This window comes from Hemiscyllium ocellatum, chromosome 44 (genome assembly GCF_020745735.1).
Source record: "Hemiscyllium ocellatum isolate sHemOce1 chromosome 44, sHemOce1.pat.X.cur, whole genome shotgun sequence".
Lineage (NCBI taxonomy): Eukaryota > Metazoa > Chordata > Chondrichthyes > Orectolobiformes > Hemiscylliidae > Hemiscyllium > Hemiscyllium ocellatum.
In genome coordinates, this window is record NC_083444.1 from 808,012 (window position 1) to 923,606 (window position 115,595).

At 55.4% G+C, this 115,595-nt stretch overlaps 3 protein-coding genes and 1 long non-coding RNA gene across 6 annotated transcripts; 1 reads left to right on the forward strand and 3 right to left on the reverse strand.

The window, feature by feature from the left end:
• Window positions 1-922: 922 nt before the first annotated feature.
• On the reverse strand, window positions 923-3,752 carry LOC132835188 (zinc finger MYND domain-containing protein 15-like). The gene is made up of 3 exons (XM_060854552.1): window positions 3,413-3,752; window positions 2,298-2,526; window positions 923-1,215 (listed from the first exon to the last, which is right to left on the reverse strand). The coding sequence occupies exons 1-3, from the start codon at window positions 3,750-3,752 to the stop codon at window positions 1,059-1,061; spliced, it is 726 nt and encodes a 241-aa protein (XP_060710535.1). The 3' UTR covers window positions 923-1,058.
• Window positions 3,753-12,978: 9,226 nt separating this feature from the next.
• On the reverse strand, window positions 12,979-40,726 carry LOC132835189 (F-box only protein 24-like). Its single transcript, XM_060854554.1, has 10 exons — window positions 40,655-40,726; window positions 39,231-39,350; window positions 32,337-32,520; window positions 29,890-30,128; window positions 28,579-28,822; window positions 26,935-27,093; window positions 25,327-25,448; window positions 22,726-22,857; window positions 19,570-19,740; window positions 12,979-13,323 (listed from the first exon to the last, which is right to left on the reverse strand). The coding sequence occupies exons 1-10, from the start codon at window positions 40,724-40,726 to the stop codon at window positions 12,979-12,981; spliced, it is 1,788 nt and encodes a 595-aa protein (XP_060710537.1).
• An 8,062-nt stretch (window positions 40,727-48,788) lies between these two features.
• On the forward strand, window positions 48,789-93,047 carry LOC132835346 (DISP complex protein LRCH3-like). 3 transcript variants are annotated; one of them, XM_060854799.1, is made up of 19 exons: window positions 48,789-49,204; window positions 67,556-67,700; window positions 68,326-68,452; window positions 69,047-69,152; window positions 69,715-69,851; window positions 71,155-71,270; window positions 73,800-73,896; window positions 74,963-75,065; window positions 78,455-78,567; window positions 79,618-79,682; window positions 80,074-80,208; window positions 82,671-82,742; window positions 83,507-83,549; window positions 84,180-84,237; window positions 85,537-85,650; window positions 86,265-86,386; window positions 87,086-87,223; window positions 87,659-87,736; window positions 92,673-93,047. In XM_060854799.1, the coding sequence occupies exons 1-19, from the start codon at window positions 49,024-49,026 to the stop codon at window positions 92,793-92,795; spliced, it is 2,073 nt and encodes a 690-aa protein (XP_060710782.1). In that variant the 5' UTR covers window positions 48,789-49,023; the 3' UTR covers window positions 92,796-93,047. The 3 variants fall into 3 exon arrangements, with proteins under 3 accessions (XP_060710782.1, XP_060710780.1, XP_060710781.1); XM_060854797.1 differs by lacking the exon at window positions 92,673-93,047 and adding an exon at window positions 89,194-90,001; XM_060854798.1 differs by lacking the exon at window positions 92,673-93,047 and adding an exon at window positions 89,194-90,001 and having other exon boundaries at window positions 85,540-85,650.
• Window positions 93,048-93,795: 748 nt separating this feature from the next.
• LOC132835347 (uncharacterized) lies at window positions 93,796-106,056 on the reverse strand. The gene is made up of 3 exons (XR_009647306.1): window positions 105,614-106,056; window positions 103,439-103,549; window positions 93,796-96,780 (listed from the first exon to the last, which is right to left on the reverse strand). It is a non-coding gene; the product is annotated as an uncharacterized LOC132835347 (long non-coding RNA).
• Between the last annotated feature and the right edge of the window lie 9,539 nt (window positions 106,057-115,595).

Here is a 115,595-nt window from a genome sequence, read left to right on the forward strand (position 1 = left end):
CCCAGTGACCTGTAGGACAGGCCTATCCCCTCCCCCACTCCATCCCAGTGACCTGTAGGACAGGCCTATCCCCTCCCCCACTCTCCCCCAGTGACCTGTAGGACAGGCCTATCCCCTCCCCCACACTCCCCCAGTGACCTGTAGGACAGGCCTATCCCCTCCCCCACTCCATCCCAGTGACCTGTAGGACAGGCCTATCCCCTCCCCCACTCTCCCCCAGTGACCTGTAGGACAGGCCTATCCCCTCCCCTACTCCCCCCCAGTGACCTGTAGGACAGGCCTATCCCCTCCCCCACTCCATCCCAGTGACCTGTAGGACAGGCCTATCCCCTCCCCCACTCCATCCCAGTGACCTGTAGGACAGGCCTATCCCCTCCACTACTCCCCCCCAGTGACCTGTAGGACAGGCCTATCCCCTCCCCCACTCCGTCCCAGTGACCTGTAGGACAGGCCTATCCCCTTCCCCACTCCGTCCCAGTGACCTGTAGGACAGGCCTATCCCCTCCCCCACTCCGTCCCAGTGACCTGTAGGACAGGCCTATCCCCTCCCCCACTCCATCCCAGTGACCTGTAGGACAGGCCTATCCCCTCCACTACTCCCCCCCAGTGACCTGTAGGACAGGCCTATCCCCTCCCCCACTCCGTCCCAGTGACCTGTAGGACAGGCCTATCCCCTTCCCCACTCCGTCCCAGTGACCTGTAGGACAGGCCTATCCCCTCCCCCACTCCGTCCCAGTGACCTGTAGGACAGGCCTATCCCCTCCCCCACTCCGTCCCAGTGACCTGTAGGACAGGCCTATCCCCTCCCCCACTCCGTCCCAGTGACCTGTAGGACAGGCCTATCCCCTCCCCCACTCCGTCCCAGTGACCTGTAGGACAGGCCTATCCCCTCCCCCACTCCGTCCCAGTGACCTGTAGGACAGGCCTTCATTGCTGCAGTGCTGGGTCCTGAGATATTCCAGGGCGTTTGGTGGAACCCTGGCCATTGAAGAGTTTCCAGTGGAGTTGCGGGTTTCCTCGCTCGGTACCCCAGCTCCGGAACCTCTCCCTGTCTTGCCTTACCATGCAGTCACCTCGGTCTCAAAGCTATGCTTCTTACACACGTGGCAGGCTTTGACCGGGCTCGAGCGGAAGGTGAAGTCTCTGGGAGCACTGCACTCATACACCACCCTGGTGCTGCGTATTCCTAACTTCAAGATCATGGCCTTCAGGAACCTGGCAAACACAATACACACAGTGTAGAGGGAGCTTTACTCTGTATCTAACCCCGTGCTGTCGCTGTCCCTGGGAGTGTTGGAGGGGGGACAGTGTAGAGGGAGCTTTACTCTGTATCTAACCCGTGCTGTCCCTGTCCCTGGAAGTGTTTGATGGGGGACAGTGTAGAGGGAGCTTTACTCTGTATCTAACCCCGTGCTGTCCCTGTCCTGGGAGTGTTTGATGGGGGGACAGTGTAGAGTGAGCTTTACTCTGTATCTAACCCCGTGCTGTCCCTGTCCCTGGGAGTGTTTGATGGGGGGACAGTGTAGAGTGAGCTTTACTCTGTATCTAACCCCGTGCTGTCCTGTCCTGGGAGTGTTTGATGGGGGAACAGTGTAGAGGGAGCTTTACTCTGTATCTAACCCCATGTTGTCCTTGTCCCTGAGAGTGTTTGTTGGAGGGACAGTGTAGAGTGAGCTTTACTCTGTATCTAACCCCGTGCTGTCCCTGTCCTGGGAGTGTTTGATGGGGGGACAGTGTAGAGGGAGCTTTACTCTGTATCTAACCCCGTGCTGTCCCTGTCCCTGTCCCTGGGAGTGTTTGATGGGGGGACAGTGTAGAGTGAGCTTTACTCTGTATCTAACCCGTGCTGTCCCTGTCCTGGGAGTGTTTGATGGGGGAACAGGTAGAGGGAGCTTTACTCTGTATCTAACCCCATGTTGTCCTTGTCCCTGAGAGTGTTTGTTGGAGGGACAGTGTAGAGTGAGCTTTACTCTGTATCTAACCCCGTGCTGTCCCTGTCCTGGGAGTGTTTGATGGGGGGACAGTGTAGAGGGAGCTTTACTCTGTATCTAACCCCGTGCTGTCCCTGTCCCTGTCCCTGGGAGTGTTTGATGGGGGGACAGAGTAGAGGGAGCTTTCCTGTGTATCTAACCCCGTGCTGTCCCTGTCCCTGGGAGTGTTTGAGGGGGGGACAGTGTAGAGGGAGCTTTACTCTGTATCTAACCCCGTGCTGTCTCTGTCCTGGGAGTATTTATTGGAGGGACAGTGTAGAGGGAGCTTTCCTCCTGTCCCTGGGAGTGGTGAGTTGTGGTACCTACCTCTGGATGCCCTCATCTCCGAGGGTGAGCTGTCGCGGACGATGTGCCTCACAGCCGTACATGGGTACAGTGATCCCCTGGCACAGGAGGTCGTATGCCTTCATGGCCAGCTGTTCGGCTGTGAGGGCATCACCCCTGGTCAGCGTGAAGTCCAGCCCCATGGCGAAGCCGTCCTGGTCGGTCAGCAGGAGGAGGTAATCGATGTGGATAAAGTGATCGTGCTGCGTGCCTGTTGGCACAGGGAGATCCCACAGGAGATTGCATAGGCGGGGGAGGGCGGGGGGGGAGGTGTGGGGGGGGAAAGGGGTGAGTGGGATTGTGGGGGATTGAGGGACAAAGAGAGAATTACAAAGATCACGGTTAAAATCTGTCACCCCCTCCAGCCCCTACACCCCCTCCCTACCTCTGTAACCCCCTCCAGCCCCTACACCCCCTCCCTGTCTCTGTAACCCCCTCAGCCCCTACACCTCCTCCCTATCTCTGTAACCCCCCTCCAGACCCTACACCCCCTCCCTATCTCTGTAACACCCTCCAGACCCTACACCCCCTCCCTATCTCTGTAACCCCCTCCAGCCCCTACACCCCCTCCCTATCTCTGTAACACCCTTGAGCCCCTACACCCCCTCCCTATCTCTGTAACCCCCTCGAGCCCGTACACCCCCTCCCTATCTCTGTAACCCCCTCCACTCCCTCCCTATCTCTGTAACACCCTCCAGACCCTACACCCCCTCCCTATCTCTGTAACCCCCTCCACTCCCTCCCTATCTCTGTAACCCCTCGAGCCTCTACACCCCCTCCCTATCTCTGTAACCCCCTCCACTCCCTCCCTATCTCTGTAACACCCTCGAGCCCCTACACCCCCTCCCTATCTCTGTAACCCCCTACACTCCCTCCCTATCTCTGTAACACCCTCGAGCCCCTACACCCCCTCCCTATCTCTGTAACCCCCTACACTCCCTCCCTATCTCTGTAACCCCCTCCAGCCCCTACACCTCCTCCCTATCTCAGTAACCCCCTCCAGCCCCTACACCCCCTCCCTATCTCTGTAACCCCCTCCAGCCCCCTCCCCCGCTGCCCCCCAGTGAGTGAGTGAGTGGGAGCGCAGCGTCACTGACCCATCTCCTCCTCCCCGTCTTCCTCCTCGTCATCCAGGTTAATGAAGCTGATGTATTTGCACAGATCCCTCAGGGTGAGAACCTCATCGTTGTAGAACCGCTCCAGGATCTGCTGGGCAGGATTCTGCACGCTCAGCGCCATCCCGGAATTCCGGATCACGTGCAGCGTCCAGGCCGATGTTCCAGATGGCAGCCTCCGCACAGCAGCCTCCTTCCCCCTCCTCCACACCTCCGTCTCACCAGCTCCCTGCCCCCTCTCCAACACGTACTTCCGGTACCAGTGGAACATCAGCTCGGAAAAATCAATCAACTGGTCCCTGTATCCCGTCACAAACTCCATCTGACCCACCCCGCGAGGGAGGGAGGGAGAGACACAGAGTGAAAGAGCGGGAGGGACAGAGAGAGGGAGACAGAAAGGGTGGGTGAGGGAGAGACAGAGAGAGACATTGTGAGGGAGTGAGAGGGAGGGAGGGAGGGAGAGGGACAGTGAGGGAGGGGGAGAGATAGGGAGAAGGAGAGGGAGGGACAGAGAAAGACAGAGTGAGGGAGAAAGAGGGGGAGAGGGAAAGTGAGGGAGATGGACAAGGACAGAGAGGGAGAGAGAGAGAGAGAGAGATACAGAGAGCAGATATCAGACAGGGACTACACCATCCCCACCCCCAGCCCCCCGACCCTTGGTACGTCCCACCCGCAACCCCACCCCTATTTCCCCCACCCAGCTTCCCGACCCTTGGTATGTTCCACCGCCCCCCCCCCCCAGCTCCCACACCCTCGGTAAGTCCCACCCCGACCCAACCCCCAGTTCCACGGCCCTCAGTACAACCCACCCCCACCCCCCTAGGCTCCCCGACCCTTGGTATGTCCCCCCCACCCCCCAGACCCTCGGGGCTCTGGCCGTGGTTAACGTGGGGGGGGGGGGCCGTGCCTTCCCTCACCGAGAGGTTGCCAGTTTGGGAGTTGGGGGGAGGGACATGGGTTTGAAGCCCCCCAGCAGGATGTGCGTTTGTAACCAGGACAGGAAGTGGGCTGTGAGCCCCCAGAACACCCTGAGCCACCCTCAGGGGGGATGGAGGTCTGCCCCCCGCCGAGGATACACGTGACTCCAGTCCCACCCACAATGAGGTGGGCTCCATTCCTAAAGGGGGCACCGAGAGAGCCAGCCCCATTCAAAGGGGTGACCAGGGACAGGGCAACAGCTACTGGCTTTGCCCCCCTTCCCCACCCTGTCATTGCCCCCCTTCCCCCACTCATTGCCCCCCCTTCCCCACCCTGTCATTGCCCCCCTTCCCCCACTCATTGCCCCCCTTCCCCCACTCATTGCCCCCCCTTCCCCACCCTGTCGTCGAGGGGCTGCAGTACTGTACAGGAAGATCCCACGTTAATATAACGATCGAGGGATTGATATTGTTTTGTTTACCCCCCACCCCTCTCTGCCCCAGGACACTGGGGTGGGGGGAACAATCCTCCATACCACCTCCCCCACCCCTTCATACAAAACCCACCCCAAACCACCCCCCCCCCCCAGAGAGTCACTGCAACACCCTCCCCCTCCCGCTCACCTTCAGTCGCAATTAAAGACGGTACGGGTGTGGGGGGGGGGGGGCCAGGTTCAGAAATAAACACCCAAAGATTCCACAAACAGACTCCCCCCCCCGCCCTGCCTCACCCTGCCATGAGTTGGGGGTGGGGAGGGGAGCCTGGTGAGGTGGAAGGTTCTAGAACTGGCCCCTCCCACACCACATCACAAGGATCACGGGGAGACAGAGTTACACGGAATTCAGGTCGAGAGCTGCAGATCCGGGGACTGTGATGCACACCGCAGCCGAATAGCCGACACTGCAGAGGATCAGTGACTTATCGAGGGGAAGTGGGTTGGGGTGAAATATTCTTGCTGGCAGTTACCCTGGTGGGTGGGCGCTATCCCCCACCCGAGGCAGTATCAGTCCCATCCCCAACCCTCGGTACGTCCCACCATCCACCTCCCCCCCCCCCCCCCCCCCCCCCCCCAAGCTCCCCAACCCTCGGTATGTCCCACCCCCCACCCCCACTTCCCCCAGCTCCCCGACCCTCGGTACGGGGAATGGACTGGGGGGGGAGGGATAGAAATGGGGGAATGGACTGGGGGGAGAGGGATAGGAATGGGGGAATGATCTGGGGGGAGAGGGATAGGAATGGGGGAATGGACTGGGGTGAGGGGGAGAGGGATAGGAATGGGGGAATGGACTGGGGAGAGGGATAGGAATGGGGGAATGGACTGGGGGAGAGGGATAGGAATGGGGGAATGGACTGGGGGAGGGGGAGAGGGATAGGAACGGGGGAATGGACTGGGGGAGAGGGATAGGAATGGGGAGAATGGACTGGGGGAGAGGGACAGGAATGGGGGAATGGACTGGGAGGAGAGGGATAGGATTGGGGGAATGGACTGGGGGTAGAGGGACAGGAATGGGGAGAATGGACTGGGGGAGAGGGACAGGAATGGGGGAATGGACTGGGAGGAGAGAGAACCATAGCCCGTGAGCCTGACCTCGGTGGTGGGCAAGTTGTTGGAGGGAATCCAGAGGGACAGGATGTACATGTATTTGGAAAGGCAAGGACTGATTCGGGATAGTCAACATGGCTTTATGTGTGGGAAATCATGTCTCACAAACTTGATTGAGTTTTTTGAAGAAGTAACAAAGAGGATTGATGAGGGCAGAGCGGTAGATGTGATCTATATGGACTTCAGTAAGGCGTTCGAAAAGGCTCCCCATGGGAGACTGGTTAGCAAGGTTAGATCTCTTGGAATACAGGGAGAACTAGCCATTTGGATACAGAACTGGCTCAAAGGTAGAAGACAGAGGGTGGTGGTGGAGGGTTGTTTTTCAGACTGGAGGCCTGTGACCAGTGGAGTGCCACAAGGATCGGTGCTGGATCCTCTACTTTTTGTCATTTACATAAATGATTTGGATGTGAGCATAAGAGGTACAGTTAGTAAGTTTGTAGATGACACTGTCACAAAACGTGTCCCTTTTTTTAAACTAAAACCTGTTCCCTGGCCCAAGGAGACTCTGTCCTTGATGTTTCTCAGAGGGACAATAAACCAGGCCGGGCTCCGATCAGGCTGCTCTGGTACAGAGATGAAAAGGAGTTTGAGAGACCTTTTGTATATATGTAAACAGATGAGACTTCAGGCCAAAGGGGTCATGTTTTAGAAGTGACCTGTATAACGAGAGGGGAGTGGTCAGCTCTCTCGCTGAGCTGAGCAGTTTTAGTTCAGTGTTGACCTGGTTGGAAGTTTAACAGGGAGCTGTTTGGAAACTCACTCTCTCTCCTTCCTGCCTTCAACTATAACCTGTAAACACATGTTCCATTGATACTGGGTTTTAACGGGAGTTTGCTTATTGGGACTGTTGTGTATATTCGGAACAGCATAATTAAGATGAGCTGGATGACGTTGAGTTGTGTTTAATTGGGTAATTTTCTGAAAAATGTTTTTTCTGCTTTAAAATCTCGTAGTTAACCTCGCTCCCTCACTCTGGGTAATTGTTCCCCTGCACTGACCGAAACAAATTGCCAAGATATGGCCTGGAGCTTAAGGATGTTGTGAGTGGTCTGGCCTAGTCCATAACAGACTGGGGGCTCTTTGCAGGATTTTAACCAGCAGGTGGTAGGTGCTCGTGTCCTTATTTCGGGTGTTGGTTTGGTTGGAATAGTAATGGCTCTTTCAGGCGCCAAAAGTTTTCTGGAAGTGGATGTGGTGACTTTTGCAAAAGGTGATTAAGACTTAGCTGCAAGAATTAGCAGAGAAGCTGGGATTGGACCTGCCTGCTTCTGTGAGGAAAGGAGAGATCATTACAGCAGTAGCTCAGCATTTAAACTTGCTGGAGAACCATCAGAATCTACAGAGATGGCAAAACTTCAATTGTAAATGAAGCAGCTGGAGTTAGAGGCGAGAGATAAGGAAAGGGCAGCAGGAATGAAACCGTTTGACTTACGATTAAAAGCAGAAGAGAGGGAAAAGGAGAGAGCTTTTGAACTTCAGAAACTGACACTTAAAAAGCAAAGTCAGCTTAAAAGGCTGGAGACAATAGACAATAGGTGCAGGAGTAGGCCATTCTGTCCTTCGAGCCTGCACCACCATTCAATATGATCATGGCTGATCATCCTTAATCAGTATCCGCTCCCTGCCTTATCTCCATAACCCTTGATCCCACTATCCTTGAGAGCTCTATCCAACTCTTTCTTAAATGAATCCAGAGACTGGGCCTCCACTGCCCTCTGGGGCAGAGCATTCCACACAGCCCCCACTCTCTGGGTGAAGAAGTTTCTCCCCATCTCTGTCCTAAATGGTCTACCCCACATTTTTAAGCTGTGTCCTCTGGTTCAGCACTCTTCTATATCATTAACATATATTGTAAAAAGCTGCGGTCCCAGCACTGATCCCTGCGGTACCCCACTGGTCACTACCTGCCATTCCAAAAATGGAGCCGTTTATCACTACTCTTTTGTTTCCTGTCAGCCAACCAACTTTCAATCCAATCTAGTACTTTGCCCCCAATACCATGCGCCCTAATGTTACTCACTAACCTCCTATGTGGGACTTTATCAAAGGCTTTCTGAAAGTCCAGGTATACTACATCCACTGGATCTCCCTCGTCCATCTTCAGAGTTACATCCTCAAAAAATTCCAGAAGATTAGTCAAGCATGATTTCCCCTTCATAAATCCATGCTGGCTCTGTCCTATCCTGTTACTGCTATCCAGATGTGCCGTAATTTCATCCTTTATAATAGACTCCAGCGTCTTTCCCATCACTGAGGTCAGACTCACTGACTAAAAATAAACCCTTGAGGGGGTGAAAGAAGTTAAAAAGCTCTAGTGTTTTCATTGTAATAAATTGGGCCACACAGAATCACAGCGTTGGTGGGCTAGGAAAAAGCCAGACGTAGGAAAACCAGACCAGCCTGGGAGTTTTGTTGGAAAGTAACTAAAAGCACCAGGGAAGTTAGACAGCTGCCTCCGAGTGTACAAGATGATCAGAGGTTGGTGATGGAGGAAGTGCCAGATCTGCTTAAAAAACTATACATACAAGGGTAAAGTTTATTCACATAGGCCAGGAGTAGCAGGTAAACAGGTTACAGTATGAAAGGACACAGGATCCTCTCAGTCTGTGATGCTGAAGGATGATGAGATGTGTACTCCTGAGGGACTATTGCCAGAAAAGGTCCTGGGAACAGGACTTCATGGTGAGAAACGAACGCTCAATTATGTAAAGTGAGGTTAGAGAGTCCGGAGAAGAGTGGAGAATTTGTGGTAGGAGCACTGGACACACTCTCAGCTGCAGGAATACAATTTGTCCTTGCAAATGATGTAGCTGGTTCCCCGGTAGGTGTGCTGCCTACTCTAGTTGAAAAGCCAGTGGAGACGCAGACAACTGAAGAAATGAAGGTGCCTATTCAGGAACTTTCCCAGATTGTGTGATCACAGAGGCACAGGCTGAAGCAGGAGAGATCAAACAGCACAGATAAGGAAGCTGGCATAGCTTTATCTGAGAGCTTTTTGATCAGATTAAGTGGGGCAGGGCAGGAGCAAGTAGATAAACAGGCAAGTATCTTTCACCCTGCTAAGCTGATTGAGTTACACCAGAAAGATAAGACCTTAAAACAGTTGTGTCAAAAGGCATATACAGGGAAGGAGAGTGAATGCACCCCTGTGTGTTATTACTTAACAAACAATGTATTAATGAGAAAATGGAGACCATCACACATTCAAAGAGACGAGAAATGGGCAGAGATTCATCAAATTGTTTTGCCAGTCGGGTATAGAAAGGAGGTGCTGCGAGCGGCACATGAACTTTCACGTGGAGGTCATTTAGGGGTGAGGAAAACACAGACATTTTTACTGGCCTGGACTACACAAGGATGTTGGTGAATTTTGTCAGACGTGTCATACATGTCAGCTAATGGGAAAACCCCAGGCAGTAATAAATCCTGCACCTTTAACACCTATTCCAGCATTTGAGGAACTTTTCACAAGAGTCTTGATTGACTGCGTAGGTCCCCTACCTCAAACAAGAAGTGGGAATAAGTATTTATTAACAATAATGGATGTGCCGACTAGATTTCCAGATAACGCAACATCACAGCTATAAGGGCTGTAGAAGAATCACCTAAAGTTTTGACTAGATACGGACTACCAAGAGAGTTCCAGTCAAATCAAGGATCAAACTTCACATCCAAACTATTCGAGGTGATTATGGATAACCTGGGAATAAAGCAATTCAAGTCTACTTCATACTATCCTGAATCGCAGGGAGCACTACAGAGATGGCATCAAACATTAAAGAGCATGTTGAGGGTTTATGGTCAGGATTATCCAGATGATTGGGATAAGGGAGTTCCATTTGTACTTTTTATGATCAGAGACACACCAAATGAATCAACCAAATTCAGTCCATTTGAATTAATTTTTGGGCATGATGTAAGAGGGCCATTAAAATTGATTAAGGAGAAATTAATAAGTCAGAATTCAGAGACCACCATTTGGAGTATGTGTCAAGTTTTAGAGAATGATTAAGTAGACCTGGAGATTTAGCTAGACAGCATTTAAAAGTATCACCGCATACAAGAAACAGGAAGTGGATAAGAAATCAGAAATTCACAATTTTGCAATTGTTAAAAAAAGACAAGAAGGTTCAGTGCACAGTCAAAGGCATTTGACAGCCTAAAAACTGTTCACCACTGCCCCAGTATTAGCCACCCCGGATTATACAAAGCCTTTCAAGGGGGCTATCGAGGCCAGCGGTGTGGGTGTTGGTGCGGTACTCCTGCAGGAGGATGACGAGGGAATAGAAAGACTCACTGTGCATTTTCCCAGAAAGTTGAATGTTCTTCAACAGAAATATTTAACGGTGGAGAAAGAGACTTTAAGCTTGGTGTTGGCATTACAACATTACAGTGTTTATATTTCCAGCAATGCATCGGAGACAATGGTATACACTGATCATAACCCGCTGACATTTGTGGAAAAATTTCAGGACAAAAATGCCAGTCTGTTTAGGTTGAGCCATTCACTTTGACAATTGTGGATGTGGCAGGTCATGACAATATGATTATCGATGTGTTATCGAGGCATGAATGATTATACAGAGGTGCTCGGTGGTGGGTGGGCACAGCCTGAATTTGCATGTGGTTACACATGTTTGCATGTTTACAGTTAGTACAGTGTAACTGTGTGTATAGACTATAAATGGGGTTTGAAGGGTTAGAAATGAAGCCATCTTTTGGTACTGACAGTTTATTTTTTCAGGGGGAGGTATCACAAAACGTGTCCCTTTTTTTTACTAAAACCTGTTCCCTGGCCCAAGGAGACTCTGTCCTTGACGTTTCTCAGAGGGACAATAAACCAAGCCGGGCTCCGATCAGGCTGCTCTGGTACAGAGATGAAAAGGAGTTTGAGAGACCTTTTGCTTCTGTGTAAACAGATGAGACTTCAGGCCAAAGGGGTCATGTTTTAGAAGTGACCTGTATAACAAGAGGGGAGTGGTCAGCTCTTTCGCTGAGCTGAGCAGTTTTAGTTCCGTGTTGAACTGATTGGAAGTTTAACAGGGAGCTGTTTGGAAACTCTCTCTCTCTCCTTCCTGCCTTCAACTATAACCTATAAGCACATGTTCCATTTACACTGGGTGATAACAGGAATTTGCCTATTGGGATGGTTGTGTATACTCGGAACAGCATAATTAAGTCTAGCTGGATAAGGTTGAGTTCTGTAGAGGTTCTTTATTCTGTGCTTTGTGTTTCATTATGTAATTTTGTGTATTATTTTTGCTGTTTTAAACTCTAGTAGTGAACCTAGTTAACTTACTCCAGGTAATTTTCATTGTAAACTTACCGAAACCGATACAAAGTTATGGTCTGAGCTGGCTGGTTAAGAATGTTTTGAGAAGTCTGGCCTAGTGCACAACATCACCAAAATTGGAGGTGTAGTGGGCAGCGAAGAGGGTTACCTCAGATTACAACAGGATCTGGACCAGATGGGCCAATGGGCTGAGGAGTGACAGATGGAGTTTAATTCAGATAAATGTGAGGTGCTGCATTTTGGGAAAGCAGATATTAACAGGACTTATACACTTAATGGTAAGGTTCTAGGGAGTGTTGCTGAACAAAGAGACCTTGGAGTGCAGGTTCATAGCTCCTTGAAAGTGGAGTCGCAGGTAGATAGGATAGTGAAGAAGGCGTTTAGTATGCTTTCCTTTATTGGTCAGTGTATTGAGTACAGGAGTTGGGAGGTCAAGTTGCGGCTGTACAGGGCATGGGTTAGGCCACTGTTGGAATATTGTGTGCAATTCTGGTCTCCTTCCTATCGGAAAGATGTTGTGAAACTTGAAAGGGTTCATAAAAGATTTACAAGGATGTTGCCAGGGTTAGAGGGTTTAAGATACAGGGAGAGGGATAGAAATGGGGGAACAGGGTGGGGGAAGAGGGACAGGAATGGGGAACAGGGTGGGGGGAGAGGGACAGGAATGGGAGAACAGGGTGGGGAGAGGGACAGGAATGGGGGAACGGGATGGGGGGAAGAGGCACAGGAATGGGGGAACGGGGTGGGGGGGAGAGGGACAGGAATGGGGGAATGGGGTGGGGAGAGGGACAGGAATGGGAGAACGGGGTGGGGGGAGAAGGACAGGAATGGGGGAACGGGGTGGGGGGAGAGGGACAGGAATGGGGGAACGGGGTGGGGGGAGAGCTGAAATCCGTGATCACTGGTCTGTGTGAGAGGGGCAATAAATACCCCGGCCTGGAGGAACCCCATCATTTACCCCGACAGCTCCAACACAGACACACGGGGTAGTTACAAACCCATGAGTCTCGTCTGCTTTATTTAATGCAATTTATTGCCATAAAAACACAAATTTAAGTTGGCTTTTCTTGGGGCCTTGGCTGAAGGGTTAAACGTAGTAAATTTTCATACATTTACTGGGGGGGTGGGGCGACGTTCAAAAACACCCAGCTTTTCTTGTGAGGGGGGAGGGAGGAGAATTGACGGAATGAGTGGATGGGGAGCACTGAGTGGAGTGTGGGGGTGTGGGTGGGGGAGATGGGGAGCAGTGAGGGGAGTGTGGGGGTGTGGATGGGGGAGATGGGGAGCGGTGAGGGGACTGTGGGTGGGGGAGACGGGGAGCGGTGAGGGGGGTGTGAGGGTGTGGGTGGGGGAGACGGGGAGCGATGAGGGGAGTGTGGGGGTGGGGGTGTGGGTGGGGGAGACAGGGAGCGATGAGGGGAGTGTGGGGGTGTGGTGGGGGAGACGGGGAGCGATGAGGGGAGTGTGAGGGTGTGGGTGGGGGAGACGGGGTTGGTGAGGGACATGTGCTTGGGGGAGACGGGGAGCGGTGAGGGGGGTGTGGGTGGGGGAGACAGGGACCGATGAGGGGAGATGGAGAGCAGTGAGGGGGGTGTGGGTGGGGGAGACGGGGAGCGGTGTGTGGGTGGGGGAGATGGGGAGCACTGAGGGGAGTGTTGGGGTGTGGGAGACGGGGAGCAGTGAGGGGAGTGTTGGGGAGACGGGGTTTGGGGGTGGACAGGGAGTGGTGGGTCACAGTGTGCTGCTGTCCTGAGTTGTCACAGCCACGGACACACCGGTCGAACGCTGTAAGGTGCTGAGGGCGTCTTGGAGGAAGTCTTTCTGGTATCCACACAGACCCATCTGGTTAATAATCTCCTTCATCTTGTCAATCTGCTCGTCCAGGTTACAGCAGCTCTCCAGCTGTTTCAGGTAATGGGTACACATCTGACTGGTCTCCATCTCCGAGTCGAGACCCTGTGAACGACCTTTAGTACAGGGAAGCTCCCGGAACACCAACACATCACTGATATCATAGCACGCCAACATATACAGACACTCCCGCGTGGAGCACAGCACTTTGGTACAGTGTGGAACCTAGAGGCCATGGAGACAATATCAACATCCACTTAGATACAGCGCAGAAATAGACCCTTCAGCCCATCATAGAATCCCTACTGTGTCGAATCAGGCCGTTCGGCCCCACTCTGACCAACTTTTCTAAACTGAACTAGTCCCACTTGCCTGCGTTCGGCCATTACGTAAGGTTGAGGAGGCAAGGATCAGACAGGGCTCGAGAGGGTTACAAGGTGACCAGGAAGGAACTGAACGATGGACTGAGGAGAGCCAGGAGGGGGCATGAGGAAGCCTTGGTGGGTAGGATTTATCAAACCCCCCCTCCAAGGTGTTCTATACTCGGGAGGAACAAGAGAATGGCCCGAGTGAGGGTCGGGCTGATCAGCGATGGTGGAGGGGACTTGCCCCAGGGGTCGGAGCAGGTAGGGGAGGCCCTGAATGAATACTTTGCTTCAGTATTCACCACTGAGAGGGACCTTGACGTTTGTGAGGACAGGGTGAGACAGGCTGATCTACTCAAACAGGTTGTCGTTAGGAAGGAGGATGTGCTGAGAATTCTGAAAATGCTAAGGAGAGATAAATCCCCTGGGCCAGACGGGATATACCCGAGGTTACTACAGAAAGTGAGGGAAGAGGATTGCTGCACCTTTGGTGATGATCTCTGTGTCCTCACTGTCCACTGGAGTAGTGCCAGATGATGGGAGGGTGGAAAATGTTATTCCCTTGTTCAAGAAAGGGAATAGGGATAACCCTGGGAATGACAGACCAGTCAGTCTTATGTCTGAAGTGGGTAAAGAACTGGAGAGGATTCCGCGAGACAGGATTTATGGTTATTTGGAAAACCATGGTTTGATTAGAGATAGCCAACATGGCTTTGTGAGGGACAGGTCATGCCTCACAAACCTTATTGAGTTCTTTGAGGATGTGACAAAGCACATTGATGAAGGTAGAGCTTTGGTGTAGTGTACACGGAGTTAGCAAGGTGTGTGATAAGGTTCCTCACGGTAGGCTTAGTCAGAAAGTAAGGAGACCTGGGATACAGGGAAACCTGCCTGTCTGGATACAGGATTGACTGGCCCAGAGAAGACAGGGACTGGTGGTAAATGGGAAGTATTCATTGTGGATCTCGGTGACCAGTCGTGTTCCGCAGGGATTGGTTCTGGGATCTCTGCTCTTTGTGATGTTTATAAATGACTTGGATGAGGAAGTGGAAGGGGGGGTTAGTAAGTTTGCTGATGACACGAAGGTTGGAGGAGTTGTGGATCGTGCGGAGAGCTGTTGTAAGTTGTAACGGAACATTGGCTGGACGCAGAGCTGGGCTGAGACGTGGCAGATGGAGTTCAACCTGGGAAAGTGAGAAGTGATTCCCTTTGGAAGGTGGGATTTGAATGCAGATTACAGGGTTAGAGGCAGGATTCTTGGCAGTGTGGAGGAACAGAGGGATCTTGGGCTCCATGTCCGTAGATCCCTCAAAGTTGCCCCCCAGGTTGATAGGGTTGTTAAGAAGGTTTCATGAGCAGAGGGATTGGGTTGAAGAGCCGCGAGGTTATGCTGCAGCTCTATAGAGCCCTGGTGAGACCACCCTGGGAATATTGTGTTCAGTTCTGGTCGCCTCATTATAGGAAGGATGTGGAAGCTTTAGAGAGGGTGCAGAGGAGATTTCCTGGGGTACTGCCTGGACTGGAGGGCGTGTCTTATGGAGAATGGTTGATGGAGCTAGGGGTTTTTCTCATTGGCGTGAATAATGATAAGCAGTGACTTGGTAGAGGCGTACAGGATAATGAGAGGCATCGATTGAGTGAGTAGCCAGAGACTTTTCCCCAGGGTGGGAATGGCTATCACGAGAGGCATCATTTGAAGGTGATTGGAGGAAGGTTTAGGGGAGATATCGGAGGGAGGTTCCTTACCCAGAGAGTGGGGGGGGGGGGGGGGAGATGCACTGCCAGCGGGGGGAGTAGAGTCAGAGGCATTAGGGACATTTCAGTGACTCTTGGATAGGTCCATGGTGGACAGTACAATGTAGGGGATGGGAGTTAGTCTGATCTTAGAGTAGGATAGAAGGTCAGCACAACATCGAGGGCCGAAGGGCCTGGACTCTGCTGTGCTGTTCTATGCTCTATGTTTGAAATCCCTCCAAACCCTTCCTATTCATATACCCATCCAAATGCCTCTTAAATGTTGCAATTGTACCAGCCTCCACCACTTCCTCTGGCAGCTCATTCCATACACGTACCACCCTCTGTGTGAAAACGTTGCCCCTTGGGTCTCTTTTATATCTTTCCCCTCTCACCCTAAACCTATACACTCTAGTTCTGGACTCCCCCACCCCAGGGAAGAGACTTTGCCTATTTACCCTATCCATGCCCCTCATGATTTTGTAAACCTCTGTAAGGTCACCCCTCAGCCTCCGACGCTCCAGGGAAAACAGCCCCAGCCTGTTCAGCCTCTCCCTGTAGCTCAGATCCTCCAACCCTGGCAACATCCTTGTAAATCTTTTCTGAACCCTTTCAAGTTTCACAACATCTTTCCGATAGGAAGGAGACCAGAATTGCACGCAATATTCCAACAGTGGCCTAACCAATGTCCTGTACGGCCGCAACATGACCTCCCAACTCCTGTACTCATGGGAGGAAATGGGCAGATTGTCTCCGATTGCGAGTCAGGGCTGCTCTACCAGAGATGCTGCAGGATGTGAATTGTTCACAGCTCAAGCACATTGTGAGAGGGGAGAGGTTGCAGAGGATGTTGGGAGGAAGCTGGGGAGCAGAACTGCAGACAGTTCCCCGGAAGTGGCTGCACCAACTTCCTGTACAACCTCAACATGACGTCCCAAGTAGATACGCGAGGGGTGTTTTCGGGGCTTGTAGATAAACACAGGAACATGCGAGGAATGGGGGGGGGGAAGATGGGCCCAGGCGGGAGTGGGCACTGCAGATGTGGAGGTTAGAGTCTAGATCAGAGTGGTGCTGGAAAAGCACAGCTGGTCGGGCAGCATCCGAGAAGCAGGAAAATCGACGTTTCGGGCAAGAGCCCTTCATCAGGAATCAGGATATGGACCAAGGGCAGGCAGAAAGGATTAGCTTAATTTGACACCATGTTCAACACAACACTGCGGGATGAATGTTCGATGTTTTACGTTCTAACTCCTTTATTCAAATTTTAACCCCCGTCTACCTGTGATTAACTTTCAGCGAATATGTACCTGAACCCCGAGATCTCTCTATTCAACAACTCTCCCCAGGGCACAACCGGTAACTGTAAAACTCCTGGCCCCTGTGTGTTTTCCCAAAATGCAGCACCTCGCATTTCTCCAAATTAAACTCCATCTGCCACTCCTCGGCCCATTGGCCCCTCTGATCACGATCCCTTGATAATCTCAGATATCCATCTTCGCTGTCCGTTACACCACCATTCCTGGTGACATCCACAAACTTACTGACCATTCTATATTCTCATCCAAACCGTTTATATAAAGGGACAAACAGCAGTGGACCCAGCCCCGATCCTTGTGGTACTCCACTGGTCACAGGCCTCCAGTCTGAAAAACAACCCCCCACCACCCTCTGTCTCCAGCTGTTAACCCAATGATCCCGTCTGATCGAACTTTCTGACGTGGGGAACCTTGTCAAAGTCACATAGACAACGTCTATCACTCTGCCCTCACCAATCCTCCTGGTTCCATCCTGAAAACATTCAGTCCAGTTTACAAGGCGTGATTTTCAACCCACAACTCCAAGCTGACTATACGTGAACACTCCCCGCCTGTCCAACAACATGGAAGTCCTCTCTCCCACAGAATGCCCTCCAACAGCGTACCCATCACCAATGTCAGGCTCTCTGATCTATAATTCCCAGCATGCTCCCACCTGCCTCCCTTAAATAAAGGCACACCATTAGCCACCCGCCAGTTCCCCAGCATCTCACCCGTGGCAAGAGATGATACAAATGTGTGTATGAGGGACCCTGCAGTTTCCTCCTCACCTTCCCCCAGTGTCCTGGGATACACGGGATCGGGTCCCCGGTGTCCTGGGATACACGTGATCGGGTCCTGGATATTTATCCATCTTTGTGTTTTTATAAACCTCCAGCACTTACTCACCGAGCTTCCAACTCCTGACACTCAGCAAATCAATTCCTACACGGTACTCACTCCGACAGTGCCCACTCCCTCAGCACTGACCCTCCGACAGTGCCCACTCCCTCAGCACTGACCCTCCGACAGTGCCCACTCCCTCAGCACTGACCCTCCGTCAGTGCCCACTCCCTCAGCACTGACCCTCCGACAGTGCCCACTCCCTCAGCACTGACCCTCCAACTGTGCCCACTCCCTCTGCACTGACCCTCCAACAGTGCCCACTCCCTCAGCACTGACCCGCCAAAAGTGCAGCACTCCCTCAGCACTGACCCTCCGACAGTGCGGCGCTCCCTCAGCACTGACCCTCCGACAGTGCCCACTCCCTCAGCACTGACCCTCTGACAGTGCCCACTCCCTCCGCACTGACCCTCCAACAGTGCCCACTCCCCTCAGCACTGACCCTCCGACAGTGCCCACTCCCTCAGCACTGACCCTCCAACAGTGCGGCGCTCCCTCAGCACTGACCCTCCGACAGTGCCCACTCCCTCAGCACTGACCCTCCGACAGTGCCCACTCCCTCCGCACTGACCCTCCAACAGTGCCCACTCCCCTCAGCACTGACCCTCCGACAGTGCCCACTCCCTCAGCACTGACCCTCCGACAGTGCCCACTCCCTCAGCACTGACCCTCCGACAGTGCCCACTCCTTCAGCACTGACCCTCCGACAGTGCCCACTCCCTCAGCACTGACTCTCCGACAGTGCCCACTCCCTCAGCACTGATCCTCCGTCAGTGCCCACTCCCTCAGCACTGACCCTCCGACAGTGCCCACTCCCTCAGCACTGACCCTCCAACCGTGCCCACTCCCTCCGCACTGACCCTTCGACAGTGCCCACTCCCTCAGCACTGACCCACCAAAAGTGCAGCACTCCCTCAGCACTGACCCTCCGACAGTGCGGCACTCCCTCAGCACTGACCCTCCGACAGTGCCCACTCCCTCAGCACTGACCCTCCGACAGTGCCCACTCCCTCCGCACTGACCCTCCAACAGTGCCCACTCCTCTCAGCACTGACCCTCCAACAGTGCCCACTCCCCTCAGCACTGACCCTCCGACAGTGCCCACTCCCTCAGCACTGACCCTCCGACAGTGCCCACTCCCTCAGCACTGACCCTCCGACAGTGCCCGGTCCCTCAGCACTGACCCTCCGACAGTGCCCACTCCCCTCAGCACTGACCCTCCGACAGTGCCCACTCCCTCAGCACTGACCCTCCGACAGTGCCCACTACCTCAGCACTGACCTTCAGCAAGTGTGGCGCTCCCTCAGCACTGACCCTCCGACAGTGCCCACTCCCTCAGCACTGACCCGCCAAAAGTGCAGCACTCCCTCAGCACTGACCCTCCGACAGTGCGGCGCTCCCTCAGCACTGACCCTCCGACAGTGCCCACTTCCTCAGCACTGACCCTCCGACAGTGCCCACTCCCTCCGCACTGACCCTCCAACAGTGCCCACTCCCCTCAGCACTGACCCTCCGACAGTGCCCACTCCCCTCAGCACTGACCCTCCGACAGTGCCCACTCCCTCAGCACTGACCCTCCGACAGTGCCCACTCCCTCAGCACTGACCCTCCGACAGTGCCCACTCCCTCAGCACTGACCCTCTGACAGTGCCCGGTCCCTCAGCACTGACCCTCCGACAGTGCCCACTCCCCTCAGCACTGACCCTCCGACAATGCCCACTCCCTCAGCACTGACTCTCCGACAGTGCCCACTCCCTCAGCACTGACCCTCAGACAGTGCGGCGCTACCTCAGCACTGACCCTCCGACAGTGCCCACTCCCTCAGCACTGACCCTCCGACAGTGCCCACTCCCTCAGCACTGACTCTCCGACAGTGCCCACTCCCTCAGCACTGACCCTCCGACAGTGCCCACTCCCTCAGCACTGACCCTCCGACAGTGCCCACTCCCTCAAGACTGACTCTCCAACAGTGATGGGCGTCCCCCTGGTCACTCAGACTGACCACTGTGTGCGAGCTGCTGGGTGTAGGAGTGTACACACACGTTAATGTCCCTGTCCCGAGTGCGCTGTCCGGGGTGGGTTTGTGTTCGGTGGGGAAGCTGGTGTTCACTGTGGAGTGAGAGGGGAGCGGGGGAGAGTCAGTGTCACTGTGTGAGGGCGGGGAGAGGACTCACCTGAACGTAGAGTTTGACAAAGAAGGCACTGCCTTTGGGGAACCCTGGGAGACGTCCTCCTGCCCCACACCCACAGCCGTGTATCTCTTTACTGTAGTCACTGCCTTGTGATAGCACCAGCGAGTGGTTCAGGCCACACCAAATATCCAGAGGCCTTTTCAGGTACGGCACCTTGGGTACAGGGAAGGGGAGGGAGAAAGGAGAGGTTCGTTACCAGGGAGACCGACCTGTGGCTCACTCGGAGCCCCACCCGACCCTCAGTTCACGGCCCCCCACCCCGGGGAGACACAGACATGGAACTGTCAATCCAAACCGCCTGAGCCCCGGGGTGTGGGGTTGGGGGGGTGGGGGCTCCCCAGCACGTCTGTCTCCCCGCGTGGAAGCTGTGACTAAACTCGAGTCAGGACGAGAGCAGAGAAAGCATGAACCAACCACCATCACAGCCCCTGCGCTGGAAACAGTGTAGAGGGAGCTTTACTCTATATCTAACCCCGTGCTGTCCCTGTTCTGTGAGTGTTTGATGGGGGACTGTACATGGTGTGTGTGAGAAGGGTGTGTCAGACTGTACCCGGTGTATGTGTGAAGGGGGTATCAGACTGTACCCGGTGTATGTGTGAAGGGCGTGTCAGACTGTACCCGGTGTATGTGTGAAGGTGTGTCAGACTGTACCCAGTGTGTGTGTGAAGGGAGTGTCAGACTGTACCCGGTGTACGTGTGAAGGTGTGTCAGACTGTACCCGGTGTATGTGTGAAGGTGTGTCAGACTGTACCCAGTGTGTGTGTGAAGGGCGTGTCAGACTGTACCCGGAGTGTGTGAAGGGCGTGTCAGACTGTACCCGGTGTATGTGTGAAGGGGGTGTCAGACTGTACCCGGTGTGTGTGTGAAGGGTGTGTCAGACTGTACCCGGTGTATGTGTGAAGGTGTGTCAGACTGTACCCGGTGTACGTGTGAAGGGTGTGTCAGACTGTACCCAGTGTATGTGTGAAGGTGTGTCAGACTGTACCCGGTGTGTGTGTGAAGGTGTGTCAGACTGTACCCGGTGTGTGTGTGAAGGGCGTGTCAGACTGTACCCGGTGTACGTGTGAAGGGTGTGTCAGACTGTACCCGGTGTACGTGTGAAGGGTGTGTCAGACTATACCCAGTGTATGTGTGAAGGTGTGTCAGACTGTACCCAGTGTGTGTGTGAAGGGCGTGTCAGACTGTACCCGGTGTATGTGTGAAGGTGTGTCAGACTGTACCCGGTGTACGTGTGAAGGGTGTGTCAGACTGTACCCAGTGTGTGTGTGAAGGGTGTGTCAGACTGTACCCGGTGTGTGTGTGAAGGGCGTGTCAGACTGTACCCGGTGTGTGTGTGAAGGGAGTGTCAGACTGTACCCGGTGTACGTGTGAAGGGAGTGTCAGACTGTACCCGGTGTGTGTGTGAAGGTGTGTCAGACTGTACCCGGTGTATGTGTGAAGGTGTGTCAGACTGTACCCGGTGTACGTGTGAAGGGAGTGTCAGACTGTACCCGGTGTACGTGTGAAGGGAGTGTCAGACTGTACCCGGTGTGTGTGTGTGAAGGGAGTGTCAGACTGTACCCGGTGTGTGTGTGAAGGGCGTGTCAGACTGTACCCGGTGTACGTGTGAAGGGTGTGTCAGACTGTACCCGGTGTACGTGTGAAGGTGTGTCAGACTGTACCCGGTGTGTGTGTGAAGAGTGTGTCAGACTGTACCCGGTGTGTGTGTGAAGTGCGTGTCAGACTGTACCCGGTGTGTGTGTGAAGGGCGTGGTCAGACTGTACCCGGTGTACGTGTGAAGGTGTGTCAGACTGTACCCGGTGTGTGTGTGAAGGTGTGTCAGACTGTACCCGGTGTACGTGTGAAGGTGTGTCAGACTGTACCCGGTGTAGGTGTGAAGGTGTGTCAGACTGTACCCGGTGTACGTGTGAAGGTGTGTCAGACTGTACCCGGTGTACGTGTGAAGGGTGTGTCAGACTGTACCCGGTGTGTGTGTGAAGGGAGTGTCAGACTGTACCCGGTGTACGTGTGAAGGGTGTCAGACTGTACCCGGTGTACGTGTGAAGGGTGTGTCAGACTGTACCCGGTGTGTGTGTGAAGGGAGTGTCAGACTGTACCCGGTGTGTGTGTGAAGGGTGTGTCAGACTGTACCCGGTGTACGTGTGAAGGTGTGTCAGACTGTACCCGGTGTACGTGTGAAGGGTGTCAGACTGTACCCGGTGTAGGTGTGAAGGGCGTGTCAGACTGTACCCGGTGTACGTGTGAAGGGAGTGTCAGACTGTACCCGGTGTGTGTGAAGGTGTGTCAGACTGTACCCGGTGTAGGTGTGAAGGGCGTGTCAGACTGTACCCGGTGTAGGTGTGAAGGGCGTGTCAGACTGTACCCGGTGTACGTGTGAAGGGAGTGTCAGACTGTACCCGGTGTACGTGTGAAGGGAGTGTCAGACTGTACCCGGTGTGTGTGAAGGTGTGTCAGACTGTACCCGGTGTAGGTGTGAAGGGCGTGTCAGACTGTACCCGGTGTACGTGTGAAGGGCGTGTCAGACTGTACCCGGTGTGTGTGTGAAGGGTGTGTCCGACTGTACCCGGTGTATGTGTGAAGGGAGTGTCAGACTGTACCCGGGGTATGTGTGAAGGGAGTGTCAGACTGTACCCGGTGTACGTGTGAAGGGCGTGTCAGACTGTACCCGGTGTGTGTGTGAAGAGAGTGTCAGACTGTACCCGGTGTGTGTGTGAAGGGCGTGTCAGACTGTACCCGGTGTGTGTGTGAAGGGCGTGTCAGACTGTACCCGGTGTGTGTGTGAAGGTGTGTCAGACTGTACCCGGTGTGTGTGTGAAGGGAGTGTCAGACTGTACCCGGTGTGTGTGTGAAGGGCGTGTCAGACTGTACCCGGTGTATGTGTGAAGGTGTGTCAGACTGTACCCGGTGTGTGTGTGAAGGGCGTGTCAGACTGTACCCGGTGTGTGTGTGAAGGTGTGTCAGACTGTACCCGATGTGTGTGTGAAGGGAGTGTCAGACTGTACCCGGTGTGTGTGTGAAGGGCGTGTCAGACTGTACCCGGTGTATGTGTGAAGGTGTGTCAGACTGTACCCGGTGTGTGTGTGAAGGGCGTGTCAGACTGTACCCGGTGTGTGTGTGAAGGGCGTGTCAGACTGTACCAGGGTGGGTTCTCCTCTGTCGATCTTGTCTCCTGTTCCCAGTTGCCCGTATCTGTTGTTCCCTTGCATGAAAATCCGCCCGAATTCATCCACCAATCCGAGATGGTTGTATCCCAGAGAGCAGCTGGTGACCTGCAATGACATTCCTGACAGCAGTGATCAGTGGAGATGCATCGGAGAGATATTGTGGCAGTGTCTTATCTCTTTGTAACCCCTTCATGTGCCCGGGGGGGAACGGTCAGAGGGACAGTACTGGGCGGTGACCCTGAATCCCCTCTGTCCTGACCTCTGATCAGACAGCACGGTCTTTATCATTGGTCTGAGATCCCCCATGTTACCGTGTGGTCAAACTGTTGGACAAGCCAATCCAATCCGCTCAGGATACTCCCGGGGGCAGTCCTCTCTCAGGTCCCTGTGCAGGGGGACATCAACACTCAAACCAAGGGTCAGTCTTGACCAACAGGGCAATGGACAAACTAGGACACGCACCAAACTGAGTGTGAACTGTTCGCGAACCACGGTCATCCCTGAGACCAGTGGGACCACGGTCATCCCTGAGACCAGTGGGACCACGGTCAACCCTGAGACCAGTGGGACCACGGTCAACCCTGAGACCAGTGGGACCAGGGTCATCCCTGAGACCAGTGGGACCACGGTCATCCCTGAGACCAGTGGGACCACGGTCATCCCTGAGACCAGTGGGACCATGGACAACCCTGAGACCAGTGGGACCACGGTCAACCCTGAGACCAGTGGGACCACGGTCATCCCTGAGACCAGTGGGACCACGGTCAACCCTGAGACCAGTGGGACCACGGTCATCCCTGAGACCAGTGGGACCACGGTCAACCCTGAGACCAGTGGGACCACGGTCATCCCTGAGACCAGTGGGACCACAGACATCCCTGAGACCAGTGGGACCACGGTCAACCCTGAGACCAGTGGGACCACGGTCATCCCTGAGACCAGTGGGACCACGGACATCCCTGAGACCAGTGGGACCACGGTCATCCCTGAGACCAGTGGGACCACGGACATCCCTGAGACCAGTGGGACCACGGTCAACCCTGAGACCAGTGGGACCACGGTCATCCCTGAGACCAATGGGAGAGCACGGGGTCTCCAGGGAAAAAGCCAATTCCAGGCACATACGCATCAGCTGTCCCGGGAGACAGGGAGATCTGAGATCGAAGGAGGTTGGTTTTGACGTTGGGGGAGAGATGTGTACGGAGGGGTGGGGCATTGTCAGACGGGGGGAGTGTGGGAGACGGGGGGAGAGTGTGGGAGACGGGGGAGAGTGTGGGAGACGGGGGGAGTGTGGGAGACGGGGGGAGTGTGGGAGACGGGGGGAGTGTGGGAGACGGGGGGAGAGTGTGGGAGACGGGGGGAGAGTGGGAGACAGGGGGAGAGTGTTGGAGACGGGGGGAGTGTGGGAGACTGGGGGGAGTGTGGGAGACGGGGGGAGTGTGGGAGACGGGGGGAGAGTCGGAGACAGGGGGAGAGTGTTGGAGACGGGGGGAGAGTGTTGGAGACGGGGGGAGAGTGGGAGACGGGGAGAGTGTGGGAGACGGGGGGAGAGTGGGAGACGCGGGGAGTATGGGAGATAGGGGGAGAGTGTGGGAGACGGGGGAGTGTGGGAGACGGGGGGAGAGTGGGAGACGGGGGGAGAGTGGGAGACGCGGGGAGAGTGTGGGAGACGGGGAGAGTGTGGGAGACACGGGGGGGAGTGTGGGAGACGAGGGGAGTGTGGGAGACGCGGGGAGTGTGGGAGACGCGGGGAGTGTGGGAGACGCGGGGAGTGTGGGAGACGCGGGGAGTGTGGGAGACGCAGGGAGTGCGGGAGATGCAAGGAGAGTGTGGGAGACGGGGGAGAGTGTGGGAGACGGGGGGAGAGTGTGGGAGACGGGGGGAGAGTGTGGGAGACGGGGGGAGAGTGTGGGAGACGGGGGGAGAGTGTGGGAGACGGGGGGGAGAGTGTGGGAGACGGGGGGAGAGTGTGGGAGACGGGGGGAGACTGTGGGAGACGGGGGGAGAGTGTGGGAGACGGGGGGAGAGTGTGGGAGACGGGGGAGAGTGTGGGAGACGGGGGGAGAGTGTGGGAGACGGGGGGAGAGTGTGGGAGACGGGGGGAGAGTGTGGGAGACGGGGGGAGAGTGTGGGAGACGGGGGGAGAGTGTGGGAGACGGGGGGAGAGTGGGAGACGGGGGAGGGTGTGGGAGGCGGGGGAGAGCGTGGGAGACGGGGGGAGAGCGTGGGAGACGGGGGGAGAGTGTGGGAGACGGGGGGAGAGTGTGGGGTCGGGGGAGAGTGTTGGAGACTGAGGGAGTGTGGGAGACGGGGAGAGTGTGGGAGGCGGGGGGAGTGTGGGAGGCGGGGAGAGTGTGGGAGACTGGGGGAGTGTGGGAGGTGGGGGGAGAGTGGGAGACGGGGGGAGTGTGGGAGACGGGGGGATTGTGGGAGGCGGGGGGAGTGTGGGAGGCGGGGGGAGTGTGGGAGACGCAGGGTAGTGGGAGACTGCACCCCCTGTGTATTTGTGGAAGATCTGGGGTTGATACCAATATTGATCAGTTTCTCTCTGCGGCGTGGGATGGAGACGTTTACCTTGGATGAAAGGGCCAGAGCGAGGGGGATTTGTTGGTCAAATGGATCAAAGGCGTGGAGAGTTCCGAAGAGATCCCGATAAACTCCGGCCGTGTGAACCTCCAGGTAAACTGCTCCTGAATCTGAAACAATTACAGACGGCTAGCACAACGGCTGCGAAGGACACACGTGACCCAGCCGAATATTTCTAACTCCGAGACCTTCGGGGAGTTCCCAACCATCCCAGGAACAGCCAGACAGTACCCAAGGTTTAATCGCCAGGTCACCACCTTCCATGGGGATGACAGACAGCGCTGCCAAACCCTACGCTCTCTGTGTCCAATCAGATTGCAAAAGCTGCCACATGGAATTACCGAAAAATTCGAATCAGAATTAGACACATTTCCAAGCACAACACTCCCCTCACAGGCATCTGATTAGAAACATAATCACCATTACTCCCTCAGCACTGACCCTCCGATTGTGCCCACTCCCTCAGCACTGACCCTCCAACAGTGCACACTCCCTCAGCACTGACCCTCCAACAGTGCCCACTCCCTCAGCACTGACCCTCCAACAGTGCCCACTCCCTCAGCACTGCCTTTCTGACAGTGCGGCACTCCCTCAGCACGGGCCATCCGACAGTGCCCACTCCCTCAGCACTGACCCTCCAACAGTGCAGCGCTCCCTCAGCACTGACTCTCTGACAGTGCCCACTCCCTCAGCACTGACCCTCCGACAGTGCCCACTCCCTCAGCACTGACCCTCCGACAGTGAGGCACTCCCTCAGCACTGACCCTCCAACAGTGCCCACTCCCTCAGCACTGACCCTCCGACAGTGCCCACTCCCTCAGCACTGACCCTCCGACAGTACGGCACTCCCTCAGCACTGACCCTCCAACAGTGCCCACTCCCTCAGCACTGACCCTCCGACAGTGCGGCACTCCCTCAGCACTGACCCTCCGACAGTGCGGCACACCCTCAGCACTGACCCTCCGACAGTGCCCACTCCCTCAGCACTGACCCTCCGACAGTGCCCACTCCCTCAGCACTGACCCTCCGACAGTGCCCACTCCCTCAGCACTGACCCTCCGACAGTGAGGCACTCCCTCAGCACTGACCCTCCAACAGTGCAGCGCTCCCTCAGCACTGACCCTCCGACAGTGCCCACTCCCTCAGCACTGACTCTCTGACAGTGTGGTGCTCCGCTCAGCACTGACCCTCCGACAGTACGGCACTCCCTCAGCACTGACCCTCCGACAGTGCCCACTCCCTCAGCACTGACCCTCCGACAGTGCCCACTCCCTCAGCACTGACCCTCCGACAGTGCGGCACTCCCTCAGCACTGACCCTCCGACAGTGCCCACTCCCTCAGCGCTGACCCTCCGACAGTGCCCACTCCCTCAGCGCTGACCCTCCGACAGTGCCCACTACCTCAGCGCTGACCCTCCGACAGTGCCCACTACCTCAGCGCTGACCCTCCGACAGTGCCCACTACCTCAGCACTGACCCTCCGACAGTGCCCACTCCCTCAGTACTGACCCTCCGACAGTGCCCACTCCCTCAGCACTGACCCTCCCCCTGTTATATCTGTGCAATGGGGCCGATGCGGAGAGCAGACCGGGTTACCTGTGATGTAGAGAGCGCTGCTCTGGTTGGAGTGGACCTCCGAGATGGTGATGTGAGGGAGACACTTGGTGATTTTGCGAGTGGACAGTTGGACAGTGTAGGATCTCGGCTGGTCCAGTTGCGTCTCGTTGATGGTTAAACTGTAAATCTTGCCGTCATCTGTGAGGACCAATTGAAAAGAGGCAAAATGGTCAGTCCGACCAGTCCCCCTGACTGTAGGTGTCAGAGAGTTACACCCTGCCCACCCCACCCCACCCAGGGGACTGACTCACTTCTTCAATAAATGTGAGGTGCTGCATTTTGGGAAAGCAAATCTTAGCAGGACTCACACTTCATGGTTAGGTCCGAGGGAGTGTTGCTGAACAAAGAGACCTTGGAGTGCAGGTTCATAGCTCCTTGAAAGTGGAGTCGCAGGTAGATAGGATAGTGAAGGCGGCGTTTGGTATGCTTTCCTTTATTGGTCAGAGTATTGAGTACAGGAGTTGGAAGGTCATGTTGCGGCTGTACAGGACATTGGTTAGGCCACTGTTGGAATATTGCATGCAATTCTGGTCTCCTTCCTATCGGAAAGATGTTGTGTAACTTGAAAGGGTTCAGAAAAGATTTACAAGGATGTTGCCAGGGTTGGAGGATTTGAGCTATAGGGAGAGGCTGAACAGGCTGGGGCTGTTTTCCCTGGAGTGTCGGAGGCTGAGGGGTGACCTTATAGAGGTTTACAAAATCGTGATGGGCATGGATAGATAAATAGACAAAGTCTTTTCCCAGAACTAGAAGGCTGAGGTTGAGGGTGAGAGGGGAAAGATTTAAAATAGAAGTGAAGGGCACATTTTTCACACAGAGGGTGGTACGTGTATGGAATGAGCTGCCAGAGGAAGTGGTGGAGGCTGGTACAATTACAACATTTAAGAGGCATTTGGATGGGTATATGAATAGGAAGGGTTTGGAGGGATATGGGCCAGGTGCTGGCAGGTGGGATTAGATTGGGTTGGGATATCTGGTCGGCATGGACGGGTTGGGCCGAAGGGTCTGTTTCTGTGCTGTATATATCTGTGACCCTGCGTCTGTTTCTGTGCTGTATATCTCTGTGACCCTGTGTGTGTTTCCGTGCTGTATACCTGTGTGACTGTGTGTGTCTTTCTGTGTTGTATACCTGTGTGCCTGTGTGTTTCCGTGTTGTATACCTGTGTACCTGTGTGTTTCCGTGCTGTATACCTGTGTGACTGTGTGTGTGTTTCCGTGTTGTATACCTGTGTGTGTTTCCGTGTTGTATACCTGTGTGCCTGTGTGTGTTTCCGTGTTGTATACCTGTGTACCTGTGTGTGTTTCCGTGCTGTATACCTGTGTGACTGTGTGTGTGTTTCCGTGTTGTATACCTGTGTGTGTGTTTCCGTGTTGTATACCTGTGTGCCTGTGTGTGTTTCCGTGCTGTATACCTGTGTGACTGTGTGTGTGTTTCCGTGTTGTATACCTGTGTGCCTGTGTGTTTCCGTGTTGTATACCTGTGTGTTTCTGTGTTGTATACCTGTGTGCCTGTGTGTTTCCGTGTTGTATACCTGTGTGTTTCTGTGTTGTATACCTGTGTGCCTGTGTGTTTCCGTGTTGTATACCTGTGTGTTTCCGTGTTGTATACCTATGTACCTGTACCTGTCAAAAGCAGCAGTGAACGTTCCGTCTCCTGGCCAACTAATTTGATCTTCTTGAAACGCATTGAGGAATGGAAGGTCATCTTGAAGACCCGCTGCCCACTGGACTGCAGGTACACCTCCACACAGTCACACGTGTGGGCTGTATCACTGGTATCTTGCGTCACCAACGGTGGGATGTCCCGTGTCCCCAGCACATACAGATACTTCCGATATATCGTGTCATTCCTTGGGTCAGTCGCAAACTGGGAGGGAAACAAGGAAGGAAATTCAACTCTCTCCCCTCACAGAAACCTCAGGATACAACAGGAAAACACAGCCTTCCCTTCACTCGGCTGGTCGCTGTTGATGGGGAAAGACCAGTTCACCATTAACACAGACAAAACCATCTCAGGACAGGGACAGCATGGGGTTAGATACAGAGTAAAGCTCCCTCTACACTGTCCCCCCATCAAACACTCCCAGGGACAGGGACAGCTCGGGGTTAGATACAGAGTAAAGCTCCCTCTACACTGTCCCCCCATCAAACACTCCCAGGACAGGGACAGCACGGGGTTAGATACAGAGTAAAGCTCCCTCTACACTGTCCCCCCATCAAACACTCCCAGGGACAGGGACAGCATGGGGTTAGATACAGAGTAAAGCTCCTTCTACACTGTCCCCCCATCAAACACTCCCAGGGACAGGGACAGCATGGGGTTAGATACAGAGTAAAGCTCCCTCTACACTGTCCCCCCATCAAACACTCCCAGGGACAGGGACAGCATGGGTTAGATACAGAGTAAAGCTCCCTCTACACTGTCCCCCCATCAAACACTCCCAGGGACAGGGACAGCATGGGGTTAGATACAGAGTAAAGCTCCCTCTACACTGTCCCCCCATCAAACACTCCCAGGGACAGGGACCGCATGGGGTTAGATACAGAGTAAAGCTCCCTCTACACTGTCCCCCATCAAACACTCCCACGGACAGGGACAGCACGGGGTTAGATACAGAGTAAAGCTCCCTCTATGCTGAGTGAGAATTTGGAGTGTGGTGTGTCGAATGAAGATGACTTGCAGCAGTTCCTGTCTCGATTGTGTCCCTTCCCTACCCCCTCACCCCCACCCCCACCCCCACCCTCACCCTCCCCTGGGTGTGCACCGTGCCATATTGGTAACAGTGATGTCCAGGATCCTAGAGCCGTTAGCCCACACCGAGCTGCTCCGGGACCAGATGGGAGAGTGGGGCTGTGGGACCCCCCTCCGATATTCCCCCAAGGTCCCCCCCCCCCAATCTGTGGAGCCCGGAGCCGGGGAAACACCCCACGTACGTCCTTCACGTTCCGGCACAGCACCACGTAACGACAGGCCCGTTTCCACTGGATCTGCCCCAGGGTGGAGGAGACCAGTGCGTTTTTCAGGAAGAACAGGGTTCCCATGTAATCCAGGATGAAGACGTTGTCTTTGGTGGGGATGAACTTGCGATATCCGTGCGATAGGTGGGGGGCGACAGTCCGGCTCACCGTCTTCCTGCGGCCTCCGAAAGTCTGGAAATACAGGCCTTTGGTATCTGTTGGGGGTTTGAGAGAAGTAGGGTCTGTGTGTCAACTGCAGGGACATCACGGGAACAGAGTTCGACGGGAGCACGATGCGGCAGGGGAACCAGCCTCCCGCTCCCAACCCACCCTCCACAGTCAGGCTCCACTCACAGCCCCTCGAGTTGGGCTGGGGTTGTGGGGTGGAGGAGGGACTGAATCAAGGGGTTTAATAGATGTTGCAGCTGTACAGGACATTGGTTAGGCCACTGTTGGAATATTGCGTGCAATTCTGGTCTCCTTCCTATCGGAAAGATGTTGTGAAATCTGAAAAGGTTCAGAAAAGATTTACAAGGATGTTGCCAGGGTTGGAGGATCTGAGCTACAGGGAGAGGCTGAACAGGCTGGGGCTGTTTTCCCTGGAGCGTCGGAGGCTGAGGGGTGACCTTATAGAGGTTTACAAAATCATGAGGCGCATGGATAGGGTAAATAGACAAAGTCTTTTCCCTGGGGTGGGGGAGTCCAGAACTAGAGGGGCATAGGTTTAGGGTGAGAGGGGAAAGATATAAAAGAGACCTAAGGGACAACATTTTCACACAGAGGGTGGTACGGGTATGGAATGAGCTGCCAGAGGATGTGGTGGAGGCTGGTACAATTGCAACATTTAAGAGGCATTTGGATGGGTATATGAATAGGAAGGGTTTGGGGGGATAGGGGCTGAGTACTGGCAGGTGGGACTAGGTTGGGCTGGGATATCTGGTCAGCATGGACGAGTTGGGCCGAAGGCTCTGTTTCCGTGCTGTACGTCTCTCTGAGTCTCTGACTGCAGGACAGCAATCATCAGGAGAAGGAAATGCCTCTGGATTTGGGAGCACGGGGGTGAGGTGAGGAATGTTAATTGTTCCCTGACGTGGATGGGAGAGGGTACGGGCAGGGGTGGACCCCAGTCGAGGCTGGGTGTGAGGCAGGCCGGGCTGACAGACACTGGCGCACTGCGGGGCATTCAGAGCTACAGAACGTTCCTGCTCGTGTGACAGTGAAACACGCAGCCCATGGCCTCACAACGAAAACACAACATTCATTTCAAATAGAGACTCAACACCTTTAACAACAACAGCAGGCTAGACGATGTGGACCGAATGTCCAGCCCCTGTTCCTGTCCAACAGACTTGGGGAAGGGGCCAAATGGACTCCTGGTCAACTGGTTATTCCTTGTGTCTGTGGGATCATGCTGTGTACTAACAGTTCATGGCGGAGGGTGTGGGATCGTGCTTTGTACTAACAGTTGAGGATGGAGGGTGTGGGATCGTGCTTTGTACTAACAGTTCATGGCGGAGGGTGTGGGTTCGTACTGCGTACTAACAGTTCATGGCGGAGGGTGTGGGATCGTGCTGTGTACGAACAGTTCATGGCGGAGGGTGTGGGATCGTGCTGTGTACTAACAGTTCATGGCGGAGGGTGTGGGATCGTGCTGTGTACTAACAGTTCATGGCGGAGGGTGTGGGATCGTGCTGTGTACGAACAGTTCATGGCGGAGGGTGTTGGATCGTGCTTTGTACTAACAGTTGAGGATGGAGGGTGTGGGATCGTGCTTTGTACTAACAGTTCATGGCGGAGGGTGTGGGATCGTGCTGTGTACTAACAGTTCATGGCGGAGGGTTTGGGTTCGTACTGTGTACTAACAGTTCATGGCGGAGGGTGTGGGATCGTGCTGTGTACGAACAGTTCATGGTGGAGGGTGTGAGATCGTGCTGTGTACTAACAGTTCATGGCGGAGGGTGTTGGATCGTGCTTTGTACTAACAGTTGAGGATGGAGGGTGTGGGATCGTGCTTTGTACTAACAGTTCATGGCGGAGGGTGTGGGATCGTGCTGTGTACTAACAGTTCATGGCGGAGGGTGTGGGTTCGTACTGCGTACTAACAGTTCATGGCGGAGGGTGTGGGATCGTGCTGTGTACGAACAGTTCATGGCGGAGGGTGTGAGATCGTGCTGTGTACTAACAGTTCATGGCGGAGGGTGTGGGATCGTGCTGTGTACGAACAGTTCATGGCGGAGGGTGTGGGATCGTGCTGTGTACTAACAGTTCATGGCGGAGGGTGTGGGTTCGTACTGCGTACTAACAGTTCATGGCGGAGGGTGTGGGATCGTGCTGTGTACGAACAGTTCATGGCGGAGGGTGTGGGATCGTGCTGTGTACTAAGAGTTCAGGGCGGAGGGTGTGGGATCGTGCTGTGTACTAACAGTTGAGGATGGAGGCCCGTTTCCAGTGGGTGTTGTTGCAGGGTCCCTCTGTCAGACGAGGTGATAATTTCTTGCTGATCCGTTTCCAGACGGTATCCGAGCTGCAGAACTGATGGAGATAGTGACAGGTCTGTCCCAGCATCACCACGTCCCTCACTGACAGGTCACAGATGATGTGATCGAGCTGGGGAGGGACAGCAATAAGGTCAGAGAACCCGACCTCAACATGACAACAGTCCACCCCACCCCCCCAGACTCATAACACACCACCTCCTCACCCACCGCCACCAGGCACATAACAGACCACCTCCTCACCCACCCCCACACGCCCGTAACAGACCACCTCCTCACCCACCCCCACACGCCCGTAACAGACCACCCCTTTACCCAATCCCACTCACGTAACAGTGTGGTGCAGATGTGGTCTGTTACATGTAATGATCATATCCTCACCAAACGCACACGCGGAACATTCGGCCCAACAAGTCCACACCCACCCTCCAAAGAATAATCCACCCAGACACATTCCCCTACCCTATTACTCAACATTTCCCCTGACAAATCCACCCTAACCTGCACATCCCTGGACACTATGGGACAATTTCCCATGGCCAATCCGCCCTAACCTGCACATTCCGGGACACTATGGGACAATTTCCCATGGCCAATCCACCCTAACCTGCACATCCCTGGGCACTATGGGACAATTTCCCATGGCCAACCCACCCTAACCTACACATCCCTGGACACTATGTGACAATTTCCCATGGCCAACCCACCCTAACCTACACATCCCTGGACACTATGTGACAATTTCCCATGGCCAACCCACCCTAACCTACACATCCCTGGGCACTATGGGACAATTTCCCATGGCCAATCCACCCTAACCTGCACATCCCTGGACACTATGTGACAATTTCCCATGGCCAATCCACCCTAACCTGCACATCCCTGGACACTATGGGACAATTTCCCATGGCCAATCCACCCTAACCTGCACATCCCTGGACACTATGGGACAATTCCCCATGGCCAATCCACCCTAACCTGCACATCCCTGGGCACTATGGGACAATTTCCCATGGCCAACCCACCCTAACCTACACATCCCTGGACACTATGGGACAATTTCCCATGGGCAATCCACCCTAACCTGCACATCCCTGGGCACTATGGGACAATTTCCCATGGCCAATCCACCCTAACCTGCACATCCCTGGGCACTATGGGACAATTTCCCATGGCCAATCCACCCTAACCTGCACATCCCTGGGCACTATGGGACAATTTCCCATGGCCAATCCACCCTAACCTGCACATCCCTGGGCACTATGGGACAATTTCCCATGGCCAATCCACCCTAACCTGCACATCTTTGGACTGTGGGAGGAAACTGGAGCAGCCGGAGGAAACTCACACAGACACGGGGAGAACGTGCAAACTCCTCACAGACAGTCACCTGAGGCGGGAATTGAACCCGGGTCTCTGGCGCTGGGAGGCAGCAGTGCTAACCACTGTGCCACCGTCAATGTCGGCTCAGTCATTGTCTGCGTGACACGGAAAGGTGTTTCTGAACTGAAGGTAGGGAGGGATACAGAGGGTGCAACACCAAACTGGCACAGGGCAGGGATCAATCTAGAGCAGAGTGCGGGGCCGGGGGCTGATCTAGAACAGAACACAGGGCGGGGGGTGGATTAGAGCAGAGTGTGGGGTGGGGGGGCAATCTAGGACAGAGCACATGGCGGGGAATAGATCTAGAACAGAGCACAGGGAAGGGGGCAGATCTAGAGCAGAGTGTGGGGTGGGGGTGGCAAGCTAGAACAGAGCACAGGGTAGGGAACCGATCTAGAACATGACACGGGGCCAGGAATCAATCTGGAGCAAAGCACAGGAAGAGGGTTGATCTTGGATAGAGCACAGGGACAGGGGACAATCTAGAGCAGAGCACAGGACAAGGTTTGGTCTAGAACAGAGAACAGAGCAAAACTCAATCTGAAACAGAGCATGGGGCAGAGATTGATCTACAACAGAGCATACAGGGAAGATTAACCTGGAGCAAAGCACAGGGAAAGGACTGACCTCAAACAGAGCATTGGTGAGGAATGATCTGGAACAAAGCATAGCACAGGATTGATCTGGAACAACGCACAATAAGAGGATCAGTCTAGAACAGAGCACAGAGCATGAATCGATCTAGAACAGACCACAGGGAGAGGGCTGATTAGAAAAGAGCGCTGGGTGCAGATCGAACTTAAGCAGAGCGTGGAACATAATTGAACTAGAACAGAGCACACGATGAGGTTTGATCTAGAACAGAGCAAGAATCGATCTGGAAAAGAGCATGGAGCAGGTATCCATCTAGAACAGCGCACAGGGAGAGAACCGACCTAGAACAGAGCACCGGGTGATGATCGATCTAGAACAGAGCACAGGGCAGGGATCAGTGTGGAACACAGAGTGTGTATCGATCTAGAATAGAGCACAGGGAGAGAATTGACCAAGAACAATGTGTGTGGTGAGGATCAATCTAGAACAGAGCACAGGATGGGGAACAATCTGGAACAGAGCACAGGGAGAGGATCGACCTCGAACAAAGTACACAGAGAGGATTCATCTAGAACAGAGAATGGGGCAAAAATTGATCTAGAACAGAGCACAGGGAGAGGATTGACCTAGAACATAATGCATGGTGAGGATCGATCTCGAACAGAGGACAGGACAGGGATTGGTTGCGAACAGAGAACAGGGTGAGGAGTGATCAAGAACAGAGCATTGGGTGGGGATCAATCTAGAAAACAGCACAGGGAGTGGATGGACCTATAACAGTGCACAGGACAGGAATTGATCTAGAACAGAGCACAGTGCAGATATCTTAGAGCATAGAACAGCCCAGCACAGTCCAGGCCCTTCGGCCCTCGATGTTGTGCTGACCTTCTATCCTACTCTAAGATCAGACTAACCCCCATCCCCTACATTGTACTGTCCACCATGGGCCTATCCAAGAGTCACTGAAATGTCCCTAATGTCTCTGACTCCCCCCACTGGAAGTGCATCCCACACACACCCCACTCTCTGGGTAAGGAACCTCCCTCCGATATCTCCCCTAAACCTTCCTCCAATCACCTTCAAATGATGCCCCTCGTGATAGCCATTTCCACCCTGGGGAAAAGTCTCTGGCTACCCACTCGATCGATGCCTCTCATTATCCTGTACGCCTCTACCAAGTCACTGCTTATCATCGTGGGCGGCACGGTGGCACAGTGGTTAACAGTGCCCGGGTTCAATTCCCGCCTCAGGCGACTGACTGTGTGGAGTTTGCACATTCTCCCCGTGTCTGCGTGGGTTTCCTCCGGGTGCTCCGGTTTTCTCCCACAGTCCAAAGATGTGCGGGTCAGGGTGGATTGGCCATGCTAAATTGCCCGTAGTGTTAGGTAAGGGGTAAATGTAGGGGTATGGGTGGGTTGCGCTGCGGTGGGTCAGTGTGGACTTGTTGGGCCGAAGGGCCTGTTTCCACACTGTAAGTAATCTAATCTAATTATTCACTCCAATGAGAAACCTTTAGCTCCCTCAACCATTCTCCATAAGACATGCCCTCCAGTCCAGGCAGTATCCCGGGAAATCTCCTCTGCACCCTCTCTAAAGCTTCCACATCCTTCCTATAATGAGGTGACCAGAACTGAACCCAATATTCCCAGGGTGGTCTCACCAGGGCTCTATAGAGCTGCAGCATAACCTCGCGGCTCTTCAACCCAATCCCTCTGCTCATGAAACCTTCTTAACAACCCTATCAACCTGGGGGGCAACTTTGAGGGATCTACGGACATGGAGCCCAAGATCCCTCTGTTCCTCCACACTGCCAAGAATCCTGCCTCTAACCCTGCAATCTGCATTCAAATCCCACCTTCCAAAGGGAATCACTTCTCACTTTCCCAGGTTGAACTCCATCTGCCACGTCTCAGCCCAGCTCTGCGTCCTGTCAATGTCCCGTTACAACTTACAACAGCCCTCCGCACGATCCACAACTCCACCAACCTTCGTGTCATCAGCAAACTTACTAACCCCCCCCTTCCACTTCCTCATCCAAGTCATTTATAAACATCACAAAGAGCAGAGATCCCAGAACCAATCCCTGCGGAACACGACTGGTCACCGAGATCCAGACTGAATACTTCCCATTTACCACCAGCTCCTGTCTTCTCTGGGCCAGTCAATCCTGTATCCAGACAGGCAGGTTTCCCTGTATCCCAGGTCTCCTTACTTTCTGACTGAGCCTATCGTGAGGAACCTTATTACACACCTTGCTAACTCCGTGTACACTACACCAAAGCTCTACCTTCATCAATGTGCTTTGTCACATCCTCAAAGATCTCAATAAGGTTTGTGAGGCATGACCTGCCCCTCACAAAGCCGTGCTGGCTATCTCTAATCAAACCATGGTTTTCCAAATAACCATAAATCCTGTCTCGCGGAATCCTCTCCAGTTCTTTACCCACTTCAGACATAAGACTGACTGGCCTCTCATTCCCAGGGTTATCCCTATTCCCTTTCTTGAACAAGGGAATAACATTTTCCACCCTCCCATCATCTGGCACTACTCCAGTGGACAGTGAGGACACAGAGATCATCACCAAAGGTGCAGCAATCCTCTTCCCTCACTTTCTGTAGTAACCTCGGGTATATCCCGTCTGGCCCAGGGGGTTTATCTCTCCTTAGCATTTTCAGAATTCTCAGCACATCCTCCTTCCTAACGACAACCTGTTCGAGTACATCAGCCTGTCTCACCCTGTCCTCACAAACGTCAAGGTCCCTCTCAGTGGTGAATACTGAAGCAAAGTATTCATTCAGGACCTCCCCTACCTGCTCCGACCCCAGGGGCAAGTCCCCTCCACCATCGCTGATCGGCCCGACCCTCACTCGGGCCATCCTCTTGTTCCTCCCGAGTATAGAACACCTGGGGGGGGCGGTTTGATAAATCCTACCCACCAAGGCTTCCTCATGCCCCCTCCTGGCTCTCCTCAGTCCATCCTTCAGTTCCTCCCTGGTCACCTTGTAACCCTCTCGAGCCCTGTCTGATCCTTGCCTCCTCAACCTTATGTAAAGTTCCTTCTTCCTCCTGACTAGATGTGCCACATCTCTGGTCACCCAAGGTTCCTTCACCCTCCCGCCCCTCCCGCCCCTCCCTCGCCTCAGTGGGACAAACCTATCCAGCACTCGCAGCAAGTGCTTCCTGAACACCCTCCACATTTCTGTCCTCTCTAGAATAAAACACAGGCCGGGGATCCGTCTAGAACACTACACAGGGTGGGATCAATCTAGAACTGTGCAGAGTTAGGATCAATCTAGAATTAAGCACATGGTGGGGTTTGATCTAGAACAATGCACATGGTAGGGATCAATCTAGAACAGCGCACAGATCGAAGATTGATCTAGAACAGGGTGCAGGGTGGGGATCGGTCTAGAACAGAGCACAGGGTGGGATATGGAACAGAGTACATGACAAGAATTGAATTCAAGCACAGCACAATGAGAGGATCAGTTTAGAACATATCATGTGGAAAAACTGAATCAGGCAGAAAATGAATTCAGAACAGGACATAGGAGGCATTTGATCTAGAATAAAGCACTGATGCAGATCAGAACAAAGGAGAGAATGGATTCAGAGAGAATTGAATCAAAACAAGATATGGTAAAGGCTAGATTGGGAATAGGGTAGAAGACAGGATTGATCCAGAATAGTACAGAGGAGGGCATGATCCAGAACTGGACATAGGTGGGAATGCATTTAGAACAGAGTGCAGGAGAGAATCAATCTATAACAGACTGTAGCATAGAACTGTTCTAGAACAGAGCACAAGAGAGAATGTAACCAGAATTGAAATGAGGATAGAATTGATCCAGAACTGAATGCAGGTAAAGACTGATCTAGAACCAAACACAATACTGAGTACATGTTGAGACATTTGTGGAGATGAACTTTGCGAGATGCTGAGAAGGAAGTAGATTTGGAGAGTTACAAACGAGGGACAGTTCACGTCTGATCAAGAGTTTGCTCAGGTCTCTCCCAGTGAAGCACAGACAATACCATTCCCATTGGTACAGCAACAACTGCCTGTAACTGGGCCTGACAGGAAGGGGGAAGGGGCATGTCTTCAGGGTGTTTGCTATGCCTGGGAAACTGGCCAGACTGAGAGAGAAATCTACAAAAGCAGAAAGAGAAAGACTTGCATTTAGATAGCGCCCTTTTGTAACCTCGGAGCATCCAAAGTGTTTCACCACCAACAGGATGCATCTGATGTGCACCTACTGATCACAGCAAGCTCCCACAGAGAGTACAATGGCCCACCAATCTGTTTGAGTGCTGTGGGTTTAGACTGCACTGGGATCTTCTGCCGCTGGCCACCCAGGGTCAGACCATACCTGGATCACCCAGAACACACCCATCAAACACCCACAGGCAGACACTGCAGTGGCGGAGCAGATGGAGGGCTGGAGGCTCCAGACAGAGTGGGGGGAAGGCTGGGATGGCCTGTACCCACCTACCTCTGGTCACTCAGACTAGCCCCTTACCCAGGAGGCTATGACGGACCAGGATCCCTCGGGGGATGGGGTAATGTAACATGGCGCGTGTTAGACGGAGGGTCACAGACAGGCAGCAGAGCGAGTGTAGAGTCAATCGGGAATGTGTCAGACAACAGACAAAATGGATATCCAGGGTGTACGGCTGTAAACAGCCAGATGTAAGCAGAGGGGACGGAGGGGACAGCACATTCTGATCTAACGATGAAGCTTCATCATAACAGGGTCTTACAAGGCCGGGAGGTTCGTGGTAATTTGTGCTGATTGTTTAGAGGGAGGTGGGGCATCGTCTCCATGTACTATCAGGATACTCACTAACTCGGGAGGGATGGACAGGATGGACAACGGACCCACTCGATCCTTTCGGATGGTGGACACTGCGCCAAATTCACACTGTCCACTCAAACGTGCGAAAGCAGTTCGCCTCCTCTTCACCTACACATGGGAGGGAGGGGGCGAGAGAGAGAGGGAGGGAGGGATAGAGAGGCGGGCGAGAGAGAGAGAGAGGGGGAGAGAGAGGAAGAGGGAGGGAGTGAGAAAGAGAGGGAGGGGGGAGAGGGAGGAGGGAGAGAGGGGGGAGAGAGGGAGGGAGAAGGGGAGAGAGAGGGGGGGAGAGATGGAGGGAAGGGGGAGGGGGGAAGAGAGAGGGAGAGGGAAAGGGAGAGAGAGGGGGAGGGAGGGAGAGGGGGAGAGGGAGAGAGGGGGGGAGGGAGGGGGGAGAGAGGGAGGGAGAGGGGGAGAGAGGGGGGGGGAGAGAGGGGGGGAGGGGGGGAGAGGGCGAGGGGGAGAGAGAGAGAGAGAGGGAGGGAGGGAGAGGGGGAGAGAGAGAGAGGGGGAGAGAGAGGGAGAGGGCAAGGGAGCGAGAGGGAGAGAGAGAGAGAAGGAGGGAGGGAGAGAGGGAGAGGGCGAGGGAGAGAGAGGGGGAGTGAGAGAGAGGGAGAGAGAGGGGGAGGGGGGGTGAGGGAGAGAGAGGGGGAGAGAGAGAGAGGGAGGGAGGGGGGAGAAAGGGAAAGAGAGGGGGAGAGAGGAGAGAGAGGGGGAGAGAGAGAAAGAGAGAAACAGAGAGCGGGGTGGTTAGTGCAAGACAGGTAGCATTCACTCCCCGTGGGTCAATGTCATCACAGCCCCCAACACTGACCCTCCCCACCCATCTCATCCCTAGTCCCCAGCCCTGTGTATTCCATGCCCAGCGATGAACCCAGGGTGGAGTATGTGCTAGCACAGCTGTAGAAGGGTTTGGTTTGGAATGTGCTGTGTGTTGTGTCATCAGACGCCATTCCAGCGCCCCCCCCCCCCCCCCCCCAACCCCCGATGGTCTTGGTGGGTGGGAGCAACACTGACCAGAACAGGGGGACACTGCATCTGCTCCCTACACCGCACCGAGCAAACAGAGGGCCCGGGAACCCAGAACACTCTCCGAATTCTAGATGACGTGAGGCCAGCAGAGGGGAGGTGCAGCAGATCAGATGGGCTGAATTCCCTTTCCCGCCTGTACCTTTCCACATGGAGCCTCAGGACATGTCTCCCTGGAATGGACAACTCCTGATGAGGCAGTGCCCAGAGTCTACCAGCCGGGAACAAGCACAGGGATCTCAGATCGACACGGAACCCTTGCTAACTCTACCTTCTCCAGTCCAACCCCCTGAGCCCCTCATCCTCCTTGGGGGGGTGGGGGGGGTGGGGTGGGGGAATGGATAAACCCATCAGAAGAGAGGGCCGTTGCTGTGCTGAATACTTACACTGGGAGGCCTCTCATTTCTATTTAACAGAAAATATTTCTGCAGTTTCCGTCTCCCTGCTTTGCTGGTCATGACGTTCACTCTCTCACTCTCTGTCTGTGTCGCTCTCTCTCTCTCTCTCTCTCTGTCTGTGTCGCTCTCTCTCACTCTCTGTCTGTGTTGCTCTCTCTCCCTCTCTCTGTCTGTCTGTGTCGCTCTCTCTCTGTCTCTCTGTCTGTGTCGCTCTCTCTCTCTCTCTCTCTCTGTCTGTGTCGCTCTCTCTCACTCTCTGTCTGTGTTGCTCTCTCTCCCTCTCTCTGTCTGTCTGTGTCGCTCTCTCTCTGTCTCTCTGTCTGTGTCGCTCTCTCTCACTCTCACTCTCTGTCTGTGTCGCTCTCTCTCTGTCTCTCTGTCTGTGTCTCTCACTCTCACTCACTCACTCTCAGTCTCTCCCTCTCCCTCTCTCACGCTCTCTCTCTCCCCCTCTCTGTCTCTCTCTCCCTCTCTGTCCCTCTCCCTCTCTGTCCCTCTCTCTCTGTCTCTCCCTCTCTGTCCCTCTCCCTCTCTGTCTCTCTCTCACTCTCTCTCTCTGTCTCTCCCTCTCTCTCTCTCTCTCCCTCTCTCTCTGTCTCTCCCTCTCTGTCCCTCTCCCTCTCTGTCCCTCTCCCTCTCTGTCCCTCTCCCTCTCTGTCTCTCTCTCTCTGTCTCTCCCTCTCTGCAGGTATTTTTTTGTAGTTGTCCAAGCTGCACTGGCTAAAGGCTGATTGTGATCTGTGGTTTTCCCCGAGGTAACCACACACATGTCATGATTTGAGCTGTTTGTGGTGTAAACTGTTGGCAGATCTCTCCCCTGCCCCCCACACCCCCCCTCCCCCATAATCTCCCCCACCCCCCTCCCTCCACACCCCCGCTGCCCCCACCCCCCCAGAGCTCAGGTCACCTTGGGTCGTCACCCCGGAGCTGATTGTGACTTCACAGTCGGAATTTCCACATGGCCCACTCGGGGCGTGTGGGGGACAACGTGGGTATGGGACGGTGAGGGTCCGACGGCAGACATTAGCAGAGGGACTCAAGGGGGTCTCAGGGAAATAAACATCGAGGTCATGAAGGGTCTCAGGAGAATGTTTAGACTGGTTCAGGGTGGGGGGGATGCAGTGGAGGGTCCAGGAGTGAGCAGAACCCAGAGTCGGCTGTATGGGACAACCTGTGATAAATCCCCAAAAGAACTCAGGGTTCAATGTGTGCTCGCGTGCGTGTGTGTGCATGTGTGTGTTTGTGTGTGTGTGTGCGTGTGTACGCGTGCATGTGTATGTTTGTGCACGTGAGTGTTTGTGCAGTTATGTGCGTATGCACATTTACGCTCATGTGCGTGGATGTGTGTGTGTATGTGCTTGTGTGTCTGTGCGCTCGTGTGTGTGTGTGTGTGTGCATGTGCTTGTGTGTGTGCATGTGAATGTGTGAATGTGTGTGCATGTGTGTACTTGTGCGCGAGTGTTTGTGCAGTTATGTGCATGTGCACGTGTGCGGTCATGTGTGTGGATGTGTGTGTGTTTGTGTGTGTGTGTGTATGTATGTGTATGTGAATGTGTGAATGTATGTGTGCATGTGTGTGCGTGCATGTGTGTATTTGTGCGCTAGTGTTTGTGCAGTTATGTGCGTGTGCACGTGTGCGCGCTCATGTGCGTGGATGTGTGTGTGTGCGCGCGCATGTGCTTGTGTGTGTGCATGTGAAGGTGTGTGTGCATGTGTATGTGTGCATGTCTGTATTTGTGCGCATGAGTCTTTGTGCAGTTATGTGCGTGTGCACGTATGTGCTCGTGTGTGGATGTGTGTGTGCGCTCGTGTGTGTGTGTGCACGCGTGTGCTTGTGTGTATGTATGTGAATGTATGAATGTGTGTGTGCATGTGTATGCGGAGAGGAAGGACAGCATTTTATTGTTAACACATTTACAGGATGGGGTTAATCACTGACCAGGATATCATTTCTTGCCCCATGCCTAATTGCCCAGGGGGCAGTTAAGAGTTAACCCCATTGCTGTGGGGTCTGGAGTCACGTGTAGGCCCAGACCAGGTAAGGATGGCAGTTTCCTTCCCTGAGGGACATCAGTGACCCAGATGGGGGTTTCCAACAGTTGACAATGGATTCACAGTCATTGTTGGACTAATTTTCTTTAATTGCATCTGCCTGGCAGGATTCAAACACGGGTCCCCAAAACATCCTGAGGAAGGGTCACTGCACTGGAAACATTAACTCTGATCCCTGTCCAAAGTTGCTGCCAGACCTGCTGAGTTTTTCTCGCAGCTTCCTGTTCCCAGTATCTGCAGGGCTCGACGTTTTGTTCTGCCCAGGATATTCCCTGGGTTGGTAGGACAACAGTCCAGTGATAATACCACATCAGATACTCTAATACAACAGTAAGCCATCGGCTCCCCCCTCCCTGGGATATTGGGGAGGGAGGGGCAGGGGGTGTTTGCATTGCAAACGGAGTCAGGTTTCGGGAGGAAGAGAATGGGGATGCTGGGGAGGGGGGAGGGGGCTGCGGATACAAACTCAGCTCCTGGTGGATTGAGGAGGGTATGATTGGAACAGAGCAGTGTAGTGTGGGGTGAGAGGAGGTGGCAGGGTGAGGACTGTTCCAAGGAGAATTCTTCAGCAATTGATCTCCTTTCACCACGGACTCTGCTGCAGCCAGTTCAGGAGGGTCTGTCCCCCCCCCCCAAACAAACTCTTACATCAGAGTAAATTCAGACCCTCACTTTGAAATATTACAGCACACAAATCCAATATCACCCAAGGTCATCATCTCAGTCCCTGTGTCCATATCCTCATCGAAGTGAAGATGGGTTCCACCTCTAACCCTGGCCAAAGCTGCTCCTGTTGCAGCTGATCCGCTAGGGAAACCCTCACCCTGACCACTGTTCACTTCAGACTCGGCCAGATCAATGTCCTCTCGATGGAGCTCCCAGACACAGTCACTGCTATCGGCGGCTCAGACAGACCGTCATAGGCAGGACCAACACCACCACCCCCACCCCCACCCCCACCCCCATCTGACACACCCCTGGACCAACACCACAACCTCCCCCCACCCCCACCTCACACCCCCATCTCACACACCCCCGGACCAACACCTCCACCCCCATCTCACACACCCCCGGACCAACACCTCCACCCCCATCTCACACACCCCCGGACCAACACCCCCACCTCACCCTAACTCACCCCACCCCCACCTCACACCCCCATCTCACACACCCCCGGACCAACACCCACACCCACACCTCACCTCCCCCCCACCTCACACCCCCATCTCACACACCCCTGGACCAACACCACAACCTCCCCCCACCCCCACCCCCACCTCACACCCCCCTCTCACACACTCCCGGACCAACACCCCCACATCACCCCACCCCCACCTCACACCCCCACATCACCCCACCCCCATTAGATTAGATTACTTATAGTGTGGAAACCTGCACATTCCCCTGACCCGCACATCTTTGTGACTGTGGGAGGAAACCGGAGCACCCGGAGGAAACCCACGCAGACACGGGGAGAACGTGCAAACTCCACACAGACAGTCGCCTGAGGCGGGAATTGAACCCGGGTCCCTGGCGCTGTGAGGCAGCAGTGCTAACCACTGTGCCACCGTGTCGCCCATCTCACACCCCCCCGGACCTACACCCCCACCTCACCACACCCCCACCTCACCCCACCCCTATCTCACATCCCCCTTGGACCAACACACCCACCTCACCCCACTCCATCTTACATCCCCCCATTCCCTACACCCTAACCCCCACCCCCCATCTCAACCCCACCCCCCCACCACCCATTTCCACCATCACCCCCTACAAGCTGACATCATCATCCGAGGAAAAAGACTCTCCCTGTCTCCCCTATCTAACCCTCTGACCATCTTGGATGTCTCTATCAAATCCCCCCTTCGCCTCCTCCTTTCCAATGAGAACAGACCCAAGTCTCTCAGCCTTTCCTCAGAAGAGCTTCCCTCCAGCCCAGGCAACATCCTGGGAAATCTCCTCTGCACCTTTTCCAATGCTTCCACATCCTTCCCGAATTATGGGGACCAGAACTGGACACAATATTCCAAGTGTGGCCGCACTAGCGTTTTGTGTAGTTGCAGCATGATATTGGGGCTCCGGAACTCACTCCCTCTCCCTATGAAACCTAACACACCGTGTGCCTTCTTAACAGCACTGTCCACCTGGGCAGCAACTCTTAGGGATCTATGTACATGGATCCCAAGATCCCTCTGCACATCCACACTACCAAGAATCTTTCCATTGACCCAGTATTCTACCTTCCTATTATTCTTCTCAAAGTGCATCACCTCACATTTAGCTGCATTGAACTCCATCTGCCACCTCTCAGCCCAATTCTGCAGTTTATCCAAGTCCCCCTGCAACCTGTAACATTCTCCCACACTGCCCACTACTCCACCGACTTTAGCGTCGTCTGCAAATTTACTAATCCATCCACCTATGCCTGCGTCTCGGTCATTTATAAAAATGACAAACAGCAGTGGTCCCAAAACAGATCCTTGTGGCACACCACTAGTAACCGGACTCCAGGCTGAATATTTTCCATCAACCACCACTCGCTGCCTTCTGTCAGAAAGCCAGTTTCTAATCCAAACTGCTAAATCACCCTCAATCCCACACCTCTGCATTTTCTCCAACAGCCTGCCATGTGGAACCTTATCAAAGGCTTTACTGAAGTCCATGTACACCACATCAACGGCCCTACCCTCATCTACATACTTGGTCACCTTCTCAAAAAACTCAACGAGGTTTGTGAGACACGACCTGAATGAAACCATGTTGACTATCTGAAATCAAATTGTTGCTTGCTAGATGATTATAAATCTTATCTCTTATAATCCTTTCCAAAACCTTCCCTACAACAGAAGTAAGGCTCACTGGTCTATAATTCCCTGGGTCATCTCTACTGCCCTTCTTGAACAAGGGCACAACATTTACAATCCTCCAGTCCTCTGGTACTAAACCTGTAGACAATGACGTCTCAAATATCAAAACCAAAGGCTCAGCTATCTCCTCCCTAGCTTCCCAGAGAACCCTCGGATAAATCCCATCTGGCCCAGGGGTCTTGTCTACTTTTACTCCTTCTAGACTTGATAACATCTCTTTGTAACTAACCTCGATCCTTTCTAGTCTAATATCTCATACCTCATTCTTCTCCTCTACAATACTCTCCTTTTCCTGAGTGAAAACCGATGAGAAATGTTCATTTAGCACCTCTCCGATCTCCACAGGATCCACACTCAACTCCCATTTCTGTCTTTGACTGGCCCTATTCCTACCCCAATCACCCTTTTATTCCTCACATACCTATAGAAAGCTTTAGGGTTCTCCTTTATTCCATTTGCTAAAGACTGCTCGTGCCCTCTCTTTGCTCTGCTTAACTCTCTCTTTAAATCCTTCCTAGCTGATCTGTAACTCTCCATCTGTACCATCTTGCCTCATCAACACATAAGCCTCCTTCTCCTGCTAAACGAGAGATGCAATTTCTGTAGTAAACCATGGTTCCCTTGCCTTATCACTTCCTCCCTGCCTGACAGGGACATACCTATCAAGGACACACAATATCTGTTCCTTAAACCACATTTCCATTGTCCCCATCCCCTGCATTTTGCTATCCCATTCTATGCATCCTAATTCCTGCCTAATCGCATTATAATTGCCCTTCCCCCATCGATAACTCTTGACCTGTGGCATGTACCTATCCTTTCCATCGCTAAACTAAACGTAACTGAATTATGGTCACTCTCTCCAAAGTGCTCACCTACAACTAAACCAAACACCTGGCCTGGTTCATTACCAAGCACCAGACCCAGTGTGGCCTTAACCTCTTGTCAGCCCTTCGACATACTGTGTCAGGAATCCCTCCTGTGCACATTGGACAAAAACTGATCCATCCAACGTACTAGAGTTATTACATTTCCAGTCAGTGTTGGGGAAGTTAAAGTCCCCCATAATGACCACCCTGTTCCTTTCACTCCTACCCAGAATAATGTTGCTAATCCTCTCTTCCACCTCCCTGGAACTCTGCGGAGAACTGTAAAAAGCTCCAAGCAGTGTGACCTCTCCTCTCCTGTTTCTAACCTCAGCCCACATTACCTCAGTAGACGAGTCCTCATCAAAAATTCTCTCAGCCACTGTTATACTATCTTTGACTAACAAGGCCACACCTCCCCCTCTTTTACCACCTTGCATGTTCTTAATGAAAGATCTCAACCTAGAACCTGCAACATCCATTCCTCACCCTGCCCTATCCATGTCTCCGAAATGGCCACAACATCGAAGTCCCAGGTACCTAGCCGTGCTGCAAGCTATCCTCCTTATTTCGGATACTTCTGGCGTTGAAGTAGACACACTTCAAACCAGCTTGCTGTCTGTCAGCACATTCCTGTGACCCTGAAATCCTATTTCCCTACTCTCATCCCTCTGTGCACTGCAGCTATACCTCCAGTTCCCATCCCCCTGCTGAGCTAGTTTAACCCACCCGAATACCACCAGCAAATTTCCCACCCAGGATATTAGTACCCCTCTGGTTCAGGTGAAGACCGTCCTGTTTGTACAGGTCCCACCTTCCCCAGAATGAGCCCCAATTATCCAAGTACATGAAACCCTCCCTCCTGCACCATCCTTGCAGCCACATTTTAAGCTGATATCTCTCCCTATTCCTTGCCTCACTATCACGTGGCACAGGTAACAAACCAGAGATAACAACTCTGTCTGTTCTAGTTCTCAGCCTCCACCCTAGTTCCATAAAATCCTGCCTTACATCCCTCTCCCTCTTCTTATCTATGTCGTTGGTACTTAGATGGACCACATCTAAGGGGGCTAGGGGATGGCCTAATGGTATTATAGCTAGTCTATTAATTCAGATGACCCTGGGTTCAAGTCCCACCATGGCAGATAGTGGAATTTGAATAATCATCTGGAAATAAGAATCTAAAGGTGACTGTGAAGCCAACTCTGATTGTCAGAGGAAAATCCCATCTGATTTACTCACATTCTTAGGAGTTTGCACGTTCTCCCCGTGTCTGCGTGCTCTGGTTTCCTCCCACAGTCCAAAGATGTGCGGGTCAGGTGAATTGGCCATGCTAAATTGCCCGTAGTGTTAGGTAAGGGGTAAATGTAGGGTTATGGGTGGGTTGCGCTTCGGCGGATCGGTGTGGACTTGTTGGGCCGAAGGGCCTGTTTCCACACTGTAAGTAATCTAATCTTGAGGCTGGTCACTCTCTCCCTTCAGGACCCCAAAGACACGATCCAAGACATCACGGACCCTGGCATCTGGGAGGCAACACAGCAACTGTGGGTCTCGACAGATTCGTTCTGGTAACATCTTGAGGAGTTTCACTAGTTAACCCTGCTACATGAATGCAGTTGTTGTTGCACCCACCCATAAGCCAATGTCCCTACCCCACCCATTTGGGTCAATGTCCCTAGAATTTGAAGACCCCTGTCTGGTCTGCTCCTGGAGAGATAGGTGGTGTGGCCATTCCTAATGACGCTGCCATTGATGGCCCTTGTGCCAGGAGGTACCAAGATGTGTCCATTGGCTCCACTCTCCCATTGACTCAATCTGTTGGCCTCGGTGAGCCAATGAGAAGCTTTGCTTACTTAACCGTCCTTCATCATTGGCTGCCTTCCCTCAGTGGGATCCACTCCCAGTTCTTGAGGGAATCCACCATGAGGTGGGATGGGGGGGGAATGGGGATGTTGGAAAGCCCTGACTGGTTGGGTCAGAGGTTGTTGAGATTCCCTCATTCGCTATTGGCCAATGGTCCAGCGAATGGCGGCCCCCTGATTGGCTGGGCCCGTTCCCGCCCTGGGCGGCCCCGCTTCCTCTCATTGCTCAAGAAGCCTTTGGCTGTTGCCGCGGAATTTCCCCCCCGGCTCCTATAGGGCCGTCCTGCCGCCAATCAGGGCAGGGGGACCGCCTCTTGCCGGTAGCTGCTTGCTGATTGGTCGGGATCCCGAAGGTCTGCGGCACCCGCCCCTACCGGGCTCTGATAGGCCGACGGAAGCGAATGGGCGCCGGTGATTGTTGGGGGCGGGCTACGATTGGGCGAGAGGGCTGTCAGTCAGGGCTGGGGTGGATACAGTGTATGTCCTGGCGCTGGATACAGAGTGTCCCCTTCCAGCGGATACAGTGTATCCTCCTCCCGCTGGATACAGTGTATCTTCCTCCAGTTGGATACAGTGTATCCGCCTCCAGCTGATACAGTGTATCCCCCCAGTGCTGGCCGAGTGTGTGGATCCCGAGCCCCTGGAGACAGTGTATCCGTGTCCCTGCCGGCCCGAGGGAGTGAATCCAGCAGCAGGCGGAGAGGGGCCGAATGGCGAGCGGGGATGAGCTGCCCCAGGCGGGGCCTACGGGAAGCCTGAGCCTGAGCCGCAGTGTGGAGAAGGCGCTGGAGGAGGCGGCCAACAGCGGCGTGCTCAACCTCAGTAACAGGAAGCTCCGAGAGTTCCCCCGGGCGGCCACCAACTACGACCTGTCCGACCTGACCCAGGCTGGTGAGTCCGGCTGGGGGCAAGGGGCTGGGCATCTGGGGGATGGGGGCAAGGGGCTGGGCAACTGGGGGGCAAGGGGCTGGGCATCTGGGGGATGGGGACAAGGGGCTGGGCAACTGGGGGGCAAGGGGCTGGGCATCTGGGGAATGGGGGCAAGGGGCTGGGCACCTGGGCGATGGGGCAAGGGGATGGGCACCTGGGGGTAAATAAATGGGCATTTGGGGGATGGGGGCAAGGGATTGGGCACCTGGGGGATGGGGGTAAGGGGCTGGGCACCTGGGGGGCAAGGATATGGGCACCTGGAGGATATGGGCTGGACAACTTGGGGTAGCAAGATGGTGGGGGTGGATTTGGGACATGGGCTCTCCAGGGGGATCTGGGGCAGGGCGTGCACAGAGGGATCTGAGGAAACGGGGAATACTGGAGCACTCAATGGGCCGAAGGGTCCTGCAGGAATACAGACTGTTGCTGTTTCTCAGCCTGATCCCAATCCTGACCATTTCCAGTTCAGCCCACACCTGGTAATGTCTGATTTGGGCAGAGGAGGTGGTGTTTTTTGTGTCTGGGGAGACTCTGGGAAACTTCCTGTGCTGTTAATGACCCTTTCTGTACAATTCAACTCCTCCAAGATTCTGCGTCCTCAATCTGAGAGACTCCCATTTCTGCCTGATCCACAACCCTTCAGTTTTAAGAGAGCCATCTTTATTTTCAAACTCCACCTTCCTTAGCCTGATTTGTTACTTCCTCCAGCTCTCTGCACCCCCCCTGTATCTCTTCCAACCCATCCCCCAATTTCTACAACCTCCTGTGGTTCCTACACCCCCTCACTATCTCTGTAACCCCCTCCAATTCCAGCCCCTTGACCGTTGTTGTGGAGATTGCTGTAGGTCCTGTTCAAAGCCAGGGTGAATACCACCTTCCTGCACCGATATAGTAGGAATTCCCCACCAGCTTCCTCCTCCCTGCTGGTGTTTGTGCTGTAGACTAGCCCTTGGATGAAGAGACAGCTGCTGAGCTCACATGTTAACCCCAGGGTCCTGTCTTTATTCCTGACCCATCGGCTCTCAGTGAAGAGTCCGTGGCTGTGGGGTTGGGGCTCAGCAGACAGTGGCTTTGTTTTGGAAAGAGAGAGGTGACCTTGTGTGGGAGGCTGCAGTGAAAACTCCAGGCTAGTGTTTACTGGGTGAACCAGAAAGAGGGTCAGTGCTGAGGGAGTGCCGCACTGTCGGAGGGTCAGTGCTGAGGGAGTGCCGCACTGTCGGAGGGTCAGTGCTGAGGGAGTGCCGCACTGTCGGAGGGTCAGTGCTGAGGGAGCGCCGCACTGTCGAAGGGTCAGTGCTGAGGGAGCGCCGCACTGTCGGAGGGTCAGTGCTGAGGGAGCGCCGCACTGTCGGAGGGTCAGTGCTGAGGGAGCGCCGCACTGTCGGAGGGTCAGTGCTGAGGGAGCGCCGCACTGTCGGAGGGTCAGTGCTGAGGGAGCGCCGCACTGTCGGAGGGTCAGTGCTGAGGGAGCGCCGCACTGTCGGAGGGTCAGTGCTGAGGGAGCGCCGCACTGTCGGAGGGTCAGTGCTGAGGGAGCGCCGCGCTGTCGGAGGGTCAGTGCTGAGGGAGCGCCGCGCTGTCGGAGGGTCAGTGCTGAGGGAGCGCCGCGCTGTCGGAGGGTCAGTGCTGAGGGAGCGCCGCGCTGTCGGAGGGTCAGTGCTGAGGGAGCGCCGCGCTGTCGGAGGGTCAGTGCTGAGGGAGCGCCGCGCTGTCGGAGGGTCAGTGCTGAGGGAGCGCCGCGCTGTCGGAGGGTCAGTGCTGAGGGAGCGCCGCGCTGTCGGAGGGTCAGTGCTGAGGGAGCGCCGCGCTGTCGGAGGGTCAGTGCTGAGGGAGCGCCGCGCTGTCGGAGGGTCAGTGCTGAGGGAGCGCCGCGCTGTCGGAGGGTCAGTGCTGAGGGAGCGCCGCGCTGTCGGAGGGTCAGTGCTGAGGGAGCGCCGCGCTGTCGGAGGGTCAGTGCTGAGGGAGCGCCGCGCTGTCGGAGGGTCAGTGCTGAGGGAGCGCCGCGCTGTCGGAGGGTCAGTGCTGAGGGAGCGCCGCGCTGTCGGAGGGTCAGTGCTGAGGGAGCGCCGCGCTGTCGGAGGGTCAGTGCTGAGGGAGCGCCGCGCTGTCGGAGGGTCAGTGCTGAGGGAGCGCCGCGCTGTCGGAGGGTCAGTGCTGAGGGAGCGCCGCGCTGTCGGAGGGTCAGTGCTGAGGGAGCGCCGCGCTGTCGGAGGGTCAGTGCTGAGGGAGCGCCGCGCTGTCGGAGGGTCAGTGCTGAGGGAGCGCCGCGCTGTCGGAGGGTCAGTGCTGAGGGAGCGCCGCGCTGTCGGAGGGTCAGTGCTGAGGGAGCGCCGCGCTGTCGGAGGGTCAGTGCTGAGGGAGCGCCGCGCTGTCAGAAGACTGTTAGCCCTGAATCTCTGGGTCACAGTTCCGGGTAACCCAGTCGATGCCCTGTCTAATGGGGGGTGTAGAGGGAATATTTACCCTGATTCCAATAACGTGCTGACTGCGGTTGGAGTGTTTGATGTGGACAGTGTTGGGGAACCTTTTAGTTACAGCTAGTGGAAGTAGTGGGAGCTTTACTCTGACCTACCCTGTGCTGTCCCTGTGCTGGTGGGAGGGGCTTCGACCCTGGCTGTAATTTGTAAATGAACAAATGTTTCTTTCAAACCTTAGCTGCCTTTGTAACAGATCTCCCATTTCTCCTGCTGTGTGAGCCCCCTGGTACTCTGTCCCACTGTTTGACCTTCCCGTCATGAGACAAGCCTATCTGGCTCCTGGTGTATCGTCTGGCCTCCCTTCTGATTACAGAGCTGGTGGTAACTCTGTTCTGGAATTAGTGACTGGGAGATTTCAGTCTTTCATTAGGCTGGCAGTTTCACTTTGATTTGGATTTGGTGACATCTGTCCTTTCGAGAGGGAATTCTGGGTGTGGGCTGTCACTGGCCAAGATCCCAGTTATTTCCCTGTCAGAGCTCTCTGTTTGCTGCGGGACTGGAGTCACGTAGACCAGACACCATGTTAATGGCAGCCATTCTTCCTGGAAAAGTGCTGTGTGTTTCTGACAGTCACAGTGACGTGTGTTTGTCTCACCTGGCCCCCGCTCTCTCTGACTTGTCTGCCCCCCTCCTCCTGTCATCCCTCTTTCTCACGACAAAAAAAATCAACATTGCTGGAGGAACTCAGCAGGGTGGGAGTGAAACAGAGTTCACATTGAGTCAGACACCGTTTCTTCAGAACTGTGTGTGTGCGCACACACCTCTGCCTGTGTGTATCTGTCTCTCTCTCTCTCTGTCTCACTCTCACTCTCTCTTTCTGTCTGTGTCTGTCCCTCTGTCTCTTGTTTTCTGCCTCCATTCTCAGGCTGAGTTGCTGACTGTGTGTCTGTGTCTGTGTCTGTGTCTGTGTCTGTGTCTGTGTCTGTGTCTGTGTCTGTGTCTGTGTCTGTGTGACAGAGACAGATCCCCACACGGAGTTTGCCTGCTAAAGTAACCTTCGATTCAAGGCTGTTGATCAATCTCTAACCCCCACTCTTGTTGAGTGTTTGAAAAGAGGTGCCCGGGCTGGTGGGCAAAGTACCAGGGTTAGGTTCGCAGGGGGCTGCCCTGCTGTTGATGGGGCGATCGGACACCCTGCCCCCTCTCTGTCTGCTGGGAGGAGGGGGATGTGTGTGTGTCTGTGTGTAACTCCCTCCAGCAGTGTGATTGGTGGGTAGCATTGAGCAGTGAGGTTGCACGGTGGAGGCTGTGTTGGGTCAGCCTCTGAGACTGAGGGCGGGTGCCTGGTGCTGGGGATGTTAGACAGAGCCAGTGCAGGGCTGGGTCTCTGGTGTACAGTGAGCGACGAGAGATGACCCTGTCTACCCTGTTTCATCAATAACTGCACAGAGATGTACAAGGCCGTTCACACAAACTATTGCAGCGAGTTGGCAATGGGAGCTGCCTGATATCATCTGATTCATGGCTTTGAGCCAGTTCCCTTCCCCACAGACACAGGGACAGCTCCCTCCTGCCCTGGGAACATGGACTCAGCAACTCACCCGGATCCCAATCCGGTGGGCCAGGAATTCCCAGCTTCTCCCGTGGCAGCTACTATCAGGGGCGGCTCGGTGAGAGAGAGAGACGGAGTTTTGCTGGTAATTACACAGAGACCCGTTTATTTGCTATTACTCAGAGACTGAAGCAGTCCTTATCCACAAGCAGCAAGGCCTGGGCAAATATCCAGTGACAAGGGGCAAGTAACATTCACCCCACATAAATCCCAGGCTGTGACCATCTCCTACAGGAGACAATCTCACCACCGCCCCCTTGACATTCAATGGTGTTCCCATCACTGAATCCCCCACTATCAACATCCTGGGGGTTACCATTGACCAGAAACTCAACTGGACTCCCCACAGCAACTCAGTGTCTACAGGAGCAGGACAGGGGCTGGGAATCCTGCAGCGAGTAACTCCCCTCCTGACTCCCCCCAAAGCCTGTCCCACCATCTACAAGGCACAGGTCAGGAGGGGGAGGGAATACTCCCCACTTGCCCCTGGATGGGGGCAGCTCCAACAACACTCAAGAAGCTCAACACCATCCAGGGACAAAGCAGCCCCACACCCACAAACACCCCCTCCCTCCCTTACCCACCCCCCTCAGTAACAGCAGTGTGTACCATCCCCTCCCTCCCTTACCCACCCCCCCTCAGTAACAGCAGTGTGTACCATCCCCTCCCTCCCTTACCCACCCCCCTCAGTAACAGCAGTGTGTACCATCCCCTCCCTCTCTTACCCACCCCCCCCTCAGTAACAGCAGTGTGTACCAGCTACAAGATGTCCTGCAGAAACTCCCCAAAGATCCTCAGGCAGCACCTTCCAAACCCACGGCCCCTTCCATCCAGAAGGACAAGGGGCAGCAGGTACATGGGAACCCCACCCCCTGCACGTTCCCCTCCGAGCCCCTCCCCATCCCGACTTGGGAATATATCGCCGTTCCCTCAGTGTGGCTGGGTCAGAATCCTGGGATTCCCTCCCTCAGGGACATTGTGGGTCTACCCTCCAGCACATGGACTGCAGCGGGTCAAGAAGGCAGCTCACCCCCCACCTTCTCAAGGGGGGGCAACTAGGGACGGCGCATGAAATCCTGGGCCCTGCTCTGTAATAGTGAAAAGTCCGGGGGGGGGAGAGACAATAACTCCAGTAACCATGGAAACGCTACAAAGTGAGCCCACTCTGCAGTACTGCACCCTCAGGATGGGCCGATTGGCCTGGGAGGGAGAGTGCACACTGAATGGCCACCAAGGCTGGTGTGAGAAAGGACAGATGACATGAATTAGACTTGTGTTGTCTGCAACATTGACTGACTGAAGATTTTTTTGTATTTGAAGTATATTTAGAGTCATAGAGATGTACAGCATAGAAACAGACCCTTCGGCCCAACCCGCCTGGGTTGGGATATCTGGTCGGTACAATCTAGTCCCACCTGCCAGCACCCGGCCCATATCCCTCCAAACCCTTCCTATTCATATACCCATCCAAATGCTTCTTAAATGTTGTAATTGTACCAGCCTCCACCACTTCCTCTGGCAGCTCATTCCATACACGCACCACCCTCTGGGGGAAAAAGTTACCCCTCAGGTCCCTTTTATATCTTTCCCCTCTCACCCTAAAGCTATACCCTCTAGTTCTGGACTCCCCCACCCCAGGGAAAAGACCTTGTCTGTTTACACTATTCATGACCCTCATGATTTTGTAAACCTCTATAAGGTCACCCCTCAGCCTCCGACGCTCCAGGGGAAACAGCCCCAGCCTGTTCAGCCTCTCCCTGTAGCTCAGAACCTCCAACCCCGGCAACATCCTTGTAAATCTTTTCTGAACCCTTTCAAGTTTCACAACATCTTTCTGATAGGAAGGAGACCAGGGGATAGAGAGCAAGAGAGAGATTGTGCTGCGAGATGGAGGTGAAGGATGGACTGACTGACAGACAGACAGAGCCAGTACGTTCTCCCTCACACTGTGGTGAGATGCTGGTAGCTCTCACCCTCAACAGATGGGTTTGTCCTTTAACAATGCCCCCATGTGCCATGTTGGTGCAGCAGTGTTTACCCAGAGTGAGCTGCTGTTCCCTGTTTGGTTTAGACCACAGACAGGAAGAACACTGAGCTCAGTATGTATCGAGCAAAACCACATCCTGTCAGAAGCAGCAACACAGCTCTGTCTGTCTGTGTGTGTGTATGTGTGTGTGTGTGAGGGATGTGAGTGTGTGTGTGTGTGAGGGATGTGAGTGAGTGTGAGGCAAGATTCAGCCTGGACACAATAATAAGCTTACCCCTTGCCCCCGTCACCCTCTTTCCCCTCGCCCTCGCCCTCCTTGTTGTGGGACTGTAGCCCAGTGAGAGTCAGTCTGGGTGTGTGGGAGTGTACTCCAGGGAGAGTCAGTGTATGGGTGGGTGGGAATGTACCCCGGGGAGAGTCAGTGTGTGGGACTGTTGTGTGTATCTGACATTGTGAAAGGCTGTTTCTCTCTCACTGCACACTGATCTTTCCACTTCCTTCCTTGGGTAATTGGCGCACACCCATTGCTGAGCCAATCCAAAGGTGATGTGGCTGCCCTCCGTGCCCAGTGTTGGGTTGTGACCCTCCTGGATCTTGGCTGTGATTGGTCAGGGTGGAATTAGTGACTGGTTCTGTCGGCGGGAGCCAGTGTCACCATCCCTCAGTAACTCTCAGCAGCAAGCGCTCTCAGGCAGGAAGGGGGAGGGCAGGGCCACCGTACCAGGGTAGGGCGGGGTTAGGGGGGAGGAGCTGCTGTGTCTCAGGGTATGGGGCATTCTACCCCAGACAGTCCCTGCAGTGGGGGGAGGGGGTGGCTGTCACTGCTTCACCCCTCACCAACACCAATTCCAGTCCCTTCATTTTATACTTCACCAGCTCTCCTTAACTGCCTCACACCCCCCTCCACCCCCTCCCTATCTCTGTCACCCCCCTCCACCCCCTCCCTATCTCTGTCACCCCCTCCACCCCCTCCCTATCTCTGTAACCCCCTCCAGCCCCTACAATCGCAGTGTGATCTGGTGTGGAAGGAGACCATTGTGTAGATGCTGTCTGCTCTGTACTATCCCATCAAGCTGGCCACCTGCCCCCTCCCCTCTCCCCCCACTGTCCCTGTGCCCTACGTTCATCTGAACGGCCACCAGCGCTGCCCTTGGGAGGGGCACCAATAGAATCTGTATCCCCGTCCTTCCCAGGGAGTGTGTCCCAGACCCTAAACCCTCACTGGGTGGAATCGGCCGATCCCTTGTCACCCCAAGCGCTCTCTCTCTCACACTCCCCTCCCCCTATCCTCCCCCCCCCCCCCCCCCGCGACATCTCCCTGTGCTGCTCTGGCTCTTGGATTGCTGGGTGTTATGACCCAGTTTAAGGCCAGCTCATCCAGTGATGGTCTTTGACCCTCACAGACCTCTGCCCGACCCAGAGCTGGGTCAGTCGCCCTCCGAGTGTGGGTTGATATCCTCAGGTAGCCCCCTTCCGATTCCCCCCCCCCCGCTCACTTCAATCGAGAAGGAGACGGGCAGCAGGTCCTTGGGAACACCACCCTCCTGCAGGTTCCCCTCCGAGCCCCTCCCATCATAACAAGGGGCAGTCGTAGGCCATCTGGCCCATCGAGTCTGCTTTCCCATTTAACAACATCATTGTCAGGGATTGGGGGGGGGGGGGGGGGGAGGGTTGGGGCAGTTTGGATGGAGCGGCTCAGAGAGGGCTTGGTGGGTGGGGGTGGGGTGGGAGCGGGGAATGTGTGAGCGAGGACGGTCCGCACTGACACCTGCTAAAGGAGATCCCCTCGGAATGGCAGGGATGTGGATTCTCTCCACTGTGTGGCCCTTGTGTTATTAAACATCTCTGGAATATAACTGAAGCATTCCGCACTGAGGGAGTGGGCACTGTCGGAGGGTCAGTGCTGCGGGAGTGGGCACTGTCGGAGGGTCAGTGCTGCGGGAGTGGGCACTGTCGGAGGGTCAGTGCTGCGGGAGTGGGCACTGTCGGAGGGTCAGTGCTGCGGGAGTGGGCACTGTCGGAGGGTCAGTGCTGCGGGAGTGGGCACTGTCGGAGGGTCAGTGTTGAGGTGGTGGGCACTGTCGGAGGGTCAGTGTTGAGGGAGTGCCGCAGTATCGGAGGGTCAGCAGCGAGGGAGTGCTGCACTGTCGGAGGGTCAGTGTTGAGGGAGTGCCGCAGTATCGGAGGGTCAGCAGCGAGGGAGTGGGCACTGTCGGAGGGTCAGTGTTGAGGGAGTGCCGCAGTATCGGAGGGTCAGCACCGAGGGAGCACCGCACTGTCGGAGGGTCAGTGTTGAGGGAGTGCCGCAGTATCGGAGGGTCAGCACCGAGGGAGCACCGCACTGTCGGAGGGTCAGCGCCGAGGGAGTGGGCACTGTCGGAGGGTCAGCGTTGAGGGAGTGGGCACTGTCGGAGGGTCAGCGTTGAGGGAGTGCCGTGCTGTCGGAGGGTCAGTGCTGAGGTGGTGGGCACTGTCGGAGGGTCAGCACCGAGGGAGTGGGCACTGTCGGAGGGTCAGCACCGAGGGAGCACCGCACTGTCGGAGGGTCAGCACCGAGGGAGTGGGCACTGTCGGAGGGTCAATGCTGAGTGAGTGCCGCACTGACGGAGGGAGAGTGTAGGGGAGGGGAGTGCAGCGTTGGCTCTGGGTGTGTGAACCTTGGTGAGTGAGTGAGTGTGGTGTGAATGCAGTGGGAGGGGAGCAGCCTGGGAATGACTCCGTGACAGTGTCTCATTGCTGACTGTAATCCAATTGCTCGGAATCTTTCAGAGCCTTGACAGATGGGGCTTAAAAATTAATTTGAGAATTTGGTCTGCGTTTTCTTCTGGACTGACTGAAAGCAGCTGTTGTCTGTTCCTGCGGGAGGGTGGGCAATGGGGGAATAATGCTGTTTGTGCCCCGTGGCCCATGTCTGCGCACTCTCCGATCCGGGAAACCCTGGGGAGAGGGCTTTGTGAATCCGTGCTGCCTGGGAGTGGGACAGTGTCAGCGTGGCCATTCGGCCTGGGCTTGCTGCTATGTGGTTCCCCTGCCTGAGGATGGCTCAATACTTTCACACCAGATATTCACCTTGTTGTTAGAAAGTGAATACCACAGGCCGAGGGAGTGCCGCACTGTCGGAGGGTCAGTGCTGAGGGAGTGGGCACTGTCGGAGGGTCAGTGCTGAGGGAGTGGGCACTGTCGGAGGGTCAGTGCCGAGGGAGTGGGCACTGTCGGAGGGTCAGTGCCGAGGGAGTGGGCACTGTCGGAGGGTCAGTGCCGAGGGAGTGGGCACTGTCGGAGGGTCAGTGCCGAGGGAGTGGGCACTGTCGGAGGGTCAGTGCCGAGGGAGTGGGCACTGTCGGAGGGTCAGTGCCGAGGGAGTGGGCACTGTCGGAGGGTCAGTGCCGAGGGAGTGGGCACTGTCGGAGGGTCAGTGCCGAGGGAGTGGGCACTGTCGGAGGGTCAGTGCCGAGGGAGTGGGCACTGTCGGAGGGTCAGTGCCGAGGGAGTGGGCACTGTCGGAGGGTCAGTGCCGAGGGAGTGGGCACTGTCGGAGGGTCAGTGCCGAGGGAGTGGGCACTGTCGGAGGGTCAGTGCCGAGGGAGTGGGCACTGTCGGAGGGTCAGTGCCGAGGGAGTGGGCACTGTCGGAGGGTCAGTGCCGAGGGAGTGGGCACTGTCGGAGGGTCAGTGCCGAGGGAGTGGGCACTGTCGGAGGGTCAGTGCCGAGGGAGTGCCGCACTGTCGGAGGGTCAGTGCCGAGGGAGTGCCGCACTGTCGGAGGGTCAGTGCCGAGGGAGTGCCGCACTGTCGGAGGGTCAGTGCCGAGGGAGTGGGCACTGTCGGAGGGTCAGTGCCGAGGGAGTGGGCACTGTCGGAGGGTCAGTGCCGAGGGAGTGGGCACTGTCGGAGGGTCAGTGCCGAGGGAGTGGGCACTGTCGGAGGGTCAGTGCCGAGGGAGTGGGCACTGTCGGAGGGTCAGTGCCGAGGGAGTGGGCACTGTCGGAGGGTCAGTGCCGAGGGAGTGGGCACTGTCGGAGGGTCAGTGCCGAGGGAGTGGGCACTGTCGGAGGGTCAGTGCCGAGGGAGTGGGCACTGTCGGAGGGTCAGTGCCGAGGGAGTGGGCACTGTCGGAGGGTCAGTGCCGAGGGAGTGGGCACTGTCGGAGGGTCAGTGCCGAGGGAGTGGGCACTGTCGGAGGGTCAGTGCCGAGGGAGTGGGCACTGTCGGAGGGTCAGTGCCGAGGGAGTGGGCACTGTCGGAGGTCAGTGCCGAGGGAGTGGGCACTGTCGGAGGGTCAGTGCCGAGGGAGTGGGCACTGTCGGAGGGTCAGTGCCGAGGGAGTGGGCACTGTCGGAGGGTCAGTGCCGAGGGAGCGCCGCACACTGTCGGAGGGTCAGTGCCGAGGGAGTGGGCGCTGTCGGAGGGTCAGTGCCGAGGGAGCGCCGCACACTGTCGGAGGGTCAGTGCCGAGGGAGTGGGCGCTGTCGGAGGGTCAGTGCCGAGGGAGCGCCGCACACTGTCGGAGGGTCAGTGCCGAGGGAGTGCCGCACTGTCGGAGGGTCAGTGCCGAGGGAGTGCCGCACTGTCGGAGGGTCAGTGCCGAGGGAGTGGAGGCACTCTGTGCTCCTATCAGTTCTGTCCACACAGTATGCGCTGTGTCAGAGTGAGATGAGGAAGTGTTTCGTCACTGAGAGGGCGATGTCTCTGGAGATTCAGAGCTGTCTGCCCCTCGGTATATTTGAGACGGAGCCTGATAACTGGAGGCTATTGCTCTGGAAGTTTGTGAGGAAGTGGTTGGGACCATATGGGGGATCCCATGTGATCAGACTGAATGGGATAGCAGAGCCCGTGGGCCGAATGTCTTCCTCCTGTCTGTTCTCTACCATTTTCACTTCCTGTTTTTCAGCCATTTCTCCCTGTCCTCAGTTTTTCTGGGTTTTTTTTGCCACTGTTGAGGTCACTTTGACCGAAATAGCTTGTTTTTGTGGATTTAATTGTGAAATGAGAGGTTTGGGCGGGAGGTGTCACCCTGTCATCAGGAGGGAGCCCTGTTCATTCAAACACCATCTCTGTCCCTGAGAATTCGGCAAATTCTCCCTGTCACTTCCTCAACACATGCTCTTTCCCCTAAACCCCCTCACCCCACTCCCACCCCCCATTGGCACTCTGTTCCCCACCCCCCCCCAGCGGGCGCATTCTCCCGTAAAGCCCCCCCCCCCCCCCCGGGTGCTCTCCCACACCCCCTACCCTTTGCTTTCCCAAAATGCAGCACCTCACATTTATCTGAATTAAACTCCATCTGCCACTTCTCAGCCCATTGGCCCATCTGGTCCAGATCCTGTTGTAATCTGAGGTAACTCTCTTCTCTGTCCACTACACCTCCAATTTTGGTGTCATCTACAAACTTACTAACTGTCCCTCTTATGCTCGCTTCCAAATCATTTACATAAATGACAGAAAACAATTGACCCAGCACTGATCCTTGTGGCACTCCACTGGTCACAGGCCTCCAGTCTGAAAAACAACCCTCCACCACCACCCGCTGTCTTCTACCTTTGAGCCAGTTCTGTATCCAAATGGCTAGTTCTCCCTGTATTCCGTGAGATCTAACCTTGCTAACCAGTCTCCCATGGGGAACCTTGTCGAACGCCTTACTGAAGACCATGTAGATCACATCTACTGCTCTGGTCTCATCAATCCTCTTTGTTACTCCCTCAAAAAATTCAATCAAGTTTATGAGACATGATTTCCCATGCATAAAGCCATGTTGACTATCCCTAATCAGTCCTTGCCTTTCCAAATACATGTACATCCTGTCCCTCAGGATTCCCTCCAACAACTTGCCCACCACCGAGGTCAGGCTCCCTGGTCTATAGTTCCCTGGCTTGTCCTTACCACCCTTCTTAAACAGTGGCACCACATTAGCCAACCTCCAGTCTTCCAGCACCTCACCTGTGACTATCGATGATACAAATATCTCAGCAAGAGGCCCAGCAATCACTTCCCTAGCTTCCCACAGAGTTCTAGGGTACACCTGATCAGGTCCTGGGGACTTATCCACTTATATGCGTTTCAAGACATCCAGCACTTCCTCCTCTGTAATACGGACATTTTGCAAGATGTCACCATCTATTGCCCTACAGTCTATATCTTCCATATCCTTTTCCACAGTAAATACTGACGTAAAATATTCATTTAGTATCTCTCCCATTTTCTGTGGCTCCACACGAAGGCCGCCTTGCTGATCTTTGAGGGGCCCTATTCTCTCCCTGGTTACCCTTTTGACCATAATATATTTGTAAAAACCCTTTGGATTCGCCTTAATTCTATTTGCCAAAACTATCTCATGTCCCCTTTTTGCCCTCCTGATTTCCCTCAAATATACTCCTACTGCCTTTATACTCTTCTAAGGATTCACTCGATCTATCCTGTCTGTACCTGACATATGCTTCCTTCCTTTTCTTAACCAAACCCTCAATATCTTTAGTCATCCAGCATTCCCTATACCTACCAGCCTTCCCTTTCACCCTGACAGGAATATACTTTCTCTGGATTCTCGTTATCTCATTTCGGAAGGCTTCCCATTTTCCAGCCGTCCCTTTACGGGTGTTCCACGTTTTACCCAAACCAAGTGTTGAACTAAAATTGGGGGGGGAGGGAGGAATCGTGGTGCTCCATGCCCCCACCCCCAAAGTCCCAACTCCTTCTGAATAAAATCTATCGCATCTATTCTCCTGTTTTGCAGCTATGTGCTTCACAGATGGGCAAGCTGTATCTCTCCGAGAGAGAGAGAGAGGGTGGGGGAACCGAATCTGACCCAAATTGCAGTAAGGGGTGCGGAGACTCTGCTATTTGACAGTGCCGGGCGGTGAGGGGGCTGTTGGGAGATGCTTGGAACAAGATAATCCGTTCTAACCACCAGACCGATGTGTCAGCGCTCCACCTTCCCCAGGGACAGATGTGAAAGTGCTCAGCAGGTTATTGGATTGGATTTATGACCATCTCGTGTTGCTGACGTGGTGTTCACGCCAATCATGGTGTGGCAGGGTGGGTGGAGGAACAGGTCAGAGTGTAGGCTACAGTATGGCAGCCACAGAGAGGGTGCAGACAGAGACATCAACGTTAATAGCATGGAGCACCATTCAAAAAGCTGGTAACTGGGGAAAACCCATTGTTCTTCCGTTGCATTTCTATAGCAACTCTCAGACGCCAATATCCCACAAAGCTACTCCGGCTGGTACTGAGCTTCGGAACGGTCAGGGACAGGTGGTCAGGAACTCCGAGAGTGACATCGCTGTTAACACAGGAGAGAGACGGGGAGATCCTGAGCTCGGGGCTCAGGCAGCTGCAGGCACTGCCCCCAATGGGGGAGCGATGGGAATCGGGGGATGGTCAAGGGGCTGGAATTGGAGGGGGTTACAGAGGTAGGGAGGGGGTGCAGGGGGTTACAGAGGTAGGGAGGGGGTGTAGGGGGTGACAGAGATAGGGAGGGGGTGCAGGGGGTTACAGAGATAGGGAGGGGGTGTAGGGGCTGGAGGGGGTGACAGAGATAGGGAGGGGGTGTAGGGGCTGGAGGGGGTGACAGAGATAGGGAGGGGGTGTAGGGGCTGGAGGGGGTGACAGAGATAGGGAGGGGGTGTAGGGGCTGGAGGGGGTGACAGAGATAGGGAGGGGGTGTAGGGGCTGGAGGGGGTGACAGAGATAGGGAGGGGGTGTAGGGGCTGGAGGGGGTGACAGAGATAGGGAGGGGGTGCAGGGGGTTACAGAGGTAGGGAGGGGGTGTAGGGGCTGGAGGGGGTGACAGAGATAGGGAGGGGGTGTAGGGGCTGGAGGGGGTGACAGAGATAGGGAGGGGGTGTAGGGGCTGGAGGGGGTGACAGAGATAGGGAGGGGGTGTAGGGGCTGGAGGGGGTGACAGAGATAGGGAGGGGGTGTAGGGCTGGAGGGGGTGACAGAGATAGGGAGGGGGTGTAGGGGCTGGAGGGGGTGACAGAGATAGGGAAGGGGTGCAGGGGTTACAGAGGTAGGGAGGGGGTGTAGGGCTGGGATATGATTGGACACTGAGATGTAAAGTTAAAAATTGAGTAGCTTTTGGGAAATAACAGGGGAATATGATATTCCGGTGGTGTGAAGGAGAACCCAGATCAGCGTGGATATGGGAAGGCTTGTGGGATTGTATCTCCCAGCAGGATCCTGGCAGATTGACAAGGCCCTGGTCTGATGTCAGTCAGACAATAGGAAGCAGCAATAAAGGAAGCAATTGCAGAGCTGTTCAGCAAAGGGACGGAAATCTCTCCTCCAACCTGTAACAGGGGGCCAGGGAAAGCCAGGGCATTGCCACTGAGCTGGGAAATCTCTCTCTTTGTCTCTCTGTCACTCGCACACTCACTTGCACACTCTCTGACAGTTCATTGGGGTACAGTCCCCCCCCCCCCCCCCCCCCCCCCCCCCCACACACACTGCCTCTCACTGGGGTACGGTTCCTGAAGGTGCCATCTGTGTTGCTGGGTGTGTGTGTCTGAGTGAGTGAGTCAGTATGTGGGGAGTCAGTGTTGCTGTGTTCTACGGGATGGGTGTTGGGGTTTGCTGCTCCTGCCCTTGGTGCTGGGTAGTGACAGGACTGTCCGTGTGTGTGTGTCTGTCTGTCCGTGTGTGTGTGTCTGTCTGTCCGTGTGTGTGTCTGTCTGTCCGTGTGTGTGTGTCTGTCTGTCCGTGTGTCCGTGTCCTGAGTGAGTGAGTCAGTATGTGGGGAGTCAGTGTTGCCGTGTTCTGTGGGATGGGTGTTGGGGTTTCCTGCTCCTGCCCTGGGTGCTGGGTAGTGACAGGACTGTCCGTGTGTCTGTCTGTCCGTGTGTCTGTCTGTCTGTCCGTGTGTGTGTGTCCTGAGTGAGTGAGTCAGTATGTGGGGAGTCAGTGTTGCTGTGTTCTACGGGATGGGTGTTGGGGTTTGCTGTTTGGTGCTGGGTAGTGACAGGACTGAACCAGCCGAGATGGGAATCCTGAGCGTTCCACAGTGTCTACACCCCTCGTGAGCAGAAGGGAACCTTTCTGCCGTTACCCGGTTTGTTGAGCTTTGTTTGGGCGGTTGCTATGACATTGCTGACTCAGAGATTTTCAGTTTCCCTCAGGTACAACTTAATCCCTTCACTCTTTGTGTGGATTCTGTTTATGAGCATCCTGATGCTGTCACTATGTGGGGAGTCACAGTCACATCCCAACCCCTTCCACTGAGGGAGTGGGCACTGTCGGAGGGTCAGCGCTGAGGGAGTGGGCACTGTCGGAGGGTCAGCGCTGAGGGAGTGGGCACTGTCGGAGGGTCAGCGCTGCGGGAGTGGGCACTGTCGGAGGGTCAGCGCTGCGGGAGCGCCGCACTGTCGGAGGGTCAGCGCTGCGGGAGCGCCGCACTGTCGGAGGGTCAGCGCTGCGGGAGCGCCGCACTGTCGGAGGGTCAGCGCTGCGGGAGCGCCGCACTGTCGGAGGGTCAGCGCTGCGGGAGCGCCGCACTGTCGGAGGGTCAGCGCTGCGGGAGCGCCGCACTGTCGGAGGGTCAGCGCTGCGGGAGCGCCGCACTGTCGGAGGGTCAGCGCTGCGGGAGCGCCGCACTGTCGGAGGGTCAGCGCTGCGGGAGCGCCGCACTGTCGGAGGGTCAGCGCTGCGGGAGCGCCGCACTGTCGGAGGGTCAGCGCTGCGGGAGCGCCGCACTGTCGGAGGGTCAGCGCTGCGGGAGCGCCGCACTGTCGGAGGGTCAGCGCTGCGGGAGCGCCGCACTGTCGGAGGGTCAGTGCTGATCCTGTGTGTTGGATCTTCCTATGCCGAACTGAGCTGTTATATTTGCAGGTGTTGTGTGTAAGTGGTTGTAACTCCTGGCCTGGGGGAGGTGGACAGTCTTCTGCCCCGTTCCCCACTCCCCCTCCCCCGCCCCCTCCCGTACTGACATTGAGTTGGTCACCAGCAGGAGCACTTTGCTGAGCCTGGTTCCAGAATGTGGGAATGTTTTTAAGGATTGATTTGTGTCTCTGTTAATTCAGCTTTTGAACAAAGACCTTACTGTGAGGGTGTCTTTGCCTGTTGCTCGCAGAGAGCCATCAGTGACGGGTCCCCCTCTGCTATCTACACATTTACACAGCAGCACTGAGTGCTGGTTTGTTCTGGGACCTCTACTCTCTGACCTTCCCCATCGGGCACTCTGCCAACGTTCACTTATTCTAATCCATCACCCACCGAAATAATGTCAACAGGATCCACATCACTGTGCGAGACTTCACTACAGAGGAAAGCTCCCTCTACACTGTCCCCCATCAAATACTCCCAGGGACAGGGACAGCATGGGGTTAGATACAGAGTAAAGCTCCCTCTACACTGTCGCCCATCAAACACTCCCAGGGACAGGGACAGCACGGGGTTAGATACAGAGTAAAGCTTCCTCTACACTGTCCCCCCATCAAACACTCCCAGGGACAGGGACAGCACAGGGTTAGATACAGAGTAGAACCATACTTGATGTGTGTTTTTCCTTTTCTCACTCTGTCTGTCTCTCTCAGCCCCCCTCCCCCCCGTGGGTGGCTGGGTGGTGGGTTGGTGGTTGGGTGGGTGGGTATACTGTCTGGTGCAGAGACCGTGCTGGGTGCTGTGCAGTGAAGGTTAGGGAACACTGTGGGGGTTGTCTGGGGTTGGGTGGAATCGCTGTGTGATTCCGAGACAGGCACAGCCTGTCACCGATTTCCCCTCCAGCCTCACCGGGCTCCGGTTTGAGGGTGGGGTGTATTTCAGCCTGGCCTGGTGTGTACTGGCCTGGTGTGTACTGGCCTGGTGTGGCCTGGCCTGGTCTGGTCTGGTGTGGCCTGGCCTGTAAACCTGCTTCAGTCATTGCCGTAGCTCTCAGTTTCAGTTATTGTGTTTTGAAGACTGCCCGGGTCTGGATGGTGTTTATCTGAGAGTGTTTGCTCTGTGATGATACCAATCCCAGCATCACAGCGCTGTCAGGTCACACTAATGTCAAGATTCAAGTTGAAAAGTATCTTTCAGTTATGCTCAGAACTTGGTGAAAGCCAGACTTGAGCATTTACATCATTCCAGGAAGGTGGACCGACCGTGAATTTAGAGAGAGAGGTGTACAGGCCGGCGTGCGTACCGAGAGGCGCGCACAGAAATACAGACACAGGCATGCGCTGTATAAAAAGGAGACTGGTTTGTTCACTGGTATTGTCATGTTCCAGTCTCACATGTTTGATTGATGAAATAGATTCGGCCAAATAATTTATCTTCAAAAACAACTTGCATCATCTTGAAGGTAGTTTCACAGGAGATCCAGTGACAATACCATCTCCTGTGTCAATGAATTTCCAACCGTCTCGTCTCACTTGTGAGGAGCCCAGTAACAAACTGCAGCAACGTGACTGACTCAGCGAGGAAGCCAGATTACACACGCCCTTTGTTTAATGGTGACACGGGTTGACATAGTTACAGGTCGATCTCTTGTGGCTGACGACACTCCGTGTTGTGCCTGTATGAATCAGACTTTAATTGTCAGGTTACAGAGCAGTCCTGGTGCAGGGAGAGGGATCCGCTCAGAGTGGCTGCTCCTGGTTTGCTGGCGTCATGTCTGGGAGTGTTGTATGTGATTACAGAGTGTTCTGGAACAAAGGCCTTCCCAAAGGGATCCTGAATCTGGTGTTACTTCCACAAATGCCCCTCACTAAAGTCAGGTGACCTTTGGAATGAGGGTCAGTCTCCAGGTGGACCTGTCTGTCTCCCTCTGTCTGTGAGGGGGTGCACGTCTCTGTCTGTCTCTGTCTGTCTCTCTATCTGTGAGGGGAGCGAGAGTGAGTGTTTGCCCTGGGGAAGACGGTGCTTCAGTGAAACCGGTCATAGAGGTGTACAGCACGGAAACAGACCCTTCAGCCCAATCCAATCTAGTCCCACCTGCCAGCACCCGGCCCATATCCCTCCAAACCCTTCCTATTCATATACCCATCCAGATGCCTCTTAAATGTTGTAATTGTACCAGCCTCCACCACATCCTCTGGCAGCTCATTCCATACACGTACCACCCTCTGGGTGAAAAAGTTGCCCCTTAGGTCTCTTTTATACCTTTCCCCTCTCACCCTAAACCTATGCCCCTCTAGTTCTGGACTCCCCCACCCCAGGGAAAAGACTTTGTCTATTTATCCTATCCATGCCCCTCATAATTTTATAAACCTCTATAAGGTCACCCCTCAGCCTCCGACGCTCCAGGGAAAACAGACGCACCATATTTACCTGAAACGTGTCGGACTCGGAATGTGTTTAATTCTCCTCTGTTTACTTTTGTAGATTTGTCGAAGAATCGACTTTCGGAGATTCCTTGTGAAATCTGTCAGTATATCTCACTGGAAACACTGAATCTGTATCACAACAGCGTGCGCAGTATTCCCAGAGCCATCACCAATCTCCAGGCTCTAACTTACCTCAACGTCAGGTAACGGTGTGGATTACACAGCTCCTTCCCCACCCCCCTCACCCCACCCCCCCCACCCCCGGGCCACCCAGTGCACTGGCAACAGGAGACACCAATCCCAATTAATCTAATCAAGTTCCCCTCCATCTTCCCTGTTCCAGGGAGAACTATCGCAGGCTTTTCCCGTTCACTGACTGCACTCACCCAGGACTGTGGGAGGAAATCTCTCTCTGTATTCTCCCCCCCACTCCACCACCCCGCAGAGAATACTAATGTCCTGCTGAATATCCAGGGCACGGACTTAGACAGGGGCAAGAGAGGGAAATCAGCCAGGGTTCCTGCTCCTGATCACTGCCCAGTGATCCCTGGGTTAGAGAGAGAGAGAGGGGAAATCAGCCAGGGTTCCTGCTCCTGATCACTGCCCAGTGATCCCTGGGTTAGAGAGAGAGAGAGGGGAAATCAGCCAGGGTTCCTGCTCCTGATCACTGCCCAGTGATCCCTGGGTTAGAGAGAGAGAGAGGGGAAATCAGCCAGGGTTCCTGCTCCTGATCACTGTGCAGTGGTGTGTTGCTGTTGGGGATGGGTTGGGTTTGGGGAACACAGTTTCTATCTGCCACTCTGTGACCACGTGCTGTGTCTCTGACAGTCGCAGCCACCTGTGTGTGTTACCTCCGTACCTGTGCTGCCTCCCACTGAAGGTGCTCATTGCCAGTAACAACAAGCTGACCACCCTGCCCGAGGATATCGGCTGTCTCAGCCAACTCCGAGAACTGGTACGTACATCTCCTGCACCTTCCACACCTCACCGGTCTCTGTGTGTCTCTGTGTGTCTCTGTGTGTCTCTGTGTGTCTCTGTGTGTCTGTGTGTCTCTGTGTGTCTCTGTGTGTCAGAGAGTGCACGCGCCCATGCGTGTGTGTGCGTGAGAGAGAGTGCACGCGCGTGTGTGAGAGAGTGCACTTGCCCATGTGTGTGTGTGCGTGAGAGAGTGCGCGCGCATGTGTGTGTGTGTGTGCGCGTGAGTGCGCATGTGTGTGTGTGTGTGAGTGAGAGAGAGAGTGCGCCGCCCGTGTGTGTGAGCTGTTTTTGAGGGTTTGAGACCCCATCACGTTGCCCCATTTCTGTCCCTTACCCCATCAGACAGACCGACAGCAACTGATGGGGGGGAGGAGCTGATAAAGAATCCTGCCACCTCCCCGGCGGGGGGGGCTAGATGGGTTTGAGGCTGTGGGGGTGGGTGAGTATGTGAGAGAGAAACTGGGGGTGTAGGGTGTGTGGGCGTGAGTGTGTTGAGGGTGGGGAGAGGGTTGCTGTGTGAGTGAGTACACGGTCTCACTGACCCTGGCGCTGGGTGTGCTTCCCTTGGTAGGATGTGAGCTGTAACGATATCCACGTGCTGCCCTCCCAGATCGGTAACCTGGAATCACTGAGGGATCTCAACGTCCGCCGTAATCAGTTGGCCAGTCTCCCAGAAGGTGAGTCCCTGAGCACACAGTCCCAAACCTGCATTCATCCACACTACCCACTCACCCAGAAACCTCACTGTCCTTCATTTACATAGTGCCAGTCACCACCACAGGTCATCTGAGAGACCTCCACAGCAGAACATCAGACCCTCCGACAGTGCGGCACTCCCTCAGCACTGACCCTCCAACAGTGCCCACTCCCTCAGCACTGACCCTCCAACAGTGCCCACTCCCTCGGCCCTGACCCTCCGACAGCGCGGCGCTCCCTCGGCCCTGACCCTCTGATGGTGCGGGGGCTCCTGGTCAGGGTCAGGGTGAGGGTGAGGGTGAGGGTCTGGATGGAGCAGCTGATCCCCTGACTCTGGTCATCAATGGCTCTCCAGTGACACCTGGTGGACAGTCCGAGTCAGGGCTCAGTGAACTGTGCTGCCTCTACAGTTGAATAGCTTGTTTGGAGCATGCTGGGTGAGGGGTTTGGGATTCGATAGGAGCCGCCGCATGGGAGCAGTGTTTTACCAGCCTCGAGCAAAGACTGGCATTCACACCCATTGTGTCGTTTTGTTCCTTCCAGAACTTTCTGAGCTCCCTCTCGTTCGCCTCGACTTCTCCTGCAATAAAATCTCCCGGATCCCTGTTTGTTACCGACACCTGCGGCATCTCCAGTATATCCTCATGGACAACAACCCCTTACAGTCCCCACCTGCACAGGTAATCGCTGTGGGGCATCTCTCTGTCTCTGACTCCGCACTGCCCCTGTCCCTGTCCCGGGGAGTGTTTGATGGGGGGATAGTGTAGAGGGAGCTTTACTCTGTATCTAACCCCGTGCTGTCCCTGTCCCTGGGAGTGTTTGATGGGGGGACAGTGTAGAGGGAGCTTTACTCTGTATCTAACCCCGTGCTGTCCCTGTCCCTGGGAGTGTTTGATGGGGGACAGTGTAGAGGGAGCTTTACTCTGTATCTAACCCCGTGCTGTCCCTGTCCCTGGGAGGGTTTGCCTCCATTTGTGCTGGTTTCCCCGATGGGGTGAAGTTAGTGGGATCTCTGGTGTTGTTTGCTGGCTGTTGTGGTATTGGAGAATATATTTCCTCTCAGTAACTGTCTGAGGGAGGGCTGTTTGCTTTGTGAGGCTCCGGGTCTCTGGGCTTTGATTCAGTGGTGAGGAGGGAGCAGAGCTGCATCCCTGAGTGTGCAGAGGGATCTGGGTCTCGTGTTCCAGGTGCTGAAGGTGAGCATGCAGGTACAGCCGGAGGTCATGAAGGCAAATGGGATGTTGGTCCTTGTTGTGAGAGAGGGTTCGAGTCCAGGAGCAGGGATGTGTTGTTGCAGTTATACAGTTGAGACCACCCCTGGAATACTGTGTCCAGCCCTGGTCTCCTTGTCTGAGGGACGATGTTGTTACTCTCGAGGGAGTGCAGGAAAGGTTCCCCCAGGCTGATCCCGGGAGATGGTGGGCCTGACGGATGAGGAGAGATTGACCAGGTTAGGATTGTTTCCATTGAAGCTCAGACAAGACGGGGAATCTCACAGAGACTTCTCGAGCTGTACCAGGGTCAGACAGGGCAGATGCAGGGAGGGTGTGTCCAGAACCAGGGGGTCACAGTCTGAGGATTTGGGGTGGCCCATTGAGGACGGAGAGGAGGAGACACGTCTTCACCCAAAGGGTGGTGAGCCAGTGGGATCCACTCCCACAGGGAGCAGCTGATGCCAGAACATTGAGGGTATTCAAGAGGGACCTGGATATGGCACTTGGGGGCGAATGGGGTCAAAGGTTATAGGGAGAAAGTGGGATGAGGTTGTTGAGGTGGACAATCAGCCATAACCGTGACGAATGGGATAGCAGGATCGAAGGGCCGCCTCCTGTGTTCTGAATTTGTGTAAGTGTAGCGTTGTGTTTGATCAGAGCTCCCGGTAGCCTGGAGCCCCGTGCTGTGACAGTTCACACAGTTACACGGGACATCGGAGACCCGGTCTCACCTCTTTCCTTTTCCCCTCGCTCTGCTGCCCCTCTTCAGATCTGCACCAAAGGGAAGATCCACATCTTCAAATACTTGAATATCGAAGCCTGTAAAATTGTGCCTGATCTGACCGATTTGGAACGGTCCATCCAACCTCAGGGATCTAGCTCCTGGTGAGTACGGACTCTCAGCTCCCACTCCCTCACCCTCCCCTCTCCCTGCGTTCCGTAGGCCTGCAGCAGTGTTTCTGATCTCCGTTGATGGTCGTCCCGGATAAATCCAATCCCAGAATAAAATCTGGCTTGATGGATCTATTTTATGAAAAATTCAATTGGGCCTGGTGATGCGGTTCTGACCATTGTCTTCAAAGCTGTAGACCTCCTTTCAGTAAAGGAGCAGGGGTCTGTGACATTAAACTCAAAGCATTGACCGAACTCCATTCAGAGCACGGTTTGAGAGATCTTCAATCTCACAGCAAAGCCCAAGTCTCGTCTCATGTCTGGGCTTGACACTGTTACAGAGACTCCAACCTGTAGAAATGCCTGTGTGGTGTCCCATCTCTAGGTTTGGTTTAACCGTTTCTCCCCAGATTCTTCCAATGAAATGTCACGCTGACTTGTGTGAGTACTCGTGACGCTTGTGGGCTTAGACTTTCTCAGCTTGTAACAACAAGATTTCTAACCAAACACTTCTGGTTTGGAAGTTTCCCAAAGGGAACTTTTCTACCAAGGCCATTGGGCTTTTCCTGAACTGTTCTACAACAGCAAATGTATTTTGTGATGACCTCACGCAGATCTCTTCTAAATTGCCCCAAAAAACCTCCAGTTCCTGGGTTTGCTAAGTTAAAGTCAATCCTTAAATATTCTGATTGGGTGACCTTCATTGCTGACCATACCTGAGAAACAATAACGGTGAAACTACCATCCATTACCCCTCCAGGAGGTCCCAGCTCTCTGCTAAACACTGGATTGATTGCCTCTTCCAGAAGGACTATCTGAACAAGTTATTTTTTAAAACATGCTTCAAATAATATATGGCACTATAAATTCCAATGGTCAAGAGGAGGCTATTCAGCCCCTTGGGTCTATCCTGTCATTTCATAAGATAGAGACTAATCTGATTTTACCTTCAGCATTACACTCTTCCATTGAGTACAGGAGTTGGGAGGTCATGTTGTGGCTGTACAGGACATTGGTTAGGCCACTGTTGGAATATTGTGTGCAATTCTGGTCTCCTTCCTATCGGAAAGATGTTGTGAAACTTGAAAGGGTTCAGAAAAGATTTACAAGGATGTTGCCAGGGTTGGAGGATCTGAGCTACAGGGAGAGGCTGAACAGGCTGGTGGCAGTAACTGTGTCTCAGTGGTTAGCACGGCTGCCTCCCAGCAGTTCGATCCCACCCTCTGGAGTTCGCGTGTTCTCTGTGTCTGCATGGGTTTCCTTTGGGTGCTCCGGTTTCCTCCCACAGTCCAAAGATGTGCGGGTCAGGGTGGGTTAGCCATGGGAAATTGTCCCATAGTGCCCAGGGATGTGCGGGTCAGGGTGGGTTAGCCATGGGAAATTGTCCCATAGTGCCCAGGGATGTGCGGGTCAGGGTGGATTGGCCATGGGAAATTGTCCCATAGTGTCCAGGGGTGTGCAGGTTAGGGTGGATTAGTCAGGGGTAAAATGTCGAGTAATATGGTAGGGGTATGGGTCTAGGTGGATTACTCTTCAGAGGATCAGTATGGACCTGTTGGGCCGAATGGCTTGTTTCCACACTGTAGGGGTGACCTTATAGAGGCTTATAAAATTATGAGGGGCATGGATAGGATAAATAGACAAAGTCTTTTCCCTGGGGTGGGGGAGTCCAGAACTAGAGGGGCAAAGGTTTAGGGTGAGAGGGGAAAGATATAAAAGAGACCTAAGGGGTAACTTTTTCTCACAGAGGGTGGTGTGTGTATGGAATGAGCTGCCAGAGGAAGTGGTGGAGGCTGGTACAATTACAGCATTTAAGAGGCATCTGGATGGGTATATGAATAGGAAGGGTTTGGAGGGATATGGGCTGGGTGCTGGCAGGTGGGACTAGATTGGGTTGGGATATCTGGGTCGGCATGGACGGGTTGGGCCGAAGGGTCTGTTTCCATGCTGTACATCTCTATGACTGTAATCTTTCACTCCCTCCCCCGCCCTCAGTCACTGAGAACCCATCTGTCTTGGCTTTAAACAAAAACCCTGAGAGGATGTGAATCCATGGCCTTCCGAGGGAGAGAATGGCAGAGAGTCTGGACTGAGCGAAAAGCAGACCTTGAGGAAAGCTCCGCCCACCACCTGTAGGCCTGGTGTTCGAGGGTAAATACACTGACCCCACCACCCACTGAGGGAGCAGTGTTCAACCCCCACCTCTTTGTGTGCCCCCTCGATCAGGGCACCCCAGCCCCCAGGGAGTCTGCGCTCCGTCGGTGTGACCTCTCCCACACCCTACCCTCGAGGGGGTTAATCCTTTCAGCTCCGGGATGGTTCTGGTGAAAGTGTAACGGGGCCTGGAAGGGAGGTTGGCTCCTGGAGACCTGCTGCGATGGGAGTTGTGTATCTGCTGAGCGTCTGTGTCGGGACAGTCGGTTGGTATTGTGGCAGCACGTTGTTCGCCTGTTCCCCTCCTAATGCCCCCTCTCTGCATCTGTCTCCGTCTCTCCCACCTCCCCCACCCTCACCCCCCCCCAGCCTCTCGGATGAATTCTGTCCAAACCGACAGCACAGTGGCCTGGACTCCGGCTTCAACAGTGTAGACAGCGGCACCAAGCGCTGGTCGGGGAACGAGGTGAGCTGGGCACTGCTGGTTACCCCAGGGACAGGGGAGCGGGGTGAGCTGGGCTCTGCTGGTTTCCCCAGGGAGAGGGGAGCGGGGTGAGCTGGGCTCTGCTGGTTACCCCAGGGAGAGGGGAGCAGGGTGAGCTGGGCTCTGCTGGTTACCCCAGGGGCAGGGGAGTGGGGTGAGCTGGGCTCTGCTGGTTACCCCAGGGAGAGGGGAGTGAGGTGAGCTGGGCTCTGCTGGTTACCCCAGGGAGGGGGATGAGCTGGACTCTGCTGGTTACCCTGGGGAGAGGGGAGCGGGGTGAGCTGGGCTCTGCTGGTTACCCCGGGGGAGGGGAGCGGGGTGAGCTGGGCTCTGCTGGTTACCCCAGGGAGAGGAGAGCGGGGTGAGCTGGGCTCTGCTGGTTACCCCAGGGAGAGGGGAGCGGGGTGAGCTGGGCTCTGCTGGTTACCCCAGGGAGAGGGGAGTGGGGTGAGCTGGGCTCTGCTGGTTATCCCGGGGAGGGGGGTGTGGGTGTCTAATGCTGGGCAATAAAGCCCTCACTGACACCCCACAGCATCGAGAAACCCAGCCTGCAGAGAAGGTGGGGGGGAGGGGAGGGGAGGGGGAGGTCAAAGTAGGGAGGGGGTGCGTGTGTGTGTATAGTGTCTGTCGGGGGAGGTGCGCGTGTCCCGCGTTGCGCCGGCGCGTGTCTGTGTCCCGTGTCCCTGGCTGCGGCGCGTGTCTGTGTCCGGCGTTCCCCGGCTGTGGCGTGTGTCCGGTCTCCCCAGGCTGCGGCGCGTGTCCATGTCCCGTGTTCCCCGGCTGCGGCACGTGTCCGTGTCCAGCGCTCCCCGGCTGCGGCGCGTGTCCGTGCCCCATGTTCCCCCGGCTGCGGCGCGTGTCCGTGTCCGGCGCTCCCCGGCTGCGGCGCGTGTCCGTGTCCGGCGCTCCCCGGCTGCGGCGCGTGTCCGTGTCCGGCGCTCCCCGGCTGCGGCGCGTGTCCGTGTCCGGCGCTCCCCGGCTGCGGCGCGTGTCCGTGTCCGGCGTTTCCCGGCTGCGGTGTGTTCCTCACGTCTCCCTCTGGCTCCAGTCCACAGACGAGTTCACGGAATTATCTCTCCGGATGGTGGAAATATCCCGGGAACAGAAACTGCTGCGGGGGAGTCACTCGTCAGGGATTCCGGACACCAACGGTGAGGTTCATCCATTCCCAGTCACACTCCCCACATCCCGGCACCGAGCCCGGCTCCCCGCGGTGAGGCTGTTCTGCCCCGTGTTACGTGTCTGTTTAATCTGTCCTTCCTCTTCCCCTCCTGCTCTTTCCCAGACAGTCCGCCCCCCCCCCTCCTTTGAAAGTTCCTGTTCAATCTGCGCTCCCCCCCCCCCCCCCCCCCCCCCACCCATTTCTCAGGGAGCGTCTCCCAGACAACACCACATTCAGTTCATGTTCAATCTGCTCATTTTCACTCCCTCCCCCAACCCCCCCAACCCCCCCTCCCCCCCGCCCACCACCATACTCCCCTCAACCTCCCCTCACCCCCATACTCCCCTCCCCTCACCCCCCATACTTCCCCCCCCCCCACCCCCATACTCCACTCCCCTCACCCACCCTTAGTCCCCCCTCACCCCCATACTCCCCTCCCCTCACCCCCCATAATCCCCTCCCCTCACCCCCCATACTCCCCTCCCCCACTCCCATACTCCCTTCGCCTCACCCCCCCATACTCCCTTCGCCTCACCCCCCCATACTCCCCTCCCCTCACCCCCCCCATACTCCCTACCACTCACCCCCCCCCATACTCTCTTCCCCCCCCCCCCCCCCCCCCCCCCCCCCCCCCCCCCCTGCCCCAAGCTACACCATCCCACCATTGTCCACATTCACCTTCATGGCCCTATCTCCGCACTGTGTTCCCGAGGGTTAGCATTTACCGCTATATTCTGTGTGGTCTCTGAGTTTGGAACAGGGTCCCCTGTGTCGTCAATCCAACCCAGTCCATCACACATCGATTCCGTTTATACTTCCCACTCCCCAGGGAAAGGAACCCCCAACATCATTAAAGACCCCTCCCAACCCAGGTCCATCTCTCTCCCCACCTTCCGTCAGGCAGAAATGATCAACTTCTGAAAAAACGTCCCAACAGATTTAAGGACAGCTCCACCCCGCTGTTATCAAGTCACAGATGCTGACCAGATATCCCAGCCCAACCTAGTCCCACCTGCCAGCACCCGCCCATATCCCTCCAAACCCTTCCTATTCATATACCCATCCAGATGCCTTTTCAATGTTGTAATTGTACCAGCCTCCACCACTTCCTCTGGCAGCTCATTCCATACACGTACCACCCTTTGGGGGAAATGGTGCCCCTTAGGTCTCTTTTATATCTTTTCCCTCTCACCCTAAACCTATGCCCCTCTAGTTCTGGACTCCCTGACCCCAGGGAAAAGACTTTGTCTATTTACCCTATCCATGCCCCTCATGATTTTGTAAACCTCTATAAGGTCACTCCTCAGCCTCCGACGCTCCAGGGAAAACAGCCCCAGCCTGTTCAGCCTCTCCCTGTAGCTCAAATCCTCCAACCCTGGCAACATCCTTGTAAATCTTTTCTGAATCCTTTCAAGTTTCACAACATCTTTCCGATAGGAAGGGGACCAGAATTGCACGCAATATTCCAACAGTGGCCTAACCAATGTCCTGTACAGCCACAACATGACCTCCCAACTCCTGTACTCAATACTCTGACCAATAAAGGAAAGCATACCAAACACCGCCTTCACTATCCTATCTACCTGCGACCCCACTTTCAAGGAGCTATGAGCCTGCACTCCAAGGTCTCTTTGTTCAGCAACACTCCCTAGGACCTTACCATTAAGTGTATAAGTCCTGCTAAGATTTGCTTTCCCAAAATGCAGCACCTCACATTTATCTGAATTAAACTCCATCTGCCACTTCTCAGCCCATTGGCCCATCTGGTCCAGATCCTGTTGTAATCTGAGGTAACCCTCTTCGCTGTCCACTACACCTCCAATTTTGGTGTCATCTGCAAACTTACTAACTGTACCTCTTATGCTCACATCCAAATCATTTATGTAAATGCCAAAAGGTAGAGGGCCCAGCACCGATCCCTGTGGCACTCCACTGGTCACAGGCCTCCAGTCTGAAAAACAACCCTCCACCACACCCTCTGTCTTCTACCTTTGAGCCAGTTCTGTATCCAAATGGCTAGTTCTCCCTGTATTCCGTGAGATCTAACCTTGCTCATCAGTCTCTCATGGGGAACCTTGTCGAATACCTTACTGAAGTCCATATAGATCACATCTACTGCTCTGCCCTCATCAATCCTCTTTGTTACTTCTTCAAAAAAACTGAGTCAGCTGAGTGAGATACAAATTCCTACACACTCCGATCTGCTGACAATCCCTAATCAGTGCTTGCCTTTCCCAACCATATCCCTTAGGATTCCCACCACCCACTTGCCCACCACCCACTTGCCCACCACCCATGTCAGGCTCAAGACTTGTGAACAGATCTCTCAAATGTTAATATTGATCTGTCTCTCTGTGGCTGTAGTGGATTCCTCTCTCTCCCTACTGCTGGTGTAATAGTAATGGTAGGTACACCATCACTCTTCACCGTCCCTCGGTGCACGGAATCATACAGCACGGAAACAGACCCTTTGCTCCTGATAAAGGGCTTTTGCCCGAAACCTCGATTTCGCTGCTCCTTGGATGCTGCCTGAACTGCTGTGCTCTTCCAGCACCACTGATCCAGAATCTGGTTTCCAGCATCTGCAGTTATTGTTTTTACCTCTATGACCAGTCCATGCCGAATATAATTCCAAACTAAACTCATCCCACCTGGCGCATATCCCCCTAAACCTTTCCTATTCATCTACCTATCCAAATAGCTTTTACCTGTTGTAACTGAATATGCATCCACCACTTCCTCATAACGCACACAAACAACTCTGTGTAAAATAAGTTATCCACCACGTCTTCATTACATCTCTCTCCACTCCCCTGAAAAATGTACCCTCTAGTCTTGAAATTCCCTATAGATACCTGCCATTAGCTCTTTCTATCAATGCCCATCACGATTTTTAAAACCTCTGTAAGGCTGCCTCTCAACCCCGTACACCAGGAATATTAGTCCCAGCCTATTCAGCCTCTCCTGAGAGATCAAACTCTCCAACAGCCTGGTAAATCTCTGCTGACCTCCTGTTTAATAATATCCTTCTGATAGCAGGGTGACCAGAAGGGGACACGGTCATCCACAAGACCCCTCACTAATGTCCTGCCCAGCCTCAGTGTGACCCCCCGGATCTAACCAGGAACCAATCAGCTGTGCTGTTCTGATTCTGAGGGAGTCTGGTCTCAATCTGTATTTAAAAAAAACCTGTTCCGTTCCGTCCCTTCCCAACTCTCTCCTAACTGCGTTCAAATTTTCCGGGATTGGGAAAGGCAGTGTCAGCTGTAGCCCTACCCCTCCCTCGCCCAGATGGAATGTCCTGCCACACATGAAAGGGGATTCCCTACCCGAGCGTGTGTCAGGGTCTGGCAGTGACCACTCTGTGATCTGTTACAGGGGAGCAGGATCTGGAGCAGGTCGATTTTATAGACAGCAGCGTGGAGGAAGACAGCAAATCAGAGATGGTGAGCACATCCTTCACCAGCAACAGCCCGAGCATCTCACGGCAGGTAAACACCAAGCCCCTGCATTGCCGGGGGAACTGCATTTCTCTAGCGCCGTTCAGCACTGACCCTGCGGCAGCGCGGCGCGCCGTTCAGCACTGACCCTGCGGCAGCGCGGCGCTCCCTCGGCGCTGACCCTGCGGCAGCGCGGCGCTCCCTCGGCGCTGACCCTGCGGCAGCGCGGCGCTCCCTCGGCGCTGACCCTGCGGCAGCGCGGCGCTCCCTCGGCGCTGACCCTGCGGCAGCGCGGCGCTCCCTCGGCGCTGACCCTGCGGCAGCGCGGCGCTCCCTCGGCGCTGACCCTGCGGCAGCGCGGCGCTCCCTCGGCGCTGACCCTGCGGCAGCGCGGCGCTCCCTCGGCGCTGACCCTGCGGCAGCGCGGCGCTCCCTCGGCGCTGACCCTGCGGCAGCGCGGCGCTCCCTCGGCGCTGACCCTGCGGCAGCGCGGCGCTCCCTCGGCGCTGACCCTGCGGCAGCGCGGCGCTCCCTCGGCGCTGACCCTGCGGCAGCGCGGCGCTCCCTCGGCGCTGACCCTGCGGCAGCGCGGCGCTCCCTCGGCGCTGACCCTGCGGCAGCGCGGCGCTCCCTCGGCGCTGACCCTGCGGCAGCGCGGCGCTCCCTCGGCGCTGACCCTGCGGCAGCGCGGCGCTCCCTCGGCGCTGACCCTGCGGCAGCGCGGCGCTCCCTCGGCGCTGACCCTGCGGCAGCGCGGCGCTCCCTCGGCGCTGACCCTGCGGCAGCGCGGCGCTCCCTCGGCGCTGACCCTGCGGCAGCGCGGCGCTCCCTCGGCGCTGACCCTGCGGCAGCGCGGCGCTCTGGCTGTTTTAAGTTGTGCCTGAGGTGGGGTGGGCAGGTCTCTGATTGACTCAGGTGCCTGTCACTGCAGCACTGCCTCCTGCTGGTGGTCTCTCGTTCTGCAGCTGCCTGTGAATCTCGTTGTGAATCTGTGGGAGTACTCTCCCCGGGCGAGTGGCTCCAGCCCGTTCTCTCCCTCTCTCTCTCTCTCACTTTCTCTCTTTCTCCCCCCCCCCCCCCCCCCCCCGCCACCCCCCACAGGATAACAAACTGAACCAGAGCAGCACCGAAAAGACCAAACTGATCGACAGAGTTCCTCCAAATGGGTAAGTCTCTGAGACAAAGGGTTATAATCACACGGGAGGCCCTTCAGCCCCTCCTCCTCCAGCCTGTCACACAGGAACAGGAGGCCATTCAGCCCATCTTCCTCCAGCCTGTCACACAGGGACAGGAGGCCATTCAGCCCATCTTCCTCCAGCCTGTCACACAGGAACATCAGGAGGCCATTCAGCCTCCTCCTCCTCCAGCCTGTCACACAGGAACATCAGGAGGCCATTCAGCCCCCCCTCCTCCAGCCTGTCACACAGGAACAGGAGGCCATTCAGCCCCCTCCTCCTCCAGCCTGTCACCCAGGAACATCAGGAGGCCATTCAGCCCCTCGGGTCAGTCTGCAGCAGGCTGTCTGGGATGAAGCTGACCAGTTTGTCTTCTCTGCAGGCTGAGCCGAGAGCTACCTCCAAGTAAACAGGATCTACATCGGGAAGGGGAGGAGAGGAGGCGCCCAGAGACCTTACAGATCTGGCAGGAACGGGAGAAGCAGCTGCAGACGCAGGCGCTGGAGCGGAGGGAGAGGTGAGTCTGACCCAGTCCACCCCGTCCTGTGCTGTGCCCAGGTCCCTGGCCTAGGATTCCGGGTTCCATGCTCCCTCCCGTTCAATCCCCTGCCTGTATCCGAGCTGGATACGACTGTGTATCTCGTAAGGAGCTACAGTAGGCTGTTGTAGCTGGGCTAGCCCCTTTGAGGGGGGTCTAACTGTCTGGTAGCCACCCTCGATCTGCCTCCCTCTGCCCTGTCCCCACAGCACTGTAACTCTCCCCCTCCCATCAAAAGAACATAACAGGAAGGTCCTGGGGAGTGTTACTGAACAGAGAGACCTTGGAGTGCAGGTTCATAGCTCCTTGAAAGTGGAGTCGCAGGTAGATAGGATAGTGAAGGCGGCGTTTGGTATGCTTTCCTTTATTGGTCAGAGTATTGAGTACAGGAGTTGGGAGGTCATGTTGCAGGCAGCAGGGTGTCTCAGTGGTTAGCACTGCAGCCTCACAGCACTAGGGTCCCAGGTTCGATTCCAGCCTTGGGTCACTGTCTGTGTGGAGTTTGCACATTCTCCCCGTGTCTGCGTGGGTTTCCTCCGGGTGCTCCGGTTTCCTCCCACAGTCCAAAAATGTGGATTGGCCATGGGAAATTGTCCCATAGTGCCCAGGGATGTGCAGGTTAGGGTGGGTTGGCCATGGGAAAATGTCCCATAGTGCCCAGGGATGTGCAGGTTAGGGTGGGTTGGCCATGGGAAATTGTCCCATAGTGCCCAGGGATGTGCAGGTTTGGGAAATGCAGGGTTACAGTGATTGGGGAAGGGAATGGGTTTGGGTGGGATGCCGTTTGGAGGGTTGGTGTGAACTTGATAGCCCGAATGGCCTGCCTCCACACTTTAGGGGAGTCTATGATTCCTGACTGTACAGGACAATATTGCGTGCAATTCTGGTCTCCTTCCTATCGGAAAGATGTTGTGGAACTTGAAAGGGTTCAGAAAAGATTTACAAGGACATTGCCAGGGTTGGAGGATCTGAGCTACAGGGAGAGGCTGAACAGGCTGGGGCTGTTTTCCCTGGAGCGTCGGAGGCTGAGGGGTGACCTTATAGAGGTTTATAAAATCATGAGGGGCATGGATAGGGTAAATAAACAAAGTCTTTTCCCTGGGGTCAGGGAGTCCAGAACTAGAGGGCAAAGGTTTAGGGTGAGAGGGGAAAGATATAAAAGAGACCTAAGGGACAACTTTTTCACACAGAGGGTGGTGTGTGTATGGAATGAGCTGCCAGAGGATGTGGTGGAGGCTGGTACAATTGCAACATTTAAGAGGCATTTGGATGGGTATATGAATAGGAAGGGTTTGGAGGGATATGGGCCGGGTGCTGGCAGGTGGGACTGGATTGGGTTGGGATATCTGGTCAGCATGGACAGGTTGGGCCGAAGGGTCTGTTTCCGTGCTGTACGTCTCTATGACACTCTTTTTATCTTGTTCCCCCCCAGCCCTCCTCTGAGGCTGTGTCCCAGAATGCAATGACCCCCACCCCTCTCCACACACCCCTCCCTCTAATCGGGGTCCCTCTGGTTCCTGCCCCCCCCCAGGGGTACAGACGCCTGGGTTCAATCTCCCCTTCACCTCCCGGCTCCCGGGGAGAGACCCCTCCCAGACCCTGCACCTTCCCGGACTCCCCTCCTCCCGGAGAGAGGGAGGGAGGGACTGTGTGAGTCAACCTCCCTCCATCCCCCCAGGGTGGGGGCAAATGTCCTTCCGAAAGGGGTGGGGGTGGGGAAGCAGCAGACCGTTGGAACCTGTGATTTTTTTTGGGGAGAGGAGCTGGGAGTCTCTCTGTTTTTGGTGGGGGGGTGGGTTGGGGGGTCGGTGTTCTGTTTGGGATGGTGTCTCTGGGATGTGGAATGGACCGATGTGTTTGGGATGCACGTGCGGATGGAGAGGGGGGGGGTGGGGGGGGGGGGGGGAAAGGGAGGGGTAGAGCAGTTTGTTTGGGATGTGGGAATGGATAGGGAAGAGGGTGAATGGTCTATCAGATGTCGGATTGGGAGGCAGTGTCTGGGAATCTGGATGTGGATTGGAAGGACGTCGCTGGGATGTCAGACGGAGACCTTTGGGGGTGGGTGAGGTCTCCGATCGGGATGTCGAATGGAGAATGTGGGTGTCTGACAAGTGGGGGGAGGGTGGGGAGTCTCTGGTTAGGATTGGGAATAGTGAGGTCTCCAGAGTGTCAGGTGGAGAGGTGGGTTGTCTGGCATATTGGATGGGAATGTGTTGGAGGGGGCGCAGGTGTCTCTAGTTTGGATATCAGATTGGGAATGACGGGGAATCTGGGATGTTGGATTGGGCCCATTGAAGAGTAATGTGTGTGTCTCTCTCTCCCTCCCTCTCCCTCCCCCTCTCTCTCTCTCTCTCTCTCTCCCTCTCTCTCTCTCTCTCCCTCTCTTTTTCTCTCTCTCTCTCTCTCTCCTCCTTCCCCCCCCCCCCCCCAACTCTCTCTAGGGGCGTCAGTGTCAGTTCTATCTCGAGGATACCAGCGCTGAGTGACCTCAATGTGAAGGATCCACCGTCGGGGTGAGCATCTGAGAGTGTCCACAGGAGGACAGCCTCTGTCCCTCACTCCCCCCCCTCCCCCCCTCCTCCAACCTCCTACAGAATATCCCTCAGCCCAGGACAGCAGACACCCTGAGAGTGGCCTGGAATTCTAACCCCCAACCCCCGCTAATACTCCGTGTGGGAGTGGGCTTGGGTCATGGGATAGGGATGAGGGGGTCTCTCTGTTACCCCACCCCGGCGATTACCCCTGGATGGGGATTCAGCTTTCAGTCTGCACTCAGTCCCCTACTGGTGGGTGTGGGTGAGCCTGGTTCAAATCCCGATCCCTCCTGGGTTCGGGATTATCCTTGTGTCCCAGTCTGTAGCTGCTCAGGATCACTCCCCCCTGGGTGTGTACCTGCTCTGGGATCACTCCCCCCTGGGTCTGTAGCTGCTCTGGGATCACTCCCCCCTGGGTCTGTAGCTGCTCAGGATCACTCCTCTCTGGGTCTGTACCTGCTCCGGGATCACTCCCCCCTGGGTCTGTAGCTGCTCAGGATCACTCCCCCCTGGGTGTGTACCTGCTCCGGGATCGCTCCCCCCTGGGTGTGTAGCTGCTCCGGGATCGCTCCCCCCTGGGTGTGTAGCTGCTCCGGGATCGCTCCCCCCTGGGTGTGTAGCTGCTCCGGGATCGCTCCCCCCTGGGTGTGTAGCTGCTCCGGGATGAATCCCGGATTAATGGTGCTGCCGGTTTGGGGGTGTCTCTGTGTTAATGATGTGTTTGTTTCCCCCCCCCCCCCCAGTGTCACCGCGGGGAACAGTGTGACCGGACCCTCCCTACAACAGGTAAGTGACCCCCTCCCCCACTCCCCAGGTGGGACCGGGGTGGGGGTCTTCTTCGGAATCCAGGGAACACCCTCAAAGGGAGCAGTGTCTGCATTGGGGAGGGGTGGGGTGGTTGGGGCAGTGCTGTGATATTTGGGGAGGGGGTGACGATGGGACGGTGCTGTGAAATTTGGGGAGGGGGGCGACGATGGGACGGTGCTGTGATATTTGGGGAGGGGGTGACGTTGGGACGGTGCTGTGATATTTGGGGAGGGGGGTGACGTTGGGACGGTGCTGTGATATTTGGGGAGGGGGTGACGATGGGACGGTGCTGTGATATTTGGGGTGGGGGTGACGATGGGACGCTGCTGTGATATTTGGGGAGGGGGTGACGATGGGACGCTGCTGTGATATTTGGGGAGGGGGTGACAATGGGGGGGCCCATATCCCATTTCCCTTCTCTCTTCCCCCCGGGGCTGGCTTTGTGGAGCGGTGACTCTGAGGCTGCTCTGCGGTGACGGTTTCTGTGGGTTTTCCACCACTCACTGCTACAGTATTCCGCTCCTGTCTTCCTCCTTGTCTCGTGTTGTCTCTGTGGGATCTTGCTGGATAACCTCAGGCTGCCCTTCCCGTTTTCCTTTGTGTTTGCAGAGTGAGAGTCAACCTGGCAACAGTTCCAGCAGCTCCTCGGCAGCAGCTAATCCGACAGGTGAGGGGCGCGGTGTGCATGTCCGAGAGTCTCTCTGTCTGCCTCCCCTCCCCTCCCCCCCCCCCCCCCCCCCCCAAAGGGGCTGGCTCAAAGGTAGAAGACAGAGAGTGGTGGTGGAGGGTTGTTTTTCAGACTGGAGGCCTGTGACCAGTGGAGTGCCACAAGGATCGGTGCTGGGCCCTCTACTTTTTGTCATTTACATAAATGATTTGGATGTGAGCATAAGAGGTACAGTTAGTGAGTTTGCAGATCACACCAAAATTGGAGGTGTAGTGGACAGCGAAGAGGGTTCCCTCAGATTACAACAGGATCTGGACCAGATGGGCCAATGGGCTGAGAAGTGGCAGATGGAGTTTAATTCAGATAAATGCGAGGTGCTGCATTTTGGGAAAGCAAATCTTAGCAGGACGTGTACCCTTAATGATATGGTCTGAGGGAGTGTTGCTGAACAAAGAGACCTTGGAGTGCAGGTTCATAGCTCCTTGAAAGTGGAGTCACAGGTAGATAGGATAGTGAAGAAGGCGTTTGGTATGCTTTCCTTTATTGGTCAGAGTATTGAGTACAGGAGTTGGGAGGTCATGTTGTGGCTGTACAGGACATTGGTCAGGCCACTGTTGGAATATTGCGTGCAATTCTGGTCTCCTTCCTATCAGAAAGTTGTTGTGAAACCTGAAAGGGTTCAGAAAAGATTTACAAGGATGTTGCCAGGGTTGGAGGATCTGAGCTACAGGGAGAGACTGAACAGGCTGGGGCTGTTTTCCCTGGAGCGTCGGAGGCTGAGGGGGTGACCTTTATAGAGGTTTACAAAATTATGAGGGGCATGGATAGGATAAATAGACAAAGTCTTTTCCCTGGGGTCAGGAACTAGAGGGGCATAGGTCTCTTTTATATCTTTCCCCTCTCACCCTAAACCCAAGGGGCAACTTTTTCCCCCAGAGGGTGGTGTGTGTATGGAATGAGCTGCCAGAGGAAGTGGTGGAGGCTGGTACAATTACAGCATTTAAGAGGCATCTGGATGGGTATAAGAATAGGAAGGGTTTGGAGGGATATGGGCCGGTGCTGGCAGGTGGGACTAGATTGGGTTGGGATATCTGGTCAACATGGACGGGCTGGACCGAAGGGTCTGTGCTCTACGTCTCTGACTCTGAGCAGCCCCACAGTTACCATGGTCTCGATGGGAGGGGAGGACCGGCTGGAGATGGGAGGGGAGGGGCAATGTGCTCCCTTCTCTCCCCCCGCCCGTGGGTGTGGGTGGGTGAGGTTTTTGTGGTGATGTAATCTTTCTTTCTCTCCCCCCAGTAGTTGGCGTGTCAGTGTCCGTACCCCTGACCCAGAGGGAGGGCAGTACCGTGAGCCGTCCCAACAGCTTCCTGTTCAGATCGTCCACACGCAGCAACATCAGGGCTTCGTCAGGTCAGTGTCTGGGACCACCCCCACCCTCACCCCTGGGGGGCCTCACCCCAACTCTGGGGGATCCCTCCCCCTCTGAGACCCTCCCCCTGCATTTGCCCCCCTCCCCTCACATTGTCCTCCTCCCCTGAGCTCTGTCCCCCTTCCTCCTCCCTTTGGGTCTGTCCCCCCTCCTCCTCCTCCCCCTGGGTCTGTCCCCCCTCCTCTCGTCCTCCCCTGGGGTCTGTCCCCCCTCCTCCTCCTCCCCCTGGGTCTGTCCCCCCTCCTCCTCCTCCCCCTGGGTCTGTCCCCCCTCCTCTCGTCCTCCCCTGGGGTCTATCCCCCCTCCTCCTCCTCCCCCTGGGTCTGTCCCCCCTCCTCCTCCTCCCCCTGGGTCTGTCCCCCCTCCTCTCCTCCTCCCTTTGGGTCTGTCCCCCCTCCTCCTCCTCCCCCTGGGTCTGTCCCCCCTCCTCCCCTCGGGAGTATGTCCTCCCTCACTGTGCCCCCCCCCCCCCCCCCCCCCCACACTCTGGTCTGTTGCCCCGGTGATGAGTGTTGGGGTGGGGCTGTGATGGGAGGGTTCCCGGGATCTGGGTGCAGCTCCCTCTGCCTGATCCTCATCCTGTTCCTTTTCCCAGTCGTGAGCCCGATGTCTCCGCAGAGTCCGTCATTCCCGGAATCTGATCCGAACGCGGCGGTGAGGCAGCGGCTCCCCGAGGAGGGTCCGGACGACTCGGAGTTGGTATTCCAGCTGAGGAAGGTACCGGGGTATCCGTATCCACCTCCCACTGTCTGGACAATTCCCAAAGGGCAGGAAAACTGGGACAAGGGGAGGGAAATGTTGATAATCCGGTCCTTGGGGCTGAGTTAGTGACCGGGAAACCCCACACAGCCCACAGGGGGTGGGGGGGAGGTGACGGTGGGGTAGGGTTGGTCAGGGGATGGATGGATTTGGGTGACAACACAGGCATGGAGGAACACACCTGATGGGCTGAACAGCCTCCTGTCTCTGTATAGCAGGGTGATGGGCGGAATGGCCCCCTCCTGTCTCTGTATAGCAGGGTGATGGGTGGAATGGCCCCCTCCTGTCTCTGTATAGCAGGGTGATGGGCAGAATGGCCTTTGTTCCTGTTCCTTTGCTGACGGAGCGACATGGGGGTTTGATCTGAGCTGGGACACAGGGTCTGACACCCAGAGCAGGACATGGACAGTGACCCCACCCCCACCCCCACCCCCCCCCCCTCTCCGCTGTCCCTCGGAGTGATTGATGGGGGGTGGGGGGGGACAGTGTAGAGGGAGCTTTACTCTGTATCTAACCCCGTGCTGTCCCTGTCCCTGGGAGTGTTTGGTTGGGCGGACAGTGTAGAGGGAGTTGGATTGTGTGTGTTACCCGGTGCGGTCCGTGTGCTGGGTGTAGAGGGAGCCTTCCTGTTGAGCTCCCTCTCTCTGTGTTGGACAGAGCATCGAGAGCCGCTTGAACCAGACGTTACCGGACGACCTGGGGGAGGCGCTAAACAACGGAGTGACCCTGTGTCAGCTGGTCAACCAGATCCGACCCCGCTCCATCTCGGTCATCCACATCCCATCCCCCGCCGTGGTGAGTGGGGGAGGGGAGGGAGGGAGGGTGGGGGGGGAATGGAAGAGGTGGGGGGGCGAGGGGAGTGTATTGAGGGGCTGATGGGTTTAATGTTTGGTGCATCTTGGAGCTTATTATATTGAGTTAACTCTGGGACCTCACCCCTTTTTCCCCCCCCCTTCCCCCACTCTCCTTCCCCCACCCTCCCTCCCCCCTTCCCTCCTTTCCCCACCCTCCCTCCCCCCCACCCCCCCCCTTCCCCTCCCCTCCCCCCTTCCCCCACCCTCCCCCCCCCTTCCCCCACCCTCCCTCCCTCCCTCCCCCCCCACTTCCCCCACCCTCCTCCACTCACCCTCCCCCCCTTCCCCTGACTGACACCCTTCCCCCTCTCTCCTCTCCTCACCCTACACCCTACACCCCCCGCCCGCCCCCCCCCCCCCCCCCCCCCCCCCCAAGCCTAAGCTCAGTTTGGCGAAGAGGCGAAGGAACGTGGACAGTTTCCTCGAGGCGTGTCGGAAGGTGGGAGTGCCGCAGGTAATTCCCTGGGGGTGGGGGTGGGGGGGAAGGGGAGTTGCAGTGGGGTGGGGGGGAGGGGGGTTGCGGTGAGGTGGTGGGGCAGGGTGGGGTGGCTGCTGTCTCCCCACTGGGCTGGGAGTCCGGGCTGTATCCCGGGCTGTGGGGGATTGTAATAGCAGGCAGCGTCCCCGTCCCCCTCTGATGGGGCTTTTGTTGTAACCCTCCACATTGCCCACCTCCCAGGGTGGGGGGAGTGGGGGAGCCCCCCCTCACTGCGGTGTGTTCCATCCTGTTCTGTCATTGTCTGATCTGAGACACAGCATCAAATGCTGGGAATCTGATTCCATCATCCCCTTCCCCGACAGTGTTTTCCTGTTGAACCCTTTGAACCCTGGGCTCCTGGCTCAGAGACAGCAGCACTACCACTGCCCCTCAGCAGAGTTCAGTCAGGGTCACTGAGGGTGGGTATGTTCGGGTTCACACTTTGAGGGGTGCTGTCGACGATAGTGTCCCCTGGATTAGCCCCTTCTCCCCTTCCATCCTGAAGGACAAGGGGCAGCAGGTACAGGGGAACCCCCACCCCCTGCACGTTCCCCTCCGACCCCCTCCCCATCCCGACTTGGGAATATATCGCCATTCCCTCAGTGTGGCTGGGTCAGAATCCTGGGATTCCCTCCCTCTGGGACATTGTGGGTCTACCCTCCAGCACATGGACTGCAGCGGGTCAAGAAGGCAGACCACCCCCCACCTTCTCAAGGGGGGGCAACTAGGGACAGCCCAGCCAGAGACCCCCACACCCCACAAGAGAAACGAGTGAAGAATTCTCCTCTCACCGGGTGGTATCTCCCCTCTCGGAGAGGGGCTGGGGTAGGAGGGGGGTGACCTCTGAGTCACGGGGCTAATTCTCTGCCCTCCAGCCTCCCGGGCTCCTGGGTCTGAGGAGAGGGGTATGAGGGGGATGTTTAACTCCAGGCTGTGCTGATGGGAGGGAATGGGGGATTGTATTTCCGTGTGGATGAGGGGGTGGGGTGAGGGTGGGGTTGGATGAGGGGGTGGGGGTGAGGGTGGGTGCAGGGGTGGATAAGGGGGTGCGGGTGGGTGTGGGGGTGAGGGTGGGTGTGGGGGGGTGGTGGGTGAGGGGGCAGGGGCAGGGCTGGGGTGAGGGTGGGTGCGGGGGTGGTGGGGGTGGATGAGGGTGTGGGGGTGGTGCATGTCTGTTTCCTGTGTCTGACTACACTGTGTGATGTGTCTGACTTTGCGGGGGATTGTGATGTTTTCAAAACTTGCTGAGGTCCTGTAGCATTCGCAATGTTTAAACTCTTACCACCCCCCCCCCCACCCTCTCCTCCCGTCTCTCTGCCCCTCTCCCATCTCTTTGCCCCCCCTCCCATTTCTTTGCCCCCCCTCTCTTTGCCCCCCCTCCTATCTCTTTCCCCCTCCCCATGTCCCGCTGTTGTGTTGCCTGTCTTCCACAGCCTGCGCTCTGTTTACCGTGCGATGTGTTGCTGGGAAAGTTGCAGACTGTGGGGCGGACGGTGGCGTTCCTCCTGGATTGTGTGGAGCCCCCTGCGAGTGGCTCCCCCCATCAGCTCGCTGCCTTCTCTGTGTTCTACATCTGCCTGATGTCCCTGCTTTACCTGCTCTACTCCCACCTCCCCAGCTTCTAACCAACAGACTGTCACCGTGTTGCCTGGTTACCGCACTGCCGAGGGGTAGGGGTGGTACAGAGAGACCCCCGGGAGCCTGCCCCTGACCCCAACCACAGGCACAGCCTTTCTCCACGTGGTCACCCTCCACACGCACACACGCACACACGCACACACGCACACACGCACACACGCACACACGCACACACGCACACACGCACACACGCACACACGCACACACCACACACAAGCACACACGCACACACGCACACACGCACACACGCACACACGCACACACGCACACACACACACACACACACAGACACACGGAGACACAGACACAGACACACAACAGGCAGACCTATAAACACAGACCCGCACACTGACGTACAGGAGCCTAAACGCGGACCCGCACACTGACGTACAGGAGCCTAAACACAGACCTGCACACTGACGTACAGGAGCCTAAACGCGGTCCCGTGTGCCTGGAGATGTCTAACTGCAACTGAGCTGTTGAGGATTAAACATGGACTGCCATGCTGTGGGCAGTTATACAAATGCAGCTAGTCGCAGTCCCCTGCCTCAGACAGTCCTGTGTCTGGGGCTCCTCAGTAAAGACTGCTCCGGGGGGGGGACTCTGTGCTCACTGGGGGGGGTGGGCGATGTTGGGGGAAGGGCGGCTGTCATGTTTTGACTGAAATGTTGCCTGTATCGATCGGGGGTGGGGGGGGGAGCTGTGCTGCTTTGTGTTAAACGTCTGTGCCGTGTGTGTGTGTGGGGGGGGGGGGGGGCGGGGGGGCATTCAGGTCTGTGCCCAGAAGGAGAGGGGTCTGTGAAACCCACCCTCAGGGTTTGCCATGGGGGGGGGTGGGGGACCCTGAGGCTGCGTTAATGTGGGGAGGGGGGAGTTTATTCAATCTGCTCCTGTCCATCACTCGAAAGCCCATGTGGAAGGTGGAGGGTGGGGGGGAGCGAGTGCTTTAGGAGGCACAGAGCCCGGTCTCTCCCCCCACGGCACAGACCCAGGAACCCCCCCCCCCCCGAGACCAAACACACTCCCATCGCGTGGTGCCTTACATCAGGTCGGGGGACACAGGAGGGCTGGGGGGCAAATCCCAGCTTCCAGGGGGCGTGGAGCCCGTTCCCGGGACTGGGATCCTACTGTGCCTTTCCCACCCCCTCCCACCTCTGACCTGTTTCACCCCTCCCCTGCCCCACCTCCCCCTGGGAGAGGAAGGGGGTGGTGCATTCTGAATTATTGCTGCTGGAAAAATTAATTTATACAAAGATGTAGATGATTATATCAATGTGTCTCTGAATCAGCGTGTCCGTGGTGTCTGTGTGAAACAATCGCACCGTTAAAACCGACGGGACCTCACTAACCACCCCCCCCCCCCCACACCCCAACAGAGAGCAGCCCCCACCCCCCCCACAGTCTGCACAAACCATTGCCCATTTATTTACCCCAGTCCGATACCCCACACCTCCCCAGCACTGACCCCCTCAGCCCCATCACCCTCAGCGTGACCCCTCTCCCCTCCATCATGGACTCTGTGCCCCCCATTTACCCTCTTCCCCCTGTCACCCTTTCCCCCCATTTATCTGCCCTCCCACAACCCCCATTCCACCCTCCCAAAGCCCTCTGTTCCCCTCTCCCCCATTTACCCCCTCCCACAGCCCCCGTCCACTAATTTACCCCCTTCCACAGCCCATGTCCCCCCTCCCCTGATTTACCCCCTCCCATAGCCCCTGTCCCCTCCTCCCCCCCATTTAACCCCCTCCCACAGCCCCATTTATCCCTCCCACTGCCCCCTGTCCCCCCTCCCACAGCCCCCGTCCCCCTCTCCCCCAATTTACCCCTCTCCCATAGCCCCCCGTCCCCCTCCTCCCCCCATTTACCCTCCTCCCACAGCCCCGTGACACCTCTTTTTCCCCCCCCCCAAGAAGCTGCTCTCTGAGTCTTCCCTTGTGGGCCCACCCAATGTTGGTGGGGGTGGGGTTTTGGGAGCAGGGAGGGGATACTGGGGGTGGGGCAGGGGTGTTGGAGTCGGGTTTGTGGGTGGGGGGGGTGGATGGTCGTTGTGAGTGAATTTTGGGTGTTTAACCCCTCCCCTCCCCACCCCCACCCCCACCCCCACCCCTGTGAGTGAGGCTGCTGTAACGTTACCCCCTCTCCCCACCCCGGGGGTATCTGCGGTGGGGGTGGGGCTTAGGGTGAGATGTGGGGGGGGGGGGTTGTGTTTGTGGAGGCTGAGCCCTCTCTGAGCACTGTGACACCCCACCCCCACCTCCAGGCCCATGTCTGGTAGGATCGGAACGCTGGGTGTGCTATTCGCCTGCGGGAGGCTTCACTCTACCCTTCCCTGCCAATCCCAACATGAGTGGGGTGGTGGGGGGAGGACAGGGGCAAATGAGGGGTGACTTTGCGTTGTGTGTGCACACGAGAGGGGGGTGGGGGCAAATTTTGGGGCATTGCACCCCACCCCAACAAGGAGAAACTGAGGGGGGAGGGAGAGAATTGGGGCCCAGAGAGGTTTGTGTTCCATGTTCCCCACCCCCACCCCAACCTTGAGGAAATCGGGGGGGGGGGGGGGGGGGCCAGGGTGGTGAGGCCCGGCTGGAGCCACTGGGTCCTTGCGGAAGATTCCAGAGCATGGCCCCCCCTCCCCCGGCCAGTGATGACCCGAGAGGATCCAGGTAAAGAATGTTCCGGAACGGTTTGCCCCCAACCCCCCCCGAAGGGTTTCTTTAGGGGAGGGGGTGGTGGGGTGAGGCGGGGGGGGGGGGGGGGGGGGGGAAGAGGCTCGGGGTGCTGGGAGTGGGCCAGTACAGCAGGCCATTCCCGGGCCCTGGGGGTTAACCCCCAGTCTCTGGGGCCGGGTGGGGGAGGGGGGGAGCCGAGTCGGGTAAATGCATGTTGGTTTTGGGGGAGGGGCTGTGGGTAATTCGGATTCCTGGGGTGGGGGTCGTGTCGGGAGTGTGGGGGCTGGGGGTGCGCTGGGTCCCTCGCTCACATTATCGGGATCTTGTCACTGGCAGGAGTCCGCTCCCCACCCTCCTCCCCCCCCCCCCCCCCCCCCCGCTTCCCCCTCCTCCCCACCCTCCTCCCCTCCCCCTCTCATCCCCGCTCCCTGCTTCCCCCCCCCCCCCCTTCCCGCTCCCCTCCCACCTCCTCCCCTGTCCTCGCTCCCCTCTCCCTCCTTTCCCCCTCTCCCTCCCTGCCTAGGGGTCGGGCTGCCAGTGACGGCCCCCTGGCCTGTGGGATTGGTTCTGCCTGTGACGCGGTGTGTCTCCGTCGCTGTCTCTAGGAGTTTCTGTGCCAGTCCCGGCACGTTCTGGATGAGGAGGGGCTGCTGGACATCGCCCAGACGGTGCAGCAACTGGAACGGCTCGCCCAGCGTAAACCCATCCGGCTCTCAGCCCACGACTGACCGTCACTCACTGTCCACTGGAGTGCCAGTCTGACTACCGAGTGATAGCACGCTGCTCGAAGGCTGAACGTTCACGGCGAGACTGGCTTCCCCAAGGAGTTGGCATCCTGTACCCAGCTGGGGACTTCCCACTGGTGTTCCCTCGTCTGCTTAAACAACTCAACACCCCCAACCCCCCGTCTCTCACCCCCATCTCCCCTCAGTCACACCCCAGCCATCTTCACCCCCCTCCAACAATCTCCTCCCGTCTCCCCCCACCACCCAGTCTCCTCCTCCCGTCTCCCCCCACCACCCAGTCTCCTCCTCCCGTCTCCCCCCACCACCCAGTCTCCTCCTCCCGTCTCCCCCCACCACCCAGTCTCCTCCTCCCGTCTCCCCCCACCACCCAGTCTCCTCCTCCCGTCTCCCCCCACCACCCAGTCTCCACCTCCCGTCTCCCCCCACCACCCAGTCTCCTCCTCCCGTCTCCCCCCACCACCCAGTCTCCTCCTCCCGTCTCCCCCCACCACCCAGTCTCCATCTCCCGTCTCCCCCCACCACCCAGTCTCCCCCCCTCCCCCCCCCACCACCCAGTCTCCTCCTCCCGTCTCCCCCCACCACCCAGTCTCTCTCAATCCAGTCTCCCCCACCCCCGCCTTCCCCCAACCCTCATGTCCCCCACTCTGTCTCCTCACCCCCTCCTGAAGCCCCCATGCCCTGTCCTGTCTCCCCGCCCATCCACATCATTGCCACTCACTCCTCTCCATCTCCCCCCTCATTCCTGCCTCCCCCACACTGACCCACCACACAATAATTACTGGCTGGGATATTCGGCTACACCAGGCATCACAGCTGAGTCCAGTCCTGTGTGGTGTTGACCTGTTAGTGTTCCTGCTGCCCCCACCCCACCCTAACCCAGGGGCACTGTGTCCAATGGAGCCTGCCAGGGCTGACCCACACTATGCTGGTGGGAACTCTTGCTCTGTTTTTAAAAGAATACATCTGTATATTTGGAAATGGGTTTTGGTGTTTTGATAAGCTGCATCAATGCAAGTTTATTCTGGTATTAAATCCAAACTTTAATATAAAATGTGTGCAGGGATCTTTGTCTGCGTGTGCTGCTGCCTGACCCAGGAGTGATGTGGGGCGTTGAGTATCAGAAAGCCAGCCAGTGTTACAAAGGCAGGCCAGGAAACCAGACAGACAATCTCCGGGAACCACTTCGCTGCTGAATTCATCACCTTTCCAAACACCCCCGAGTGCTGATGGTGATCCGTCCCTGGGATTGTGTTCTGTTTCACTTTGTAAAACGGTGCAAACCCACGATTGCGGTTCAGTAGTTAACGTGGCTGTTTTCCAATTCCCCACAATCATTGCTGCTGAGGGTGTGGGCTGTCCCGAATTCAGACTGTTTGAGCTTCTGCCTCTCGGTACCATCGGTTCCTGCAGATTCCCCATTTCTCGGTCAGCTCTGTTTCACCATCTGCACGTATCACATGTCCCCCCGCGGGAGGCCATTCTCTCCATCCTGTTCCTTGAAAGTGGAGGTGCAGCATAGTGAAGGCAGCGTTTGGTATGCTTTCCTTTGTTGGTCAGCATATTGGGACGAAGGGCTTCTGCCCGAAACGTCCTGTTCCTCGGATGCTGCCTGACCTGCTGCGCTTTTCCAGCAACACATTTTCAGCTCTGATACTCCAGCATCTGCAGACCTCACTCTCTCCCAGTATACTGGGAGGTCATGTTGCGGCTGTACAGGACATTGGTTAGGCCACTGTTGGAATATTATGTGCAATTCTGGTCTCCTTCCTATTGGAAGGATGTGGGGAAACTTGAAAGAGTTCAGAAAAGATTTACAAGGATGTTGCCAGGGTTGGAGGGTCTGAGCTACAGGGAGAGGCTGAACAGGCTGGGGCTGTTTTCCCTGGAGCGCGGAGGCTCAGGGGTGACCTTATAGAGGTTTACAAAATTATGAGGGACATGGATAGAGTAAATAGATAGTCTTTTCGTTGGGGTGGGGGAGTCCAGAACTAGAGGGTATAGGTTTAGGGTGAGAGGGGAAGATTTAAAAGGACCTTAATGGGCAACTTTTCCACACAGAGGGTGGTACGGGTATGGAATGAGCTGCCAGAGGATGTGGTGGAGGCTGGTACAATTACAACATTTCAGAGGCATCTGGATGGAGATATGAATAGGAAGGGTTTGGAGGGATATGGGCCGGGTGCTGGCAGGTGGGACTAGATTGGGTTGGGATATCTGGTCGGTACGGACGGGTTGGACTGAAGGGTCTGTTTCTGTGCTGTACATCTCTGTGACTCTGTCAGGACCTGCTGATGAGATGTTTTGCCTGTCCTGCTGTATGCCTGCTTCCTCAGTACATTCTGGTGTTGAGTGTACCTCTGCATGTTCGGTTTTTAAATGAGTGTTATTCTCGACTGCTCTCTCCAGGCTCCAGCAGCCTCTGTTCATCAATCTCTCCCTCATCCTTATCCATATGTTTGTGAAAGAGCTTTGTTCTGGATTTGCTGGTAACATAGTTCATCGACAAGGTGTCAACACTGGCATCTAGCCAACAAGGGGGAAAATTGCCCAGGTATGTCCTGCACAGAAAAAGCAGGAGAAATCCAACCCGGCCAACTCCCTCCCCATCAGTCTCCTCTCGATCATCAGGAAAGTGATGGAAGGGGTCATCAACAGCACCCGCTCAGCAATAACCTGCTCAGTGACGCCCAGTTTGGGATCCCCCAGGGTCACTCAGCTCCTGACCTCATTCCCAGCCTTGGGTCAAACATGGACAAAAGAGCGGAATTCCAGAGGGGAGGGAAGAGGGACAGCCCTTGACATCAAGGCTGCATTCGACCGAGTGTGACATCAAGGAGCCCGGGGAAATCTGGAATCAGTGGGTATCAGGGACAAGCATTCCTCTGGTTACAGCTATACCTGGCACATGGGAAGGTGGTGGTGGTGGTTGGAGGGTCAGTCCCCTCAGCTCCAGGCCATCTCTGCAGGAGTCCCTCAGGGGAGTGTCCTCAGCCCAACCATCTTCAGCTGCTTCCTCAATGACCTTCCCTCCATCAGAAGGTCCGAAGTGGGGATCCTCACCGATGATTACACAGTGTTCAGCACCATCCACCCCGCTCCCTCAGAGACTGAAGCAGTTTAAATGCAGCAAGATCTGGACAATATCCAGGCTTGGGCTGACAAGGGGCAAGTAACATTCACCCCACATAAATCCCAGGCTGTGACCACCTCCTACAGGAGACAATCTCACCACCGCCCCCTTGACATTCAATGGTGTTCCCATCACTGAATCCCCCACTATCAACATCCTGGGGGTTACCATTGACCAGAAACTCAACTGGACTCCCCACATCAACTCAGTGTCTACGGGAGCAGGGCAGGGGCTGGGAATCCTGCAGCGAGTAACTCCCTCCTGACTCCCCCCAAAGCCTGACCCACCATCTACAACGCACAGGTCAGGAGGGGGAGGGAATACTCTGGATAACACAAGTCACACACCATCCTGGGTTTGGAAATATGTTACTGTTGGTTTCCTATGACTGGATTTAAAAGCTGGAATTCCTTATCCAATGGCATTGAGAATTCCTATACCCCCCTAGACTGCAGCAGTTCAGGAACACAGCTCACCCCACCACCACCCAGTGGTGTGAAAGAAAGTCCCATCAGGATAATGGAGTGGATCAAATATATCAGTCCGTATGATATGTTTGCAAGTTGCCTGACTCCTGTCCTTCACCCTCGCCCACCCCCGCCCCAAACCCAGAGCGCCGTGATGATCTGGGGATGCTGGGATTGGCCCCGGGAGCCGGGGTCGGATTCTCTGGGAGGCGGGCGGTGGGGGATCAGTTGGTGGAGTCGATGACTGAGGTGGCTGATTCCAGTTCATGCCGGAAGGAGAGGTGAGCTTTCTGGCTGTAGTAGGCGCAGTGTTTCGGATCGTCGCTGATCCCCTTACTCCTTCGCAGCACCTCATCCGGGCCTGGGCTTCCTGAGGGAAGTGGGAGAGACAGATTTTAGCTCCGGCATTCTCAACTGGAGCCCTGTGGAGATGGAGGGTCGCTGATCGTGATAGGTTCATACAAAAGAGAGGGAATGTCACTCTCAGGAGATTGGGAGAGGGAATGTCACTCACTGGGAGATTGGGAGAGGGAATGTTATTCTCGGGAGATTGGGAGATGGAATGTCACTCACTGGGAGATTGGGAGAGGGAATGTTATTCTCGGGAGATTGGGAGAGGGAATGTCACTCTCGGGAGATTGGGAGAGGGATTGTCACTGGGAGATTGGGAGAGGGAATGTCACTCTCGGGAGATTGGGAGAGGGATTGTCACTCACTGGGAGATTGGGAGAGGGAATGTTACTCTCGGGAGATTGGGAGAGGGAATGTCACTCTCGGGGGAGATTGGGAGAGGGATTGTCACTCTCGGGATATTGGGAGAGGGAATGTCACTCACTGGGAGATTGGGAGAGGGAATGTCATTCACTGGGAGATTGGGAGAGGGATTGTCACTCTCGGGAGATTGGGAGAGGGAATGTCACTCACTGAGAGATTGGGAGAGGGAATGTTATTCTCGGGAGATTGGGAGATGGAATGTCACTCACTGGGAGATTGGGAGAGGGAATGTTATTCTCGGGAGATTGGGAGAGGGAATGTCACTCTCGGGAGATTGGGAGAGGGATTGTCACTCACTGGGAGATTGGGAGAGGGAATGTCACTCTCGGGAGATTGGGAGAGGGATTGTCACTCACTGGGAGATTGGGAGAGGGAATGTTACTCTCGGGAGATTGGGAGAGGGAATGTCACTCTCGGGGGAGATTGGGAGAGGGATTGTCACTCTCGGGATATTGGGAGAGGGAATGTCACTCACTGGGAGATTGGGAGAGGGATTGTCACTCTCGGGAGATTGGGAGAGGGAATGTCACTCACTGAGAGATTGGGAGAGGGAATGTCACTCTCGGGAAATTGGGAGAGGGAATGTCATTCACTGAGAGATTGGGAGAGGGAATGTCACTCTCGGGAGATTGGGAGAGGGAATGTCACTCTCCGGGAAGATTGGGAGAGGGAATGTCACTCTCGGGAGATTGGGAGAGGGAATGTCACTCTCGGGAGAATGGGAGAGGTATTGCCACTCGGGAGATTGGGAGAGGGATTGTCTCTCACTGGGAGATTGGGAGAGTGATTGTCACTCTCGGGAGATTGAGAGAGGGAATGTCACTCTCGGGAGATTGGGAGAGGGATTGTCACTCACTGGGAGATTGGGAGAGTGATTGTTACTCTCGGGAGATTGGGAGAGGGAATGTCACTCACTGATAGATTGGGAGAGGGAATGTCACTCACTGGGAGACTGGGAGAGGGAATGTCACTCTCGGGAGATTGGGAGAGGGATTGTCACTCTCGGGAGATTGGGAGAGGGAATGTCATTCACTGGGAGATTGGGAGAGGGATTGTCACTCACTGAGAGATTGGAAGAGGGAATGTCACTCTCAGGAGATTGGGAGAGGGATTGTCTCTCACTGGGAGATTGGGAGAGTGATTGTCACTCTCGGGAGATTGAGAGAGGGAATGTCACTCACTGAGAGATTGGGAGAGGCATTGTCACTCTCGGGAGATTGGGAGAGGGAATGTCACTCTCGGGAGATTGGGAGAGGGATTGTCACTCACTGGGAGATTGGGAGAGTGATTGTCACTCTCGGGAGATTGGGAGAGGGAATGTCACTCACTGAGAGATTGGGAGAGGGATTGTCACTCTCGGGAGATTGGGAGAGGGATTGTCATTCACTGGAAGATTGGGAGAGGGATTGTCACTCACTGAGAGATTGGAAGAGGGAATGTCACTCTCAGGAGATTGGGAGAGGGATTGTCTCTCACTGGGAGATTGGGAGAGTGATTGTCACTCTCGGGAGATTGAGAGAGGGAATGTCACTCACTGAGAGATTGGGAGAGGCATTGTCACTCTCGGGAGATTGGGAGAGGGAATGTTACACACTGGGAGATTGGGAGAGGGATTGTCACTCTCGGGAGATTGGGAGAGGGAATGTCACTCTCGGGAGATTGGGAGAGAGATTGTCACTCACTGAGAGATTGGAAGAGGGAATGTCACTCACTGGGAGATTGGGAGAGGGATTGTCACTCACAGAGATTGGGAGAGGGAATGTCAATCACTGAGAGATTGGGAGAGGGATTGTCACTATTGGGAGATTGGGAGAGGGATTGTCACTCTCGGGAGATTGGGAGAGGGAATGTCACACACTCACTGGGAGGTTGGGAGAGGGAATGTCACTCTCGGGAGATTGGGAGATGGATTGTCACTCTCGGGACATTGGGAGAGGGAATGTCATTCACTGGGAGATTGGGAGAGGGAATGTCATTCACTGGGAGATCGGGAGAGGGAATGTCACTCTCGGGAGATTGAGAGAGGGAATGTCACTCACTGAGAGATTGGGAGAGGCATTGTCACTCTCGGGAGATTGGGAGAGGGAATGTCACTCTCGGGAGATTGGGAGAGAGATTGTCACTCACTGAGAGATTGGAAGAGGGATTGTCAATCACTGAGAGATTGGGAGAGGGATTGTCACTATTGGGAGATTGGGAGAGGGATTGTCACTCTCGGGAGATTGGGAGAGGGAATGTCACACACTCACTGGGAGGTTGGGAGAGGGAATGTCACTCTCGGGAGATTGGGAGATGGATTGTCACTCTCGGGACATTGGGAGAGGGAATGTCATTCACTGGGAGATTGGGAGAGGGAATGTCACTCACTGGGAGATTGGGAGAGGGATTGTCACTCACAGAGATTCGGAGAGGGAATGTCATTCACTGGGAGATCGGGAGAGGGAATGTCACTCTCGGGAGATTGGGAGAGGGAATGTTACACACTGGGAGATTGGGAGAGGGATTGTCACTCTCGGGAGATTGGGAGAGGGAATGTCACTCTCGGGAGATTGGGAGTGGGATTGTCACTCACTGGGAGATTGGGAGAGGGATTGTCACTCAATGAGAGATTGGGAGAGGGAATGTCACTCTCGGGAGATTGGGAGAGGGATTGTCACTCTCGGGAGATTGGGAGAGGGAATGTCACTCTCGGGAGATTGGGAGAGGAATTGTCACTCACTGGGAGATTGGGAGAGGGAATGTCACTCTCGGGAGATTCGGAAAGGGAATGTCATTCACTGGGAGATTGGGAGAGGGATTGTCACTCTCGGGAGATTGGGAGAGGGAATGTCACACACTCACTGGGAGGTTGGGAGAGGGAATGTCACTCTCGGGAGATTGGGAGATGGATTGTCACTCTCGGGACATTGGGAGAGGGAATGTCATTCACTGGGAGATTGGGAGAGGGAATGTCACTCACTGGGAGATTGGGAGAGGGATTGTCACTCACAGAGATTCGGAGAGGGAATGTCATTCACTGGGAGATCGGGAGAGGGAATGTCACTCACTGGGAGATTGGGAGAGGGATTGTCACTCACAGAGATTCGGAGAGGGAATGTCATTCACTGGGAGATTGGGAGAGGGAATGTCATTCACTGGGAGATCGGGAGAGGGATTGTCACTCTCGGGAGATTGGGAGAGGGAATGTTACACACTGGGAGATTGGGAGAGGGATTGTCACTCTCGGGAGATTGGGAGAGGGAATGTCACTCTCGGGAGATTGGGAGTGGGATTGTCACTCACTGGGAGATTGGGAGAGGGAATGTCACTCACTGAGAGATTGGGAGAGGGATTGTCACTCAATGAGAGATTGGGAGAGGGATTGTCACTCTCGGGAGATTGGGAGAGGGAATGTTACACACTGGGAGATTGGGAGAGGGAATGTCACTCTCGGGAGATTGGGAGAGGGAATGTCACTCTTGGGAGTTTGGGAGAGGAATTGTCACTCACTGGGAGATTGGGAGAGGGATTGTCACTCTCGGGAGATTGGGAGAGGGAATGTCATTCACTGGGAGATTGGGAGAGGGATTGTCACTCTCGGGAGATTGGGAGAGGGATTGTCACTCACTGAGAGATTGGGAGAGGGAATGTTACACACTGGGAGATTGGGAGAGGGAATGTCACTCTCGGGAGATTGGGAGAGGGATTGTCACTCTCGGGAGATTGGGAGAGGGAATGTCACTCTTGGGAGATTCGGAAAGGGAATGTCATTCACTGGGAGGTTGGGAGAGGGATTGTCACTCTCGGGAGATTGGGAGAGGGAATGTCAGTCTCGGGAGATTAGGAGAGGGATTGTCACTCACTGGGAGATTGGGAGAGGGAATGTCACTCACTGAGAGATTGGGAGAGGGATTGTCACTCACTGAGAGATTGGGAGAGGGATTGTCACTCACTGGGAGATTGGGAGAGGGAATGTCACTCTCGGGAGATTGGGAGAGGGATTGTCACTCTCGGGAGATTGGGAGAGGGAATGTCACTCTCGGGAGATTGGGAGAGGAATTGTCACTCACTGGGAGATTGGGAGAGGGAATGTCACTCTCGGGAGATTCGGAAAGGGAATGTCATTCACTGGGAGATTGGGAGAGGGATTGTCACTCTCGGGAGAATGGGAGAGGGAATGTCACACACTCACTGGGAGGTTGGGAGAGGGAATGTCACTCTCGGGAGATTGGGAGATGGATTGTCACTCTCGGGACATTGGGAGAGGGAATGTCATTCACTGGGAGATTGGGAGAGGGAATGTCACTCACTGGGAGATTGGGAGAGGGATTGTCACTCACAGAGATTCGGAGAGGGAATGTCATTCACTGGGAGATCGGGAGAGGGAATGTCACTCACTGGGAGATTGGGAGAGGGATTGTCACTCACAGAGATTCGGAGAGGGAATGTCATTCACTGGGAGATTGGGAGAGGGAATGTCATTCACTGGGAGATCGGGAGAGGGATTGTCACTCTCGGGAGATTGGGAGAGGGAATGTTACACACTGGGAGATTGGGAGAGGGATTGTCACTCTCGGGAGATTGGGAGAGGGAATGTCACTCTCGGGAGATTGGGAGTGGGATTGTCACTCACTGGGAGATTGGGAGAGGGAATGTCACTCACTGAGAGATTGGGAGAGGGATTGTCACTCAATGAGAGATTGGGAGAGGGATTGTCACTCTCGGGAGATTGGGAGAGGGAATGTTACACACTGGGAGATTGGGAGAGGGAATGTCACTCTCGGGAGATTGGGAGAGGGAATGTCACTCTTGGGAGTTTGGGAGAGGAATTGTCACTCACTGGGAGATTGGGAGAGGGATTGTCACTCTCGGGAGATTGGGAGAGGGAATGTCATTCACTGGGAGATTGGGAGAGGGATTGTCACTCTCGGGAGATTGGGAGAGGGATTGTCACTCACTGAGAGATTGGGAGAGGGAATGTTACACACTGGGAGATTGGGAGAGGGAATGTCACTCTCGGGAGATTGGGAGAGGGATTGTCACTCTCGGGAGATTGGGAGAGGGAATGTCACTCTTGGGAGATTCGGAAAGGGAATGTCATTCACTGGGAGGTTGGGAGAGGGATTGTCACTCTCGGGAGATTGGGAGAGGGAATGTCAGTCTCGGGAGATTAGGAGAGGGATTGTCACTCACTGGGAGATTGGGAGAGGGAATGTCACTCACTGAGAGATTGGGAGAGGGATTGTCACTCACTGAGAGATTGGGAGAGGGATTGTCACTCTCGGGAGATTGGGAGAGGGAATGTTACACACTGGGAGATTGGGAGAGGGAATGTCACTCTCGGGAGATTGGGAGAGGGAATGTCACTCTTGGGAGTTTGGGAGAGGAATTGTCACTCACTGGGAGATTGGGAGAGGGATTGTCACTCTCGGGAGATTGGGAGAGGGAATGTCATTCACTGGGAGATTGGGAGAGGGATTGTCACTCTCGGGAGATTGGGAGAGGGATTGTCACTCACTGAGAGATTGGGAGAGGGAATGTTACACACTGGGAGATTGGGAGAGGGAATGTCACTCTCGGGAGATTGGGAGAGGGATTGTCACTCACTGGGAGATTGGGAGAGGGAATGTCACTCACTGGGAGATTGGGAGAGGGAATGTCACTCTTGGGAGATTGGGAGAGGGATTGTCACTCACTGGGAGATTGGGAGAGGGAATGTCACTCTCGGGAGATTGGGAGAGGGATTGTCACTCACTGGGAGATTGGGAGAGGGAATGTCACTCACTGGGAGATTGGGAGAGGGAATGTCACTCTTGGGAGATTAGGAGAGGGATTGTCCCTCACTGAGAGATTGGGAGAGGGAATGTCACTCTCGGGAGATTGGGAGAGGGATTGTCACTCACTGGGAGATTGGGAGAGGGAATGTCACTCACTGGGAGATTGGGAGAGGGAATGTCACTCTCGGGAGATTGGGAGAGGGATTGTCACTCACTGGGAGATTGGGAGAGGGAATGTCACTCACTGGGAGATTGGGAGAGGGATTGTCACTCTCGGGAGATTGGGATAGGGTATTTTATACCCGGGATTGGGAAGCTCTGATTACATTCAGGCGGAGTGGGGCTGAGACCCAGGGAATGGTGGGTACTGACTAAGTGCTAACTGTGGTACCTCGTGTGGTACTTTAGGCCATATTGGAATGGTGAGAGGCAGCATACGGGAGAGTGCGGTCAGGGGTTGTGGATAAGGGCTGCGGTTGGATTCGGAGGTGAACATACCTTCAGCACTCGGAGATTTTGCCAGTTTGCCACGCTCCTTGCGCCTGGTGTGCCATGGGAAACAGGTGAGTCCCTTCACCCCCATTCTCTGCTTGCCGTGTGGTCGGTACACTGTAACAAAGGGCTTTGATCAGCACTGAATCCTAATCAGACACTGCAATCACACACCCGATGGGCTGAATGGCCATTCTCTGTGCTCCCAGGCCCTGCAGAACCACAATGGTGATTGTGTCCCTGACCCACAACAATACCCCTCACACTTACACTCTCCTCCCTGAACCCCCCTGGATAACCCAAACTTATAGACTCCCACTCCCTAACACAAACTCCCTTCCCCATCTTCTGTCCCAGTCCAGAACCTGCCCCCCCCCCCCCCGACGTTTAGTTGAGTTCGGTATGATGTCTGTAATCTGGCCATTCAGCAGTCTCTGATATATTCCTGATAGCCCCAGGGCTGAGCTCCCAACCCCCATCTGCCCATCAGTTTCACAAATAACAGTTCCTGCCTGGAATGGCCTTTCGGAGTGACAGTGGGGCAGGAGGTGCAGATACAACAGGAACCCTGGCTATTTCCCCCTCCCTCTCTCTCTAACCCAGGGATCAGGAGCAGGAACCCTGGCTATTTCCCCCTCCCTCTCTCTCTAACCCAGGGATCAGGAGCAGGAACCCTGGCTATTTCCCCCTCCCTCTCTCTCTAACCCAGGGATCAGGAGCAGGAACCCTGGCTATTTCCCCCTCCCTCTCTCTCTAACCCAGGGATCAGGAGCAGGAACCCTGGCTATTTCCCCCTCCCTCTCTCTCTAACCCAGGGATCAGGAGCAGGAACCCTGGCTATTTCCCCCTCCCTCTCTCTCTAACTCAGGGATCAGGAGCAGGAACCCTGGCTATTTCCCCCTCCCTCTCTCTCTAACTCAGGGATCAGGAGCAGGAACCCTGGCTATCTCCCCCTCCCTCTCTCTCTAACCCAGGGATCAGGAGCAGGAACCCTGGCTATTTCCCCCCTCCCTCTCTCTCTAACCCAGGGATCAGGAGCAGGAACCCTGGCTATTTCTCCCTCCCTCTCTCTGTCTAACCCAGGGATCAGGAGCAGGAACCCTGCCTATTTCTCCCTCCCTCTCTCTCTAACCCAGGGATCAGGAGCAGGAATCCTGGCTATTTCCCCCTCCCTCTCTCTCTCTAACCCAGGGATCAGGAGCAGGAACCCTGGCTATTTCCCCCTCCCTCTCTCTCTCTAACCCAGGGATCAGGAGCAGGAATCCTGGCTATTTCCCCCTCCCTCTCTCTCTCTAACCCAGGGATCAGGAGCAGGAACCCTGGCTATTTCCCCCTCCCTCTCTCTCTCTAACCCAAGGATCAGGAGCAGAAACCCTGGCTATTTCCCCCTCCCTCTCTCTCTCTAACCCAGGGATCAGGAGCAGGAACCCTGGCTGATTTCCTCTGTCTCTCTCTCTCTCTCTCTCACACACACACACACACACACACACTCTCTCTCTCTCTCTCTAACCAAGTGATCAGGAACAGGAACCCTGGCTGATTTCCTCTGTGTGTGTCTCTCTCTCTCTCTCTCTCTCACACACACACACACAACACACACACACTCTCTCTCTCTCTAACCAAGTGATCAGGCGCAGGAACCCTGGCTGATTTCCTCTGTGTCTCTCTCTCTCTCACACTCTCACACACACACACACACACACAGACACAGTGTCCCTCTCTCTCTCTCTCTAACCAAGTGATCAGGAGCAGGAACCCTGGCTGATTTCCTCTGTCTCTCTCTCTCTCTCATACACACACACACACTCTCTCTCTCTCTCTCTCTCTCTCTCTAACCAAGTGATCAGGCGCAGGAACCCTGGCTGATTTCCTCTCTCTCTCTCTCTCTCTCACACACACACACACACACACACACACACACACACACACACATTCTCTCTCTCTAACCAAGTGATCAGGCGCAGGAACCCTGGCTGATTTAGCACTCTCTCTCTCACTCACACATTCTCTCTCTCTCTCTCTCTCTCACACACACACACACACTCTCTCACACACACACACACACACACACACACACACACACTCAACCTCTCTCTCTAACCCAGGGATCAGTGAGGTGAATGTGCAACCTCCTGACCCACGGTTCTGTCAGTGCCACAGTTTAGCAACAAACATTATCACCTGATTCCAAATGGCGGGGTCCAAATTCCAAATCTCCTTGGATTTTCTACGACGATGAAGTTTGGAACAAGTATTCTGGGTCAGTCACATAACTCAGTCATTCTCACACTGATCCCCACAGCTACTAACTCTCTCCCTCACTCACTCAAACACAAACTTGGGGTAGCTTTCGGAAGACTGGTTTTATAATGCATGTGGGTTCCGCCCACATTCAGTCTATTTGTCAATGTCTCCCAGTCTCTCTTTCTCGGTCTCCCCCACTCTGTCTGTCTCGCTCAGTCTCTGTCTCTCAGTCAGTCTCTGTGTGTGTGTGTGCTCTAACAGCACCGCTATTTACAAATCCTCTTGGAAGAGTTTCTCTCTGAGACACTGACTCCTACATTACTGCCTAGTTAAGCTGTGGTGTTTCCAACTTCCCCATATACCCTTCAAATACAGTAACTGAGCGAACCTCGTGATCCCAAATGGAGAGGTGTGTGAATGTTCACATTCCGAATATAACTCCTCCCACAGGCTGGACATACCACTGGAGAAATATTATTCCTCCGTGACAGCCCTTGCTGGCTGGGCTGGGAGAGGACATTGCAGGACAATCTGTTTCATGGAATCATAAGAGTTCCTGCAGTGTGGAAACAGGCCATTTGGCCCAACAAGTCCACACTGACTCTCCAAAGAGTAACCCAATCGCACCCATTCCCCCTACCCTATCAATATACATTGCCCCCTGACTAACCCACCCTAACCTGCACATCCCTGGGCACTATGGGACAATTTCCCATGGCCAACCCACCCTAACCTGCACATCCCTGGGCATTATGAGACAATTTCCCATGGCCAACCCACCCTAACCTGCACATCCCTGGGCACTATGGGACAATTTCCCATGGCCAACCCACCCTAACCTGCACATCCCTGGGCACTATGGGACAATTTCCCATGGCCAATCCACCCTGACCTGCACATCCTGGGACACTATGGGACAATTTCCCATGGCCAACCCACCCTGACCTGCACATCCTGGGACACTATGGGACAATTTCCCATGGCCAACCCACCCTAACCTGCACATCTTGATGTCACAAGGAATTAAGGGCTACGGGGAGAATGCGGGTAAGTGGAGCTGAAATGCCCATCAGCCATGATTGAATGGCGGAGTGGACTTGATGGGCCGAATGGCCTTACTTCCACTCCTATGTCTTATGGTCTTATCCCTGGTCCCTATGGGACAATTTCCCATGGCCAACCCACCCTAACCTGCACATCCCTGGTCCCTATGGGACAATTTCCCACGGCCAACCCACCCTAACCTGCACATCCCTGGGCACTATGGGACAATTTCCATGGCCAACCCACCCTAACCTGCAATCCCTGGGCACTATGGGACAATTTCCCATGGCCATGGCCAACCCACCCTAACCTGCACATCCCTGGACACTATGGGACAATTTCCCACGGCCAACCCACCCTAACCTGCACATCCCTGGACACTATGGGACAATTTCCCATGGCCAACCCACCCTAACCTGCACATCCCTGGACACTATGGGACAATTTCCCATGGCCAACCCACCCTAACCTGCACATCCCTGGACACTATGGGACAATATCCCATGGCCAATCCACCCTAACCTGAACATCCCTGGGCACTATGGGACAATATCCCATGGCCAACCCACCCTAACCTGCACATCCCTGGACACTATGGGACAATTTCCCATGGCCAATCCACCCTAACCTGCACATCCCTGGGCACTATGGGACAATTTCCCATGGCCAACCCACCCTAACCTGCACATCCCTGGACACTATGGGACAATTTCCCACGGCCAACCCACCCTAACCTGCACCTCCCTGGGCACTATGGGACAATTTCCCATGGCCAACCCACCCTAACCTGCACATCCCTGGACACTATGGGACAATTTCCCATGGCCAACCCACCCTAACCTGCACATCCCTGGACACTATGGGACAATTTCCCATGGCCAACCCACCCTAACCTGCACATCCCTGGACTGTGGGAGGAAACCCAGGCAGACACCAGGAGAACGTGCAAACCCCACACAGACAGTGACCTGAGACCAGAATTGAACCTGGGGTCCCTGGCGCTGGGAGGCAGCAGCACTACCCACTGAGCCACCTGGTTCTGGGTGGTGTTAGCTCCTAGCGTCCATGTTCAGGTCACTCTCCATCAGCTCCAACACAATGTGAAGGTAATACTGGCTCTCAGTACAAAGCCAGGCTCCAGGGGCTGACACTGTCCTCACGTTTGGATGCAGATAGAACTCAAGGCCATTCAGCCCCTCCTCCTCCAGCCTGTCACACAGGAACAGGAGGCCATTCAGCCCCTCCTCCTCCAGCCTGTCACACAGGAACAGGAGGCCCTTCAGCCCCTCCTCCTCCAGCCTGTCACACAGGAACAGGAGGCCATTCAGCCCCTCCTCTTCCAGCCTGTCACACAGGAACAGGAGGCCATTCAGCCCCTCCTCCTCCAGCCTGTTACACAGGGACAGGAGGCCATTCAGCCCCTCCTCCTCCAGCCTGTCACACAGGAACAGGAGGCCATTCAGCCCCTCCTCCTCCAGCCTGTTACACAGGAACAGGAGGCCATTCAGCCCCTCCTCCTCCTCCAGCCTGTTACACAGGAACAGGAGGCCATTCAGCCCCTCCTCATCCAGCCTGTCACACAGGAACAGGAGGCCATTCAGCCCTTCTTCGTCCAGCCTGTCACACAGGAACAGGAGGCCATTCAGCCCCTCCTCTTCCAGCATGTGACTGCTTCCCTCTCTCTGTCCCTGCCCCTGCCTGGTGTGACTGCCTCCCTCTCTCTCTCTCTCTCTCTTTCTCTCTCTCTCTCTCTCTCCCTCTCCCTCCCTGCCTGGTGTGACTGTCTCCCTCTCTCTGTCTCTGTCCCTGCCTGGTGTGACTGTCTCCTTCTCTCTCTCTCTCTGTCCCTGCCTGGTGTGACTGTCTCCCTCTCTCTGTCTCTGTCCCTGCCTGGTGTGACTGTCTCCCTCTCTCTGTCTCTGTCCCTGCCTGGTGTGACTGTCTCCCTCTCTCTCTCTCTGTCCCTGCCTGGTGTGACTGTCTCCCTCTCTCTGTCTCTGTCCCTGCCTGGTGTGACTGTCTCCCTCTCTCTGTCTCTGTCCCTGCCTGGTGTGACTGTCTCCTTCTCTCTGTCTCTGTCCCTGCCTGGTGTGACTGTCTCCCTCTCTCTCTCTCTGTCCCTGCCTGGTGTGACTGTCTCCCTCTCTCTCTCTCTGGCCCTGCCTGGTGTGACTGTCTCCCTCTCTCTGTCTCTGTCCCTGCCTGGTGTGACTGTCTCCTTCTCTCTGTCTCTGTCCCTGCCTGGTGTGACTGTCTCCCTCTCTCTGTCTCTGTCCCTGCCTGGTGTGACTGTCTCCTTCTCTCTGTCTCTGTCCCTGCCTGGTGTGACTGTCTCCCTCTCTCTGTCTCTGTCCCTGCCTGGTGTGACTGTCTCCCTCTCTCTGTCTCTGTCCCTGCCTGGTGTGACTGTCTCCCTCTCTCTGTCTCTGTCCCTGCCTGGTGTGACTGTCTCCTTCTCTCTGTCTCTGTCCCTGCCTGGTGTGACTGTCTCTCTCTTTCCTCTCTCTCTCTGTCCCTGCCTGGTGTGACTGTCTCCTTCTCTCTGTCTCTGTCCCTGCCTGGTGTGACTGTCTCTCTCTTTCTCTCTCTCTCTGTCCCTGCCTGGTGTGACTGCTTCCCTCTCTCTGTCTCTGTCCCTCTCTCTCTACTGGGAGGTTCAGTTGGTAAGTCCCAGACACGAGGATGGACGTGCTTTTTACCAGCTGTTTGGTGTGTGCAGCAACAAACCGTTTGTGGGTTAAAATAACGAGGAATGTTTACTCACACGTCCAGCCGGAAACACAACTCAGCAGCACTCTCACATTCACAGTCACTCACACACACACAGGCCGACACACAAACAGACTGACACACACATACACACACACACGCCGACACACATACACAGACCGACACACAGACTGACACACACACACACAGACCGACACAACACCCATACAGATACACAGACATATCCACACACACTCTCTCTCACACAGACACCGATACAGACACACACAGACACACACACACATAGACACATCCACACAGACACCTCTCAAACAGACACCCACACCCACACCCAATCGCACAGACACCGATACAGACAGACAGACACACACACACACATAGACACATCCACACAGACACCTCTCAAACAGACACCCACACCCAATCGCACAGACACCGATACAGACAGACACACACACACACACACATAGACACATCCACACAGACACCTCTCAAACAGACACCCACACCCACACCCAATCGCACAGACACCGATACAGACAGACAGACAGACACACACACACACAAAGACACACCTACACAGACACAAACAATCAAGGAAAACAAAGAGTTAGGTAAAATAGAGACATAGAAGATAGGAGCAGGAGGCAGCCTTTTGGCCCTTCGAACCTGCTATCCCATTCGTCATGGTTATGGCTGATTGTCCACCTCAACAGCCTCATCCCACTTTCTCCCTATAACCTTTGACCCCATTCGCCCCAAGTGCCATACCCAGGTCCCTCTTGAATACCCTCAATGTTCTGGCATCAGCTGCTCCCTGTGGGAGTGGATCCCACTGGCTCACCACCCTTTGGGTGAAGACGTGTCTCCTCCTCTCCGTCCTCAATGGGCCACCCCAAATCCTCAGACTGTGACCCCCTGGTTCTGGACACACCCTCCCTGCATCTGCCCTGTCTGACCCTGGTACAGCTCGAGAAGTCTCTGTGAGATTCCCCGTCTTGTCTGAGCTTCAATGGAAACAATCCTAACCTGGTCAATCTCTCCTCATCCGTCAGGCCCACCATCTCCCGGGATCAGCCTGGGGGAACCTTCCCTGCACTCCCTCGAGAGTAACAACATCGTCCCTCAGACAAGGAGACCAGGGCTGGACACAGTATTCCAGGGGTGGTCTCAACTGTATAACTGCAACAACACATCCCTGCTCCTGGACTCGAAGACCAAGTGTCAAACTGGGCAAAGGTCCAACTGGAGCAGGGTCTGGCCTGAAACCTTGACCCTCCTGCTCCTCGGATGCTGCCTGACGTGCTGCACCTTTCCAACACCACACTTTATCAACAATGGTCCCTCCAGCATCTACAGTCACCACTGCCTCAGAGTTCAACACGATTGTCTCACCCTGGCAAGTACACACAGTGGATTTGAAGACACCAGCTTTCCTGAGGTTTGAGCGTAAGCTGGAATAGTTTCCGGATTCTGGTGAAGGGGTCAGTCAGCCGGATTGGGGAAGGGGTCCAGTGTTATATGGGGGACCTGCCACACCCACTGCACTGGCCTCCTCCTGTGGACAGTGTAACAAAGGGACAAACATGGCGACTGCTTCTTCCTGAACCTGGTGCTGGTGTCAGGTTGATTGTCCAGGTTAATTGTTTAAAGATATTGCTCTCGGCTGATGATGAAGACAATCACCGCTTTTGTTTCGGACGAAAGCCAATCAATTGTGGAATGCCTTCTGCAGATCTGAGGATGGGTCTGGAATGCATCCTATTGTCCATCTGAGACAATGATGCTCCTTCTGAATTGACAGCACAAGACATCTGACCCGTGGAAGCCATCTTTGCAATAACTGATCATTTACCAAAAGAGAAGCCCATTTGAAAGATTCCACGTTGACTGAAGTTCATTTCTTGAAATTGAGGAATCTGATATGTCATTAATAGGCCCAGGAGCTCCTGGGGGTAAGACACTCAGCAGCTTACTGCCCTCAATGGGCATTCCACAGGCAAACAGGGAGAACTACATTCACAACCTTAAACAGGAATACATGGTCACTATTCAGAACGGAAACTGGAGTCTGTCTTATACCTGCAGGCAAACCCTTCAGGCCCGATACACAACCTATTTCTCATGATATCCCTTTCTCCCTCACTGTTAGGTCTGCCTGACCGCTCTCTCACTCTCTGCTATCTTTCATTCTCTGTCAGCTCTTCATCATTAACAATTCTGTTAGCTCTCCCTCTCTCTGTCTGCTCTCTCTTTCTCTGTCAGTTCAATCTCTCTCTCTCTCTCTGTTGTCTTTCATTCTCTGTCAGCTCATTGTCATTAACAACTGTGTTAGCTCGGTCTCTTTGTTAACAATCCCACAACACCAGTTTATGGTCTAACAGATTACAGTGTCATGCTGCAATCTTGGTTTGTTCAATATATCATTTCAGTTACATGACAGTGTAACCTCTTGCTCTAAATGCTGTGTCCTCTGCTCCTGCTCCACATCTAGCTGATGAAGGAGCAGCGCTCTGAGAGCTAGTGCTTCCAAATAAATCTGTCGGGACTATAACCTGGTGTTGTGGGATTTTCACTTAGACCGTCCTAGTCCAACACCAGCTCCTCCACATCATCTCTCTGTTGGCTTTGTTTCTCATTGTCTCTCTCTCGGTCTCTGTCTGTGTGTCTCTCTCTCCCTGTCTCTCTGTCTCTCTCTCTCTCTCTCTCTCTCTCTCTCTGTCTCTGTCTCTCTATCTCTCTCTCTCTGTCTCTCTCACTCGCTGTCTCTGTCTCTGTCTCTCCCTCTCTCTCTCTCCCTCTCACACTCTCTCTCTCTCGCCCAGTCTCTCTCCCTCTCTGATTGTCTGTCTGTCTGTCTGTCTCTCTCTCTCTCTTTCACTGTCTCCCAAGATTCCAAGTCTAGCTGTTTCCTGGTGATTGTAATCTCTCAGTTCTGGCACTGCCCTGTCAAATGCAGTTCTTGCTGAGGTAGCTGATGCACACCCCAGCATTGTAACATGATTGAGACAGGAGTAGCTGCAAATGTGTTGCTGGTCAAAGCACAGCAGGTTAGGCAGCATCTCAGGAATAGAGAATTCGACGTTTCGAGCATAAGCCCTTCATCAGGAATAAGAGGTTTTCTCACCAATATAGAGGAGGCCACATCGGGTGCAGCGGATGCAATAGATGATGTGTGTGGAGGTACAGGTGAACTTGTGACGGATATGGAAGGATCCCATGGGGCCTTGGAGGGAAGTGAGTGTGGAGGTGTGGGCGCAAGTTTTACATTTCCTGCGGTTGCAGGGGAAGGTGCCGGGGGTGGAGGTTGGGTTGGTGGGGGGTGTGGATCTGACAAGGGAGTCACGAAGGGAGTGGTCCTTGCGGAACGCTGATAGGGGAGGGGAGGGAAATATATCCTTGGTGGTGGTCCGTTTGGAGGTGGCGGAAATGGCGGCGGATGATACGTTGTATGCGCAGGTTGGTGGGGTGGTAGGTGAGAACCAGTGGGGTTCTGTCTTGGTGGCGGTTGGAGGAGCGGGGCTCAAGGGCGGAGGAGCGGGAAGTGGAGGAGATGCGGTGGAGGGCATCGTCGATCACGTCTGGGGGGAATCTGCGGTCCTTGAAGAAGGAGGCCATCTGGGCTGTGCGGTGTTGGAATTGGTCCTCCTGGGAGCAGATGCGGCGGAGACGAAGGAATTGGGAATATGGGATGGCGTTTTTACAGGGGGCAGGGTGGGAGGAGGTGTAGTCCAGGTAGCTGTGGGAGTCAGTCGGTTTATAATAGATGTCTGTGTTGAGTCGGTCGCCCGAGATAGAAATGGAAAGGTCTAGGAAGGGGAGGGAGGAGTCTGAGACAGTCCAGGTGAATTTCAGGTCGGGATGGAAGGTGTTAGTAAAGTTGATGAACTGTTCAACCTCCTCGTGGGAGCACGAGGCAGCGCCGATACAGTCATCGATGTAGCGGAGGAAAAGGTGGGGGGTGGTGCCAGTGTAGTTGCGGAAGATGGACTGTTCCACATATCCTACGAAGAGGCAGGCATTGCTGGGGCCCATGCGGGTGCCCATGGCAACTCCTTTAGTTTGGAGGAAGTGGGAGGATTGAAAAGAGAAGTTATTCAGGGTGAGGACCAGTTCAGTCAGTCGAAGGAGGGTGTCAGTGGAAGGGTACTGGTTGGTGCGGCGGGAAAGGAAGAAGCGGAGGGCTTTGAGTCCTTCGTGATGGGGGATGGAGGTGTACAGGGACAGGAGTAGGCCATTTGGCCCATCCAGACTGTTTTGCCATTCACCCAAATTCCCACCTTCCTGCCTTGTCCCAATATCCCTTAATTTCCAAAATATCCAACAACCTCTCTTGAACACAGTCAACACTGAGCCTCCAGCGCCCACTGGGAGAGATAATTCCACAGGGATTCCCTGCCCTGAGAGAGACCTTCCTGTGGGAAGTACTCTGGAGCGTTACCCTTACCTTTAGCTCAGGGGCAAGGACACAGTCTCACCTGTATCACTGGAGGTCAGCAACTCACAAATCAGCTTCTTGGTGTTCAGGATGGAGGACGGTCTGGATTTGATGTAGGCGATGACACAGGCTGGTGCTCTGGTGTGGGGAATATGGAAAATCTCAGCCATAGAGTGTGCCAGCAGCATTAGGCATTCAGAGACATCTGTGCCGTCGCTCTGACAGTAAATCAGCCCCAGCACAGTGGGGGCAAAGAGTTGGCACCGCTGCCTCACATCTTTCAGGATCTCTCTGACCATCGCCCTGCCCTCCTGCTGTTTCAGCCATTCCTCACGGAAGACAAAAAGTATGAGTTTGGCAGCGACGGATCGCGATCTTGCCGGGCAGATGGAGTACCCCTCGCGAGTGGCTCCCTCACTCAGCTCCCTGTGAGAGTCCAGGCTCCTTTGGAACAGATCCTGAGCCAGCTCCCGGCACAGTCTCCCTCTCTCACACTGGCTGCCACTGGTGTAGATGTCTCCCACCAGCAGCACTGCCTCCCTGCCTCCCAGCTGGTGGATCAGATGCTGAAAAGTCTTCTCGATGTCCTCCTGACATCGGCTGTCCATTGCTGTGGGGACTGAACCCTCTGGAAGCCACATCAGACTGGGAGCACAAGAGCTACCTCTGGAAAGGGAGCACTCGGTCAGGAGGTCAACCTCGGAGATAGACATAGTCCCAGCAGAAAACAGATCAGAGACACGATGGAACAGGCCCATCTCACTCTCGTCAGCTGCCATTCACGTTGCTTGTTTATTCAGACTCCCAGCCTACCATTGTTCAAACTGCCCATTGCTTAGGTGCTGTTCAGAAATTAATAGCTAATCCCTGAAGTACTCGGCCTAATCTGTGTCCCCTGATTTCGGTTAATCATTCACTACCTCCAGTCGGCCCCACATCACCCTTCGCTCCTTGTGAATGTCTCCCACACGATTCACTGCTCCCTGCAAATCAGGGCAGGATAATCCGAGCAATTCCTCCGAATATCCCCCACCTCGCCCTCCCCAAACATCCCGCACCCCGCCCCCGAAACATCCCGCACCCCGCCCCCGAAACATCCCGCACCCCTCCCCCGAAACATCCCGCACACCGCCCCCGAAACATCCCGCACCCCTCCCCCCGAACATCCCGCACCCCTCCCCCCGAACATCCCGCACCCCTCCCCCGAAACATCCCGCACCCCTCCCCTCGAAATATCCTGCACCCCTCCCCCCAAACATCCCGCACCCTCCCCCCAAACATCCCACACACCCCCTCCCCCCACAAACATCCCTCACCCCTCCCCCTAAACATCCCGCACCCCTCCCCCCACAAACATCCCTCACCCCTTCCCCCACAACATCCCTCCACCCACCCCACCAAATATCCCTCCCCCCTCCCCCCAAAGATCCCGCACCCCTACCCCACAAACATCCCGCACGCCTCCCCACCAAACATCCCTCCCCCGCCCCCAAACATCCCGCACCCCTCCCCCCCAAACATCCCTCACCCCTCATCATCCCGCACCCCTCCCCCCAAAATCCCTCCCCCCTCTCCCCAAAACATCCCTCACCCCCCCTCAAACATCCCGCACCCCTCCCCCACAAACATCCCTCCACCCACACCCCAAACATCCCTCACCCCTCCCCCCAAAATCCCTCCCCCCTCTCCCACAAACATCCCTCACCC

What these genes read in the sequence shown, in the direction of transcription:
- LOC132835188 (XM_060854552.1), bottom strand. Translation starts at nt 3,752, where the DNA reads ATGGAGTTTGTGACGGGATACAGGGACCAGTTGATTGATTTTTCCGAG. An exon ending in AGACGGGGAGGAGGAGATGG is followed by an intron (nt 2,527 to 3,412) that starts GTCAGTGACGCT and finishes CTGTGCCAACAG; the next exon opens with GCACGCAGCACGATCACTTT. An exon ending in GGAGATGAGGGCATCCAGAG is followed by an intron (nt 1,216 to 2,297) that starts GTAGGTACCACA and finishes TGTGTTTGCCAG; the next exon opens with GTTCCTGAAGGCCATGATCT.
- LOC132835189 (XM_060854554.1), bottom strand. Translation starts at nt 40,726, where the DNA reads ATGACCAGCAAAGCAGGGAGACGGAAACTGCAGAAATATTTTCTGTTA. An exon ending in TGTCCATCCCTCCCGAGTTA is followed by an intron (nt 32,521 to 39,230) that starts GTGAGTATCCTG and finishes GTCCCTCCCCAG; the next exon opens with CTCGATCACATCATCTGTGA. An exon ending in ACAGAGGAGAACCCACCCTG is followed by an intron (nt 19,741 to 22,725) that starts GTACAGTCTGAC and finishes CCTGTACCCAAG; the next exon opens with GTGCCGTACCTGAAAAGGCC.
- LOC132835346 (XM_060854797.1), top strand. Translation starts at nt 49,024, where the DNA reads ATGGCGAGCGGGGATGAGCTGCCCCAGGCGGGGCCTACGGGAAGCCTG. An exon ending in GTTGGCCAGTCTCCCAGAAG is followed by an intron (nt 69,153 to 69,714) that starts GTGAGTCCCTGA and finishes TGTTCCTTCCAG; the next exon opens with AACTTTCTGAGCTCCCTCTC. An exon ending in GCCCGAGCATCTCACGGCAG is followed by an intron (nt 78,568 to 79,617) that starts GTAAACACCAAG and finishes CACCCCCCACAG; the next exon opens with GATAACAAACTGAACCAGAG.